The sequence below is a fragment of the Panicum virgatum genome, chromosome 9K, assembly GCF_016808335.1.
Source record: "Panicum virgatum strain AP13 chromosome 9K, P.virgatum_v5, whole genome shotgun sequence".
Taxonomy (NCBI): domain Eukaryota; kingdom Viridiplantae; phylum Streptophyta; class Magnoliopsida; order Poales; family Poaceae; genus Panicum; species Panicum virgatum.
In genome coordinates, this window is record NC_053144.1 from 46600015 (window position 1) to 46743857 (window position 143843).

Below are 143843 nucleotides of genomic sequence, written 5' to 3' on the forward strand. Positions count from 1 at the left end.
GGGTTAGGCAGGGAAAAAACTCTGGTTTGGCTCTTTTGAGTTGTTTTGTGGCTCACAATTGTTTGTCTAGGTTCTCTTGAGCACTAGTTTCAAATCAAAATCCTTGAACCAAGTCCCTCTTGATAGTACGGCTTTCCTATACTCAAATTTCAAAATTAAAAACTAGTTTCTTGAGTACGCTTGAACTCCGCTTTTTCATTTCCCTTTTTGAGGGGTCATACGTTGTCACTTGATTCACCTGTACAAACTCATCAACTGCACACATGCTCAATTATACGATTAAATATACATGTGTTTTGTCATTATTCACCAAAACCCACTTAGAGGCCTAGATCACTTTCATGAATAAAGCGGTAAGTATTTTAATTAACAGTTGAATATTAAAGCCTATTTACTAAATCATGTATGAACCATCCCACATTTATGAAAAAGAAGTATATGTCTGAAAGACAAATAACTTGGAACAATAAAATAACTGAATTAATCAATGATTTTCATTAAGTAGACATATGAGGGTCTGAGCCGCTCTTGACCGTGAGCACGGCTGATATATCAGTTTTCACTCTGCAGAGGTTGCACACTTTCACCACAAGTCGCGTAAAAGTTCCAAAGAACTTTAAACCCAACCACGCATGTGCTGATCAGGCATAATACCACACTTCCGAGGTGTGATTGCATAGGGACGCTACGAGGCCTTTACAAAGACTCCCTAACCAGTAGAGCCCGCTAAGATTTCAGCAGCTAGGTGAGTGCACCCTCCCCCAAAGCGAGTGTAACCCGTAGGCATACCAAACTCCTTTGGCAGGCCGAGTACCCCTCTTGAACCTAGGCACCCCTCATGCGCCTTTTGGTAAGCTACTAACAAGTTAGAGACATCTAATTCATAGTCACAAAGTTCCTGGGTCGACCGGGTCGAGGAACAAGGTCGAGGGTCGAGGGACGTCACTTTATAAAATTGTGGTACGAATGGGGTATACCTCTATGGAACGATAAATTATTATGTGGAACGTGACTCTGATTCATCCGGGTCGATATCTTCGGGTCGATGCATATTTAAAAAGACAAAAACTATATATATATGTGCCACTAATGAAGAAATTAATCTGCACAAGCATATAAGAAACATACAAAATAGTACATTTAGATCATACTACACGTACTCAGCTTATTATCTAATAAAAACCACCTCAATCCGCTATCAATAACCTTCTTATCTCAATTAAATCTGCTAGCAATGGGGCTGCGACCCCTCTCAAACCGGGACGCGATCCAACCTTGAATGAGACACTGACCCTCTTCGACCCCGACCCTCGAATCGGAACGGCATTCCCGGGTCGTGGGACGAGGCATCGACCCTGAATTCTATGACTATGATCTAATTAATCAGCCACGATTAGAGCCATATAGTCCTTGTGGTTGCGCTGTTTTTCCGGGTGGTTCTCCATGATTGATTTTAATCATGTTCACAAGTTCATCATATCGTTCCAAAAATTTGTCAAGTATAGTATCATGTCTCAAGAATTATTGTTGTAAACCATCCATAACCATTATTCAGCAGCTAAGCAAACTATCCAAAAAATTTTATAAAAGAAACCCGGCTATTCAAGGACATGGATAATCAATAAGGATAATAGGTACCCATTAAAATTAATGCATGCAAGCTTAAAATAAATATTCTTAGGACAAAGCATGATCAAAGAATATACTTGCCTTTAATCCAGATAATAATTGCTCAGAATCTTCAACTCAACTCATGTTCTTGCAACTCTTCATCTTCACAGCTCTCGAACTACATTCCTTTCTACTCGGGACAAGCATCGGGCACACATACAAGAAACAAGCCAAACAAGCACAACTAAGAACACAACACTAAACAAAAGGAAAGCATTAAAAGAGCACACTGAAGGGTAGGTCTTGAAGCTACGATAACGAGAACGCAAGAAACACTTAAAACGGAGCTACTGTTAAAAAGATACAACTATCAAAAGATTTATATGTTGGAAAACAAACGAAAACTATAAGCTGGATTTATTTCAATTAATAAAACACATGTAAAGGATATTTGAAAGAAATATCCAGATTAACTAAATCATATTGAATTATATTTGTAAAGACAAGATAAACTTAGTTATATTTTATTTATCAAGTTTCAATATAAATTAAACCAAATAACTATTTAACTAGCAAATAAAAGACATGTGAGACATTCTAAATGTAGAACTTTATGATCCATGTTTGAACTAAGCAAATTATTTAAAATGCACATTTATGTTGGTAGTTAATCATATTAAGATTAGTTATGAAAATCGACATACAACTCTAATTGCTTTTAATTAGAAAAGTTAGTTTCAATGGCCATTAGGTAAATTAATTCTAAATATTAATTATGAAACACAAACTATGGTACAACAACGCTACTAAACTATTGCTCATGCTAAAACAAAGCCAACGCAACAAGAACAGATTAAAACGGAGCTAAAACGTAGAAACTATAGGAAAAATAAGGCTATAGGGATCTACTTGCAATCAGCTGCAGATATCAAGGACCGGATTGCAAAAGCTCGGGATCCTCCGTTGATGGGGACAGAAATCACTACGGATCAAATTGCCGGTGATTTAGGACACAAAAGAATGCGATTAGCGGGACAATAGAAAGGGGACGATGAGGGAAATCCGTTTTACCACTTACCCTTGGCGGAGATGGAATGTGGCGACGGGAATCGAAGCCGGAAGATGTAGGCTGTGGTCTGGTCGGTGACGGAGTTCCTGGCGACGACGCGCAGGGCTGGCTGCAGGGAGAGGCGCGGTAGCAGCAGCAGCAGGGCCAGCGTGTTGCCCTTTTCCCGTGCTCACCAGGGAAGATGATGCTCCACTCGTCCCTTGCTCGCGTGCAGGGGAGGCGCCGTGGAGCAGGGTAGGGGCGCAGGAGTGGTGCGCCGTGCAAACGGAGCCGCGGCAGCAGGCACACTGGCCGGGTCTTCATGCTGGAGTAAAACGCACGCAGGAAGGTCGACGGCGGGGGCTGCTCCTGGCTAACGGTGCTGCACTGAAACGGAGGGCGGCGGCAGAAACGGAGGTGCTGCTGCAGGGAGGCGATGGGAAGCGGATGGGTGCGTGGAGGCCTAGGGCCGGCGGTGCAGGAGGAGATCGCAGGGGCAGCTCGGCCTTTTTTTTCCCTATATGGCCAAGTGAAAGAGGCCGCACGTGATGTGTCAACCAGACTTGGACTCGGTTTGAATTTAAGTTAATCACGAGAGAAACCAACGAGATGGTCTGGCTAGCTAGTTTCACGATTTAGCAAGAGAAAGAGAGTAAGGGAAAAAAATACGTGAAGGTGTTCTTCCATGTTGCAACAAAGCGGCCATGGTTCAGGTCTGTGATGGCGGAGCTTCTCAGCGACGAATCGAGGGCGGCGACCAGTGGCGAGGCTGCGGCACGTCACGATGATACTCTGGGAAGTCTTGAATTCGGTAGGCGGGTGGAGGAGTCAGCAATCGGACCGCTACCAGACGGTGGTGCTCGGCCTCAGACTATGGTGACTGAGAGGGATCGAGATGGAACTAATATTTCAGAGCAACAATACTGATCGTCGGAACTGACGGTGATGACGGCGAAATATCGCCGAAAAATGCCGAAAATGAGATAAAACTCGGTTTGTCGTGATTTGATCGAGGTGAAAGACTAGAGAACAGAAAACTCGATTGGCAAAACAAGTTGAATCCAGACCGGGAAGAAAAGACAAAGGATTTCAGTCGCTCAGAATATATTCTCAGGCTTAAAATAAATCTAGAAGAGTCTAGATAAATATTTAAATCAACGAAAAATATATCCTAAAAATTCCAAAAAAAATCCTGGAGATAGTTTGCGACGGGAGAGGTCCAAATAAAATACTTGAATCTCGTGAAAGATTCTAGAACTTTCCATCAAAAGAATTTAGCTCTATGGAAAAATGAGAATAATTTTCAGAAAAGTCTGGAAAATTCTTGAGATATTTAGAAAAAGGATAATTTTATTTGAAAAGATATTCACAACCCAAAATTGAAATTTTGGGGTGTGACACACAAGTACTCGGCATAAAGAAAAAAAATATGATAGTCCATGGCCCCTCTAATAAGCAATATGCCAATAAGAGATGAGAAGTTTTCAATAAAATTAATTGTCTTGATCTAAGAGTATGACATTCTTCTCCCTAGCTTCAGGTTTTGACTTGGCGATATACGCAAGGTGAGTATGCTACAAACTTCTTAAAACTCCAGATATATGCTTAATAATATGAAAAGAAGGCAAGTGCCTCGGTGAGGAATTATGAAAAATACTGAGAGACTTAAGAGATGTCAGACACAGGAATCTCTCAGTTTTGTTTTAAAATTTGCAAAACTCCAGAATAAAGGGGAGATGGAAGATCTTGAGATATAGTGCTTGATCTGATCATTCTGTTTTTCAATTACTTGAGACTCAGGTATAAGCAATTGAAGCTCCATGGTTCCAAGGTAAGATAAGTAATATTTGAAATAGTTGATCTTCTGTTCTAGTCCAAAGGAGGGGAAAGTTTTCTATAGTATAAATTTAAATGTTTTAAAAAAGATGTTCATCTGTTTCTAAGTTTGACTTTGTTGACGGTCCTTATTAGCACCCTAGAGCAAGTGCATAAGCGGTGGTCTAACTAGCCTAAGCACTTCGCAAAGCACCTACACTAATCATCAAGTGAATCACTAAACACTAAGCATGTGGAGAGCACTAAAGTGGTGTAGCAGCACCTTTGAACCTTTCCTTAGCTCCCTCTCATCTCATTTGGCCGATTGGGGGTGGTATTTATAAGCCCCATCAAGAAACTAGCCATTGGAGGCCAAATCCTGCTGATTTCGGGGCAACCGGACGCTCCTGTGGTATAGCACCGGATGCTCTGGTCAATACACAAGAGTTCCATAAAAAACTAGACATTGGAGGCCATTTTCAGGGTCACCGGACGCTACCAGCATCCTATGCAAAGTCACCGGACGCATCCTGTGCTCATAACCCCTCTCTGGAACCTCTCTGGAATGCACCGGATGCTACAGTTGTTCGCACCGGATGCTCCTGTGCTTTCATGTGTTTCAGGCCTGTTTTCTAGTGAGCACCGGACGCTGCACCGGGCGCTCCGATCACATAGCACCGGACCGTCCGTTGCTGTCTTTTTCAGCACGCCAAGCTTTCGTATTTCGGGCATAATTTTTAGCTCCGAACTCCGATTTTGATGATCTTGGATATTTTGGATAGCTTATGAAAAGCTCTACAGCTTTGAGCTTGTGCCATATCCATTTGAGCAGTTCCAAAATCATGAGACAACTCCAATTCATCCATCTCTTTGTCTCGGCTTTAGTGGCTTCAACATTGTTGTATATTTGTGTCCGGGCTGCAACTTCTTTGCATCTTGGACTTGTATCTTCACTCCTATGTTGCCAATACATCCTCTAGTATCTTGTCTTGAGTGTTTACCATGCATCCTATTGAACTACAACAAAACACACTTGCAAACTTGTTAGTCCAACTTGGTCATGTTGATCATTAAACACCAAAATCCAAACTAAATGGGCCAAGGGTCCATTTTCCTTACAATAACAAATATGGTTTTGTAATTGTTGATGATTATTCTTGCTTCACTTGGGTATTCTTTTTGAGAGATAAAGGTGAGACCCAAGGGATCTTCAAGAGATTTACAAGAAGAGCTCAAAATGAGTTTGATGTGAAGATCAAGAGAGCTAGAAGCGACAATGGGACGGAGTTCAAGAACAGCAACATTGCAGAATTCCTTGATGAAGAAGGCATCAAGCATGAGTTCTCGGTTCCATACAGTCCTCAACAAAATGGTGTTGTGGAAAGGAAAAATCGGACACTCATTGAAGCCGCAAGAGCAATGTTGGATGAGTACAAGACTCCGGAGAAAGAGTTTTGGGCGGAAGGGGTCAACACAGCATGTCATGCAATCAACCGGCTATATCTTCACAAGATTATGAACAAGACCGCCTACGAACTCCTCACTGGTAAAAAGCCTAAGGTGGATTACTTTAGAGTTTTTGGATGCAAGTGTTTCATACTCAACAAGAAATCCAAAAGCTCAAAGTTTGCACCAAAGGTTGATGAAGGTTTCTTACTTGGTTATGCAACCAACGAACATGGCTACCATGTTTTCAACAAGACCACCGGTCTAGTTGAGATAGCGGTAGACGTGACTTTTGATGAAAGCGACGGCTCTCAAAAGGAGCAAGTCAATGCTGAAATTTTAGGCCAAGAAGAACCATATCATCAAGTGATGAAGAAGCTTGCAACCGGTGAAGTCAACCCCGTTGAAGATGATGATGAAGCACAAGTGCAAATCAATCAAGGCCCACATATGCATCATGGTGATACTTCAATGTCAACCAACTCCCATGGTGATGCATCAACGTCAAGGGGCCATAACACAAGAGAACAAGAAGTCCAAGATCCACCACAAGTAGAAGAGAATAATCAAGATGATCATCAAGACAAGAAAAGTGAAGATGATCCTCAAGTCAATCAAGATGAAGAAAGCAATGATGAAAGCCCAATTCAAAGAAGATCCAAAGTGCCTCATCCAAGGGTGCATCAATCCATTCAACGGGACCATCCTGTTGATAGCATATTGGGGAGCATACGGCGAGGGGTAACTACACATTCCCATTTAGCAAATTTTTGTGAACATTACTCGTTTGTCTCTCCTTTGTTACCACTTAGGGTGGAGGATGCACTTGGTGACCCGGATTGGGTGATGGCCATGCAAGAAGAGTTGAACAACTTCACACGGAATGAAATCTGGTTCCACTAGTAGAGATTTTGGCTACTATGACGGCTCACTTTTGTCATAGGAAAGCTGATTTCCATCACAGCAAAGCTTCAGTGATGAATTTATGACGAAAAATGACTCATCATAGAACGCTATTGACATCTCTTAGCATCACATGAATTGCTAGGCTGATACCACTAGCAGCAACACCAGAGCTGCCGGTATTATCACTATGCTAAACAAGAATAAGGTCTTATTCGCAAGCGCACAGATAAACACCACAGTGAGCATTTCACCCAGGATCTAACTCAGGCTGTCATTTATATTTTACCATAAACATTCATCCCATGAAACTAAAACTAAACAACAGGATAAAATTATAACGATTAAACACTGATGATCATGATAGAGCTAAGTATGATGAGAGTGAAACTAACACTAATGCTAATGCTAATGGAGTATAGTGGAGAGTAGAGCAGAGTGTAAAGTAAAATAATCATGCATAGAGAGAATAGAGTAGAGTAGAGTAGATTAGAGTAGAGTAGAGTAGAGTGGAGTGAAGTGATTATGACAGTGCACTCCTTACTCAACATGGGTAACTCATAAAGATAAAGATAATAATAGTAACAATGATAACTTAACCAATCATAAGAATTCACTCAGAGCATTCCTATTTATTTCTACTAGGCAGATATAGATAAAAGTTAGAATGAATAACTCCTAAATAACCCAAGCATTAGTCTAAACATACTAGATTAGTGCAGTCAAAGCTAAACAATCATTGAGAGAGTGAACTACTTAATAACAAAACAAAAGGGACACTCTAGGGAAAGCTTGCAAACAGAGTACTCGCTAACTGAAGAGCCAGGTCCTGCTAGGCCTAAAGACTGGAGATGGACTAAAAGGATTCAACTGATCTATATAAGTCACACTCGCGAGCTACCACGCGTTCCGGCCAATAGGATGTATCCACAGATAGATAGCATCTAGGCACCACGCCTACAATTTGACTATCACTCACCCTAGCCAGCTTAGGATGAGCGCTATACGATCTTGAGATAAAGTACGAAGTAGATCTCTCTATGTCTAGTATGAAATCTAAGTATTGCATAAACATGATGAATATAATAATTAAGAACAATGTCAGATCGATTGTAGCAATCATAGCTAATATGAGAGATACAAGAACAAGAACAAGATCTAGATCAAGAACTAGATCAAGAACTAGAACTAGATGAAGAACTAGAACAAGAACTAGAACTAGAACTATTACCAGTTGTCTTCTCCTGACGATCCGGAGCTCCAAGCTAGGCTTGATCTCCTTGTACTTCTAATCTATTCTATCCCTAGATGATGGAGCCCTTGAGGAGTTCTTCTGATGGCCTTCTTCTTCTCTTGAATGAGTTGAGATGGGATTGTAGGGTTGTGGGGTGCTTCTCCAGGGGTCCTCCTGCTGGGCATTTATAGTCCGGTGGGGCGCACCCCTTGGATCGTAACAACCTCATCAATGGTGGAGATGGAAACCCTAATTGATCATCTTGGCGGCCACAGAAATGAGGGAGCAAATGGGGCAGCTGACAGGCCAGCCGGCCCCTCCTGGCGACTTCTCCGCCTCTCTTTTGGCTCGGTGATTTCCTGCATCTTCTGGAGTCTTCTAGGGTGTACCATCGCCCGAATATCTGAATTATGCTCTGCGGTTCATATCCCTTTTGCAGGTTTTTCTGTTGAGTCCCTGGAAAATCAGTAATTCACCAAAATTGTGGAATTCTGTCAGTTTAACCCTTATATTTTCTATTGGTGACATTATTTGACCATTTCTCATTTTAAATTGATGGCTCTTTTTGTGCTTTAATAGCCGTCAACAAGATCCCCCAAGCTTACCTTTTGCTAGTCCCTAGCAAAACATCTAGGTAAAGGATCAGGAGTTGCTGCAATATTGTTACTTCCAACAAGTACTCTTGCCTTTGAAAAATTTAGAGTGAATATATAATCATGGGGCTTCTTACCTTTCTTCGGATCTTCAGCAACTGAAAAACAGGATGATAAATTAAGCACTATGTGTCAAGCTCTTTTATTTCACTTTTATCCTGGAGTTTTGCAAGTTTTCAAAATAAAACTCAGAGACTCCTGTGTATGACATCTCTCAGGTCTCTCATTATCTTTTCATTATTCCTCACCCGAGGCTTTTGCCTTATTTTCAAAATTATTAAATATATCTGGAGCTTTAGAAGGTTAATAGCACACTTACTATGCATATATTGCCAAGTCAAAGCCTGGAGCTTAGGGAGAAAAATGTCATACTCATAGATCAAGACATTAACCTTTAAAAATGGTGTTATCTCTTACTGGCATATTGCTTATTAGAGGCACCATGGGCTATCATTTTTTCTTTATGCCGGGTACTTGTGCACCCATTTTTTTTCACTCAGGCGGGTGTCTTTGCACCCCTTGTTACCTCTCGGGCTGGTGTCGGAGCACCCCTTGTTTTAAGCTCACTTTATTTTCATATATGTCGGACTTTTGTCCATTTTTGCATAGCCCCATGCCTCTAACGCAATAATACTTCGGAAGAGTGAATCTTTTATTTTCGAAACAAAACCTTGATCTTTAGAGCATGACAAAACTCTCAACCAGAGCCACAAGAATTAACAAAGCTCAACACAAAGTAAATAGCTAGAGTATAATATCATTATTAGGCTCCGGGTAGGAAGTTAAGCTATGTCATACAGGAACTCATCATGTGACTTTTATGATTTTCAAAATAAAATCTCCAGAACTCTAGTGAAACTTGGAACGAGATAAATAGCAGCTCAGATTATCATGTATTTATCAATTACTTAGATCTTTGATCAGGCATTTTGCAACCCACGAATTTAAACTTTAAAGCATAAGTGATGATTTCAGGCAAGGTATTTGAAAGAAACTTCAACAGAGCAACTATTCATCATATCCATACATATTTAAGGTAGATCAAAATGTTTATTCTTGTTCTCTCTTTTTGTTGACTCTAAACTCTAAGACTCTTTAAAATTCTAAGACTCATTAAGACTCTTTATTTTGTTTTACACTTTTTATAAATGTCTAGATAAATAAATAATATAGATGGTAGTAGATGATGATGGTGATAGGGGGATTGCTCCTCCCCCAAGCTGGATGTTGACGTAGTCTTTAAATCTTGATCCCTTTAGGAAGGACAAACTATTGGCCTGTCTCACCCTCAAATCCTGCAAAGCTCACTAGACAACAACAAAGCTTGTGGAACTGATTAAGCATTAGGGATACTACTTTGTGTGTCTATTTCCTTAAAAGATATCTATCGGTAAACAGGATTTGTTTTTTTTTTCATAATATATTTTTGGATTTTTCAATTTTATATGTAAGACTGATAAAGTAACTTTGCTAAAGAAATATTTTTGTGCCACCATAGTGGGTAGATCAGCTGGTGGCGCCTTCTACCTAGCCACATGGGAGTTTTTGGGTTTTTCTATTCTAATGCAGATGAATATTTTTATTTCTTTTCCTATGCAGTGCAGAAAATAAATATGCTAAAGGAAAATAAGAGATGCATTGCTTAGAAGTAAATATGAGGATAAATACCGATTTTACCTCCCAGCGAGGGTTCGGTGATTAAAGTCCGCCGAACCGGACTTCTTGTCTGGTTCATCCTTCGAATGCATTGATGGAGTCAGATGGTGACTCCCTTGTTGGTGCGTCTTGCTCAATTATTGCTTCTTCTTGAGGTGTAAGTCTAGGTGCTTCTCCTTCTTTGTCTTCGTGCAGTGCAGTGGCTTCACTCTTCTTAGTCCCCTCCTCCACTCTTGGTAGTTGGTTCTTTCTTTGTCGGTTAGATTTGCATCTTCTTGTGATCCTCTTTGGCTCTTCATGTGTAGCTGTTGAAGTAGCAGCGGATCTTTTGTCCAGAGATCCAGAAATGAACCTCCCCATTTCTGACATGGATAACGGCGTTGGTAGTGTTTAAGAATGGTCTTCCAAGAATGAGTGGTGGATCATAATCTTCTGCTCCCATATCCAGCACTAGAAAGTCAGTAGGAACATAGTGACCTCTAATTTCAACCATAACGTACTTTGCTATTCCCTCTGGAATTCTGTATGTCTGGTCAGCCATCTGCATGTGTACATAGGTAGGATGCATCGGTCTATTGCCAAATAGGAACTCATATGTTGTCTTGGCCATGACATTGACGTCTGATCCTGTATCACAATAAGTCTTGTAGAAGATGCACTTGTTGATGTTGCAATCAATGGTTGGAACTCCTGGGTCTTCTTTCTTCTGAATGAATGGTGATGATAAAATTCCTTCCCAAGTTGATTTGACTGCGTTGACAAGGTTGGCAGATTCTTCTTCTTATGGTTGCTTTCCTCTGTTCTCTCTTGGTCTTGAGTTCGTCTTCTCAGCTAGTGTAGTAGTGTCAGGATGGTGGAGTTTCTTGCCCTTGAATTTGAATTTCTCTATTCTCCCCTTAATGTTGAAAATGATCTTGGCGCCTTCCACATACATGATGGCTTCAGCAGTGCATAGGAAAGGTCTTCCCAAGATGATTGGTGTCGTCTCCTCTAGTCCTGCATCGATCACTACAAAGTCTGCTGGTACAAAAGAACTTCCCACATGTACAGGGACATCATGTATTACTCTTTTGGGGTAGCACAACGTCTGATCTGCAAGCTGCAAACACATACTTGTATGGACCATAGGGCCTTCATGTAGTGAATCATAAATTACCCTGGGCATGATGTTGACACTAGCTCCAAAGTCACAAATGGCCTGGAAGACTCGGCTGTCTCCAATACTGATAGGGATGATAGGTCTCCCTGGATCACCCTTCTTCTCTGGTAGAACTTCATCTAGCCATCTGCTATGACGTGGTGGTGCTGGAGCTGTTTATCCTGCATCATAAAGGTCTGCAAGGTGCGCAGTTTCTAGATCTTCCGGCTGTCCCGGAATTTTATTTTTATCCACAGGTGGAACAGAAGCAGCAAGTTGTGAAATTTGAGATTCAATCATGTTTTAAAGCTAATCTGGTTGTTAATTGCAGAAGAGAAACCTTCAAATCTAGTGTTGATTCCTTCAAGAATTTTATCATTAGCGGCTAATCTTTTTGCTAAACCATCAATAACTCTAGTTTGGCCAGAAATTAACTCCCTCAAGGGTGGTTGGAAAGAATTATTGTAAGCATTACCTTGATAGTTACCTGAGTAATTACCTTGGTAGCCTTGCCTTGGTTGCTGGTTCCATCCTTGATTCTGTTGAGGACGATAATTTTTGTTGATGTACTTCAGATCCTCTTGAATTTCAGGGCAGTTACTTCCTGAGTGGCCCGTGTTACCACACTCTTCACATGTCATGTGAGAATCGTAAATGTGCATGACTTCCTTCTTGGGAGTGATGGTTGCATCGAATCTCTTAATGAGCAGATCCATCTTGGTGTTCAGCATATCCACATCTTCAAGTTGGTGGACTCCTCCTCTCTTCTTAGGTGGTTGAGTGCGTTGTTCATTCCAGCCTTGGTTGGACGCCATCTTTTCAATGAGTGCAGTTGCATCAGCGATAGTGAGTGACAAGAACAATCCTCCAGCAGCAGCATCCACATTAGCATGGGTGCTACTTGTAAGTCCATGGTAGAAAGTTTGCATGAGTAGCCAATTCTCCATTCCATGATGAGGACACTCGGCGATGTAGTCCTGGAAACAATCCCAAGCTTCCGGGACTGACTTGTCATATTGTTGCTGGAAAGATGATATCTTCGCCCGTAGAGCATTTGTCTTGCCCACAGGAAAGAATTTAGCAAGGAAGGCAGTGGAGCAGTTCGCCCATGTAGTGTTCCCTTCTTTGTTAGCATAGAACCATTGCTTCGCCTTTCCCAGTAGTGAGAACAGAAAAATCGGAGTAATATGGCATCTCTTGATACTCCTTTGATAGTGAACGTGCTAGAAATCTCCAAAAAGTGTTTGGAGGTGAGTGCTTGCATCCTCATGTGCTTTCCCACTGAATTGATTAGCTTGAACTATGTTGATGAGTCCAGGCTTGAGCTCAAATCCATTGTCACCGATGTTGACATTAGGTTCCGTTCGAATATTAGCGGTGGTTGGAGCTGAAAACTCTCGTAGACTTCTTTCACCCATAGCTTCAAACTCAAGTGATAAGCACCTTCCTTTAATCACTTGATCCTCCGGTGTAAATGTAGAGATCCTTTTGAGCTTGGCTCTAGTCCTTCTCAAAACTAACTCTGGATTGTCAATGTAATTCTCCGGCAGATCAAAACCTCTCATACATCACCCTGCATAGACAATAGATAATTGCAGCGACAGGGTGAGCCTGTTTGAGTAAAGTGACAATAATCACACACTCTCTCTTTACTCTTCTCTATCTTCTCTTTCTCTTGCTCTTGCTCTTACTCTTACTCTTTACTCCACTTCACTTTCCCCTATCTTATCACATCTTACTTTATCCTATCCTGTTATCTTAAAAGGTGAATAACAAATCTTTGAGATAAATAACAAACTTAAAGATGAATGACAACTTAGGAATGTATAACAACTTAGGGTTAGGGATGTGCTTTTGGAATTACACATCCCCGGCAACGGCACCAGAAATGCTTGTTGACATCTCTTAGCATCACATGAATTGCTAGGCTGTCACCACTAGCAGCAATGCCAGAGATGCTGGTACTATCACTATGCTAAACAAGAATAAGGTCTTATCCGCAAGCGCACAGATAAACACCACAGTGAGCATTTCACCCAGGATCTAACCCAGGCTGTCATTTATATTTTGCCATAAACATTCATCTCATGAAACTAAAACTAAACAACAGGATAAAACTATAATGATTAAACACTGATGGTCATGATAGAGCAAAGTATGATGAGAGTGAAACTAACACTAATGCTAATGCTAATGGAGTATAGTGGAGAGTAGAGCAGAGTGTAAAGTAAAATAATCATGCATAGAGAGAATAGAGTAGAGTAGAGTAGATTAGAGTAGAGTAGAGTGGAGTGAAGTGATTATGACAGTGCACTTACTCAACAGGGGTAACTCATAAAGATAAAGATAAAGATAATAATAGTAACAATGAAAACTTATCCAATCATAAGAATTCACTCAGAGCATTTCTATTTAGTTCTACTAGGCAGATATAGATAAAAGTTAGAATGAATAACTCCTAAATAACCCAAGCATTAGTCTAAACATACTATATTAGTGCAGTCAAAGCTAAACAATCATTGAGAGAGTGAACTACTTAATAACAAAACAGAAGGGACACTCTAGAGAAAGCTTGCAAACAGAGTACTCGCTAACTGAAGAGCCAGGTCCTGCTAGGCCTAAAGACTGGAGATGGACTACAAAGGATTCAACGGGTCTATATAAGTCACACCCGCAAGCTACCACGCGTTCCGGCCAATAGGGTGCATCTGCAGATAGACAACATCTAGGCACCACGCCTACAATTTGACTATCACTCACCCTAGCCAGCTTAGGATGAGCGCTATATGATCTTGAGATAAAGTATGAAGTAGATCTCTCTCTATGTCTATTATGAAATCTAAGTATTGCATAAACATGATGAATATAATAATTAAGAACAATGTCAGATCGATTGTAGCAATCATAGCTAATATGAGAGATACAAGAACAGGAACAAGATCTAGATCAAGAACTAGAACAAGAACTAGAACTATTACCAGAACTCTTCTCCTGATGATTCGGAGCTCCAAGCTAGGCTTGATCTCCTTCTACTTATAATCTATTCTAATCCTAGATGATGGAGCTCTTGTGGAATTCTTCTGATGGCCTTCTTCTCTCGAATGAGTTGAGATGGGATTGTAGGGTTGTGGGGTGCCTCTCTAGGGGTCCTCCTGCTGGGTATTTGTAGTTCGGTGGGGCGCACGCGAGCCCTTGGATCGTAACAACCTCATCAACGGTGGAGATGGAAACCCTAATTGATCATCTTGGCGACCACGGAAACAAGGGAGCAAATGGGGCAGCTGACAGGCCGGCCGGCCCCACCTGGCGGCCTCTCCAGCTCTCTTTTGGCTCGGCGATTTCCTGCATCTTCTAGAGTCTTCTAGGGTGTACCATCGCCCAAATATCCTAATTATGCTCTGCAGTTCTTATCGCTTTTGTCAGTTTTTCTGTTGAGTCCCTGGAAAATCAGTAATTCACCAAAACTATGGAATTCTATCAGTTTAACCCTTATATTTTCTATTGGTGACATTATTTGACAATTTCTCATTTTAAATTGACGGCTCTTTTTGTGCTCTAACAGCCGTCAACAAACACGCGTCAGATTTGATCTAGCGTGACGGAACACCTGTTCCGTCACAGAAACGTGATCTACTATGACGAACCCGATTCGTCAGGGTAACATTGTTTTCCGTCATAAATGGCTAGCCCAAACGTTCGTCCAACGTCCGTTAGCATGACGTGTCCCATTTTTATTGGGCCACGTGTCGCTTTCCCAACTGGTCTCGGGTCGCTATGCCAATGGGGCACATGCCGACTTTTCTGACGGCCATGCGATACTTTACTATATGGACACGCGGTGTTTACCTCAAGACACGTGTCCCTTTAGGAAAGCAACACGTGGAGCTTTTCAACAGTGCCACGTTTCGCTGTTTTAACTAGCCACGTGTCACATTTTCATTGGGCCACGTGGCCCATTCCCAGTCCGGCATGTGGCACTTTGGTAATGTGCCGTGTGGCATGTTTCCACTAGCCACGTGGCGCGTTTTCATCGTGCCACGGGGCACATTTGTAACGGGCCGCATGTCCCATTTTCATTAGGCCACGTTTCTCACCAAGGTTGCGACATGTGGTGCATTTTCAATGGTCCACGTGTTGTATTTTAAGCTGGCCTTGTGTCTGATTTCAGTGAAGCCGCGTGTCCCTTTTCTACTAGGCCATGTGTCGCGTTTTAATTGGCCCACGTGTCGTGTTTTCAATGGGCCTCGTGTCTTGGTTTTACTGTGCCACGCGGTGCTCTACGTATTGCCCACGTGTGCTGTCTAGTTTCGTCACAGAACATAATCGTCACATAGCACAAATAGTCACAGAACACCCAGTATAATCGCAAAAATTAGTCGCAGAATTTATACAGACATCACAAATAAGTTCAAATGTCAACAATATTCACAAATAAGTGGACTGAACCTACTCAGTCACACTTTGCAGTTCACATCCATCTCAACTCAGTCACACTAGACTGAACCAACATCAACTCAGTTCAAACCAAACAGAAGTCACGAGCGAAGACAACCAGCAGCAGCTCACAAATCTAAGGGAACCACCAGAGAGAATTGTGAATTGTTACCAGGGTTATCACTCCACACAACTAGATGCTTTAGGAGTGCACTGCTGAATTCAAGTTGCTTCATGTTTTTCTCAGTGAGCTCCTTGTACTTCTCCAGCTCCATTTAGGTCCTCGCCAGCTTGTCCTCAGCCTCATCACTTTTCTTCTTCAGCTCCTCGAGTTCTCCATGCAGAGCAGCTTGTCTTTTAGCTGCTGCTACTTCCTACATCGCGCTATGAACGGATGCTGATGACTTTGTTCTTTCATTCTAGCATTCCTCAAGAAAGTGTTGCTGCTGCTGTTCTGGGAGAGCTAATTCAGAGCAATTCAGTGCTATTTGAGACTAATTCAAACCAATTCAGAGATATTTCAGACTAATTCAGAGCAATCCAGAGCTATTTGGGACTAAATCAGAGCTATTTGAGACCAATCAGGGCTATTTGAGACTAATTCAGAGCAATCCAGAGCTATTTGAGAATACTTCAAAGCAATTCAGAGCTATTTGAGACTAATTCAGAGCAATCCAGAGCTATTTTGGACTAATTCAGAGGAATTCAGAGCTATTGAGACCAATACAGAGCTATTTCAGCAATTCAGAGCTATTTGAGACCAATTCTAAGCTATTTGAGACTAATTCGAAGCAATTCAGAGATATTTGATACTAACTTAGAGCAATCCAAAAAAATCAGAGGATTCCATAGCTATTTGAGACTGATTCAGAGCAATTCAGAGCTATTTGAGTCCAATTCAGAGCAATTCAATGCACTGGTTTACAATGAGAAGAGACTGATATCATCCCACAGCATACCATGTTCTTTCCATCAGTCCACTTATTAACAAGTTCCATCCACTGTGCATCAGACATGCTAGGAATAGGAGTAGTCCTAATCTGATCTGTAGGTACACCATTGAAGAACTTTTTTTTTCAGCCGATAACGCGTTTGACGTACCCCCGATCGCAGCACATCTGTGTCTGCTGCCATTGTTGGCGGTTGTTTATCATCAATGTCCACTTGATTCTAGATACATGAAATTTCAATATTTAATGACTCAGTTCAGATCTTGCGATATCATAGTGTACCATACAAAGAGTAATGCACTTACAGATAGCATTCCCTTAAAGCTGTCGTAGTGCGCCGTATTTTTCTTGTACTCCTTCCAATGAGTCAGGACAGGAATATTATCCCGAATGATGACACCAGCCTCTGATGCGAACTTGGCAGCTTGAACAGGATCATGTGGCCTTCTTTGGCCTTCAGCAACTGCAATGGGCATTCTCCTTCCCATAGATTTTGTCATACTTTCCAGCAGTAGTCCCTTGGTTTGTTGCCTGCTTCTCCTTGGGGCTCGTTCACCAGAAGCTACAGAAAACATTTTGCACTGAAATTGTTAACTTTAATTGAAAACAGCAAAAGCACTATCATATTTCAATGACAAAGAAACTGTAACTTGCCTTCAGTGCATTGGTTGTCAAGCCCAGTCTGGTATTTACCACCAGCTTCATTTTCTTCACCACCAACTCCAATTCCATCATCATTAGCCTCATGGTTAGACAATGCATCCCTGCAAGGGCTCCCTTGCCTTTCTTCAAAAACATCTTGAGGGGACTCTTGCCTTCCTTCAACAACATCTTGAGGGGACTCCCGCCTTCCTTCATCAACATCTTGAGGCAACTCTTCAGTTTGCACATTATTCTCTGAAATCAGTGGCCTCTTCCCTGATTTTGTTACGACACCAGGACGGATCCCCAGTCCTCCTTGATATGCCCGCACTCTCTTGGACAGCCTACCTCCTGGTGCCATGTTGGTAGCTTTCGTCTTGCTTTTTCGGTTAGTTTGTTGAACTGTGTCAAATAAAAAAGAACATGTCAGTGTGGTGCATGTATAAGCAAGAGCATATATTAAATAACAGATCATCAGAAAAAACATGAGAATGCATGTCGAAAAACATGAGAAGCACCACGATTGCAAGGGGTTGTGGCTCATCAGATTCAGTGTCATCACCATCGCTATCTCCATGGAGATACTCCGATGTTTCAGAATCTGAGTTGCTGTGTGCTGGTTTTTTCTCCTTCGGTAGTGGTGTGCACAAATTATTAAATTCAGAGGCTACAACACTGATCCCAAACTCCTGCATCTTCATTATATTCTGCTTCACTTGCCTATCCCGGCTCCTCTCATATTCGGTTTGCGCAGGTTCTTACAGGAACATCCATATTGTAACTATTAGAATAACAGAGTGAACTAACATGTTTTGCGCTTATGAACTGGTTTGAAAAGAGATACTCCCTTCGTTCCAAATTATAAGTCGCTTTAACTTTTTCGGATGCACCAAAAAAGTCAAATCGACATGGAATGGAGGAAGTAAGTTGTTTGAGATTAGAACTACTTCTGTTTTAAACTAATTCAGATTAGGACTTCTGTTGACTATTTCAAACTAAATGATTCACACTAAGTTGACTAACTAATTATTATAGAGATTGAGAGTAATTGAAGACCTTATCTGGAATTCACACCCATTTCAGATAGATTGGACACTAATTGAACTAACTATTTACTCCACAGATTCAGACATTTTGGAGAAACTAATTGTAGTGCACATCTAAAGATGCAGGAACCTTTTATTCCATATATCAATTGCTTAATTGCATAGAATAATTTAGATCAATTTGAGACTAATGCATAGCAATTCAAAGCTATTTGACACTAATTCAAATCAATTCGGAGCTAATTGAGAGCAATCTAGAGCTATTTGAGAAAATTTTAGAGCAATTCAGAGCTACTTGAGACCAATTCAGAGCAATTTGAGACTAATTCATAGCAATTCAGAGCTATTTGAGGCCAATTCAGAGCAAATCTGAGATATTTGAGACTAATTCAGAGGAATCCAGAGCTTTATCAGACTACTACGGAGCAATTCATAGCTTGTTTAGACTAATTCACATCTATTTCAGACTACTGCAGAGAAGGGGAAGCAGGCCATTTTCCTTACCTTGTGATGGAATTTCTGCACTCTTTGTCCTACCTTGCCGCCTTGTGTTCACCATCTTGCTTGCGGTACTTGTGCGGCGATGGTCAACGAAGGGGAAGCAGGGCCGTCGTCGGGGGCGAAGCAGAGTCCGATGGTTGTGACACCCAAAATTTAAATTTGGTTTGAATTCAAAATGATTTTATTCAAATGATTTGAGTTTGAGAAAAAAACAAAACACCTCACCTCTATCTTTTCTTCTCCAGCTGGCCCGGCCCAGTTCCTTCCTCCCCTCCTTTTTCTTTTCCGCGCAAGGCCCAAAACCCAGCCCAACAGCCTACCCCAGCCCAACTCCCTTAGCTCCCCCTCTCTCTCACCGACGCCGGGGGCCCACCTGTCATCCCCTACCTCCCGCCCGCCTCCCGATCCACCGTGTCGAGCCCGGCCAAGCCGCGATCGCCTGAGTTCCTGCACCCGCTCGCGTTCCTCTCCACCTCGCCTGCCTTGAACGCCGCCATCACTGCCACCGCAATCTCCTCCCCCCCTTTCCTCCCTCGGCCACTAACGGACGCCATCACCGCGGCCTTAATGGCCGGCCACCGAGCTCCGCCCCCTCCACTGCCGGCCGCTCCGCTCCCTTTTCTCGGCCTATAAAACGAGCACTCGAGCCTCTCCGCACCTCCTTTCCTCGCACTCGCTCTCCTCTGCTCCGCCCCACCTCGCACAGCAGTGTCACCGCCACCTGAGCTCGGGCTCACCGTCGATCTCCTTCGACGCTGCCTCCCCTTCGACTCCGACAGTCGCCGGAGCTCCGCGTGAAGGTTTGAAGCATCGCAGACCTTTTTCCCCTCTCGATCCCGCTCTCCCGCCCCGACAATTGCTCGCCGGAGCACGCCGTCCGCCCCTCGCCGTCGTGGAGCGCCGCCGCCGCACCAACCCGCCACCCTGAGGTCCCCACCGAGTTTGCTGACGCCTCCTCGACCTCCCTGACGCTACTCCGGTCCAAATGGTGCCCGGACGGCCATTCTTGGCCAAGTCCGCCGGCCCCGCCACCGTTCGCCGCCGCCTTGCTCGTCGTCGGCGCGCAGGCGCCGCCCGCCCATGCCGCAGAGCCGCCCCGCCCAGTGCCGAGCCAAGCCGAGCCGCCAACGCCGCCCCTGCAGCTGTTGGATCGAGATCCAATGGATCCGATCTCTGAGCTGTTGCTGCTGCTTTTGCAAAAGAGCCCCTCGGTATTATAAAAATCAACCCGCAATCCACTCTAGTTCAAAAGAAATTCCAGAAAGGTCCTTTTCTTTCTGTTTTAGCCCCTCAGCTTTTTAAAAATAGAACCCGCCATCCAGAACCTATTTTTTTGCATGCTAGCCCCTGAATCTAAGGTTTAATTATGTTTTAGACCCTAGTTTCTTTCAGTTTAACCCCTTGAAGTTCTGTTTCTTCACATAACCCCTTGAAGTTCTGTTTCTTCACATAACCCCTTGAAGTTCTGTTTCTTCACATATAAGCCCCTGAATCTTGTTTTAATCATATCTTTCACGTTTTAACTCCGTTTTCAGCGATTCTTGCGCTCACGCGATCCTTGCAACGCGTACATCTTTAGCAGCCTATCTTTATCTGTTTCTACTGTTTATTGTGTTGTTTCTTATTTGTTGCTTGTTTTGCTTGCGTGATCGTGTAGATAACGCGTTGTACGAGGGAAATCAAGAACAACTATACGAGAAAGAGAATCAAGAGTTTGGCAAGAAAGGCAAGTGGACTTCTCCCCCTGCATATTCTATTTTGTCCCAATAATAGCATGATAAATCACTTTACTTTATTGTTAAAATTGCATAAACTTGAAGAGGGGCACCTATTAAGGATTTATCTAGTCTTTTACACATGAAACCTTGAACACCGGGTTTAATAAATCTTGTTGGGTAGAAATGCTTAGTTGCTTTATCTTGGGTTGGTAATATAATAATCTTTTTTGAAATGTTAAACATGCTTTATGTTGTTGTCTTGGTTAATGTTATAAGATCACGGTGTTTAATTGGAACATGGAGAACCACCCAAGAAAGCCGTACAACCACAATGTCACATGGCTCTGACTTTAGCCGATTAATTAGGCATGTGTTTAACTGGTGTCCTTACCAAAAGGGTAAGGAGGGGGTCGGTGTAGGGGTCATAGCCCGGTCCTCTTGGGGTAGCAGCCTTTGCTAAGGTGCTGACCATTAGGGTGAAGGGAATAAGTCTTGTACTCTTGATCTTTGTGGGGCTGCAGCATCTCCTTTTTGCTGCAGCATGCAGTGGGTTTGTGCTGCCCCTAGAGGACAACATCTTGGCCTGCTTTTTAGTTTGCTAGGACAGCTGCAGTTAGTAGGACAACAGCAGTTAGCATCTACTTTTCTAGGACAGCAGGAGCATATTAGACTAGGCAGTTAGCAGCTCCTTGGCTTGCTGTATATATGTGTGGCCACCCCTCCCGTTGGAAGGCATGGCATTGTGAGTGTGAATGAAGAAAAACCCAGAAAACTTCCCCAACTTGAGTGTCATCCTCTCAGCTCAATGAGAGTGAAAATTGAGCTACTAACATCTGATATCAGAGCCGTACTTTCCTGTAGGTTAGACATTTCCTGCACTTCTCCCTCCCAAGCAGCAGCTAGCACAGCAGCAGCTAGCGCAGCAGCAGCGGCTAGCACAGCAGCACCTGCTGCACCCTCTACTCCACCTTCCTCACCCGAGCAGACGAGCGGCAGCTCGTCTGAGGCTGCGTCTTCTCCACGTAGCAGCCCCCTGGAGGCGCGCCATGTCCGACGCACCATCTCAGCGCTCGGTCGCCTCGAGCGCACGGCGTCAGCGAGATGCCGAGCTCGCCGCGACAGAGGAGCGCAGGCGAGCGACGGCACAAGCCGCTGCAGCAGCGGCGAGGGCGGCCAGGCTGGCTGCAGCGGAGCTGGCGGCGGCCAGGGCGGAGGTGGAAGCAGAGGCGGAGGTCGAGGTTGAGACCTTGCGCGGCAGCCTCAGCGGCTCCATCGCCGGCGACGCCACCGCCGACGAGGACCTTGAGGAGTTGGAGAGGGAGAGAGCGCGGGAGCGGACCGCGCGGTGGGCAGCAGTCCACCCCGGCGGCGGCGGCCTGGACGGCGGCGCGCCCGGCGGCGGTCCAGGGGCCCGTGCGCCCGGCGGCGGCCTAGATGGCGGCGCGCCCGGCGACGGCCCAGGGGGCCGCACGCCCGGCAGCGGAGGCGACGCCCCTGGCGGCGGCCGCGCCCTTGGCGGCGGCGCGCAGGGCGGTGGCGAAGCTCCTGGCTGGGGTGCGCGCGGCGGCGCCCCCGGCTACCACGGCCTCCAGGCGGTGGTCAGGGACGTCGGTCCCGGTGGTGGGTGGCCCACCCTCACCAAGACCAACTACGTCGAGTGGGCCGCAGTCATGGAGGTGAAGCTCCAGGTGCGGCATATGTGGGAGGCAGTCCGGTACGGCGACGTCGAGTACGATGAGGATCGACGGGCGCTGGATGCTCTCATCGCAGCAGCCCCGCCCGAGATGCAGTTCACACTTTCCAAGAAGCGAACTGCCAAGGAGGCCTGGGACTCCATCGCTGCGGCACGTATCGGCAGCGACCGCGCCCGCAAGACCACTCTCCAGGCACTTCGCAAGGAGTGGGAGAACCTGGCCTTCAAGCCAGGTGAGGATGTTGATGACTTCGCCCTCCGTCTCAACAGTCTACTGCAAAAGGTGGTGTAGTTCGGCGACGACACCTACGACGAGGAGAGAGCCGTCGAGAAGCTCTTCCGCTGCGTCCCCGAGAGGTACAGGCAGACCGCTCGCTCGATCGAGTCTCTGCTAGACCTCTCCACCATGACGATCGAGGAGGCGATAGGTCGCCTCAAGGTCGTCGACAGCGACGAGCCACAGCCTCCCTCGGGAGGCATCTCCATCGGTGGGAAGCTCCACCTCACTCAGGAGCAGTGGGAGGCTCAGCGCGGTGACAGGAGGAGGGGGGAGCCCTCTTCCTCGACTGGTGGCCGCAAGCGCGGCAAGCCGCAAAAGGGGCGCGGAGGTGCCCAAGCCGGGGCACGAGGGCGCGCCGAGGGTGGCGCCCGCGGAGATGCTCAGGGCGGCGCCGCTGACAGGCCCAAGGCGGCACGAGACGACGCCTGCCACAACTGTGGCAGGCCCGGCCACTGGGCCAAGGACTGCCCGCAGCGCAGGCGTGGGGGCCAAGCCCACGTCGCGGAGGCCCAGCCGGATGACGAGCCGGCTCTGTTCCTACTCCACGGGGACATGGAGCCGCAGCCGGCGGCACCGCCTGTCACCGCTCTACTCCACCTCGACAAGCCGCGTGCCCGAGTTCTCCTCGGCAACGGCTCCGACGACGACAAGGTCGATGGCTGGTACCTCGACTCCGGCGCCACGCACCACATGACCGGGCGGCGGGAGTTCTTCTCGGACCTGGACGTCGACGTAGGTGGCTCCGTCAGGTTCGGGGACTCCTCCGCCGTGGAGATCAAGGGCGTGGGCTCCGTGATCTTCACCGCCAAGTCCGGAGAGCACCGGATGCTCACCGGAGTCTACTACATCCCGGCGCTGCGGAACTCCATCATCAGCCTTGGGCAGCTCGATGAGAGCGGCTCCCGCGTGGTGATCGACAGCGGGGTCCTCCGCATCTGGGACCACCGTCGCCAGCTTCTCGCCAGGGTGGTTCGAGGGAAGAACCGCCTCTACATCCTCCATGTCGGGGTGGCCCAGCCTCTTTGTCTTGCAGCTCGCAGGGACGACGAGGCATGGCAGTGGCACGAGCGCTTTGGGCACCTCCACTTTGAGGCCCTGAAGCGGCTCGGCGCCAAGGAGATGGTGCGAGGCCTCCCGTGCCTCGACCACGTGGAGCAGCTCTGCGACGTCTGCGTGCTGACGAAGCAGAGGCGGCACTCCTTCCCCCAGCAGGCGAGCTTCCGAGCCAAGGAGCGGCTCGAGCTCGTACACGGGGACTTGTGTGGCCCGGTGACACCGGTCACACCAGGAGGACGGCGCTACTTCCTACTGCTCGTCGACGACCTCTCCCGCTTCATGTGGGTGATGATCCTCGGCAGCAAGGGAGAGGCTGCGGACGCCATCAGGCGTGCTCAGGCTGCTGCGGAGGCGGAGAGCGGCCGCAAGTTGCGCGTGCTGCGCACCGACAATGGCGGCGAGTTCACGGCGGCCGAGTTCGCGGCGTACTGCGCGGATGAGGGCATCCAGCGCCACTACTCCGCGCCGTACAGCCCGCAGCAGAACGGCGTCGTCGAGCGGCGCAACCAGACGGTTGTGGGGATGGCCCGGGCCCTCCTCAAGCAGAGGGGGATGCCGACTGTCTTCTGGGGAGAGGCGGTGGTGACGGCCGTCTACATCCTCAACCGCTCGCCCACCAAGACACTCGACGGACATAACGCCGTATGAGGCTTGGCATGGGCGCAAGCCGGCGGTCTCCCACCTGCGGGTCTTCGGCTGCCTCGCGTTCGCCAAGGAGCTTGGCCACATCGGCAAGCTCGACGACAGAAGCACTCCGGGAGTGTTCATCGGCTACGCAGCGGGTTCGAAGGCCTACCGCATTCTCGACCCGGAGACACAGCGTGTGCGCACGGCGCGCGACGTTGTGTTCGACGAAGGGCGAGGATGGGCGTGGGACAAGGCGGTGGACGACGGCTCGGCTCCGACGTACGACGACTTCACCGTCGAGTACGTCCACTTCGAGGGAGCTAGGGGAGTAGGCAGCTCTTCTTCGCCGAGCGTGCCTACCCCGGTCCCCGAGCCTCCACCGACTCCGGCGCCCGCCACACCGGCGGCACCACACCCTTCAGCTACGACTCCGGCTGCGCCGAGTTCCTCAGCTGTACCACCACAGCCGGCGACGCCGCGCACTCCAGCACCGACAGCCACTCCTCCGGGCACGCCTACTCCAGCACCTGCTCACAGCCCGGTGGAGTTCGCTACTCCGCTCTCTCACGACGAGGAGCGCATCGACGCGTACCACGACGGTGAGCCGCTGCGGTACCGTACGATGGAGGACCTTCTCGGCGATCAGCCGGTGCCGGGACTGGTGCCTCACGACCTGGAGGCGCAGTTGCACCTCGCGTGCGACGACGGCGAGCCTCGGTCTTTTGCAGAGGCCGAGGGACACGCGGCATGGCGTGCCGCGATGCAGTCGGAGATGGACGCGGTTGAGAAGAACCGCACTTGGGAGCTTGCTGATCTCCCTCGCGGTCACCGCGCGATCACCCTTAAGTGGGTGTTCAAGCTGAAGAGGGATGAGGCCGGCACCGTCGTCAAGCACAAGGCTCGCCTGGTGGCACGAGGTTTCGTGCAGCAGGAGGGAGTCGACTTCGACGATGCCTTCGCTCCCGTGGCACGGATGGAGTCCGTGCGACTCCTCCTTGCGCTAGCTGCCCAGGAGGGCTGGCGTGTCCATCACATGGACGTCAAGTCGGCGTTTCTCAACGGCGACTTGAAGGAGGAGGTCTACGTGCACCAGCCGCCGGGGTTTGCGATCCCCGGCAAGGAGGGTAAGGTGCTACGTCTGCGCAAGGCCCTCTATGGCTTGCGGCAGGCCCCGAGGGCGTGGAACGCCAAGCTGGACTCCACGCTCAAGGGGATGGGCTTCGAGCAAAGCCCGCACGAGGCGGCCATCTACCGGCGGGGCAAAGGAGGCAATGCCCTGCTGGTGGGTGTATACGTCGACGACTTGGTGATCACCGGCACCAAGGATGCGGAGGTGGCGGTGTTCAAGGAGGAGATAAAGGCCACCTTCCAGATGAGTGACTTGGGGCCTCTCTCCTTCTACCTGGGGATCGAGGTGCACCAGGACGACTCTGGGATCACACTTCGACAGACCGCCTACGCCAAGCGCGTCGTCGAGCTCGCTGGGCTCACCGACTGCAACCCAGCCCTCACTCCGATGGAGGAGAGGCTGAAGCTGAGCCGTGACAGCACGGCGGAGGAGGTGGATGCTACTCAGTACCGGCGTCTTGTGGGGAGCCTCCGCTACCTCGCCCACACACGGCCGGACTTGGCGTTCTCCATCGGCTACGTCAGTCGGTTCATGCAGCGACCGACGACGGAGCACCAGCAGGCCGTGAAGAGGATCATCCGCTATGTTGCGGGGACTCTCGACCACGGTCTCCACTACCCGAGGTGCCCTGGGGTGGCACACTTCGTCGGGTACAGCGACAGCGACCACGCCGGCGACATCGACACCAGCAAGAGTACGAGCGGGATCCACTTCTTCTCGGCGAGTGCCTCGTTAGCTGGCAGTCGGTCAAGCAACAGGTGGTGGCCTTGTCCAGCTGCAAGGCCGAGTACATAGCGGCCTCCACCGCGTCGACTCAGGCGCTCTGGCTCGCTCGACTGCTTGGTGATCTACTCGGCAGAGACACTGGAGCAGTGGAGCTCAGGGTGGACAGCAAGTCCGCTCTGGCCTTGGCGAAGAACCCCGTTTTCCACGAACGGAGCAAGCACATCCGGGTGAGGTATCACTTCATCCGAGGCTGCTTGGAGGAAGGAAGCATCAAGGCGAGCTACATCAACACCAAGGATCAGCTTGCGGATCTGCTCACCAAGCCCCTTGGGAGGATCAAGTTCCTTGAGCTTTGCTCCAGGACCGGGATGGTCCAACTTTCCCACAAGACGACGCACAAGGCTTAGGGGGAGAATGAAGGGAATAAGTCTTGTACTCTTGGTCTTTGTGGGGCTGCAGCATCTCCTTTTGGCTGCAGCATGCAGTGGGTTTGTGCTGCCCCTAGAGGACAGCATCTTGGACTGCTTTTTAGTTTGCTAGGACAGCTGCAGTTAGTAGGACAGCAGCAGTTAGCATCTACTTTTCTAGGACAGCAGGAGCATCTTAGACTAGGCAGTTAGCAGCTCCTTGGCTGGCTGTATATATGTGTGACCACCCCTCCCGTTGGAAGGCATGGCATTGTGAGTGTGAATGAAGAAAAACCCAGAAAACTTCCCCAACTTGAGTGTCATCCTCTCAGCTCAATGAGAGTGAAAATTGAGCTGCTAACATAGGGAGGGTTATGGACCACACCGCTACTGAAACTCTAGCAGGCCATTAGTTATCTGTGTGTCTTTATAAAGGCTTCGTAGTGGATCTCTTGCCACTCACCAAAGGAAGTGTTTAAGAGGCTAGCTACCTCGGGCAAATCGGGAGACACGAATTGTGGTGAAAGTGTACAACCTCTGCATAGTGTAAAACTGATATATCAGCCGTGCTCACGGTCAAGAACGGCTTGGACCCTCACATGATAATCAAACTTGAAGAATAATTTTAACTTGTGGTTTCTATGGTTTTGATATGATGATATATCCTTTATGCTTAAGTGGATGGTATAGACTTACACCTAGTTAATAGGTGCTTGCTAATAAAATATGATAAAACTTAATAAAATGCTAACCGCTATAAACCCTAGCCTCTCTTGATGGCCATGCATTCTTCCCCCACTTGCTGAATACCAACCATAAGTGTACTCACCCTTGTCTACTTGCTGCTCAGAAGAGAACACAGAAAAGGAGAACTACGACAACTTTGAGGAGTTCTAGGCGTGCGTTTACCAGTCAACTACCTGTGGAGGAAGCCACTTCTGCAGTACTCGTTTAGGATATCGGTGAATCGATTAAAGACCTTCGTGTCTATTTATCAGAGTGTAATAAAGTCATGTACTCTTTCTTGCTAATGTTTTGAACACAGTCTTTTGATATATTCACTTATGGCGTCTATCATATGTGTGTAAACTTGATTTTGGCGCACATATGAGATGCATTCGGTTTATCTTTAAAACCGGGTGTGACAGAAGTGGTATCAGAGCTGTGTTGACTGTAGGACGCTAGCCAAGATAGAAATGATCGAAATTAAAGACTCATTTTCTAGCAAGCCATGTCAGCTTCCAAAAACATCTAATTTTCTCGTAAAAATCTATTTTATTCTTCTTGTTCTTTGTCTCCTTTTGTTTTTCAACTGTTTTGAGTTTTGGGTTCTTGCTCTGGACCAAGAAGACTTCTCGCAAAAGCACCAGAGTTCCTGAGGTTCCCATCTTCCCTTCTTAGCCAGTTTCCCCAGCAGCCCGTCAAAGAACGAAGTTGAAGAAAGAGAAAACAAAGAAGTCTACCTCTACATTGAGATAGAGGATGGTCGTATCATGTAACTTAACCCAGACGGAAATCTCATGACCCCGGTCGACTAGAGTAAATCCCTCAACATATGAATTACCCACTAATTCAGACGGAACCTACCTGCCTGCCTGCGCCTGCCTGGTTTCGGCTGACAAAATCGAACGCAAAGTCATGAAACCATGGGTTAGTAGTTGTTCAGTACTAGACTATGTGTGATTCGTGGGAACTCTCAAACATAATTCAGCATGGTAGCAATTGCCAAATTAATAATATGGATTTGGGTGTATGATGGGACTGAATATTCTAGAGCTTAACTGAATAGGCACCAATTTATACATATATGATGTGCAAAATGAGCTTAACGGAAATCTCATGACCCCGGCCCGCCTGTTATGTATTTGTAGACACTGAACACCACTGAATTACCCAATCAGAGTTCTGGCATCAATGTCATGCAATTAGACTAAGGCTAAGTTAACAGCAACACATCCCTTCTGTCCTTTATTTGTACAACATAGGAACCTTCCACCACACTAACCAAGATGCTGGATAAGTGTAAGAACTACTACTGCTATGGCCTATACAAAATGAGTTTCACGAATTTCCAATACAAAGTTCATCACAAAACCAATCAGGCCTATGCTAGAGGGTATTAAGACTAAATCACTCAAAATTAGAGGTATTAAGACTAAATCAGTATAGTGTAAATTCCTGCTTACTCAAAATTGGCGTGGGGCAGGCCGGAGTCAGGTCGCGGCCAGGGCCGGCCCTGCGGGGGGGGGGGGGGGGGGGTGGCTGCCCCGGGCCCCCGATTCAAAGGGGTCCCATCCCATGTATACATACAGTACACGTATTAGGTTTAGGCGCAATCACCTTCCAGAAATCCAATCGGTGTTTCCTTTTGCCCCACGCTCACCCGCCGTCGAAGCTCAGAAACTCGCGATCGCCGTCTTTCCAGCTTCCGCAGTTCCGTGCCGGGCCGCGACTGCCGCAGTTCTGTGCCGGGCCGCGACTGCCGAGGCCGACTGTGCGCCGACGGCCGACGAGTCGACGACAAGACACATAGCTTTTCAAAAAAAGAGAGACAAGACGCAGACGCAACAGGTCAACGGCGCCCGACAGGAAGCCAAGCCAAGACCAGGGCGCTGGACGATGGACGACGCATCTGCTCATGCACGCAGCACGCAAGCGGCAAGCCGGAAAGTCATATTCATCTGACATCTAATGATCTACTCCCTCCGTCCCAGAATACTAGTCACCCTGACATTCAAATTTTGTCCCATAAAACATGTCATCCCACCTTTTGGACAATACTATGGGCCCACAATTATTAGGGAATCCATCTAATGACAATAGTGCCGGCTCTTTTTTTAATTCCGGCAATCCGGCTGCTGCATGGCGCAGTGCATGGCGCCAAAAAAAAAGTTAGTAATGGCGGCACCTGCATGCAGCCATGCAGATTTAATCGATTGATTACGGCGGGATCTCCTCCAACCAATAGGGCCTGCATGGTCATTTTACATTTTTACTCCTTCACTAATCTATTTGAAATTTTCCAGGATGACTAGTATTCTGGGACGGAGGGAGTATACAAGTTAGTTTAAATTCCATAACCGTCTCTCTCCTATGAATCAACTGATTACTTACTGTTACTGTCTTACTTATCAATCTTGTCTTGTTTTTTTTAATTTACCACATAACACTGCAATCAGCGAGTAGATAGGGACATGCATCAGCCAACAACTCAATTAATCCAAACTCTTGTGCGGAAATCCTTTGGTCTCAATGTTGATGATATCAGGGGTCAAGATTATAATAATGGCACCAACATATTAGAAGTTATTGGATGAAATCGATATTGATACCATCGACTTTGCATCTAGAAAAATTATTAGAAGAAACTTTTGAGGTAATATATAGATTTAAGTGTTTAGTGATGCTATTTGTTCGTATATTTATTATTATTATTATTATTATTATTATTATTATTTAAGGTCCCCCCGTATAAATCTCGCCCCGGGCCCCCAAAATCTCAGGGCCGGGCCTGCTCGCGGCGGCGCGACCAGGAGTGGAGGCGCCGACGGGTCGGGGGCGCGGCAGCTCCTCGCGACGTGGCGGTGCACGAGACCTCCTCGCGGGGGAGCTTGTCCGGGGCCTGGGGTGGGGGAGCTGCTTCGGGCACGGAATATGGGTGGGCGGCGTCGGGGTGGAGGGCGGAGGGCGGGCGACGTGGCGGCGCACGACGGGGGGGCGCCGGACCTCCTCGCGCGGGAGCTCGTCGGGGGCCTGGGGCGGGGGAGCTGCGTCGGGCACGGAAGTTGGGCGGCCTGCGTCGAGGTGGAGGGGGGGCGCAGGTGGTGGCGCGCAAGTGGAGCAGCGGCGGAGGGGATGGGGGGCATAGGTGCGGCACCGTCGGAGCGGATGGGGGCGCAGAGGGTTTTTTTTTTGAGTGGAGGGGGCGCAGGCCGCAGGGTCAGGTGAAGGGTGTCGGCCCAACACCACCGGGCCGTGAAGGGTGCTGGCAGTGAAACAGTTTTCACTGCCGGCGGGTTTGGGGCCGGCGGTGAAAATCATTTTCACCGCTGGTCCGTGGCTCGGGCCGGCAGTGAAAATGGTTTTCACCGCCGGCCCCAAACTCCACTGAGCCTAACGACTTTGGGGCCGGTAGTGAAGAACCGGCGGTGAAAATGGTGGTAGTAAAAATACTTTTTGTAGTAGTGATTAGTCTATATTTAGAGGACAAGTAAGTACCTCAGTTTGTAATGGCTGATTCAGCAAGTCCATGAAACTGCATGTCGTATCTGTTGATAAAAAATCTTCATAATTCTGTTGTGCATAATTTCCAACCAAGCTTCCTGTCATGAATTGCTTCGTAAGGCTTGTGTAGCTTGTTCCTCCCTGTGATAATACATAACTTGTTCCTCCCTGTGACATTACAACTTGCATCTCTTGATCCTGTCCATTGCTATTGTAGTTGACGGTTGATGAGCTGTCCTGTGTATGAGAAATAAATACATATTTGTCAATTGCAATGTGTAATTGTCTAAATTTCAATTATAGACAACTGTAACTTTAGTTATCTTGATATGCGATAAGGTGATTTTTTTTCAACCTGAAGAGTGCAATTGGAATTTGCAATTGCATGTTGTTGGAGCAGACCATTTTGAGTAGACGTATTGAATCTGTAGTAACTATCTGGATTAATTTCGAAATCTCTTATCAATGAATGCTGCAAATAAGAAAGAGTAATGGATTAGTTTAAAATCACGTTTGTGTGAAATATTTTTTCTACGTTGTCTGATTTACCTCATTTTGAATTGGTCCTTTGCCAGGTTGATCTTGTTCATCACAGTTTATGTCTACTAGTGCAGATGAATTATCCTGTTGATTACAAATACAGTAAGTAAGCTAAAATGTCAGTAGTTGCAATTATGAGTAGTTGGATCTTTATACTTACCTCATGACTATAATTGGGGTTGACAATGTTTGATTCAAAATGGTAGTAACTTAGAATACTGTCTTGTATATCTCTTATTAAAGCAGCCTGAATGTAAGTACCGAAATTTGAGTCCCCAAAAACAACTACCTAGTTTACTTGAAAATTGATTTGTACAACTTAAAATCGATCCATGTGCATACCTGTTCAGAATCCATGTGCATAGTAATCTCTGTTAATTCTGTCTGTTCAGTATTGTCATGTCCATTTCCCACATCACTTAAGAAATCTGCATCTTCCATTTGATGAAATGCTGTCTTCTGAACCTGCATAGGGAAACACACTGCATTTGCAACTCAAAAAACTCTTGAAGTAAACTGCATTTGTATCTTGTTTTCTGTTATTGTGCTCATGTAGTGATTATTTTTTGTCTCTTTTCCTTCATGTATTGCATTGTTCAACCTTTTATTCCTGAGTTTGATGAGGCTAGCAGATGAATTGGTGCCCTATCTGTACAACCAACACATCCATTTCAAAGGTTAGCCTGTACATGGATCATGGTGCCCTACTTTTTGCAAATTCTGAACTCTTGAATATTAAAAGCAGCAATGATTCCTAGTCTTGATTCAGTTTTTAACAGTTGATACTTAGGCCCTGTTTAGTTCCCAAAAAAATTTCTACAGTACCCGTCACATCGAATGTTTGGACACATGCATGGAGCATTAAATGCAGTTAAAAAAACTAACTAATTACACAGGCTAACTGATTAGCACGAGATGAATTTTTAAGCCTAATTAGTTCATAATTCGACATTATTTATCAAGTAACAACGAAATATGCTACAGTATCAAAACCAACAACTTTTCACTAACTAAACAGGACCTTATTGTGACAGATCAAGACACAGGAGGGTGAGGTGCATGTATGATCTCTGTGTCAGTGTGGTGTCCAATCGCATAGGAAGTTGGGAGATTTGGGGAGAATAGAATAGGGCAATCGAAGAGCAGATTTAGCATGCATGGTTAGTACCTTTTCTGTTGTTTGATCTTGATATGCCTTCATCATCATCTTCTTCTCCTCTTCCGTCGACTAGTTGTCGCCCTTTTTCTCCGCTCGCATGGCGTTCATCTAGATTAGATCCGGCAGGGTTTTTTTCTTTCTTGCGGTAGGGTTTAAGTGGCAGTCATGTAATTTTTGTGTTGTTTTATTGGACATATGGCTGCGCTGTGGCCCAAATGAACTCAGATTTGAGATAGCGGGTATTGGATCCTGTGCCCGTTTCGGTGCCCGTTAGCTGTGCGGACGCGGAAGCTGGCTGGGTTCGACGTGGCAACAGACAGAAACAGAGTTGGCCGTTGGATCTAGATCCAAGGGCTACCCTCGTCGACTGGGTTCCTACCTTTTTCCCAGTCGACTGGGATATAGCAAGTCCCATTTATATTATATTTAATTTTCAAATCCAAATGATAAAATACAAACAAACATACTTCAATATACAAGAATTTATTTTAAGAAACAAAAACACAATAATCATCTTGAAAGTGATACAGTCTAATAGAAGGATAATGCTATATCTACACGATGAAGAAAATATGACAAACCTTCGCTCTCTAAATTAATCTACCTAGCCAAGGATACTATCCCCCTCACAACAGAGGAAGGGGATGTCTTAATGTGAGATAATTTGATGCTATAGAGCATAGTGGTGTCAAAAGTGGTTGCAGCTGTCAGATTTGTCTATCCCACCGGTTGATTAGACAAATTCGTGCAACAAAATAAAGACATGCATGTGCGATCGATATTGACAAACCTACAATCAGAGGAAAAGGAAACATGTGTTTCCATATATACTACTCACTCCATTCAAAAAAAAATGACATTGTTGACTTTTAGTCTCCTGTTTGACTGTTCACCTTATTCAAATTTTTTGCATAAATATTATTTACTTTTAAGGAATTACTTTATCTTTAGACATATTTCAATAATAATTTATTTATTTCATTATCTATACTATAAAGATCGAAAATAATTGAAAACGTTTCTCACCTGGATTGGGTCCACCGTACCCCTCACGCTGGACCCGCTTGTTAGGGCCGAGGGAGGTGAGAGGGGTGGAAACCCATAAAAATCACATGTTCGAGAGCATTTCTGCCAAAATATTATTTCTTTTCTCACCGCGCCTCCATCTACCCACCTATAGTACCCGGCGCTCACGTGGCACGCTAAGAAACGTACGGATTAGAGGCCTATACTTACAATCGTGACCACGTCAAATGCTAATGTATCGTTATAAAAAAAAAAGATAGTGCTCACGTGAAGAATCCGGAGTCCTAGATGCACCGCCGCAGAGGTGTTTCTATTCGTAGACCTCTACAACGGCCCACGTATATCGAGAAAAGAAAAGAAAATATGATTAGTACGTGCATGCGGGGGAGCAAGTCATCTCTGTCTAGCTTGCCTATCTCGATCCGACTTTGCCGGCGAGGCCATGGACGAATGGACTCGTGCCATGCCAATTCAGCGATTCCTCGCAAGTATCTGAGGCTCTAATATTCGATCTGCGGTTCCTCGCCTTTCATTCTTCTCTTGATTTATTTGCTATTTTCCGTTTGAGAAAGTGTAAAAATTTCGTCCAATCCTGATACAGCTTAGTAACAGTGGCAGAGGACCCCATGTGGCAAGGAGTGGCAGCTGCCATACCTTGTGCAAAATAATTCAATGGATACGAATTTGTTTTCAATCTAAACAAAGTTATATTCATATCGTTTCTCTATCAATTTCTTAGCGTTTATCTATCCCGTCATACCTAATTTTTTGGCTGCCCTCCGCCACTGCTTAGTAAGTTGATACCTTTGATCATTGCTTGTGTAACCCATGTTTTTACATGGTAGGCGGTATGAGAAGCAAGGGAAGGAGATAAAGTTAGAGTTTACATTGGTTAGTGTGACACACGCCTAAGCCAGACAGCTATTGTATTATCTAGATTGATTGATTAATATTTTAACACTCGCTAACCTGTGAAAATTCTTACCTTATAAAAATCAGTTGGACAAATGAGCATTCGTAGACTGACTATTTTAAGCTTCGATCTGTATAATTGCATAGTTACTTCATCATTAAATTCATTAGAGTTTGTATTTTTAATCACCTGCGTGTCGCACGTGCGTCTATGCTAGTTTGAGTAAAAAAGTTGAATAAAACAAACGGTCAAACGAAAACACTGAAAGTAAAAAACGTCATTTTTTTGGGACCGAGAGAGTAGACTTGAGCGCATACCTCGAGGCCACAACATTATTCAGGCAAATAAAAGATCCACACAACTAACGAGCACCATAACCTCTAGCCACAACAAGAATGCAAATAAATTCAATCAAGAGCATTACATTGTAGGATGCGGCTCCATATGTAGAGTTCGAGATGTATGTCAAATTTTAGATCAATGCATGGCTTGCATATCTCCACTTCGAAAAATTAAATATAACCATAGTTTTCATGGTATGGACACTCTTGCCATGTGCCTCTACGAGGATTCCAACCATCTCTCGATCCTCGTTTGTAACTTTTTAAAAGGATGGTTGTTGATGCTTTCGTTTATCACAAATTCTACAAAATCCCGTAGTTGCACCATGGTACTAAAACCTGCAGCTTGAACGATGTTGCTAAACACTTAGTGGTGAAGCTGGGAACTACACCACCATTGATAGCTGCAAAATGAAGTTCCTAAAGGTCGAGCTTGTGACCATAAAAAAATCACTTCCGAGAAATACCCTAGAAAATATTATATATATATATATATGATATCTAATAATAATAAAACATAGACATTTTCTTGTCTATAAAAGCAAAAAAATGTTATCACGTTAGTATATACCTTCGGGTATTCTTGTCACTAAACCTTTTAGGTCAAGAACAAGAAGAACAAAGGACATACGATGCTCGAGAACATTAGAGCTGCATGAACCATCTACCATGATGTTCTTTGGTGATGGAACACACTCAAAGGAAGATCCCGACATTGCACACTTGACTTTTACACAAAAGTTCAAGTGTGGGAAGGATGGTTGAAAGCCTCACCACAAGTTCCATTAGTACCAAAGACCATAAAAATGATTTTAGCTCAAAGTTATACTATACATTGTTCAGAAATTGACATATCCCTATGCATAGTTAAGTATATGAACTATATAGAGAGATAGTTCGATTTGTGAACAATGTATACTGCGACTGTCAAATAAAGAAATGACTAAACTAAAAGTTGTAGATCTTGATGAAATCTATAACTTTTATGTTCATGACTTTTTCAAATGAAATCACTTACCTCTTCAAATTTTGGTTTGAAGTTGTCATTTCGTCATAATTTCAAATGTTAAAACAAGCACACATGAAATTTTTGCTAGAATAGTTACAACAAAAACACAATAACTTGATAGAACATGAATTTAGAATTTTTTTGGAAAAATGATCAAATTTCAAGTTAATATGAGAGAGAAAAACTAGTTACAAATTTTCGTGCACGATTAAAAAGAGAAAGCAGAATTCTTTACCAACTTTAAAATCGGTGTTTATAACTTCAAACAACAGTTTAAAATGATAAATGACTTCAAATAGAAAGTTGTCAACAACAAAGTTTCATAAATTTTCGACATCTACAACTTTTTGAGTAGGAAGTTTCTCCATCCAAGGCTTTTTGAAAAATTTGAATTTGAAATGTTCAAACTTTAGATGTAATTATCCTCAACTAGATGCTTTCAAATGAAAAAGGTGTCAAATGCAAAGTTTTATAACTTTTTGAGATCTACAACTTTCATTTAGATTGTTTCTCCATTTAAAGTCATTTGAAAAATTCAAATTTTAAAATTCTAGTGTGTTTCTAGTGGTTGTTTGTGAAGAAAACTGCAACTTATTTCTAGTGGCGGCAGCCTTAAGAAAACCGGCACCAGACTACCACAAAACCGCCACTAGAAATGGCCCATTTATAGTGACGGTTTTGTTAAGAAAAAAACCCAATTTCTAGTGGTGGTTCTTGATTTGGACCCACCATTTGACTTCTAGTGGCATCCGTTAATTAAAACCGCTTGTAAAAATGAACAGCGCCAAGAGAAATCGTTTGTGTACTAGTGTGACTTGCAGGTAGAGAACGATGCAAATGATGTTGTCGTCAAAGAGAAATAGAAGGGCATGCATCCTAGATTTCTCACCTATGATAGAAGATTGCCCGTGCTTTGCTACTGTCTTTCTTCTAAATTTTCTCTTATGCTATGTTTCTTTATTTTTATTAGAAGGGTTTTTCTAAGTTTGTTGACATTGTGTGTTTGTAGAGGATCCTTTTTTATGATGAAGAAATTAGAGTTTTGAGAAACATATCCTAACAACCAAAACAGGCTCTCTTCAATTTTGGCAACTAGACCCAAAAAATACTTCCTATTTAATCCATACCCTCCATCTTTTCTTTTCCTCTTGGATTTTTGCAACTGGATTCAAAAAACACTTTCTAATTTAGCTCGTAGCCTCCCACCACCTCCTTGTCAGATGCACGCGCTCAGAGACCGGCCTCCACCAAGGCAGGCGGAAACAGATAGGCAGAATAGGCACAAGGAAAAAACCTCTAGAAATTTTGTCTCTTTATTAAGAGGGATAGATCTCAAAATCTAAAAATTCGACCAATAATTCTGTATACATTTTAAAACACAAGGAACCCAACAATGCATTTGGAGGCCATAAAAGGGTATTTTTGGAGCATCCAAAATTTAGATTATGCTCACAGAAAAAATGGGAAGAAGTTCGAGAAAAAGCAAAAATAATTCTCAAGAGGCTTTTAGAGACAGGTCGATGAGTGGTGAGCATAAAGGAGTAATTTGGATTGCAATAGATGATTTTGGGAAAACTTCAACAAAGTTTTAAGTTAGGGCCTATTTGGCACAGCTTAGCTTCACTAGTGAAGCTGATTTTTTGAATTTTAGTTTCAAAAGCAGCTTTCTTGATGAAGCTAAAACTATTTATTTATCTTGTTTGCCAAAACAGTTCTCCAGTAAAAAGAAAAAAAATAATTACCAAAATACACCTTGTCTCCTCCCATATATAAATAAAGGTTTGGCGGAGCCACGGAGGCCGGCGTACGGGGGCGAGCGGGAGCGGCTGCCGGCGTCCGGGGCACGAGCGGGCGCGTCCGCGTCCTGCGCGCGGTTAGGACGAGCGTAGCGATACATGTTATTTTTTTATATATGGGCCCACATATTTCTTAGTCATACATGTACGGGTCTTTATTCTACGTAAAATGTTTGGTAAGCAATAAAAATAAAATAATGACCAACACAACAGGTTGTCGGCAAGCAATACGTGTTCTAATCAAACATCAGGTTCATAAAAAAATCAAACACCATTGCATACGTGTCCTAATCGAACACCCCCTCCGTCTCGGTGCTTCCTCTCGCCGCAACCACCGCCATGTCGTCCTCCTCGTGCGCACCTCACGGCGGCCGCGGGGCTCGAGAATGGAGTAACCACTGCTACAGAACAATGATATAGTAACACCATCTTGTATTATTATATATAGGTAAGAGTGTTACTAGGCCATCTTGTAACACATCTTGTTAGTGTTTCTATTTCTGATGTTACTACTGTAAGTTATATTGGAACAGATGACAAGTGTTCTATTACATCTAAAAAAGTGTTACAGTGATTTTCTTGTGTAACATATATTTTTAGCTTTAGTAACACTTTTTCATTGTGGTAGTAACACTTCTTGAGAATATTGTTTAGAATTTTAGGAACATATGAGAATATTGTTTAGAATTTTAGGAACATATGGTTTGTAAGACATGTTTTAACTATTGTAACACTTTCAAAATTTCAAAAAAAATTATTATTATATACTTGCATATGGTATACAATGTTGACCTGAATTCTTTTTAGGAAATAAGAGAACCACACAAACAACAAATTTCAATAATCATAGGAGCTGTATTGATTGTAGGAAGAAAAAAAATATATTACTCATTCACACGATGAGAGAGTATATATGCATAATGACATGATTCTAGACAGCAAAGTACATATATAGTTGTGGAGATTACAAGTCCGTGCAACTAAAAATACAATGTAAAATATATAGTAATTTTTGAAATCCATTGCTTCTTGACCCAGTGTTGTACGCATAAACAATATATGACTTCAATCACTGATCATTGATCATTTCAACCTGCATAGAGATAGCTAGGAAATACATCAACATGACTAAAATAATACTACATTTAGATCAAGAAACAAATTATCACTATATGATCACTTAATCTAGGAACAAATTTGAAGTTCCGAACAATGCAAAGTTTATCTGCTCAAGCTGAACGGAGATACTGATAGAGAATAACACAATTTCTCATTTGTAATTCACGAAATATATACTTATGTTTTGGCTATCAAACATAAGTTTTGTTACTATCATATAATCATAATAACACATGGACAGAATAATGAGACATACTCTTTGGAACTAAAGGACAAATAATTCCTCATTCTAGTTATTAAGCAACCAAACGTTTGTGCGCATCTCTCAAAATAATTTGACATTGAATACACATGATTTTAATATTCCCAATGGCAAGTCTAAAAAGACTAGATGTAAATAGCGCAGTTGTATAAGGATAGAAAACCAGATTCCTTGAACATATTTGAGGTCTGCGTAAACCTTTCAATAATTCATCCATTAGGTCAACAAGATCACTGGATTTAATGTCAAAATAACTAATAGCGGACAAATCCAAGATGGCTCAGTAGAAAAATTCATGCTCTATCGGCATCTTCAATCCATATGCCATAAAAGGATAAATAAGTGCCGTAAACACATTCCTATATAACAGTATATGTCAAATCAATGCCAGCATATTAGAGATATGTATAGCTGTAGGCATTTGCTAGTTAATACAGAAGTGGATAAAAGCTAGGTAAACATGAATAAAAAACCAAGTTCAAGAAAAGTGAGAAAAATCTATAATTAGCTGAGGGGTCGATAAAAAATTGGGAGAAGTTACCTTGATGCAAAACACATCACGTTCTTGTTTCTCCATGATTTAGGAACCCAGGCCACCATAATCAGTTTACCTTTGGTCATGAACGACATCAAATGAATAAAGATAGCAGTCTCTTTTACATTTTGTATGTAAGGATGTCTATAGGCAAAGGCCAAAGATACAATTTATTGAAAACACCTTATTGTGACAGTTGCAATATGTTAGCAACTAGAATCTGCAGAACACATGCTATAGTCCATGTCAGAGAATAATTATGAAGCAATAAGTCGTAACCATGATTTATAACTAGAAACATGCCATGGGCTATCCAAACTTTCCTTAATTTTCACCTTAGTAACACAGTTCCTTCACAAAGCAATAAGGCGTGCTGTATTCCAATAATGCAGGTAGCTAGAGAAAGAGAGAGACACTACAAGACATATCTGATTATCTGAAAGGTATCTGAATTCCAGTAATGCACGTAGCTAGAGTAGTTGCCTAAGCTCCAATTTCAGTGAACTAAAATCAACAGGATCCAGCCACGGCATCCTGCACAAATTAATTTGTCTAGATCCATATCCATACACAATGATAAGTTTTGCAAATTTTGTTACTGCAAAGGGAAATAGCAGAATAGCAAAGGAAAAGAGAAGAATTGATTTACCCCAAATCGGCGAGAAGCTCGATGGGGCAACATGTCACGAGTTAGATCGGTGATGGGCTGATGGCATGGCTTCCGGTCAACACTGTCGGAGCCTTGCGCTGGCGTCGCTGTGGAGCCCAGAGATGACGAGGTCGAGCCCGAATTCTTGTTCCTGGGTCGCGTCCTCCAGGCTCCAGCCGCGCCTCCCTCGCTGCAACGACGCGGCCCTCTTCCAGCTCTAGCATCGCCCCGATGCCGCGGCTGGGGACGCTGCTGAAGTTGCCCAAGGCCGAGCTGCCTACCGAAACCGCCATCGGCGTGGGCGCATAGCCTGCGAGGACGAGCGCCCAGATCTGACGGAGTGTGAAGGTTCGCGCCAGCCGGAGAAGAAAGATTACCGCGCGACCGTCGGAGGGAGGCGGCGGGGTGGTAGTGGGATCCGGCATGGTGCTCGGCTGCTCGCGGAGGACAGCGGCGGCGCGGGATCTGGAGCGAGGTCGGCGATACAAATGATTTGGTGGGCGTCAGGTTTTGAGGGGTTTGCTTCAGATGTCCCGTAGGAACTAGTTAGCTGACGTGGGTGCATATTTTGTATCAAAAATGCTAGTGGTATGCTGGTTATAGCTGCTTGGTCCTTGATTTCTTTAGGCGCTCTGGTTCGATCCAATTCCAACCAGTACTTTTCTCTTATATTTTTTATTTATTTTTTCCTGTCTATAGGAATACATTTATAACTTCCCAAAAAGGTATATTATTTCTTAAACAATTCATTATTTTCTTACAAAATTTGGATATTTTAAATTTTCAAAAAATGGTAAAGTCAATTTTAGTAGCGCTAAAGTATACAAATATTTGATTTTTTTCTCCAAATTTGCATGACCAAACCTCATAGGGTGCACATGATTTTGTAGTCGGTAGGGACAAGTTAGATTTTGTACTCGTTTGGGACAAATTATCTGTATTAGATTATTTAAGGAGTGTATCAGATTATTTAAGGAGTAATCGGGAGGGACAAGTTATCTGTATCAGATTATTTAAGGAGTGCCAATACAAAAGTCGCCATGGAATCGTGTGGATACCTTGGGACTATCCATGCTTACTTGTAATTTGAATGTCAGCTTGCATTAAAAAAATTGAATATCAGCTTGCATTGTCCGTCACAAAATAGTTTCCCCATCCTTACTTATAATTTTAAAAGTTTTACATGCAGACTTAGATGACAACAAAATCTATATGAAAATTGTTGGGTTTCACGAGATCTACAACTTTTCTTTTGTGATTTGCTTATTACAAGTCATTTGGATGCTCAAATAATGTGCAATGTTTTAGAGAACAAGGACCTTTATGAATGTAGCATTGATATCCATCGATAAAAACATAGATATAAGTTTCTTTGTACACTTTATTTATCTGTAACAGTATTTGGTGTTACAAATAGGATATGTATCTTTACACCTACTAAAGTGTTACAACAAAATTCCATGTTTGTAACATTTTAGTTGTAACATTAATTTTGTGTTACTATAATCGATATTTGTAACACTATTTGTAAAACTAGCGCTATGTGTTAGTCTTTATTTGTAACACATAGTTTTGTGTTCCTATGAAACATCTTTGTAACACAATGATGAATATGTTACAAGAATGTGTTACAAAAACCATGTTTTGTAGTAACAGCCATCGGTGCCAGTGCCCGTGGCGGTGAGAATGATGGACAACGCCGTGGCCGGATGCATATGGTTCTTGGAGAGCGACCAGATGGGGCTCCTGGATGGGCAGGGCAAGGCCATGCGAGGTCTAAACAACTTGCAATCCATACGGGAACTGAAGTACGCGCACTTGAGGAGGACAGGGAAACGATCCAGAAGCTCGCACAGGAGCAGCTGGAGCGATCCAGCATGCACTCGACCGTCTCAACCACAACTTCCAGTCCAATACTGGAAGCTCAGGTACCTGCAGTCCTCCCCATCTTCTTTTCTTCTTCCCGAGTCCCTCTCCTCGTGCTGTCGTGTGCAGATCGCCATGGCCAGCTCCATGCCAGTGCTGCAGTTCGGGGCCACTTCAGTCGTTGTAGCCACAGGGTTCCTCCTGAACTTCATCAGTTACTTTGTTGGCTCCCTGGAACCCTCTGGCTGCTGTGATCTGTGGGAGAAATTCATTAGTGCAGCCATGCCATGGCGCCATGCAACCATACGTGAAAATGACTTTTTGTGCTTTGACATCATACAAATTCAACTGGTTTGTGAACACCCACCTAAAGACGTGCTAGCTCCTATAATAATATGTTAGGATGACCAGCTTGTTCACTCACATGGTTTATAATTTTTTATAAATGTACAGTGCAATATACATAAAAATTGTCTTATTAACATTTGTTATTATTCATTCATTAAAAATATTTTTCTAATATACACGTGCGTGTGGCACGTGAATGGCTGCTAGTGTAAACAAGCATACGGAAGAAAAAGAGCCAAGTCGATTAGTCGAAATATATACAACATGATGAGTGCCATTTTTATCTTCGGGGTACAATAGTTTTCGTCAAACGCGGATATCTAAAAGGAAGGTAAATTTGAATCTTACTAGTTACTATTACTAATTGAAGGCTCCTTTTGAAGCCTCCAGGTGAAGCCACCTAGGATCCTAAGTGGACAGTCTAAAAAATAGAGAAATCCTACAAATTCTCACAAAAATCAGAAACATCCGGCCATCAATTCGACAACTCTAATCATAATAACCATTGGACCTATTATCTTTTTTAATAAGTTACCCACCTTTGCCATTATGAAAATAGATTAAAGTAACCCCTAAACATGTATCTAAATTATCCACCTCTGCCATTATAAAAAATAATCTAAAGTAACCCCCTAATATTCATGTAAATTACCCACTTATGCCATTATAAAATAATATCAAATAACTCCCTAAATTTTTATATATATTATCCAATGATAACACAGTAAAAATAAAAATCAACCCCAAATCTGAAACAAAATTATGTTATTATAATAAAATCTTAAAGCGTATCAATATAAAATTCTAAATTACTATTCCTATCATTATTAAAATATTATTTATGTTAGTATTTATATAAACATATATACTAACAATAAGGTGTTTGTCACCATATATTCATGTACAAGACAAGAGATAGGAATATCAATTTTCATGTTGTTTACATAGCTCAAACAAAGTGTTCAATTAAACACATATCACACATATTTGGAGGTGTGATGCAAACTGAGAAAAAATTGTTAGTAACTAAACCTATCACATTTATTACAATTATATAATAATAAATATGTATCTTTACAGTACTAAATTAGAATATTTAATTGGTTAAAGAGAGGTGAGATAGATAATTATTAGATATCTCTAACTAGCCCGTGCGGGAGCACGGGTTGATAGACTAGTTATAGGCGAACAAAAGGCCTATCTTAGACACGAGGTGGCCATGCATAGAGATGTGTTTGGTGGGAAGACGAGAAGAGTAGGCCTTACCGAGGCAATTTGTTGGGTTGGTAGCGAGCTGAGTTTGTTCTGGAGGCAGGAGAGCCGAGCCCTGCGCGGCGTGGACACGCGTTGTGTGTGGACGGGAGGTCCGCACGGTGCTGGGTACGTATTATCCGCACCCAATATATTTCCTATGAGAGATGCATTATTGAGATGTGTTGTCCCCCCACCTGCAATGCAACAACATTACAACAGTACTTGAAGACAGTGCATGCAGGATTTGCAGACAGATAAATGGCGTCAGTACTCAGTACTGTTGCGGATCTCTAAGTTCACTTGCCATTCATGAGTGGAGGATATCTCCAACCGCGTCGAGAGATCCTTTCATTGGTGATTTGAGCACGAGGATGATGCCGCCGAAATACTGTCTGAATGTCAAACATAGGACCGATAAGTGGGTTGTATCGTTGCTCGTCGGTATCCACATCCACCACCTTCAAACAGATTTGTCGGAGGGTGCATGTTGGCAAGTGCTCGATGCCACGTGGTAAGACATAACCTGTTACAATCTCGATCTTCTCTAGCCTGGGCATTGCCCCAGCTTGGAAGGTCAGCGACAGCTTCTCGCAGTTCAAATCCAAGTGCTTAAGGGCTTGGAAGCCAGAGATAACAGCCTCTTCTTCTTTTTCTCCATGACATTTCAGGTACAGGTAGGCAAGTGAACGCAGTTCTGCAACAATACTGACACCATCAGCCACCTCCTTGACCCTAATGCGTAAGCTGTAGAGGTCATGGAGCTCAGAGATCCACCCAGGGCACCTGTCAAAATCACAGCTAGTCAGGTCGAGCTTCCGAAGGTTACGTACTGGAAGGGAGCGTGCGCTGCTCCAGTCATGCACTGGTAGTTGGATGTTGCATCCAGGTCCGATAATAAGGCTCCTGAGACTCTCAGAAAGACATACAATGGAAGAGCGCAACGCCTCCATTTGCATGGCCGTATCCATTGGATCACCCTGATAACCTCGCCACCAACAAATTGTCAGATCTCTCAGGTTGGTAAGCTCGCCAAGGCACTTGATATTGTCTACCGAGGTTGCCGCCAAATTAAAGCATCCTAGGGTGCGCAGGAATTTCAACCTACTAATTCCCTCAGGCAGCCCTGAAAAATTTCCAACACTGAGATGCAATAACCTTGGTAAGCTGACAATGCCTTGTGGAACACTGCTCGCAGTCACTGACCGTACATCTATTGTCTCCAATTCTTGTAGCTCCTCAAATCGACTTGGTAGCTCCAAATCAGTTGAAAAGAAATAGCACACGATTTTTAGATACCTTAGTAGAAATAACTCAGAGATACTGCTGAGGTTTAGCTTGGAAGTTCGATCTTCAAGGTGAAGAACTCGGACATACTTCAATGCCAGAAAAGAATTTATATCATAGCGGCCTCTCGAAAATAACGTGACTGATCGAACATGCGCTAGTGACCCACTGGTTGCTGCCACTGCCAGCGTTCTACCATCCATCTCACTATGAAAGTGGACTGAGACCCGACGAACCTTTTCAGGTGTCTGTCTCACATCTTTTGAACCATCTATTACAAGACAAAAATTCTCTTGTGCGGCCTTGGATCTGATAAGATCAAGCACTATATCATGTACTCTGCAAGAGAGAACCTCATTGTTGTAGTCTATCTTCTCGGGCTGGATCATACTCATGTTGATGAGCTCTTCCAAATAATCTTCTGCAACATCCTCTGCATCCAGGCCATGGGTTGTAGTGATCACAAAACCTTCAGCTATCCATTGCCTCAGCAATTCATCCTTTTCGATCTCATGGTCCTCGCGATACTTACAAACACTAAGAAGACATGTCCTAAGATGATGAGGGAGATGTCTGTAGCTAAGATCCAATATTTGCTCCATTTCTTTAAGAGTAGGATTGTCTCCTTCAAACATAGCTACCAAAGACTTCCTTACATAATCCCATGTTGACCTTTGCCTAGGATCTTTAGCTCGAAGCAAGCTTGCTATGCTGACAATAGCAAGTGGCAAACCACCACATTTCTTTAGAATACCAGTCAAGATCTCTTCTGGTACATCATTGCAGGCTTCTTCTGTACCATATATTCTACGAACAAATAGTGCTTTTGAGTCTTGCTCATTGAGTCTTCTCATCTCATAAACATTCTCTTTATTCTTGCAACATGCAATAGCAACAGAGTAAATCCTTGTAGTTATCACCACTCTACTAGCACAATTATTGCCTAGGAAAACAGATTCAATAATGTTCGAATCCCATATATCATCAATTACTATGATGTACCTGCAAAAAAAAAAATGCATGGAGTAGTAGTTAAGTCTTAGTACAATTGGCAAATGATACTTACACTATATAGGTCTAAAAAAGCAAACCTTATAGTCAAACGTCGCAAATTTTGACAGGGATAAAACCCATCTTTTTTTAAATTTATTAGCTACCTCTGTCGTTTTTACTCTATACTGATGTGTCACCGTACCTCATTATTAAATGAGTACAAAATCACACTGAAACTGGCTTTAGCCTTAAAGGTCATTCTCACTGTTGTGATTCCGATTGTTTTCAGGAGAGGTTGATCCTATTTGTTGCTAAATATGCTAGTCTATTCATCTACTTGGTAAAGATGTTCAGCGATTTTTATTGAAACCAAAGATTAAGTTATATATCCTGTTGAAAGCCCTAAGTTTGTTTTGTAGTTGAATGACAAGTGGACTAATGTTTCCAATACATTTTGATTGAGCTAGGATCCACAAGAAGGTGCGAGCAAGGCTATGTGTTATGACTGGCATCACCTATGCTAGGCGCAGGCCCATTAGTGGCTAGGGGTGCCGGTGGCCATAGGGGCTAAAGGCCCATAGTTATTTTATTTCCATCTATTATTAGGAGTATAAATACTTGTAAACACTTTTGGATTAGGGTAAGCAGAAACATATTATTGTTTCCGGCTTCCTTAGGGAGCCGGGAGTTTCCTCAGCCGCACGCCCCCTTCTCCCTCGCGCCCCCTCGTACTCGCGATGCCTCGCCACGGCGCCCCAACGCCGGCAGCGAGGTCCCAAGTCTGCTCCTCCCCCTCACCCCTACAGCCTACGACACATCCCTGGTAGGATCCGCAATCCTATCAATTTGGTATCAGCTTCTCCAGGCACGATGTCGCTTCCCCTGCCGAGCTCTACCTCCGCCCTACCAGCTTCCTCTGCCGCCCTGCCGTTTTCCACGGCGTCGCCGCCGTCCGCCCAGTCGGCCCTGTCCGATGATCCGATCCCTCGGCGTCTTCCGGCGCACCGTTGACTCGAGTCGTTGGCTGCAGCGATCCAAGACATCAACCGCACCCAAACATCCATGCAGTCAGCATGGGCCGGGTTGATCAAGCCGCCACCTCCTCCGCACTCAGCTCCACCGACGCCACCGCCTTCGCCCTCGACCACACAGCCCCCGGGGTTTCCCTATGGCATGCCCTAGTCCAGCGCGAGCGTGCCATTGCACCACCTGCAGTGGCCCTCGTCGCCGTTGCCAATTCCCTCCTGGGCCATAGGCTCCATGCCTGCGTCGGCCTCGGTGGCTGCGCCAATCTTCACTGCAGCGACGACCACGACGACGCCATCTGCGGCCATGCCTACTGCATCAGCAGAGGCTCATCAGACCCTCCCCTCGTCGGGGGTCCTCTATGGGGGGGGGTGTGGATGGCCTCCTCATCCCTTGCGGCGATCCCTACGCAGGGGATCCCTCGGCCGTGGAGGGCGCCCTCCTCGGCGTCCAGGCGCTGCCCAAGTTCTCCAAATTGGAGTTTCCAACATATGACGGCTTGGTGGATCCTCTCAATTGGCTGAACCAATGTGAGCTGTTCTTTAAGGGACAGCAAACATTGATTTCGTGGCTCGCGTCATATCACTTGAAGGGCGCTGCACAAACATGGTACTACGCTTTGGAGCAAGATGAAGGCATGCCGCCGTGGGAGCATTTTCGGGCACTTTGCTCGCAGCGTTTTGGGCCGCCGATTCAGGGAACCTGCCTTGCTGAGCTGGTGCGTCTTCCGTTCCTCTCATGGTCCAAGACTACTCCGAGCGCTTCAACACGGCCGTGTGTCATGCCCAGAACCTTTCCCCCTGTCAAAAGGCAGAGTAATATGTGGGCGGGCTTCCGGAATAGATTCGGCTGCAGGTGGAGATGCGCGCCCCGCCAGACCTCCAGGCAGCCATGTATTTGGCCCGGGCCTTTGAGCGGTGTGTACCCGCGCCAGCGCCCGCGCCTTCTCAGAGCGCCGTACGCCCTCCTCGCCCGCTGGCCACGGTCCAGCAGCCAGGGACAGCAGCAACACCGGCGGCGCAGCCTGCGTGCCTGTTCCGCCGTCTATTACCGGCTGAACAATTGGAACGCCGTCAGAAGGGGTTGTGCTTCAACTATGACGAACCCTACGTCCGTGGGCATGTGTGCCCGCGCCTCTTCTACTTGGAGTGTGATGATTACCTCGTCGACGAACCAGCAGCTGAGTCGGCTGTTGTGGCCGACCACCCGGAGGAGCCGATTGCCCACGACCACGCCGCCGCTAACGCTTTCGTGGTCTCTCTACATGCTGTTGCAGGAATTCGGCCCGCAAACTCCATGCTGCTGCCCGTCACCATGAAGGGCGAACGTGTCCTCGCTCTCCTCGACACCGAGTCTACGCACAATTTCCTCCGGGGAACGCTCATGCGCTGCCTTGGCCTCTCTTCGACCGGTGGCGAGGCGCTCCGCGTCACAGTCGCCAATGGAGACAGCCTCGCTTGCGGGGGAATCGCCCGTGACGTCCCCATCTGCATCGGCAAAGAGCACTTCGCCGTCACATGCGTGGGCCTCAACCTTGGCGGTTTCGACTTCATCTTCGGCTTCGACTTCCTCCGCACGTTGGGGCCCATCCTTTGGGATTGTGCGGCCCTGACCATGGCGTTCTCGAGGGGTGGGCGGGCTACCTAGTCCTACCGACCAACAGCAGCTGGCCGTAGCCACTGCTGATCCGCGACTGCCCTTGCTGGACAGCCTCCTCCTGCAGCATAGCACCATCTTCGACGAGCCCACGGGGCTTCCGCCAGTGCGCCCGTACGACCATCGCATCCACCTGCTGCCGATACCGTTCCGGTTGCGGTGCGCCCGTACCGCTATCCTCAGCTGCAGAAGGACGAGCTTGAGCGCCAATGTGCTGCTATGCTTGAGCAGGGGATCATCCGCCCGAGCACCTCACCGTTCTCCGCTCCGGTGTTGTTGGTGCGTAAAACAGACAAGACTTGGCGATTCTGCATCGACTATCGTGCTCTCAACGCCAAGACGTTGAAGGACAAGTTCCCGATTCCCGTGGTGGATGAGCTGCTGGACGAGCTCCATGGGGCCCGTTTCTTCACGAAGCTCGATTTGCGCTCGGGCTACCATCAGGTGCGCATGCATCCGGACGACATCGCCAAGACGGCTTTCCGGATGCACCGGGGCCACTACGAGTTTTTGGTGATGCCGTTCGGCCTCTCCAATGCTCCAGCAACGTTCCAAGCTTTGATGAACGACGTCCTCGGCCCCTACCTCTGCAGGTTTGTGCAGTTGTTTTTCGATGATATTCTAATCTATAGCCCCACATGGGTTGAGCACCTGCAGCACCTGGGCATCGTCCTCTGCACGCTCTGGGCCAATCGCCTCCACCTCAAGCGCTCCAAGTGCTCCTTTGGGGCAACCTCGGTGGCATACCTGGGCCATGTGATCTCCACTGGTGGTGTCGCCATGGATGCCGACAAAGTGGCGGCTGTTACCGCGGGGCCAACGACGCGCTCCGCTCAGGACCTGCGTGGCTTCTTGGGCCTCGCGGGCTATTACCGGAAACTCATCCGAGATTTCGGCCTCCTCGCAGCCCCACTAACGCCTCTTGCGGCGAGTCGCGTTCACTTGGGACGATGAGGCCGCTTCGGCGTTTGCGGCTCTCAAGACCGCGCTGACAACGGGACCGGTCCTCCAAATGCCCGACTTCGACAAGGTCTTCGTGGTCGACTCTCCAAATGCCCGACTTCGACAAGGTCTTCGTGGTCGACTGCGATGCTTCAGGTGCGGGGTTTGGCGCCGTCCTCCACCAGGGCGCTGGACCCCTCGCCTACTTCAGCCGTCCATTCGCCGCTCGTCATCTGAAGCTCACTGCATATGAACGCGAGCTGATTGGGCTGATGCAAGCTGTGCGCCACTGGCGGCCGTACCTCTGGGGGCGCCATTTCCTGGTTCGTACCGATCACTACAGCCTCAACTTTTTACTTGACCAGCGCCTGTCTATAGTTCCCCAACACCAGTGGATCAGCAAGCTTTTCGGCTTCGACTTCGACGTGGAGTGCCGCCCCGGGTGTCTCAACACGGTCGCCGACGCTCTCTCGGCGTGATGGGACTGCGGGTGGCTCACCTGAGGCTGCCGCGGCTGAGGGGGCTGCTCACCCCTCTCTGGCCCTCCTTCGCCTTCCTGGATGACATCCGCCGAGCGGTCTCGGTAGCTGCAGACGCACAACAACTTGTGCACCGAATTCGGGATGGGGAGCTGGGCGCCCCGTGGCGTCTGGAGGACGGCCTGCTGCTCCATGGCTCCCGGCTGTTTATTCCAGACAACGGAGATTTGCGCCACCAAGCCCTCCTTTTGGCCCATTCAGCGGGTCAAGAGGGGGTCCAGAAGACGCTGCATTGCCTCCGTGCCGATTTCTATATTCCTGGCGATCGCGTCTTGGTCCAGGATTGGGTCTGCACGTGCATCACATGCCAGCGCAACAAGACGGAGACGCTGCAGCTTGCAGGCTTATTGCAGCCCCTCGACATGCCATCCTAGGTGTGTGCGGATATTTCGATGGACTTCATTGAAGGCTTGCCTAAGGTCAGCGGCAAGTCGGTGATTCTGACGGTGGTCGATCGTTTCTCCAAGTATGCGCACTTCATTGCGCTCGGCCACCCTTACACAGCGACATCCGTCGCTCGCGCATTCTTCGATGGCATCATCCGATTACATGGGTTTCCTTCTTCTATCATCAGCGACAGGGACCCTGTGTTTACCGGGCATGTGTGGCGCGACTTATTCAAGATGGCTGGGGTTAAGCTCCGCATGAGCACAGCATTCCACCCCCAGACCGATGGTCAGTCGGAGGTGGTTAACAAGGTGATTGCTATGTATCTTCGCTGTGTCACAGGTGATCGTCCACGGGCGTGGGTGGATTGGCTATCTTCGGCGGAGTATTGCTATAATACGTCCTACACCGCCCTTCATGCCACCCCCTTTGAGGTGGTCTACGGTCGCCCTCTGCCCCTGCTGCTGCCCTATACGCCGGCACAGCTAGGACTGAGGCAGTCGACGGCCTCCTCCGCTCACGTGACGAGGTGCTAGCCGAGGTGCGCCAACGTCTTCTTCAGGCGCAGGAGCTCTCCAAGAAGTACTACGACGCTGCACATCGCCACTTGGAGCTGCAGGTTGGGGATTGGGTGTGGCTATGCCTCCTCAACCGCACCACTCAGTCCCTAGAACCGCAGGCCAAGGGGAAGCTTGGACCATGGTATGCAGGCCCGTTCCACGTTCTGGAGCATATTGGCAAGGTTGCCTACCGCCTTCAGCTCCTAGATGGAGCCCGTATTCATGACGTGTTCCATGTCGGCCTTCTGAAGTGTCACCGGGGTGAACCGCCGGCTACTCCAGGGTCGCTGCCCCCGGTCGATGATGGTCGCCTTCTTCCAGCACCCGCTCAGGCCCTGCGTGCTCAGCAGCGCCGTGGCGCCTGGCAGGTGCTCATTCGCTGGCATGGTCTACCTGAAGATGACGCTACATGGGAGTCGCTGGATGACTTCAGAGCCTCCAACCCCGACTTCCAGCTCGAGGACGAGCTGTTTCAGCAGGCGGGGAGAGATGTTATGACTAGCATCACCTATGCTAGGCGCAGGCCCATTAGTGGCTAGGGGTGCCGGTGGCCATAGGGGCTAAAGGCCCATAGTTATTTTATTTCCATCTATTATTAGGAGTATAAATACTTGTAAACACTTTTGGATTAGGGTAAGCAGAAACATATTATTGTTTCTGGCTTCCTTAGGGAGCCGGGAGTTTCCCCAGCCGCATGCCCCGTTCTCCCTCGCGCTCCCTCGTACTCGCGATCCCTCGCCACGGCGCCCCAACGCCGGCAGCGAGGTACCAAGTCTGCTCCTCCCTCTCACCCCTACAGCCTACGACACATCCCTGGTAGGATCCGCAATCTTATCACTATGAGATGGACGAAGGTTCATCAATTCATATGGAGCAAGCTCATACTTGGAGAGAAGATGAAGACAGGCCCAAAGGCAAAGGTATATGCTAGGAGGTTTCTATTCATTGGCCAACGCATAGTAGAGGCACAGTCAGATTTAGGATAGATAGCCGTAATATTAAGAGAGGAACTCTAATGCGAAATTGTTATCTAAGTGCTACTAGATGTGAAAAACTTTGCCAATGCATTGGACCTAGTGACGTGGTCAAATGCAAAATATTTTTGAAAATCTAATCTTAATGCCTAATAGCCTAAGGTGAAGATGTTCGTTTTTAAACATATTGGAATTAGAGGATTCGAGACAGTAGTGAATACTGGCATTTAGTGCACCTTCACTGCACTTAACAAAGTCACCAGAGATGTGCCTAAGCAGGGGGGGGGGGGCAAAGTACGCTTAACAGAAGCTAGGGTATGCCACTGAATTTATCAAGTGGTTCCCCTTTGATAGCACCAGAAGAATAGATCGTACTGTTAGCTTAGGTAGTTTTTTGAACGCAACCATTGGAGTTTCAGTGCTCATCACCGGAAATCCGGTGATGCCCTGAAGCTCGCAGGTAGCTACACCGAGATATTCTAGGGTAACCATATTATTCCAGTTCCCCTCACCAAAAGGTCACTAGAGAAACATGAATAGTCGTTGGGAGTTCCACATCTAGTTTGACTTGGGCCGAGCACGCGCAGGCCTACTAGAATTATCCGGTGGTACACTTAATGTTGCATTGGACTATGTGCTAGGAGATTGAAATCCTAAATCAAATCTGAGTCATCAGAGCAGTCCCAATGCAGACTCCACTCGTATAGTCTTAAGCCTCAAAGACTCCATCATAAGAAACTATACTTTCTAATGCAAAGTGTGTAATAGTAGTTTCTACACATAAAATCATTTATTGTTTTTCTTCCATCACAAGATCTATAGACTCCACGCTCCTTCCACAACGCAAGTCTCCATGGTTTCTTAGGCATTGAAGGGCGCGTAGACTTAAGGTCTTATCTAGAAATCAAGTCTTGTTTTTTTCCTTCTATCTTCAATAATTAGGGTGCCACATCAGCAAAAAAGCTATAAATAGAGGACTATAAATATACTTAGACTCCATGGTAGAATCTGGATTTGGACTGCCCTTAGATCATGGACCACATTCTGGTTTGCGTCTTCTTATGGCCACCGGACTTTTCAGATGACCCCACAAACTCTTTCAATAGCTAGTTTTTGGGGCTTCTATAAATATGTGTTGTGTTGACCAGTCCTAGGCTCTTGTCAGAACTTAAGAACATCTCCCACTCATCTCCTTGCTAGTTGCTTGGACCAAAGTGAGATTAGGAGAGATCTAGTGCATCTAGTGGCACTAGTTCATATTTAAGCCTTAGTTCGCTTGTTACTTTTGGTGCTTGCCACCATCTAGACTGCTTGATGGATTGGATGTAACAGCCCGAAAATTCATATTAGAAAAATCACTCGAGTTCAAAAACTATTTTCAAAACTTGTTGCAAAATTAATCTCTTGAGCTCAATTCCCTTGTCCCCTAATCTCCATCATGTTCCTAATCACCTCTCTCTCTCTCTAACCTGCACAGGCACGCACACAGCAAGCCAACCAGCTAATCTGTTCTTTTACACATATACTCTCATGCACCTTGTGCACTTATAAGCACCACACGAACACCCCATGCAAGCTCGCACACCAGACCCTTGCCGTGCTCATCTCACCATGCTCGAGCAGCTCACTGCTGCGTCCACGCCCCTGCAGCTCGTCAGGCCCCCCTGCCGTCCTCGCTCGCGCTCGCAGCACGCCGCACACGCGACACGCCGGCCCCGCAACGGGACCGCACGCTGCACCCGGCACCACGCCGTGCCGCCCACCGCCGAGCCCCTACCTCGCTACAGCCTTCTCGCCGGCAAAGCTCGCCTCGTCGCACGCGCTTCAACGCCGCCGTCGCCTCAGCTACAAGCTCGCCGCTGTGCACAATGACGACGAGCTGCCGCAGCCCACGCCCGTTGTCCTTGCCGCCCGCCCTTGCGCGACGCCACTACTGTCCGCCGCGCCTATAAAAGGGCGAGGCCGCGCGGAGCTCCGCCACCAGCCCAAGCTCGCCAAGCCGCCCCGCTCCACCGCTCCTCCCTCGCTCAATCCCGCCATCCTCTGTTCTTCCCAAGAACAGACCCCTCCCGTCGATCTCCCCCACCAGGTCATCTTGGTTCAATTCCCTTCGAGGTGAGAATCCTCGTACCCTCCTCTACCTTCCCGAACCAGCGCCATCCACCCTCCCTACCCGAGCCAAGCTCCCCACGACGAGCTCCCGGAGCCATAGCCATGGCTGCCGCGGCCGCCGTGGAAGACCTCCGTTTCCCATGCTCGAAGTCCCCAAAACTGAACCCCCTCACTCTCCCCTCTTCCCATGCCCTCGGATTTGGGAACAGTGAACCGCAGCTCGATCACGACGAAGCTCCGGCGAGCAGCCACCGTAGGTGCTATGGCGCCGCCGCCTGGGACGTCGTCGCCCTCCCTGTTCCCGTTCCGTGACCCTCTCCCACCTCTGTTTTGTTGAGTCCAGCAAGCCCACTTAAATGAACTAAACACCAGCCCAAGTACTAGCCGCAAAGCCCAAACTACCCAAGAACCTCCACGCACAGCTCCTTCCATTTATATTAATCCATTTTCGGAATTAGTTAGCCACCCTATCTTACAACTACAATATCTCAGCCATCCAAGCTTTGATTCAATCAATCCTTTTTCCTCAATTTTTCTAAAATCATATCCTATCCATTCCTCCTATTTTCACCTCCTTCCGAGCTCATTTTATTTTTATGGTTGTGCTTGCTTGTGTTTGTTTCCCGGTTGTGCCGTTTCCGCCCGTAGAAGACGGAGTGATCGAGGAGGAACGCACCGAGTACGAAGGCCAGTACCGTGAGCCGGAGCCAGAAGATCCGTACCGCGAGCAGGAGCTGCCTGAAGGCTTTGAAGACTGCAAGTCCAACCCATTCCCTTTTGATCATATTTATCCCAGTTTTCAAACACAACCCGTAGAAGCCTAATATGACTTGCATCCAGTTATATAAATATATATATGCCTGAATTATTTTACTGCTTGATCTAGTTATAAACCCGGTTGGATAGCCACTCCTTGTTTGCCATTACGTCGCTGATGATATATAAAACCTAGGATTTATCGCAACACATGATACGCTCTGTTTATGCAAACTCCTTGATATTAGCTAAATGGTTAGGACCTGTTGTTCAACAACTTTACTACTCACTTTACAAATACAATTGTTTTCAACAAGAAAATGTGTGAGTGTGTGGTTGGTGTAAAAATGGGTTGGGACTTTGAGAAAGTGTTAATGAATAGCTATGTGTGGGTGATTACCCAGAGATGGGGCAGATCAGGGTTCCTTGTGTGGGACACCTGGGAGTTTCGGCTCATGCCTTTGTGGTTGAGTATAGAAGATGTCCGCCTTGTCTCGTTTAAGGACCGAGTCGATGTGTCATCTTGCCTAACCCAATTTATCATGCAACCACTTGACCCTTGTGTGTGGCAAGGGCTTAGTCTAAATCTCACTAGTTAGTCTGTTAGCCGTCTGGAGGCAGGTGTGCATCGAGAGGCTAAGGAGCAGGCATAAGCAAGTGCAGGCTTATTCGTGGCCCGGTTGGAGACCTCGTTAGAAGGTCATGAACCCCTTAGTTTGGCTCTCGTAGATGACTAGCACTAAGGTGATCATGTTGCGGTACCCTACTTGTGGGTAAAATTGTACACCTCTGCAGAGTTTAAAATCTATTCGAATAGCCATGTCCACGGTCTTGGACGAGTTATGGCTTGGTTACTTCGACTAGTTGTGGGAATTGGGAATTTGTGTGAGTAAAGCGTGAGTTGGATTTTGGAAATGCCGGCAAGTGTGTTGTTTGCTGCTGTGGACGGGGTGCCCGGTAGCAATTAAAATTTGGATCCTTTGTGTAGGATCAAACCCCACTCTTTCATGACTATTACCCTTATGGTAACAAAATGTTTTGCAAAAATAAAAGAATTACTAAACAGCCCTTGCATGTGTATAAAAATTGGCTTTATGCAAAATAAAACCTCAGCCTATTCCTTGATTTACCCTTATGCATGTATTCTTATACCCCCTCCGTAGGGCGGGGCTGGACTTGTTGAGTACTTTTGTACTCACCCCTATTTTGTTGCTTCAAAGGAAGACCCAGACTTCATTGTTGAGGACGTCGAGTAGGAGGTTGCGTCCGCACCCAACGCTGCCTGTGGTGTTGGCCCTTTGGCGTGATACTCTGAGCCCGAGCTGGACCCCGTCTGGATCGTGCTTTGGTGTATCACCGTAGCCTTTTAACTGCTTGTTATCGTTTGTATCGAGTGCCCACCTCCGCGGAGGTTGTACGGTAACTGAACTATCTATTGAATAAATGTGTATTAGCCTTCTGGGACTGATATTTGTATCACATTTAGTCTCTACTTATGTGGGGACGCTTCATTGGAGGATCGTTGAGGAGCTTGTGGTGATTGTTTGCAGCCAACGGTCAAGTCGATTGTAGCCCTTGTGCAGGTCCCTAAGGAAGATTGCAAAGAACTATAACGGAATGCTCATGGCTAGTTGGAGTGCTCATTATGATCGACTCTAGCGGCACCCAAGTTGAGGGTCTAGCTTGAGCAGCAAGTTAGCGCATGAATCAGTCCCCTAAGATATGCCACAATGAGGGCATAGGTTGTCGGCAAGTGACCAAACCTCAAGAGATAATTCTCTTTGTCTTGACTGGTTCGGTTTGCACTTCTGCTACTCTTTCATTCATATATCTTGTGTGGTGCTTGTTGCTTGTGTAGAGGAGCTCTAGTTGTTATTTGTACCAGGTAGAGTTGCCTTACCTGATTAGGACACCAGAGTGGACCTAGCCTTGGTGGCTGAGTGTTTTAGTAGTACAATCCAATTGCCACTAAAATTCTGTAGGGGCCTGCATTAGGTGTTATAGTAGTGTCTATTAGGTTTTATTGTTTTACTAACTGCTTTGCTCTAGGGTTTATGAGTTTGTAGAGAAATTTTATAGCATATTCACCTCTCCCTCCAAGCCATCTAAATCCTTTCATTTGTCTAAAAAACATTAAAAAATGCAAGTGGGTATTTTTAAAGTCATAAATACAACATTTTGTGGAGTTTGTTTTCTTTGGTACCTCTCCATATTCTTACCATGTGCTATTGCTACACTAGCATTATTGTGGTAACTAAAACATGTCAAAATGTATATGATCTATAATATTATATACATTTTACATAAATTTAACATATATCTGGGTGCAACAGAGATAATTCCCTATATAGCACTAAACAAATATGCCACTAACTCTACTATGGATAATTAAAAACATGTAAAATCGTATATGCTCTATAATACTATATATGCGATCACAAAAATTTAAAGTGTATCAGGGTATAGCAGGTATATCTTCCCTTGGTATATGACAACGACAGAATCTCCATCCCTAGTTCAGTGGATTCAGGCTTTGGTGGTACTAGACCCATATATGCCACATGTCAACAAGCGATGACAAATTTCAGCTACTTTAACTATGAGTGTTTACAAAATAATAAAAGATTGCTGGCGAGGAAGGATAGGTGGTGAGTGCATACCTCTTATTCTCAAGTAGCCGTTGGAGTTTTGCGATGAGCTGCTCTTCGTTCGAGTTTTTTGCATTGAAATTATCGCCAATAAATTCCTTGATAATATCTCCAATTAGGTCTTTTTTATCTCGACTCTGACCCACAGAAATAAAAGCTTTCAGATGGAATTGGCCTCCTTTAAGCCTGTCATACACTTCCCTCCCGAGTGTTGTCTTGCCTAGTCCGCCAGATCCATAGATGGAGAATATCTTGAGTTGCACATTCCCATCCCCATCCCCATCCCCATCCCCGTCGTCAGAAAACCTCTTGATTAGTTCATTTATTTGCTCTTCAATGCCAACAAGGTCTTTCTGATGTTTGAATGATGGAACCCACGACATGCAAGGAACAATGGTATCAGTAATTTCAGCAGGTGCATTAGCCACAACATTGTCGACATTATACTCTTGACGCTTTTGGATTTCATCCTGAACTTGTTTCTTGATATCTTTGATCTTGTCACTAATTTGAGGGTGAGCCTTGAACACCCTATGAGTGAGCACTCTAAATCCGCCCGCATCAGAGGTAGGCTCGCTGTGCACCAAAAAGCCATCAACAAAATCCTCTATGTCATATGACATCTCTCTCACATTGTTGGCCCAACGCTTGATCAGATAATAATCCTGGTCATTCAGATGCAAGTCTGGCAACTTCCTGAGGACTACCTGCATATTCGTAAGCTCCTCCGAGAAAGATTCGATGTCTTTTTTCACACTGTCCTCCAGATTGCACCCCTTGAGGAGCTCGCCAAGCTTGTGGAGCAGGCTGCCCATGGCCCCCGTTGCGAGATCCATAGCTCGGTCGCTTGGTCTACTTAGGTACCTCATGTTTGTAGGATGATAACTTGAAAAGCTCTGTGGCGGGTGGAAATTACGGTGATGATCCTAGCATGCAGAATAATGAAGTATTAGTGAGATTAAGTATATAAACTCGTTTCAGCAAATGGTGCCAGTTGTATTATTGTCTAATTAATGAAGCTCACCTTTGAAAGCGCCTCAGCTGTTTCAGGATTACATATAACAACCACCAAAGGCACCTCATCGACTTCATTTGGATCTTTCTTGGACATGTATTGAGTGATCTGTTCAGCTCTAAGATCCTTGTCCACTATTGTGCTTTTCACGACAAAATCATCATTTGTAGTACTCTGTTCTTGGATTGTTATCTGTATACTACAATTGGATTGTGGTGACACAATGCCTTGGTCTGGCCGTGCATGGTACTGCTGGCAATGTGTTTCGATGATGAAGGCATAATAATCATTTGTCTCGTTAGTTAGCTTAACTTCATATGTCTCCTTCTGAAGCTCGGATGGAAGCATCAGCGTGAGCGGCTCTATTCCAAGCATCTCGTCATTTATCTGTGCCAAAAGAGAGTACATGCGTCATCACAAAAATATATTGCACTTGTTTTATGAGAATGAGATATGGTAGTGTGTGCACGCGCACACATATTACACCAGGGTTCACAATAGCTTTATAATCCATATCTTCCAATTGTCTCAAAAATCTCAAAACATTGGTTACTAAAAAAAATTACTTATTATATAAGAAATAATAGCTAGGGACCATATATAGAAGACCGTACCTGAGCAGCGTCCACATTTGTTTCAGTTCGCATGAGCATGCTGGTTATATCCGATATGGAAGGTCTATATGTAGGTTCTTTAATCCTACAGAGTGCTGCTATTTTCATACATTGAGTTAATTGCATCAAGTATAGTATTGGCGAATGCTTTTGTGATTTTTTCCACCTGTAGCCCCACCACCGAAGCACCTGTGCAAAATTCGCAAATGTTATTTATTTATTTATGCCTCTTGACACTCAAAATTGGCTAAAGTAGGATCATGGACATGATCAATAGATTATAGGGCTGTTTGGATCATAGCCAAACCACGCCACGCCACGGGTGTGGCGAGCCACAGGCTGTGGCGGGCAATTTCAGCGCCACAGCATCTGCTCCCGCTGCTGTTGACTGTTCCGTGGCGGAACTGTAGCGTGGCGCGGGTACTGTAGCGGTGGCGATGCGTGGCTATAAACAAAACAGGCCCTATATATGCCATATATATGTTGGAGGTCAAGTGGTGCGGCCAAAACATCAATAAAACACGTGAAGAACATGGCGAGCTGCAGCGGGCCAAAGCAAGTCGTCTTAGCCCCCTGTGAGAGGCCTCCTAGGCCACGACGAAGTCGGTTTAGTCGACCCCCAGGTCAGCTAAGCCGACTTCCCCTGGATTCCGAGACCGGTTTTTTCTCAAGTTGGCTTTGAGGTATGTTTTGACGTGGGAAACTTGTGGGACGTGTTTTGGAGTTGTTTCCTACTGGTATAAGACCACCCTCTCTCTATATATGAGAGGATCATGGCTGATTACCCATCTATCAATCGTAAAAAAAAACACATCTACTATACCCCTAACCTTACTTTTCCAACCTCTCTTGCTTTTTGGCACGTCTGGCGGCGAGATTTGTCGGCATTCTAGGCGGCCTTGCTGGTCCTAGGGTACCCTCCACATGCATGCCTTAGACGGGTCATCCCGAGGGGCGTTCAGGAGTTCATCTGGCCAAGAATGGGTACTACATCGGCTAAACCAGTTTCTAGATCGGTTCTTGCCGATTACACTGTGTTTTTGCTATTTGTACGTTGATTGCAACCTCTTGGGAGTGTTAGACATTGCTTGTGTATGATCTGGACTCCCTCCGACGTCAACACACTTTTTGATGACTCTGCTGGGAAGAAGAAAAGCAAAATTTCGACCTACTAGCGACATGGGCAGCCAAGGTGGTGATGGGGACAAGAGTGAGCTCCACCAATCCAATATCAATTGTCCCAATCCATTGATGAGCTTCCGGAGGATCTTGAGAAACAAGTTGAGGCCAAGTTCAGCGTCGTTTTGAAGGCATTCTTGCAAAGTTGTACCAATATAGGATCGACGCAACAAGGTCACCCAATTCAAGCAACCAAATTTTAGGGAGTTGATCCCTCCATCATCTAAGACGCTAATGAAAAGGTATATGAAGAGGTAGGTCCTTATCCCACTGATGCTGATTATGGTAAAATGTTACTTGATACAAAATATACACTTACAAATTCTACTCAGCGTAGTCATAATATTCTTGCTAGGCGTTTGAATAAGTTAGAAAAGTTAGAAGGTAGTGCGACCAATATTGATCCGTCGGGTGTCATACAACCTCAACTTGGCATGCCTAAGGAGTTTTATGAGAACCACACTTTCCATGCACAGGCTAGTGTTATACAATCGGGCCCTTCGGCACCTGAAACCGATAGAACTGGTGGCGGTACAGCTAGTATATCTACACAAAGAGTTACTTTTCTCAAAATTCGGGTCATAACACACAAACTGATCGTGGAGCAGCAACAAATAGAGCCTCGGGGAACAGTACAGTTCTCCAAACACACCGAGGTCATGCAGTCAAGTTTTTCCTTTTAATATTGCTCCTAATGCTACAACAATCGGTTTTAATGAAGCAATGAATCAGTTTAAAAATGAATTGACTAGGTCTCTAGAGAGTAGTTTGAGTATGCAAATTAAACCAACTAGAAGCAAATATCACAAGCCATACCCTTCTAGTTTTGATGTTATGAGAGCACATGATGGTTGGCGGGTGCCTGTGTTTTATAAATATAGTGGTGATGATAGTAAGTCTACCATGGAGCACCTTACTATGATTCTTGCACAAATGGGTGAAGCTAGCACCATGGATTTCATGAATGTGCGTTTGTAACGAACATGGCCCCTTTTAGGCCATTTTGAGTGATTTTAGTGATCGAGTGACAACGCAATCAATGGGACTAACAAGTTTGTCAAGTGAATCTATCTAGATCACAGGGATGAAGTAAAAAGCCTAAGCAAAGCAAAACACGAAGAAAGAACTCAAAGAAAGGATGAATTGGATGAGTTCTGCACAAATCAGTTGCACCGGATGAACCGACTCTTAGCCGTCGGTCTAACCGATGAGCATCGGATGAACCGACGCTAAGTCTTCGGTGCAATGGGCAGCACTGGTGCTAGGACAAGTGAAGAATCCTTCAGCACCGGATGATCCGACGACCCCACCGTCGGACTAAACGGCCGTATAGGACCGGTCTAATTCTGACAGGCTCAGGTCTCAGTTGAAAAATTGCTAGTGAGACCGGATGATCCGACGCCAGCAAAAGAAGACCGTCGGACTAATCGTTGGAGTATTCTGCAGAGAGCATGTTTCTCAGGATTTGAAGAATCATTTAGGACCGGATGAACCAACGAGCCATCGGACTAAGGCGTCAGAGTAATGACGATAGCAGTTCAGGTGCAGAAGTAGAAAATCCTTCAGGACTGGATAATCCGACGCCCCGTTGGTGTAATGCGTCGGACTATGCGGTGCTTGCTACGTCAGCTGTCAGAAACCCAATGACTACAGATGGGCACAGAGTAACCGGATGAACCGACACCCTACCGTCGGATGTCCGGACGCCTACGCAGAAAAAGGGGTAACGACTCTAAACAGCTAGTTCAACTTGGAGGGCTATAAATATGGGTTCCCCTGGTCATTTGAAGTTTGCTGGAGTTCCAAGACATCACACCCACACCCAAGAACACCTCCAAGCCATCCAAGAGCTCAAGAGATCAAATCCTTAGTCCTTAGCATATAATTGAGAGAGTTAGTGCCAGGTTAGCTCTTAAGTAAGTGAAAGGCAAGGTGTAAAGCCTTGTGCTGTGGTTCTTGTGTGAACCAAAGTATATCTCGGTGCGCCGGCCATCCTTGGAGTCTTAATGGCTCGTCGTCACGTCAACGACCATCCGGCTTGGTGTGGAGCGGCGTCGACATCTTTGTGCGGAGGACGTGGAGACCCCCATCCTTTGTGGAGAAGCTCCTTAATGGAAATCGGGATCAAGGTGACCGTGGTGACTCGGTGTCCCCGAAAGAGACTTGATTGCCGAGAAGCAATACTCTTTGTGAGTGCTTCAACAACGTAGATGAAGGTGTGCCTTTGTGGCTAACCGAACCACAGGATAAATCCTCGTGTCAAAGAATTTGCTTCCTCTCATCCTTCTCTTTAAGCTTCCGCATTTACTTATTGCAACTTTTATGCCTTTACTTTTATAGAGTAGTATCTTAATAGGATTGGCTATAGATTGCATAACTCTTTTGAGATGAGAGTTTCACAATAGTTAAACCATAGTTGCACATCTAGATGTATGTTTCAGTTTAATTTATGTGCAAATTAGTTGGAGCTTTAGATTAAGATTTTAGTTTGTCTAATTCACCCCTCCCCCTCTTAGGCTACGCGCACCCGATTTCTTTCAAGTGGTATCAGAGCCGGAACTCACATCTCTCACAAAAAAAGTCAATTCTATTGGTAATTTGTGTGACCGGCTCATAGGATCGGTATTACGCTTCACCGCATAGTGAGTTAGCTTGTTCGGGAAGGGATGGATTTCTTAGGACCTCCTCCACGTTTCGATGGCACGAGCTTCCAATGATGAAAGATTTTAATGTAATCCCATCTCCAATCAAAGGGCGTAAATGTTTGGAGTGACTAGTGAGGAGCATGAAAAACAATGGTCAACAAGAGAAACAATTTGATGCTATTGCAAAATGTGTAATCTTGAGTTCTCTTGAAGATAATATATTCAATCGTGTGTTTGCTGGTGAGAATGCTAAAGAGCTATGGAAAGCTATCAATGAGAATCATGATGGCACAAAGGATGTTGCAAACGAAATATATCATGTTCTCATTGATAGATTAAATAGCTTCAAGCAATTTGATCATGAAAATGCCGAATCAATGTACTCATGATTGAATGTTCTTGTGAATGAGATCAATTCTCTAGGTGTCAAGAAAATTGAAGAAACGGAACTCATTCGCAAGATGCTCCACACTCTCCGAAGGCCGGACTATGATTTGGTGACAACCATTCTCTACGAGAAAAATCTCTCAACAATGACACTAAATCAAGTCCTCAACAAGGTGACCGGCCATGAGCTTCGCAATAACATCAAGCCAAGAGCGCCGCCTTCTTCACCAACACATAGTGCACTTGCATGCAAGCAAGCCAAAATGTTGAAGAAGATGGCAACCAAAAGAAGCTCAAGTGAAGAGAAAGAGAAAAATGAAAAACAATGCTCCTCAAGTGATGAAGGAGTCATGCTCCCCAAGCTTTACAAGCAAGCGAAAATCATGAACAAAAGCTTGAAAAAAATCAACTTGATGGATACATGGTCTTCCTCAAAGATAGCCTCACCACCAACTTATGAAGGTTGAGAGGAGATTCAAGAAGAAGATGGAGAAGAAGCCCAAGGAAGAAGCCCTCATCGTTCTTGGCGAATGGATAAGTGGTGGTGAAGAATCAAACACAAACTCAAGCGATGAGTCGACCAAGAGATTCACTACCCGCATCAACACGGGCATGGCTTCATCATCCAACATTTGCCTTATGGCCAAAGGTATGAAAAACGATGTAAGTGATGATGACTCCGACTCTCCTTCCTATGAAGAGCTTCTTGACTTGGTACATGAGCACCAAAGAGCAATTAAGAAACAATCTAAAAAATGTGATGCTCTTAATGCTACCCTTGCTACAAATTATGATAATTTGTTGTGCAAATTCCAAATGTTTAGCAAGGAGCATGAAGAGCTCAAATTAAAAATTGATAGCATCACAAAAGAAACTAATGACTCTTTGGGAATGAAGCAATCTATCCCATGTGCAGTTCCAATTTCTAAGGTAAATGCTTCAACTTCTTGCATTGATTTAATTGATGAATCTTGCTCTAACCCTTGTAATGAGAAATGTTATGAGAATGTGTAGGATCATGTAATGACCTCATTGCTAAGGAGAATGATGAGCTCAAACAAAAATTGAAAAGGCTCATGAAGGACTTGGCAAGATATAAGGGCAAGAGCATTGTCCAAACTTCTCAAGATAACCGTGAAGACATGTTGAAGAAGTTTGAGAAGGGATCCACCGTGACATGCTTCAAGTGCCATCAAGAAGGCCACAAGTCCAACAAGTGCTTTCAACTAAAGGAGAAGCTTTCGGATGAGAAGAACAAAAAGAAGATCACTATCAAGAGTTCTCTCATCTACACCAAGCTCAATCGGAAGAACAAGAGCAAAAGCACCACTTATGTAATCAAGAAGAAGAACCAAGGTGGTTGCTCACAAGGTTGGAAAGAAGGATTGGAGTTGGAACCGCTCCATTTGGGTGCATAAGGAAGTCATCACCAACATGAAGGGCCTCAAATAGTGTGGGTTCCGAAGGATACTTAAGCCCAAGGATCGGCTTCGGTGGATTTGGAGGCTTATCTTACAAGATGATGAGAAGATTCAATCCAAAGAAGCTAAGCTCACAACTTGGACATTTGGTGCCCAAGTCCCCCATAAGATAATGGTAGCTAGATTTCAATTCAAACATCATGTAGCTCAATTGCTTTTGCTAGGTTGTTTGCATACATTGCATCTCCTAGTGTTACATATGGTGGGTTGCTTGTGTCATGATCTAACCTATGAGCAACCTCCATGGTTTGATAAGTGTGTAGAAAGCTATACAAAATTACTCTTCAGGGTACATGGACTTCATGAGATATGTGTTTTATTTGTGTACCATGAACACAATCTATAGGGTAAACTTCCCGTTGTTGTCATAAATAATGTGCATATATTTGATTGATGATTCAAACACTAAATGCATACATTTAGAAGTTTATCCTATGGTTTGTGATTTTAGAAATTAACATGTTTGCAAGTTTATCCTTTGTAGTCTCTTTCCGGAGTTAACACTATAAGAGAATGTTGTTCATGCTCAATGTGAATTAACAACTCTATAAAAATGATTAGATAAATTAGTATGCTTTCATGCATATTGGGCCATGTTCTATCGAACTTAAATTTCCATATCTAAGTTCATAGGCTATGTGCTCATACATTTGCTCACATTGGTGTACCAAGTGTTCTTCATCTCAAAGACTTTCAATCGGTATCTAAATTCAATTGATATTTTTTTGGCACAAGTCACTTTCAATTGGTGCATTCAAGGCACCTAGGACCTCCGGAGGTATGCAAGGTTCTAACTCTTTCAATTGGAATCTTTGTCAATTCTTTGTTTATTTAGAGTTACCTCCGTGCATGATATGATCTAAACTTTCTTGTTCAAGTATGTAGTCGTGCACTTGATGTTCACATTATCATTTTTGTCCGCACACTTGTGGAAAGCTTAGCTCATGTTATGCAAATTTCATGATTTTGTGATCCATCTTAGTGATTTTTCAGTTGATATCTTCATTGATATCATACACATGAATCATGACTCATGAAACTAACTCCCTAGACTACTAACTTTTTCCTTTGAGCTATATTGTGTTTGAAAGGCTTTTTTAGGTGACTTGATTCCAAAGGGGGAGAAATATGGATCAAAACAAGTATCTTCCAAAAAGGGGAAGAATGTCTTCCAAAGGGGGAGAAATGCCAAGTGGAATCAACATTTGAGTGAGAAGTAGCAAATATGGGAAGAAGCAAAGGGGAAAATCATGGATTTATGGGGAGGCCAAGCCTACATTGGATGGTTGTAAGCATCCAAACAAGTGCAAATGGTTCAATTTGTCATTTTTTGCAAATTTATGCTTGCTTTGATCGTGTTGTCATCAATCACCAAAAAAAGGAGATTATAACGAACATGGCCCCATTTAGATCATTTCGAGTGATTTTGGTGATCGAGAACACAATCAATGGGACTAACAAGTTTGTCATGTGAATCTATCTAGGTCCCAGGGATGAAGTAAAAAGCCCGAGCAAAGCGAAACACGAAGAAAGAACTCAAAGAAAGGATGAATTGGATGAGTTATGCAGAAATCAGTTGCACCGGATGAACCGACGCTTAGCCGTCGGTCTAACCGATGAGCGTCGGATGAACCAACGCTAAGTCTTCGGTGCAATGAGCTGCACTGGTGCCAGGACAAGTGAAGAATCCTTCAGCACCGGATGATCCGACAACCCCACCGTCGGACTAAACGGCCGTATAGGACCGGTCTAATTCTGACAGGCTTAGGTCTCAGTTGAAAAATTGCTAGTGAGACCGGATGATCCGACGCCAGCAAAAGAAGACCGTCAGACTAATCGTCGGAGTATTCTGCGGAGAGCATGTTTCTCAGGATTTGAAGAATCCTTCAGGACCGGATGAACCAACGAGCCGTCAGACTAAGACGTCGGAGTAATGACGTCAGCAGTTCACGTGCAGAAGTAGAAAATCCTTCAGGACCGGATGATCCGACGCCCCGTCGGTGTAATGCGTCGGACTATCCGGTGCCTGCTACGTCAGCTTTCAGAAACCCAACGGCTACAGATGGGCACAGAGTGACCGGATGAACCGACGCCCTACCGTCGGATGTTCTGACGCCTACGCAGAAAAAGGGGTAACGGCTCTAAACGGCTAGTTCAACTTGGAGGGCTATAAATATGGGTTCCCCCGGTCATTTGAAGTTTGCTGGAGTTCCAAGACATCACATCCACACCCAAGAACACCTCCAAGCCATCCAAGAGCTCAAAAGATCAAATCCTTAGTCCTTAGCACATAATTGAGAGAGTTAGTGCTAGGTTAGCTCTTAAATGAGTGCGAGGCAAGGTATAGAGCCTTGTGCTGTGGTTCTTGTGTGAACCAAAGTATATCTCGGTGCGCTGGCCATCCTTGGAGTCTAGGTGGCTCGCCGGCACGTCAATGACCCTCCGGCTTGGTGTGGAGCGGCGTCGACATCTTTGTGCGGGGGGACATGGAGACCTCCATCCTTTGTGGAGAAGCTCCTTAGTGGAAATCGAAATCAAGGTGACCGTGGTGACTCGGTGTCCCCGGAAGAGACTTGATTGCCGATAAGCAATACTCTTTGTGGGTGCTTCAACAACGTGGATGTAGGTGTGCCTTTGTGGCTAACCGAACCACAGAATAAATCCTCGTGTCAAAGAGTTTGCTTCCTCTCATCCCTCTCATTAAGCTTCCGCATTTACTTATTGCAACTTGTGTGCCTTTACTTTCATAGAGTAGTATCTTGATAGGATTGACTATAGGTTGCATAACTCTTTTGGGATGAGGGTTTCACAATAGTTAAATCATAGTTGCACATCTAGATAGTATATTTTAGTTTAATTTATGTGCAAATTGGTTGGAGCTTGAGGTTAAGGTTTTAGTTTGCCTAATTCACCCCCTCCCCCTCTTAGGCTACGAGCATCCGATTCCTTTCAGCGTTGTTTTCCTTTCTCATTTACCAGTACAACTTTTGCATGGTTTACTTCATTGTCGTCTTGTTCTATTGGTTCTTGGGCTGATTTAGAAGAAAAGTTTCATGCTCACTTTTATAATGGGCCCAAGAAACCAGATTGTCACCATCTTACATCAGTTCGTGAAGGGCGTAGTCTGTTGTTGATTTCTTTAAACGCTTTAAAGATATAAATAACCAATGTTTTCATTTGAGTATCTCTGAAAAAGATTTGGGTGATTTATGTTTTTCTGGTTTGTTGCCTAGCATTAGAGAGACACTTGAGCATTATGAGTTTTAAATGTGAATCAACTGTTACAAAAGGCCGTTGTTGTAGAATCACGCTACATAGAGTCTCGTGATGCTTATAGGTCAAATCGTTCGAACAGTTATGTCATAGAGAGCTATTTCTATGGTTCAGATGATGAAAGTAGAGAATGCTATGCTACTGAATTTATTTGGCCAGCACAAAATAAATTAGTTACTTGCCCTTGTCTCAAGCCGATTCAGAAGAATTAGGGTGAGGAAATGAAATTTACTTTTGGTTTCTGTAAATGTGATAAATATTTGATGAGTTAAATTCGGTTATTTGAGAATTAATTATACATTGCCATCAGCTGAGAAGTTAAAGGGGAAAGCTTATTTCAAATGTCATTAACTCTTTTTCTCATGCCACTAATGATTACAATATTTTCTGTCGATAGGTCCAATCGGTCCTCAATGAACGATGTTTGAGTCTTACTGAGATGCAGGCTGATAAAGTTTCCTTCCTAATGCACATGATTGAAGATGGGCAGCCCACTCGTCCCCGAGCAAGCCGATAAAGCTAAAGGCAAGAACGTGATTATCAGTGAACCACGTGTTGCACCGAATGTAGAGAAAGATTCAAGACTCAAGGTGGTGCTTGAGAAGGGAGACAATGGCAAGAGTTTGATCAAGATCACCGCTGGCTCAAACAAGCATCTAAACAAGCAACGATGGTTCAAAACGGTTGCGGCACCACAGGCCAGCTAGGCCGACTCCTAGAGTCGGCCAAGCCGACTTGGCACTACCTGCAGCAGAGCAGTCAGCTGGTCAGCTTAGACGACTCCCCCTTCTGATGAGGGCAAGGTTAGCTAAGCCGACCCCCCTAGGGCAGCTTAGCCAACCCCCTACCTCCGGCAACGATGTTTCATTCGAAGTTCGCGTTCTTCGCACTTTTGTCCCGCATAGGCGGGAGATTGGCTCATGGAAGAAGAATGAAGAGAAGAAGGGCAAGATTGTGAAGAACCAATGTACTATTGACCGGCTCATGTCCAAGTATAGGCAACAAAGGACCGATTCCAAGAATCAGCCATTAAAAAAGAGAGTCTACTCCACCTAACTGTGAATATGATAAGTTGAAGCAATTGGTGGTGGCTCAGGTGTTAGCTCTAGTGCAAAGAGTTGCTCCTCGTGTGTCTCATTGGGGTCCTCCACTTCCACCTCCCGTTACATCACAATGGGGACCCTATGGAGTTTGGGTGTCGTATACTTTGGTGGCACCCGTGCAGCATCAACTGAGCTGGGGAGAGGCTGCTGGTCATGATTCATGGCCATCTGTGATTAACCGATTGGGCAATGCACAATCAAGCTCTAGCAACGCCAATCAAGGTCGGTTGATCACGTATAAGACCTTGTCTCCACAAGAGGTAGGAAAGGCAACGGTGCAGCACATAAGTGCCTAAGAAGATTAAAGAAGTCCCTGCTGATCCTACACCTAAGTCCAATCCTCCAACAATCACAATCGGCTCTATGGATGCACCTATCGTTAGTAATTCTGAGGAGATTGTCATTGGGTTCGGTTCCAGCAATAACTCATGAAGAAACTCCCAAGGTTGTTGGTGAAGAAGTCAAGGAGAAGCGCGTTGAGTCAAACTCCAAGTACAACTAGCCCAAGAAGTGTCCTCATAGGCTAAATATAACTCAACGGTGCAAATTACAGCAAGCCCAACACAATAAGCAAAATAAGGATAGGCTTGAAAAGATGAGGGAGGGCATGTTCAATGTAAGCCACCCAACTTTAACCCAGGGAAACAAAGGTAGGGCTGCTGACTGCTTCCAGTCAGCTAAGCCGACTTCCCTCGGCCTCCACCGTTCATGCTGATAATGATGCAAGCGTTGAGGAGGCCCTTGATGAAGAGATGGTGGACTATGAACCTTCTCCGGATAGGGCCAAGGTGAATGTGGCCTATTTGTCCACCGATTACTACGTCATGGGAGATAATTTGATGGGGATGAAGTTCAATTTTGCTGCTCAAAATGTTGTATTTCATAAAACTGAAGACTTCGTCAATAACCTCAAGAATCTCATTTGAAAGGCCACATAAACGGCACACCGGTCCACAACATGTTGGTGGATAGTGGGGCAATTGTGAATCTAATGTCGTATTCGTTCTACCAGACGCTTGGTTGGCTCAGATGGGAGTTGATCAAGACAAAGATGACAATTAGTGGCATTGGAGGAGGTCCTCCTATTCATGCCATGGGGAACACATCCATGGATCTCACTATTGGGAGCAAGACTTTAGCTATTGCCTTCTTCGTCGCCGATGTGCAAGGCTATAATTTGATACTTGGGCATGATTGGAGTCAAGCCAATTAGTGAATTCTGTCTAGCTTGCATCAATCTATTATCCAATGGTAGACGATGACGTTGACATTGTGCATTCAGATTCATTGGCCTATGTTGCTATGGCCGATGCTCCTCCACTCAGGGGACATGATGGTATTGCTTGCTTATCAGGTAGAGACCTTTCTAATTTTTAGTTTATTAGTGTTACTAAGGAAGTCTTTGTACCTATGTCTCTTAAGCCGATTGATAATCGACTTAACATCATTTTGTAGTGGATTTAATGGATGCAAACATTGAATGGTGTTGAGCAGTATCGGACTTTAAGACAGATGCTTGTGAGACTATTGATGATTTTGATGAGCTTGATAAGTTGGGCCAAGGTTTTACATTGGTTGACCCTTTGGAGCAAGTTGACATTGGGGATGGCTTTGTGCCTAGGCCGACGTTTGTGAATCAAAACTTGAAAGCCAATTATAAATCTGAATTAATCGCACATATCAAGGAATATATGTTTATTATTTTGCATCGAATTATACTGAGATGCCTAGATCAAGCTGAGATCTAGTTGAGCATCTGCTGCCCATTAAAGCTAGGTGCAGGGATGGAAGAACCAGCTCTGCCAACCCCCCAAGGGGCAACCCATCAATTTTGCCAAATTGGCCCAATTTGATCACCAGTGACGTTGGTGCTGATTTGACTGATTGGAGGTCCCATATTGAAGTATTCACATGATCCCAATGCAAAAGTTGATAAAGTTGCTATGCTTCATCCGATTATCAAGCCGTGGCCTTTTCGTGGTTGGGAGCTAGACTTCATTGGCCAAATTTATCCTCCATCTTCAAAGGGGAGCCATTTTTGTTTTGGTTGCTATGGTTTACTTCACTAAGTGGACCAATGTAGTTCCTTTGAAGAATATGACACATAAGGTGGTAATTGCGTTCATAGCTGACCATATTATTGATAGATTTAGCATCCCTCAAACATTAACTACAGATCAAGGGACATCCTTTGTGTCTAAGGAGGCGAGGGATTCTGCCGAATTATATAACATCAAGTTGCACAATTCATCTCCATACTATGCTCAAGCTAATGTCCAAGATGAATCTAGTAACAAGACTTTGATCAAGCTTATTAAAAAGAAAGCTGAGAATAAGCCAAGGAGATGGCATGAGGTTTTGTCTAAAGCTCTATGCGCACATCGCATATCAAAGCCTGGTGCTACAAAGGTTACTCCTTTTGAGTTGGTCTATGTTCAAGAGGTCGTGTTGCCCGTTGAGGTGAACTTGGATGCATACAAGCTTGCTAAGCAAAATGATTTATCTGTTGTTATGTATTGAAAGATAGTGAATTGGGGAAATGATGAATGATTAATGGGAGCAAAGGCTCGAGTACATATAGGCAAGGATGTTCACTAGAGTAGGAAACAATCCTATCAGGGAGAATCCTTGCCTATTATAACCAACTAACCAAACCAGGGGGAGGCGCACAAGGCAACAAGCCTATGCAGCCGCACCACCCTAAACCCAAGGATCTTGCCTAACATAGCAAGATCCCTGCCTAATATAGCTCACGCTAACACCCCCCACCAGTCGGATCGTCAGCCACTACGCACGTTCAGACTGGTCCTGAATTCAGTAAAGACTGAGGATGGGAGGCCCTTGGTGAAAATGTCTGCATACTGTGATGTCGTCGGCACATGCATGACACGAAGATCACCAATAGCAACCCGTTCTTTGATGAAGTGTAGATCAATCTCGATGTGCTTGGTGCGTTGATGCTGAACGGGGTTGGAGGTTATGTAGACAGCACTGATGTTGTCACAGTACACCAGTGTAGCGCAGCGAAGAGGGGCGTGGAGCTCCAAGAGGAGCTGGCGCAGCCATGTAGCTTCTGCAACTCCATTAGCCACAGCGCGATACTTAGCTTCAGCACTAGACCTCGAGACGGTGTTCTGACGCTTGGAGGACCAGGAGATGAGGTTATCACCGAGGAACACAGCATAGCCCGAGGTGGACTTGCGTGTATCCGCAGCGGTGGCGGCGGCGCCCTTGGGCGACGATGGCGTGGTGTCAGGCATGGCGCAGCGCGGCAGGGAGGCCGGCGCGCGGGGCGCTGGACGGCGAGGGGCCGGCGCGCTAGGTGAGCGGAAGCGAAGAAATCCGAGGTGGAACCCGGACTCTTGATACCATGAAAGACAGTGAATTGGGGAAATGGTGAATGATTAATGGGAGCAAAGGCTCGAGTACATATAGGCAAGGATGTTCCCTGGAGTAGGAAACAACCCTATCTGGGAGGATCCTTGCCTATTATAACCAACCAAACCAGGGGAGGCGCACAAGGCAACAAGCCTATGCAGCCACACCACCCTAAATCCAAGGGTCTTGCCTAACATAGCAAGATCCCTGCCTAATATAGCTCACGCTAACATGTATCATGAAGAGGAAGGTGATGAACAAGAGGAAGTGGAAGAGGAGGAAGAGGAAGCAAAAGGAGGAAGAGGAGAAGAATTCCTTTATTAGAAAAGTATTAGTAATTAAGTTATCAGATAATATGTCCTAGGAATCTTTGCCTTGTCCATGTTGTCGAGGCTCTTGATGTACTATGATAGCAACACTCAAAAGATGGCCTCCATTATGGAGCGATCTAGACTTCAACCGTGGTGCCAGTTTCCACGGAGCGTCATAGACCCCAAGCTTGAGCATCACCTTTGTGAACATCAAAAATCCTTTCATTTATCAAAAAAGTATTAGTATTTAAGTTATCAGATAATATGTCCTAGGAAGCTTTGCCTTGTCCATGTTGTCGAGGCTCTTGACATACTAGGATCGCAATACTCAGAAGATGGCTTCCATCATTGAGCGATGTTGGACTTCAACCGTGGTGCTAGTTTCTACCAAGCGTCATAGACCCCAAGTTAAGAGTGTCACCTTTGTGAACATCGCCTAGTCATCGTAGTTGGTTTAGTGAGCATGGGAGACTGGTCGCCTCCAACCGCCCTCACCATCCTATGCACCATGAGCTAGCATCAATCAGATGATATAGACGTCTAGCCTTCGCTAGTCCAGGGACAAAGAGCGCTCTCCTCCTACTCCTGGCATCGTTGATGATCGCCCATCCGCGGTTCTAGTACCACTTGTTGGCATGTTTTGTCACACAGATGTATATCACCACACCCCACTTAAACACATACCCACAGGTGTGTATCACCACACCCCCCACTTAAAAACATACTTGCACTATAAAAGATTCTGCGAGAGAGTTCTCAAGGATTAACGAAGGCGGGCACACTAGAGTACCAGCTCCGTTAATGCTTGTGAACTTACCCACCCTAGGGATAAGTGGCCACCTCCGTCAATGTTTAACGGAGGTGGATCACTTAAGCCAACAACTTTGCTAATGGGAGGTGGGCGCTCTAAGGGGACCACCTCCATTAATTGATTAACCAACACGGGCTTCATTAGACAGTTAATTGCCTTTGTTTATTGGGAATTAGTTATAGAGGTAGTGGCATTATGGTGTCCGCCTCTATAAATCAATTAACGAAGGTGGAGCGAGGTTCTATGACAATCACCTTGGTTGCTAATCCACTAATGGAGGTGGGCTGTTTAAGGCACCTGCATCCGGTAACAAAGGCAGAAAAAATTACAGAAAATAAAATAATTTGGTTATGTAAATACATTAACCAATGCAAGCGCCTTAAGCAGTGCTGCCTCTATTAATCTAACAGATTAACAGATGTGGAGCCATAGTCGTACTCCCAACTACTGCCGTCCTATTGACAAGAAAGGGAGAGGCAACAGTCACTGTAACAATGCTCGTACAACAAGCAAAGATGCAAGAGCAGCAGATTATTTGAGATTATCTGTATGTGGACTATCTTTTTTTTTTCTCGAACACGCAGGAGAACTGCGTATCATTGCATTAATAGAAGAAAAAAGGAGTCCTACATAGACTCAAACACACCCCAAAAACACGCCCACACACACACACAAGACACGCACCCCCTCACAACAAAAAACCGAATACAATCGCCTATGACTGAGAAAAGGACATGACCAGAGAAGACCAGAAACCCAATAACTAACAGCCTGGGCTGGGATCAAGAAGACAGGGCAGCAGGTAAACTTGGTGTGGCTCCATTGAAGACACAGTCATTTCGATGCTTCCAGATGGACCAGGCGCCTAGGATGATGAGAGAGTTTAAACCCTTTCGCACATCACTGCTAACTGTCATAATCACCTTGTCCCACCAGGCGTCAAAAAAGGAGTCTGTTGGCTGTGGGCCAAGCGCTGCGAGCCCAAAGCTATGAAGGATGGCAAACCAAAACTGTCTTGAAAACACACATCCTATGAGGAGGTGTTGGATATTCTCTTCCTCTTGATCGCAAAGGAAACACTTATCAGGATGAGGAAGGCCACGACGGGCCAGTCTATCCGCTGTCCAGCAACGATTGTGAGCAACCAGCCACATGAAGAAGTGACATTTAGGGGGCGCCCAAGATTTCCAGATGCGTTCATACGAAGCAAATCTGATGGCTCCCTTGAACAGAGCATCATAGGCGGATTTAGCTGTATATCTCCCTGAACCAGAAAGTCTCCAGAGATGCTTGTCGGGGATCCCCTCCTGAAGCACAATATCTTCCAAAACATTCCAAAGATCCAGATATTCCATAACAGCCTGCACAGAGATGTCACCCTGAATATCTTCCAGCCATTTGTAGTCATCAAGAGCAGATGAAACAGTGCGCCTATTAGCCCTTCTTGTTGAAACAAGCGCAAACAGGTTGGGTGCACGGTTCTGGATACTTTCACCATTCAGCCAATTATCCTTCCAAAAGAGGGTGTTAGTACCATCTCCAATTTCAGTAAAAGTGGCCAAGGACAGGAGAGATTCAACCTCCTTGCTTGCTTGAAGAGGCAAGCCGGCCCAAGGCTTATTAGGCTCGGATTTCTTCAGCCAAGACCATCTTACTCTTAAAGGCCGGCAAACTTTAGGCCAAGCAATGAGACAATGCCCACCTTTTGCATCCTTCCGTCCTCTCCAAACGAAACCTCTTCTAATTTTGTCGATGGCCTTAATTGCCCAAGGGGGTAAGTCAATAGCCATGGCTAGATAGATCAGCATGGCTGTTAGGACGTGCTGCACTTGCACTACCCTGCCAGCCCGTGCCATTAGATCAGCCTTCCATCCAGGTAATTGATCCGCAATCCTATCAATTATGGGCTGAAATTGATCCCTTGTAAGTTTCCTGGGAGATAGGGGAAGACCCAAATATTTGCAAGGGAAATTCATGATTTCACAAGGCAGTAAATTCTGAATCACAGCCAAGTCATCATCAGAGCACTGGATGGGCATCACACTACTTTTCTGATCATTAGTCCTCAGCCCCGACGCATCTCCAAACAATTGGAGTAAACTAAGAGTCAAAGAGATGTCCTCAGCAGCAGGTCTGAGAAAGAGGGCCACATCATCTGCGTATAGGGAAATCCTACGCTGAATGGGTCTTCTAGAGAGGGGTTGTAACAGCCCCTCCTCGGACGCCCTTGTAACCATCCAATTTAGGACATCAATGACAAGAATGAAGAGCATCGGGGAGAGAGGGTCCCCTTGGCGAAGGCCTCTTCTATGCTGGATGACATCTCCAGGATTACAATTAAGGAGAACCTGAGTTGACGAAGATGCCAGAAGACCACAAATAAGATCTCGCCACCTTAACCCAAAACCCAATTTTTCCAGAACCTGCAGGAGGAAAGGCCAAGAAATCGAATCGAAAGCTTTTGTAATATCTAATTTGAGCAGGATTCTGGGCTGCTTTTGGGAATGGAGGAATCTCACAGTGTGCTGAACCATCATGTAATTATCCTGTATAAACCGATGTTTGATAAAAGCACTTTGGTTGGGGGAGACCATTTCATCTAGGCGACCAGCCAATCTATTTGCAAGCAATTTAGTTACTAATTTTGCAAAGCTGTGGACTAGACTAATGGGTCTAAAATCCTTCACTTGATCCGCCTCAGCCTTCTTCGGAATTAAAGTGATATATGCTGAGTTAAGCTTCCAGAGATTTCTGAAATCCTTTCTCCAAATAGCATGCAAAGCTCCCATAATATCAACCTTGATCACTGCCCAACAAGCCTTGTAAAACTTTCCAGTGAAACCATCTGGGCCCGGAGCTTTGTCTGAGGGTAGGTTTTGTCATCTTTTAAAACTATCCAATATATTAGTATTTAAGTTATCGGGCAATATGTGAATCTATACTCCCCTGATTCAAATTCTATCCATTCTATTTTTGCTGTACAGTAAGTCAAATATTTATTTTTATCTTTTACCATTAATTATTCCCAAAAATTCATCTAGTCGAACAACATGTATATCATATACACATATGCTATCAAAGTATTTATCATGGTGAATCTAAAACATTTGATGGTCAAAGATAAAAATTTTTTGGCATGTCCACAATCTAAAACACATGAGGCTGGAAACATTCCTGTGCCTGCGTCAGTCGACTTCCTGCTTAGCTATCGTGAGAGCCTGGAGTCGTCAGGTTCTGTTCTACCACTAGACAGCAAAGGGAAACAAGAAATTCAGAGGGAAGGAAATCCAGTCGGCGTGCACTTACACCACTCCAGTCGCCCGGCACGCAGTTGGGAGCCCCCACAGGAAGGGTGGACCAAGGTAAATGTTGATGGTTCTTATTTGGAGCAGTCTGGCGAAGCCGGAGTGGGCGCTGTTGCCAGAGATGCGAATGGAAATGTGACGTTTATGGCGAGGAAGTTTTTTCAAACATGTGGCAGCGCTGTCGAGGCGGAAGCTCTTGCGTGTACTGAGGGCCTCCGTTGGGCACACCAGTGGGGGCTATCTCAGGTGATCCTGGAGTCGGACTGTGCAAGAACCATCTCTTCCCTCTGATGCCAACTACTTGACAGGTCAGAGATTGGCCAGATCATGGGTGAGGTAAGAGGCTTGACGAGGCTGTTTAAGCGAATGGAAACGTTCTCAAGTGAAGAGAGAAGGCAATCAAGTTGCAAATGCTTTAGCATTACTAACTAGCGTTCTACACACTGTGGCTTGGTCCGGACAAGCGCCTATATGAGCATGGTCCTACCTTAATGCCGATTGTATCGCGCCAATGGCTAGCTAATAAAGTTCTCTCTTTGCTCACAAAAAAAAGATAGAAAAATTTATTTAAAACAAAGATAGAATGAAAACAGTTACGAACAGGAGGACGTATATTTTAGCAACAGAAATGAAAGGCAAAATCGGAACCACATCTGTGCTGGGAGACAAACGTACTTACTTTGTTTTTATTGGGATCGACCTTACGTCCTGTTATCAGTTCAGTGATTATAACGCCCAGACTATATACGTCAGCCATCTTTGAAGGTTTACCACCATTTTCATATTCCGGAGCACAATATCCTCTGAAAAAAAATACGGCACATTTGTGTATATGTTCATTATGGCATAATCAGATTAGTGTGTACTACATGCCAGTGAAGACAACAGTTTCTCTAGAAAGCCGATGGCTTACCGCGTCAAATAACGAGGACCACTAATAGTGTGTGTGTTATTGTCGAGTCTCGATAGACCAAAATCCGTGATCTTTGGCACCATTTCATTATCTAGCATAATGTTGCCAGGAGTTAGGTCCATATGGATAATATTTTTTTCCTCATGCAGGTGGTGCAAACCATTACAAATTCCCTTGATTATTTCGTAGCGTTTACTCCATTCAAGCCCTCTTAATTCATCTGCACAAGAAATTAATTAAAAGGGGAAAAACTAAGGTATGAAGAACGCTTCAAACTAAAATGCTAAATTTCTTTGTAAGGAGTGGTATACACATTATAATGGAAGTGCTTTGTATGCTCTAATAAACTGCACACCCTGACATGAAAATTACTAGTAATAGAGAATATTGAAAGCAGAGAGTATTTGCACAGGAATCAATAGATTGATTAGAAGGCCGATAGGCAAGAGCACATACATAGGCAAAGAGTACCTCAGGTCAGTTTACTAAAGTATGACCATAGTTAGATCTCCTTGCCTATTATAATATGGGCCCATCTCCCATGTGCACATATGTGGTTGTACTACCCCCCACCGACCCTCGTAGACAGAGTGTCGGCACAGATGTTCAGACTGGACCTGAACTCCTAAGAGACTACCAAAGGCAGACCCTTAGTGAAAATGTCTGCATATTGAGATGATGTCGGCACATGTAGAATGCGAACAACACCAATGGAAACACACGCCGAACAAAGTGGACGTCGATCTCAATGTGTTTCATGCGTTGGGGATGAACCGGGTTTTGGTCAGGTAGATGGCACTGAGTTATCGCAATAGACCCAGGTAGCCTGGGGGGGAGGAGTAGAGCTCACACAGAATTTGCCAGGGCTAGGAACCCTTGGCCACGACATTAGCCACACCGTGGTACTCTGTTTCAACACTAGACCTAGAGGCAGTGTTCTGGCATTTGGAGGAGCAGGAGACGAGGCTATACTTGATGAACATGGCATAGCCCAAGGTGAACTTGTGTGTGTTACGACAATCGTCCCATTCAATGTCAGAGTAGACAACCCGATCGGACTATACTAAATGTCGGAGAAGTAGCCCAAAATGAAGAGTGCCACGAATATTCTGTAGGATGTGTTTTAGAGCTGCACGTGCATGTGGAGGCAAACCTACTGGACGATGTAGGAGATGCCTGCATGACAATGTTCAAAAAGGCGGAAGTAGGCAGGCGCCTAGGCGCGACTAGGCTCTAGGCGAGGGGTTCCCGCCTGGCCTATGGGGGTAGGCGGACCCCTAGGCGACGCCGGCGAGGGAGGAGGCAGAGCAGAGAGCGCCGCCGGCGGTGGCGGCGGAGGAGGAAGCAGGGACGAGCACCGGCGGTGGAGGAGAAAGCAGGGGACGGGCGGCGGCGGCGACGGCGGCGGCGGCGGCGGAGGCAGGGGCAGGCACGGAGGAGGAGGAGGAGGAAGGGCGGAAGCGAGGCAGGGGCGGCGGCGTCGGGAAGGAGAGGAGAGGCAGCCGGCAGGGGCGTCGGGAAGGGGAACAGAGGAGAGGAGGGAGGAGATAAGGTGGTTGTTGGGCTGTTGAGCCGCTTTGATGGGCCTATTTTTCAACTCAAGGCTTAGTGGGCCTCTATTTTTCTTTTCTTTTAGAGGTATATGATGTATATGACAAGGTATACGTGTGCATATGGCACCGCCTAGCAAATCACCTTGAAACGCCTAATCCCGCTTAGGCTCTAGGCAGTGGGTCACCGCCTAGATACCGACTAGCGCTTTTTTGAACATTGCTGCATGATGAAGGTGAAGTACTCGAAAACACCAACCAAACACTAAAATCTGCGACGTCATGATGGGAGCACCATCAAGTGTTTAAACCTTAGGACAGGAATCCATCGGAGTGGAGTCGGGCTTACACTCAGCCATGACCGCGCCAATGTTCTTATGGCGTCGCCTAGGCGTCGCCTAGGCGACAAGGCGCTCCCCTGTTTTGGCCCGCCTAGGCATCGCCTTAGCCCGCCTAGGCGCCTAGGCGGTGGTGACTCGCCACAACTCGCCTTAACGCCGTAAGAACATTGGACCGCGCAGTCAAATATCTCTTGCATGTACTGTCATTGCGAGAGGAAGAGGCCATCACTAAACCTACATCCCGAGGAAGTGATGGAGGTCACCCAAGCCCAGTCAAATATCTCTTGCATGTACTGTCATTGCAAGAGGAAGAGGCCATCACTAAACCTACATCTCGAGAAAGTGATAGAGGTCACCCAAGCCCTTCGTCAATTTTTTTGCTGCAAGGCAGTGATGGTGTGACAGAGCAACGTGGTCGATGAAGCAGTGAGGATGATATCATCCACATAGAGCAAAAGGTACATGCCGTCTGTACCATGGCGGAACATGAAGAGAGATATGTCAGACATGGCTTTCACAAACCTCAGAGAAAGGATGTTGGCTACAAATTGGTTGTACCATGCCGAGGTGCCTGCTTGAAGACCGTATTATGAGCAGTTTAGATGGCAGACGTAGTCTAGATGAGTGAGTCCTCAAACCCAGATGGCTAAACACATTAGACCATCTCATTAAGGTCGTCGTGTAGAAAGGCATTCTTTACATCGAGCTGATGAATGACCAATTGCAGGAGAGAGCCAGAGGGAGCAGTCTGCATGGTGTGGCTAGTTTGATGACAAAACTGAAAGTCTCTACAAAATCAACACCTAGGGACTGTGTCAAATTGTGGAGAACCCATCAAGCTTTGTAGCTCTTCAAGAAACCATCAACACCTAGGGACTGTGCCAAACACTACATTTGCACAGGCGGGGAACAAGGTCCCAAGCATTATTCTAGAGAAGTACAGCATGTTCATCTAGCATAGCAGCACACTAGTTTGGGTTAGCAGGAGTGGCGCGGTATGTCTTCAGATGAGACAGGCGCAGCATGGAACGCAACAAGTACTTGGAAGCCATGTTTCACACTAGTGGTCATGGAGTGTGGATTGACCACAGGGGAAATGCCAACGCCACCCTTGGGAAGGACACAGGGGGCAATGGGCGACCCCACAATCTTCAAAGACAGTGGGCAGTGTCAGGTGTAGACCTTGGTCATAGTGCGAGCCTGCAGCACGTGGTTGTGCAAAAAGCATTGGAGCAGCTGGCAGCTGCACGGGGCTGCATGGGGGACGCCGGAGAAGCAGCACTTGGTGGTGCGGACGTCATTGAAGCAGCGGGAACAGGCGGAGAGGCACCGAAGGGCACTGCTGCACATGGCAGTGCGGGCGAGGCTACGACAAGGAGCCTGTGGCCGCACATGGTAGTGCAGGCAATGGTGGCGCCATGATGTCCGCTGTAGGCAAGGGTGCCACTGATGGCGATCCAGCAGGTAATGGAGACCGAGTCATGCCTATGGGCGCCGAAGCGGGGTTAGTGAAAACGTCTAGAAACTTGAATTCCACGGCACAGGGTGTTGAGCAAAAGGAAAAGATTTTTCAACACAGGAGTTTCCCATTTCCATTCAACAAACGGAAATACATAGTTTTAGAACAAGATTTAGACAGGGACCAGCTTATAGACTGCGTTTGATCACCAACGCAAAAGGCAAGCACCACTGCCAACAACTGACACTACCAACAAGTTCATCAAATGTGGCACCAACGGCCAAACACGGCAACAACTTCAGCTAACAACTCGATCCCGGAATGCTAAGACTTACCAGACTGAGAAAAAGGAAAAGATGACTCATCAAAGATCCAATGGGTGAGATGATCTTGTTAGAGATGATATCTAGACAAGTATATGCTTTATGATGGGCAGGATAGCCAAGAAATACGAATGGAGTGGAGCAGCTGTGGCAGACAAGGGTGGCATAACATTAACAACTGAAGACGCGCAGATTCTCATACACTAGAGCGGAGAGCCAAATAAGGCTTCATGTGGACTACATGAGCATAGAGTTTTGGTTGGTAGGATGTTAACGACATGGTGGCTGTGTTTAGACTTTAGAGCCTTAACCTAGTAGGAAGGTAGAAGAAATGCTTGGAAGGCGAGGGAGAACGGTGCGTTCAGCCTTTCCATTCTGAGTAGAGGTGTCAGGACACAACATTCTAAGGTGAGTGTCCTGGGTGAGGAAGAAAGTCAAGCGCTCGAGTTGGCCCAAAGTCACATTGGATGGACTTGATGATGCGACCAATTTATATTGTGTATAAACAAGAGCAAACAAATTAGACCGAGTTGCAAAACAAACTTAAGGCTTAAAGGAAACGCCCACATGTAATACTAGCAAAATCATCAAGAATGATAAGCAACATTTGAAATGATACACTAGGAACTGGTGAGGTCCACAAATAAAAATGTATGAGTTCCTAAATATGTGAGGCTCGAGAAGCTGACGTGGGAAAAGGAAGATGAATGTGATGCCCAAGCTGATAAGCATGACAAATGGAGTTTTTAATTTGTTTGTTACAAGCTAGAAGTTTGGATAAAGTCTGGAATCTAGGATGGACAAGATGGTGGCGCCATAGGGTGGATGCAGTGGTGTTGGCAAGGAGAGCAACTGGTGGTGACGACTGGCCAAACAGGTGAACGGGGTACAACAGGCTAGAGCTATTGCACCTGATAATCGCTCTCTATGACTGTAGATCCTTCATAGTACAACTAATGAGGTAAAATTCAATGGAAAAGTAGTCGTGAGTAGTGAATCAGCGAGCAAAATTTAGGTTCTTAATAAGACCAAGGGACACAAGGATGTTATTAAGAAACAAGGAACCGGGAAGGAGAGGTGTGCCAGTAGAGGTAACAGGAAGCAAAGAATTGTTACCTTGAACAATGGAAGGTGAAATAGGATACCATGGAGAAGAAGCGTGCGAGAGAGTACTGACATTGGAAGTCATGTGCAAGGTGCCACTCGAGTCAAAGATCCAGTCACGTTGCGGAGATGGGGTCAGCGACATGGTTTTGTACAACAAAGTTGGTGCCTATGAATCCCATGATGGCATGCTGGCCATGGGGTGCTAGTAGCTTGGAGGAGGAGGAGCCCACTGTCCCTGTGCGTCGGCCACGAAGGCTTGTGGCTAGACTGGTAGTGGAGGGTGCGGAGCCGGCAGAGGGTCCAAGGCAATCAATTCCTAGGCCACATGCTCATGGAGCCGGACCGGACCCTATAGAAGTTGGGCCAAGAGTCGCCTTTGGGAGCCTACGCCTGCTGCCGAGCAAGGGTAGGGGCATTGGTTTGGTAGGGTCAGACCTAGCAGACTGGTGCTGCTTGCCTTTGCCACCGCGTGAGACATGCTTGTCGCCTTTGCCCGAATTCCTAGAGTTGATATAGTCTCTAGGAGTAGCGCCAGAGGGCTACTGCAGGGTGGACGGCCTACTTGGGGGCTAGTGTAGATGACCAGCAGTACTACTGGTGGTGATGAAGGCGGTGGGTGGTGTGATGCGCCATGTTGAACTCTTCAAGCAGAAGGTCATTGCAGGCCTCTAGGAAAGTGAGGAATATGCGTCCAGACTGGATGCATGCCGATGGAGGTGAAGCACTTGTTGAGGCCATGGATGATGTTCAGGACGATCGTGTGATCAGTGATGACCTCACCCAAGTTACCCAGAGCATCAACCATGGACTTGAACTTGTGGCAGTAGTTAGTGACGGAGAGAGATCGCCCTACACAAAGGTCTTGAAGGCGGCGTCGAGGTAGATGGCACGCTGCTCACGGTTGACAAGGAACTGGTGATCCGAAACAAGCAAGACAGGGTGGGCGGTGGCAAGATCCTCCCAAACGATCTCCTCGAGGACGTGAGAGTTGGTGACATTGTGCGACGCCATGACAACGTAGTCCGTACGCGCATATATATGTAGGACTGTAGGGCTAGCGGAGTGTCTCGTAGTTAAGGCCCTGTTTGGTTTCCAGGTACTAAAATATAGCCACCCTTGTTTGTAGTGACTAAAGTGTACTAAAGGAGGTACTTTAGTCTTCTTTTAGTCCTGTTTCCAGGTACGCGCATTAAAGGAGGTACTTCAGTCCTCTTTTAGTCAGTTTGTAGTGACTAAAGTGTACTAAAGGAGGTACTTTAGTCCCTTTTAGCACCTCTTGGGTGACTAGTTGGACTAAACCACTTTAGTCACTTTTTAGTTAGTTTGTTTGGTCTTTTAGTCACCAAAGTGACTAAATTTTAGTAGCTAAATTTTAGGACCATGGAACCAAACAGGGCCTAAATTGCTTTTTGAGGAATGGTGTATTCATTCTAATGGAAGTACTCTATGCTCTAATAGCCTGAACACCCTGACATGAAAATTACTAGTAATAGGAAAATATATATGAAGATGAAAAGGTAAATAGTGCGTGAAATGAAAGATTGTCATACCGGTGATATGTTTATCAAGGCTTCCATTGCTGATATAGTCGAAACAAAGTAATCTTTCCCTTATCTGGGCCTTAACCCATTCTCCATTATCTTTTATCATTTCGTATTCGTAATGGTTGTTAGCACAAAAGCCAAGAAAGCGGACTACATTTGGATGGCTAATAATCTCCATCATCATCAAGTTTTTAACCTCTCTATCAAATAGCTTGTCATCGATTGTGTGTTTGTTCAAAAAAATCTTCTTCACGGCAATGTTCTTGTTTTGGAGCACACCCTGTTGATATAATTTCGATGAGATCAATTCTCAGCCCTTGATCTAACACTAAAACATTATCTCAAAAGTAGGGAAAAACACCAAATCAAAATCAATGTAGTGGACTAACATTTCAAAAACTTGATGAGGTCCTTTAATTAGGTGCTGTCTAAAACACAGATCGTACCTTGTAAACCTCTGCAAATCCACCCTTACCAATTTTTCTATCATCCGAAAAATTTTCCGTGATCTCCTGTAGAAGTGCTAATGCCAAATTCGTCGGTTTCTCATGGCCGGAGAGTATGCGCTCCAGAACATTTCTATCCCCCATTTTATGAATGCACTGGTGCTTATCAAAACTGGAGCAAGCAAAAATTAGTTTTCTTGGGACATGCTTTCACTTGAAGAAATAATCCATAAAAAGGAATTTATTACTTACCTACACGAGATTTAGATGTTCTACGGCAGGATATACTTATTAGCTTTAAAATCATGCTATGTATTTGAGTATTAGAAATGTATAAAAGAATCTCAAAACAAATCTACGACACCAATATTTAATGGTTAAGATAAAATAATCAGAATCAAAATTCTTAACACGTGGTTAAAAAATGAAAAGTGAAAACAAATATTTTTACTTGTATAAGTGTTATCTCTGTTCTATTTCAGCGCAGAACAAATCAAATGAAATTTTTTGGGTGTTACCCAGCCAGAAAATACATTACATATCTACTGCATATTTATCTACTAGCACTGTGTGTAGTCAATATATGAAGCGCAAACTAACCCAACAGCTGCTCCAGTCGATGTGAGGAGATGTTTTTTTTAACACGATGTGAGGAGATGTTAGAAAACTACATATGCATTCTTGTGAACTTCGAGACTAATAGTGGAAATAACTTCAAACAGAAATCCATAGAAAGGAGGTGGGTACCTATATTATATTTAGACAGTAGTCCAGTACGTTTGTGGTCTACAAATTGAAGTACAAATCCCAACTATGAACTTGTCCAAGCGATGCAACCATCCCTTCCAATAAAGAAGATGCAAAGAGTGGTTGTTAGGATGTATGGCGATGTATATAGGAAAACGAGAAGTTACATAATAAGCATGCATAATAGTTCTCACAACATATAGATATTTTCCTACTGTCAAAAGGTTACACCCATAACCATAGATCGATCTGTATGCCTCAAACATATTCCATTCCCACTTTGTTGCGTTTCCACCAATCCATTCTCTCAAAAATCTCATTCTATAGGTAGCCCTATCTAGGCAAAAGGGAACATAGTACGTGTTACAAGACCAAGCTAAGCAAGAAAATTAGTTCGCATCAGTTTTTGAGAAACGAATACAGATGAAGGTGAGCCACAAATGTAGCAGATTCAGTTTTCCAGAAACGAAAACTATTGTAGAAATTTAACTGGAAAATGTGCCAGATTCAGTTACCTGTAGGAATGAATCCTTTGAAAACGTTAATGTAACACACAAGAACAAGGCGTAGGAATATAATTGGGAAAAGTACCGGCAAGACTCAATGGATCGATGTCCACTGAAAAAGGAACAGATTAAATCAAACCATGCTAGGAGACTGCAGACATCCAGATCTGGGACTGGGAGCTTGACTAACCTTAACGAGCGAAGCGGTCGGAGCGAGCTTGGGTTCGAAGCGCTTGTTGAGTCTTCTTGCTGGCGCCGTCCCCGTCCGCGAGGCTATCAGCGTTGTTGAGTCTTCTTGCTGGCGCCGCAGCTTCAATTGCCCGTAAGTCGTAACGTGGAGAACCCAAGAAGACACAGAGGAATGGAGTCGGGTGCTCAGCCGTATCAGGTCTGGGTCAACCCCAGCTAGCTATACTCCTTGTTGTGTGGCCGACGGCGATGGGTGAGTATATAATTAAGATTTCAGAGTAGAGATTGTTCTCAGGCCTTGTTTAGTTCGCGAAATTTTTTGAATTCTGACATTGTAGCATTTTCGTTGTTATTTGATAATTAATATCTAATTATGGACTAATTAAACTTAAAAGATTCGTCTCGTACTAATCAGTTAAACTGTATAATTAGTTATCTTTTAACTATATTTAATGCTCTATGTATATGTCCCAAAAAAATTTGTACAATACCCGTCACATCAAATATTCGGACACATGCATGGAGCATTAAATACAGTTAAAAAAACTAATTACACAGTCTAACTGATTAACACGAGATGAATCTTTTAAGCATAATTAGTCCATAATTAGACATTATTTGTCAAGTAACAACGAAATATGTGGCCCTATTTAGTTGGTGAAAAGTTGTTGGTCTTGGTACTGTAGCATGTTTCGTTGTTACTTGACAAATAATATCTAATCAGGGCGTGCGCGCGGAGCGGCCAAGGCGGGCGGGCGGAGCGCGCGAGCTATGGCGGTGGCAGCGGGCTGCCGCGTGGCGTGGTGAACTGGCGGCGGATCAGGCCGGCCGGATCCAGGCGCACAGGCGAGCTCTATAGCGGATCCAACCTCATCCTCCCTTCTCCCTCGCCGGCGCGTGGCCATGGCGGGCGGGCGGCGCAGCGGCAGCTCCGCGGCGTGGCGAACTGGCAGTGATGTGGTGCAGCAGCAGCTCCTCTGGGCGGAGGCGGGGCGGAGACGCCGCGGCGAGGCGGCCTCGGCGAGCGCCGAGTGGCGCGCGGCGGCGGCCCATCCGAGGTCGCGGCCAGCGGGGAGCCTCGCGGTGGTGTGGCACAGCAAGGAGGCGACCCCCGGTCGCGGTCTTCGCGGCGGAGCAGGGGCCCTGCCCCATGGCAAGGTGGAGGCGCCCCGGCGAGCCCTCTCCGTAGCGGGAGGGAGGCGCGGCGGGGCCGTCTCCTCAAGCACCATGGCCTCCGAAGCTGCGCCGGCTGACGCGGCGGGGGGCAGGGCGGCGGCCGCGGTGGGTGGCGCTCGGCCGCGGATCCATGGCCGGGGTGGCCGGATCTGCACCGGCGGCGGTGCACCATGGCGAGGCGGCGGACAGCCGCACGGCGGCCTCGAGCTCGGCCAGCGCGTCCTCGTCCCTTTTCCTCCCTCGTACTCCGGCTTGGTGGCGACGACGAGCTGGTGGTGGTTGGGGCTGCTCGAGTCGGGAGGCCGGACCCCGCGCCACGTCGGCGATTGCGCGCCGTCCGTACGATGTTGGAAGTCGCGGATGGGAGGAGGAGCGCTAACTTAGCGTCCGGTTTACAGACCCCGCTGTGGCTGTTTTTTGCACCGAAGTGCAGACAGGTTTAAGCTGTCCGCAGTCGTCTTACTCCAAATTCCTACTTTAAACAGAATATTCTTGTCTGGTCATCGAGATTCTCTTCTCTGTATCCAATTTCGCTGCACCCATTCATCCTCTATATCTCTACTCTATATCAACTACCAGTGCGGGACCCACTTGTCAGGATTATTTATTTTTTTCTCTTTTCCTTCTTCCTCTATCTCCCCTTCTCTCCCTCCACTCCCCGTCTCTCTCTGTCTCCCCACAATCTCCCCGCCGGCGCTCCTCCACCCCTCCATCGCAGGCGGACGAGCTGCGCGCCGCTGCGGCCCGCGGGCGGCCGCGCTTCGCGCCGGCCGTGGAGCTCCCTCCGTGCCGGGCCGGGGATTCGGCGGTGCGGAATCCCACCTCGGCCGGGTCCTCCTCGGCTCCTCCGCCGCACCTCCCTCCTCCTTCTCCGCGCCGGGTCCCCTGACCCCTGCTCGAGCGGCGGAGCCCGTGCGGCGGCCATGGGCGAGCGCTGGTGGCGGCCATGGGAAAGCGCCGCGTTCTATCGCCGTGCGCCGCGAGCTTCCCTCCTCCCGCCGGTGGCCTGCCTCCTCTTCTCTCGCTCGACTGCCGCCTCCTCTGTCCGCCCCGGCACGGATCAGCTCGGATCGGGCGCGGATGCCGTAGATCGGGCTCCCCTACTCCCTTCGCGCCCCATCCCCTGCTCCTGGGCAGCGGCAGCGTACGGCGGTCGGCAGCTGCTGCGTCGGGGCGACGCGGAGGCTGGCGCAGGGGCCCCGCCCCTCCACCCCGGCGGCTCGCCTCCCATGGCCGCGGTGGCGCCTCTCCTCTCTGCTCCTTTCTCCTGACGGCCGCGGAGGGGCAGAGGCGGCCGGCGAGCGCGTCTCCACGCCGGTGCCATCCGCTGCTCGCCTCGTGCGGTTCCCGTCCACGGCGCCGCCCTCGCCTCAGCCCCCTCCTCCCTCCCTCGCCGGCCACGACCGTGTGCAGTGCGGCGCAGCAGTGGTGTGCAGTGCGGCGCGGTGGAAACCCGCGCGTGCCGTGGTCGCCATGGGCAGTGGTCCTCCCCCGCCGTGGCCGGGTCGAACGCGCCGCCGCTCGCCCCGGCGCGCTCAAGCCCGAGCCGAGCCTCGACCGCGCGCCATGCCTGCTCGCCTGCTGCGCCGCCCGCGCCTATGTCTCGCCGCTCCGGCCGCCGCGCCACGCCTCGTCCTCCTGCCGCCCGGAGACGCGCCGCGGCCTCCGCTCCCGCGCTCGCCGCGGGCCGCCGCTCGCCGCGAGTAGATCCCCTCCTGCTCCCTCCTCCAGTGCCCTCCCATGGTGCGGCCTTCGGTGGGCGAGCGGCACGGTGCGGAGCTGGGCGGTTGGGGACAGGCGCGAAGGATGAAGGGGGCCTGCGCACAGATGGTATTGCGTTCCACCCATACCGCGTTGGGGAATCCCGTGGCTCCGCCCCATCCGCAAAGATACCGAGTCATTTGGAGTACCTGTTGCAGCAAAAAAAAAATCTATATCTATACTCTATGTTGTTTACAAATGCATTTACAGACACCGATGCGGACATCCTGAGGCTCTCCGCACTCGTCACTCTCTAAATTCACTCTCCAAAAGGAATATTTATGTCTGGTCATCAAGATTCTTCTCTCTATATTCAGTTTCTCCGCGTTCATTCACTCTCTAAATTTCTACTCTATACCAACTACCACGAGTGGGGCCCACGTGTCATAATTATTTTTTCTTTTTTTACCCCCTCCCTCCCCACTCTCTCTCTCTCACACACCACCGCTGCCCCTCTCTCTCCCTCCCTCCCTCCCTCCCTCGGCACGCCGGCCACGGTGGGGCGGAGCGGCGGGCGGCCGCGGCGGGCGACCTCATCGTGCCCCTCCTCCCTCCCATCGCCTGCTACGCCAGCGCGGGGGCGGCGGGGCGCGCGAGGCACGGCGGCGTGCCGCGGGGCGGACGCGGCGTGGCTGTGCAGCCGCGGCGGCATGACGGCATGGCGGCGGGCCGGCGAGACGGCACCGGCCTTGCTCGTCGCCGCCCATGGAGCCGAGGCCCAGAAACTGGCGGCCCCCGAGCTCGCCTCCCCGCCCCCCCGGCGCCGGCCTCGCGGCGGCGCAGATGAACGCCCGTGGCGGGGGGGGGGGCGGCGGGCGGCAGGCGAGCGAGCAGCGCCGCCGCGGCACGTAGGCGAGCGAGCCTCGCGCGGGCGGGCGCGGCGGGGCGGAGCGGCCAGGGCGGGTCGCCGCCGGACGGAGGCCGCGACGCCGTCGCCCCCACGCGCGACGGAGCAGGGGCGGAGGAGGCGAGCGGGGGCCGCGCGCCGGGCTCCCTCGCGGCGGCGGCGGGCGGGACGCGCCTCCTCCTCACGGCCGAGCTCCTCCCCTGCTCCCACCGCTCGGCCCCTCTGCTCTGGCCCTGCTCGCCGCCAGCCCCAGACCTCGGCGCGGCTCGCTGGCCCGGAGATCTGGGCTGCCCCTGCGGCGCGACCTCGCCGCGCCCCCGCGCCGGCGGCACCTTCCTCCTCCGCGTGGGGCCATGGCAGGCGGGCGGGCGAGTGCCGTCGCGGCGTTGGGCTCGAGGCCCTCCCTCCTCCCGCCCCCTCCCATGGCGTGTGGGCTCCAATCTCCGGTCGCGTGGCCATGGCACCGAGCTCGGGCGGGAGGACGGCGTGCGGTTGGGGACGACTGCGGGAAGGACGAGGGGGCCCGCGCGCGTCAGTTCCCAGAGTCGTCCGTACCGCGCCACGGATGCTGCGCGGGAGCTCGAACTCCATTTTCCAGAGCTGCTTAGCACGCCCCGCTGCAGCGAAAAAAATGCTAAAGGCGCTCTGTAAACGGGGTAGCGCGTGGCTTACAGAGCCCGCTGCGGAGAGCCTGAGGCTCTCTACACTCGTCACTCTTCAAATTCACTCTCTAAAAAGAATATTCTGTCCTAGTCATCAATATTATGTTCTCTATATTCAGTTTCTCCGCACCCATTCACTCTCTATATCACTCTCTATACCAACTACCAGTAGTAGGGCCCAGTTTTCAGATTTTTTATTCAACCCCACGCGGACACCACTCCCTCCCATTCTCTCCTCTCTCTCTCTCTTCTCTATAACTCTCTCTCTCGGTCTCTCCCGCCGACGGCGAGAGGGGTGTGCCGCGGCACGGCGGCCACGGCGGCGCGGACACCCGGCGGCAGGCCTGGCGCGCGGCACGGTGGGGCCGCCGGCTCGCTCCAACGGCAGGGGCCGGCGCATGGCACGGCCTCGCGGGCCTGCCTCTCCCCGGCGGCGCCACTTTCTCCCCGGTGGCGTGCCGGATCCCAGGGCACTGTGGCGGCGGCCTGATCCGCGCGGGCCGGCAACGATGGCGGGCGGGTGTGCGCAGGGGGAGCCTTGCCGGGGGCGGCTCGCTGGGGCGGAGCACGCGGCCGCGGCTCCCGGGACTCAACGACGCGCGCGGGGTGGCGAAGGCTGGCGCGCGGCACCCCGAGCAGGGCTACACGGAGGCGACGCAGCGGCGAGATCCGGGAGTGGAGGCCAAGGCCCGCGCGGCCGGCACCCGAGCGGCGCTCGGGACGGCGGCAGACCCACGGGACGGCGTCCCCGGGCTCGCGGAGCAGCGGCAAACCCGCAGGACGGAGGTGCCCGCGCCGTCAACCTCCTCGACGCTGGCCATGGCGGGCCTTGCGGGCGCGTAGGTGGAGCGTCGCCGGCGGCCCCTCCTCCCTCCCCTTCTATCCCCTAGATCCGGCGGCAGGGCCTCCTCTGGATCTCGGAGGTGCAGCTCCAGGCCTCCCTGCTCTTCGACCCTCCTCCGGCCATGGCGCATACCGGCGGAGGCGATGGGCAGGGGCACGCCATGGCGCCTCCCTCGAGCTCGGGACAGCTGCACGGCCCCATCCCCAGCGGCGGCCTCCTCCTCTCTGTCCATGGCCGCGGCGGGGCTCGCGGCGGGGCCGGGGATTCGGCGGCGCCACCTCCCGAGCGCCCTCCCCGACAGCGGCCCCTCCTTCCTCCCCCTTCCTGGCCCGCCTCCCCGCGCCCCTCGATCTCAACGCCATGAGCGAGCTTGACCACTGCTACCGCGGCCCTCCTCCGACGTCGTGCCCCAGCGGGGCTGCGGCTGGCCGGAGGCGCGGAGCTGCGGCAGTTGGGGACGACCGCGGGAATGACGATGGGGCCCGCGCACAGCAGTTTTGCATCTCGGTCGCACGCGCGCTAGATATCCAGTGCGGGAAGCCGTCCGCAACGATACAGAGCGGCTTGGCGTGCCTCGCTGCGGGAGTTTTCTCTGTAAACCGGCTCTGTATGTTCTTTACAGAGCCGTTTACAGACACCGCTGCGGAGAGCCTGATGCGCTGCGGCTGCATAGCCATGTTGGGACTGTTTTATCGGCCCGACTGACTACTTTACAGCTTGGTATGACTCCATGTTTTGCTTCACACGCTGTGGCAGGCGGTGCTAATTAAAGCGGTGCCAAAAAACTGGGAGCGATGAAAGTAGATGCGTCGGTGCCCAAATAATAAAAAACTAGTATTCTACTGTTGCTGTGAGACTGCAGCTAGTACTATGTCATTGATGTGAGACTGAGGCTATCCACACTCATCCTTCTCTATTTCTTTCCTCTAAAAGAATATTCTTGTTCTGATCATCGAAATTCTCTCATCTATATTCAGTTCTTCTGCATCCATGCATCCCCTATATCTCTCCTCTATACTACCTACCAGCCGCGGGTCCCACGTGTCAGAATATTTTATACCCTCACCCCCACCACCGACGCCCCCTCCTTCCCATTCTCTCTCTCCCCACACAGCTCTTCCCCGCGGCGCCCCCTTCCTCCTCCCTGCTCGCGCCGCCCGCCCACCCGCCCCATTCCTCCTCCGCCGCGCGGCGCCCCCAACCTCCTCCCTACAAGCGCCGCTGCTCGCTCACAACCCTCCTCCCTGTGCCACTCCACCGCCCCTCTCCCTCACTTCTCCTCGCACCGAGCAGCGGCGGCGAGGCAGGGATCCATGGCCCCTCACCGGATCCATGGCGGGGTGGTGGAGGCACGCCATGGCCGACGCCTTCCTCTTCGTGGAGGAGCAGGGGCCCGCCATGGCCGCGGCGCGCGGCCCTCCTCTCGAGCGGATCGTCCCCCTACCTCCCCCTCCCTCGGCGGATCCATGGCCGCGCCAGCCGGATCCGCACTGGTTGCGGCACGCCGGCCGTGGCGGAGGGCCCTGCGCGGCCATGGCCATGGCGGGGAGGCGGCCATGGAGGGCGCGGCGGAGGACACTGGCTCCGGTGGCACGCGACCCTCTTCCCTCCTCCTCGAGCTCGGCCGCGTGCCATGGCAGGCCTCCTCGAGCTCGGTCGCGCGCCATGGCGGCCCACTTCCTTCCCGGCGCACCCCCTCATCCCTCCCCCTCCTCCAGATCTCGGCGGCGGCGGCAGAGGCAGGCCATGGCGGGACGCGTCGACCTCCGCCCCGCGCGCAGTGACCTCCTCCCTCCCTCTCTTTGCTCCAGCCACCCCGAGGACATGCTGCTACGGCCGCCCGGCGCCACCGCGAGGGCCATCCGCTCTGCCCCCGCTCGCTCGCCCAGCGGCTGCGTGCCACGGGGCCACGTGACGGCGGAGGCCCCGGGCCCGACGAGCTACGACGGCGGAAGCCCCCGGGCCGACAAGCTGCGGCGGCGGCAACAAAGCCTTGGGTCCTCGGCGGGTCGCCGTCTACTCCGCTGTGGTGGGCGGAGGGGAGAGGAAGAGGGGTGGGGGCACAGAGGCCGGTGGCGCTCGTGGCCGGTGCTGCAGGGGCTCGGTGAGGCGGCGGAGTAGCAGGGGATGGCGGCGCGGCTGGCGGAGGAGAGAGAGAGGAAGAGAGGTGGGGGGTCGCCAAGTGGGGTGGGGGCCGTTGACAGAGGACCTCCTCTATTTCTCTAAGAATGGAGAAATCGATCCGGTACTAGATCATAAAGTCTCTTTTAGGGGAGACCGCTGCAGCAGATTTTTTTTTGTATTGGCGTCCTCTAGTATCCTTTACAGGACCCCAATGCAAACAGCCTGAAGACAGAAGATAAAGAACGCGCTACTTTTTCTGGCATCACTTTCACACGCTGCAACCCAAAGCTTCGATCAAGCATCACTGTGAACTTGCATGCATGAACAGTATGAGGCACTGCTCACAATGCAGAAGGCCTCATCAAAAAACAGCCAATCAGGTCTCAGCCTTAGAGCAACGCTTGTAATTTCGCCGGCAGCAAGCCGCGAGGAGTGCATGGTGGTGGCTAGGGCTAGAAAAATAACTCGAGGCTCGCGAGTTGGCTCGAGCTCGTTTCGGTTCGGCTCGGCTCGGAGCGGCTCGCGAGCCACCAACGAGCCGAGCCGAGCCGGCTCGCGAGCTCAGTCCACTGAGGCTCATAATGGTTCATAGGCTATTATGAAACACTCTAACCCTAACATGTGGTGTGACAATATCAATATTAATCTATATCTATGCTTAATATGATTATTGTTTATTGATTACTTTCATTTCAACACATGTATGCGCTTTATATATTTATATGCACTAGTCAATGTCTTATAATGTGTATACTAAATGCATAGTATATATTTTGTGCCAGGCTCGCAAGCCGGCTCGAGCCGAGCCGAGCCTCCTCAGCGAGCTCGCCAAACTACCGAGCCGAGCCAAGCTCGGCTCGCTCATGCACCGAGCCTCGCCGAGCCGAGCCTGGCTTGGCTCGGCTCGTTTCCAGCCCTAGTGGTGGCAGGTCCCGCTGGAATTTAATGCCCGACAACGATAGCTAGCGAATGGGAGCCGCGTTTTGCGTATCCGCCGATGGGGAACATGCGTTTCGCGAGCCGCGCCTGCCGCGCTCTCTCTCCTACTCTCTCTTTCTGCCACGGAGGCTCTCAGCCGGCTCAATGCCGGTCATAGTACTTGCTCTTAGAGCAAGTATTATGGTTGCCGTTTTGCCTGTCTCGTCAGTGTAGAGGCTGAGGTGGAGAAGAGAGGGAGAGAAAGATTCTGTCAGTGGGCGTCTCGCGGATAGCCGACGAAACGCGGGCGTATGCGCAGTTGCGGGACCGCCACCACCGGTTTCTTGAGTCCGATTGGCTGCTCGTTGCTGCTGAGCAGCGCGGACCATTAAATAAACGTGGGACCCACCACTTCCATCTCGTCAAGCTGGGTGAGCTGGAGCCCAAAACGCCGGCACGCGGGCGTTATTATAAGTCTTGCTCTTATGCGCCGCGGCCGCATAGCCAAGTGGGGATTGTTTATCGGCCCGACTGACTACTTTACAGCTTGGTGCCTCGAAATTCCAAATGACTCCATGTTTTGCTCAGCTGGCCCTGATGATACCCTGATCTCCATGGTTATTGGCGGCTATCATTCATTCGTCACAAGTGACTGATTTTTTGTGGCCAACGGAATTTTATACTCATAACCAGCCCGGCCAGTTGTTGGATGGAGGTGTGCTTTTTTTTTTTTGGTGGTGGTGGTGGGTAAGGCTGGATATCGAGCTGGCTCGGCTCGGCTCAGCTCGAGCTGGCTCGTTATGATAACGAGCCAGCTCGGCTTGGCTCGATAATAGAGCGAGCCAAAACCTTGGCTCGGCTCGGCTCGTTTGCCAGCTCGAGCCGGCTCGTTTAGCTCGTGAGCTAGCTCGGGGACGGGAGCGGCACGCGGGCTTGGGTGCAAGAGCGGCACGCTGGGCCGCCGGCCACGATGCGGAGCTTGGGGGCGGGGCGCGCGGTGCTCGGCCGGAGGCAGCCGCCTGCCCTCCTGGCTAGCCGGCCGGCTGGGGAGCGCTGGAGGCGAGGAAGGTCGAGGCGGGGCCGCCAGCCGTGGTGCCGAGCCTGGGGGCGCTGGCCGTGGTGCAGCGCTGGCTCGCTGGTGAGCGCCGGAGGCGACGAGGGTTGGGGCGGGGCCACTGGCCGCAGTGCCGAGCCGGGGGGCAGTGGCTGCGGTGCGGCGCTCCGTGTGCGTGGCGCTGGGCTGCCTGCCCGCCTGGCTGGCCGCCGGCCAGGGAGCGCAGGAGGCGATGAGGGTCGGAGCGGGACCACGGGCCACAGCGTCTGTGCAGAGCTAGAGGGGAGGGTGGGGACTGGGGAGGCGGGCGATGGGTGGCTGTGCAGCGGCCGAGGGCGGGGCCAGGGGCATCACGGGACGGAGACAGGGGGTTGAGAGACTGAGAGAGAGCTAGACCGAGAGAGAGCCATAGAGAGCCAGAGCTCGTTTGGGCTCGCGAGACAGCTCGAGCTGGCTCGTTAATGAGCCGAGCTAAATACTTAGCTCAGCTCGCTAATATTTTCTAACGAGTCGAGCCGAGCCACTAACGAGCCGAGTCAAGCGAGCTACCGAGCCACGAGTTTTTCGTCCAGCCTTAGTGGAGGGGGGGCCCGGCGGCGAGAGAGAAAGTCAAGTCAATGTTATTTGTCTATCAACACTTGGTTTCTCAACCATCCGTTTACACCACTCTTCTGGATTCATAAATATCTGCTGCTGGATGGTATCCTCAGATATCGTCGCAGAGGAGAGAGAATCGGCCAGATCTGATTCCTCTCCGGGACAGGTGATCCTAGCTCTTCTTCTCAGCTACTTGATCGATGTGCTAAGTAAATCACCAGTGGTCAATGGACGACTGAAAATACATCTGTGTTTTCCTTCTTTTCCTCTTGTTCTTCTTCTCCTGCTGTAGTTTCTATTTTTCTGGTCTTGTTGGTGTTTGGCTGCCCGCGAGGTTTATTGTGTTTGTGGGCAGTCATCCTATAGCATGGCAGTTAGATTATTTTCCTTTCCATGTATCTAATAAAAACCTAGCTAGTCGGCAGATCTCTTGCAGTTTTTTTTTAAGAAAAGTAGTTTAGATATGTTATTTCATTTCCCTTTGGACTAAAGATATCTATTGCTGCTGTGTGGCAAGTTCGAATTTCTGTACCGCTACAATTTTCCGATGTGTTAAATGCTATCTCTCTCTCCCTCTCAAGGAAGATCAAAACAAGCCTGTGGGATGGATTTCTCCGACGTGAGCACGGTTATCAGCCTCCCTGTGCTTGTAAAAATCACAGATAACTTTTCTGACAAGAAATCAGTTGGCAAAGGTGCGTATGGAGAAGTTTACAAGGTATACATATGCCTATCCAAACTGTTTTTTTCCTAGAAAATTAAACATACATGGCTACGGAAATTGTTAACAAATTAATGGGATGGACATTTGATTTGAACTGCAGGCTCTATACAATGGCCAAGAGATCGCAGTGAAGAAGCTTCATCCCTTGGCAGGACTTAATGATGAACCATTTGACAATGAGTTCCGTACCCTAAGCCAGATCCAGCATCAAAATGTCGTTCAACTAATTGGCTACTGCCACGAATCACGAATTAATTACGTTAAGCAGGATAAAGAAATAATTAAGGCTACTGTGAAGGAGCGGATCCTCTGCTTCGAATATATGAAGGGTGGAAGCCTTGAGAAATACATCAAAGGTTCTTTGATCATATATATAATATTATTATTAACAAGCATCGGTTTATTGTTTTCTCAACTATATTCCATTTGCAGATGATTTTTGTGACCTTGATTGGCCCATATGTTACAAAATAATTAGGGGTGCATGTGAGGGTTTAAATCACCTTCACAATGAGCTAGACGAGACTATTTACCACCTGGACTTGAAACCTGCTAACATACTACTGGACGAGGACTTGACGCCCAAACTTGCAGATCTTGGTATATCCAGAGTTGTTTACACAACGAGAACCCACCATACAGAGAGACTCACCCTCCAAGGAACACTGTAAGTTGATGAATCAAATTTGTTTTAAGCCAAATACTTCAATTTTACTGGTGTAGCCTTTGATTATACTTTAATTCACGCGGAGGGATAATGTATATGATGCAGCGGGTACATGCCACCAGAATACATAGATCATAGTGATATATCAAAGAAATTTGACGTGTACAGTTTGGGAGGTGTCATTATAAGACTAATGGATGGAAACAAGTGCAGCACCCGCTACTCTGGTATGGGTGCCCAAGAATATATTAAGCACTTAAGAACAGAACTACGTCAACAATATTCATTTTTATTCGACTACAACTCAACTACAATAACTCAACGTGGCCAATAAATAATTTTGCAGGTAATGGAAAACTGGGAGAGAAGGCTGCAGGGGACTTCGAGGTCTCAACCACACAAAATAGGCATACTACAAGCCAAGATGTGTCTTGACATAGCATTACGATGCGTGGAGAGGGACCGAAGTAAAAGACCAACTATTAAGGAAATCGTCGGTGAACTGGAAGAACTAGAAGCCAAGATTAAAAAAATGTCACTAGATCAGTCAAAAGGCACAGTTGGTCAGGTATGATTATTCTACGGCATGGATGATCTTACAATTTCAATGGTCTTAGATATAGTAGGTCCGTCGTAATTTGGGATAGATAGCCTTGGATGTCCTTGTTCTGTCGAAGGTTTTGTTTATATAGCACTAATATAGCACTAATGTTTGGATCGGTGGAACGCCCATTTGATGTTATATACATGTAAAACCAAATTAAACAAAATTCTGGGATGAGAAAATGTTGATGTGTGCCGATCGACCTACATTGATCGATCCATTGTATTGTATTGTATCTTGCAGACAAGACCTGACACTAGAGTCGTTGCTGCCGATCCGAAGGAGCTGCGCTTCCTGTTCAAGCCAAGGATGGACATATCAACCTGCCTGCAGCTTACCAACTTGACTGATGGCTTCCTTGCGTTTAAGATAAAGATCAACCAAAGTAAGTACTACACGCAGCCTAACAAAGGAATCATGGAACCGTGTTCCAGGTGCTACATCTCTGTGACGCTGAGGGCACAGGAGGCGGCACCGCCGAATATGCAATGCAACGACATGTTCATTGTGGAGAGCGCCAATGTCCACGAGGAATTCACAACTGATGAGATCACTGAAGAATGCTTCCAGGACGACCAAGTTATGGCAGGAAAAGTGGAGGAACTGCCAATTGTTTATGTCGCAACTAATTAATTTCCACGCCACTATTAATTAGTGTTGCCAACAGAGGGTTATTTGTTCACTTGTGGATTTATTATGCTTTTCGGAGTGTGGTTACCTTTGAGGGCATGTTCGTTTACCTTCAATCCAAGTGGATTGGAGGGGATCAAAGGGGATTTTCACTTGTTGGGGATCAAATCCCTCTCAATCCCCTCCAATCCATTGGGATTATATTAGTGATGAAACAAACATGCCCTGATGGTTATCGTGCATGGATTGATTTATTATCATATGGTATCATATATGAATCTACTTGCTGCGTATGGGTTTTCGAATAATGAACAAGGCTGATTCTACTGTAATTTTTGTCAAATTTTAGACTTTGTTGAATTTCAGGTTTTTATTAAAAAATGCTCCGGGCATGTGGATAGAAGTTTCTGTACGTTTGATCCATTCCTAAAGGTAATGGCAAGGGCATTGAATGGTTGAGACTTGAGTAAAAAAGAAAGGACGAAATTTGTATTCCTTAATTTGAGTTTTTATCATCACTAGCAAATGTGCTCGTGCGTTACGACGAGAGAATAAGATGTAGCATTGCATAAATATCAACATATATTTAGTATTGACTTAATTTTCTCAAAAAAAATTATGCATTAGCTCCAATTTGAGTTTTGATTATGTTGTGCCTAGGACAATATATTATACTTATACTTTATCTACCGTCAACAGTAAGCTATGTGGTGAAATTAAGAGAACGCACACTCAGTTTGAACACATCAACTTGAATTTTTCTGAGCGAAAATGCTAGTCTGATAGTGCTAATTCTAGTGCTTCGCATGCTTTTTTGTTAACCGCATGGTTTAAAAACAAAGTCTACTACAGAAGCACCCTATCAGATAAGTAGCACTTTTACTATTTGATGTGCACGTGGACCATGGACTCAATCCTCCAAACCGTAATGTACCCGGCCTATCTCAGAATATAAGGGGGGGTCACACCAAGCGGCGGGGGGACGGAAGGAAGGGAATTGATCACAATCGCCAACTTCTCAATGGAAGAGCTCAGCGCCGGAGAGCTCCTCTTCCACCTCCGATCACCTTCTTCCTCTCCGACGAGGGTGAGGCAGCTGCTCTGGTGACGAGCATAGGATTAGCACTGAGCGATGCCCTGTCAAATCTAATCCCATGATTTTGGGTGCTCTTGAGTACACTGATCACCAACAGCTGGACGAAGGGCCTTGATGACCTAAACCAGGATAAACCATTTGTGTCCTCTATGTGATTGTTGTGTTCTTGAGTCCACTCGAGCTACCGGAGAAACACACTGCTCACATCCGATGAACAACAATGTTTGCCATGGTCACTTACCTGTGACACCAGGTAGGGTAGCGCGTCAATTGTGATTCAGGCTCTACGGTGCCAAGAGCCACCCCCACGCCACCGACACGAGTGGCGCCGCCCCAAAACGGTAGTGCCCGCTTATCCGGCGAGTTCTTTGTCACAATCGAGCCTTTGCCCAAGGCTCGATCCTCAACTTTGGAATCGTAGCCTACATCGCCGACTACTATCACTACTACATAAAATCTTTTGCGTAACACTAGGAATTTATTAACCGTGGCGGGCAAGCTTGCTAACCGCCACAGTTAATCATTGCATTAACCGTGGTGGTGAAAGGTCCTAAATGGGGGGGGGGAGAGGGTGAATAGTCTATAAAAATTCCTTCAAAAAAACTAGACAAAGTTTATTAGTATAACAAACGGCAATATGCAATTTTGCTCTAGCCTACTAGGGGGTTGCAAGCCGTCCTATCCACAAGTCTAGTTAGCCTAATTCTATTCACACCAACCACGCAAAGCTACCACCAAGGCACTAAGAGAGAGCTAACAAAGACAACTAGCAAAACTAGTCTAGCTAAAACAACTTAGCTAAACTACTCAACTAAGAGCTAAGCTAGTTACACTACTTACACTAGAGAACTACAACTAGTCAAGCAACAAAAGCTACTCTAGTGAGCTACTTACAACTAACTACTACTCTAGCTAACAAAACTAAGTACAAGAGCCCTAATAGCTGAAGTGTGCCAATCAGTTATTTTGTGTTAGCATGAAAACTTGTTTTTCTGTGTTGAGAGTAAAGAAAGTAAGTGCGCGGGAGAGGGAATGAGTTGTGCAAACCGCGCCTTGTGGATTGAATCCACCGAAGCCAATACAATGCCAATCACCGGGTTGATCAATCACAATATGAATACCAATGAATACCAAGTGATCAACAATCTCAAACCAATAGGGAGATCAAATTGACACAGAATTTATCCCGAGGTTCACGGCTTGCCGGCACGCTACGTCCTCGTTGTGGAAGCACACTTGCTTGGTGATTCGCGCGCTAATTGGGATCCACGCCCAAACCCACAAAGGGTGCCGCACAATCACACAAGCCAAGGGCGTTCAAGTCCACGGCTACAATCCACTAGAGTGGTTTTTCAGCGCTCTGCTGGGGAAAACCCAATAACCCCTCACAAATCACACCGCGGGTGTGGCCGAAGACAATCACCAACTCCTCCACACCACCACAAGCTCCACAACCAACTAGGCAACGGCAATTGCCAAGAGTAATAGGATGAAGAACAACCTCTCGCCAATCAAAGTGCCTCTAGGAACTAGATGAGAATGCACTTTTGGAGCTATCTCAATCTCAATGTGTATGAGTATTATGCTTAGAGATGAGATGGAGGTGTTTTCTAGGTGTCTCTTGAATGTTTGGGAATGAAAATCACACAAGACATCGACACCAAGCCAGCCAAGCATCTATTTATAGAGGGGGATACAAAACTAGCCGTTATATGCCTGCTCAAGGGCACCGGACGAGCCTGTGCTGGGGCACCAGACGCTAGGGCAGCGTCTGCTGTAGCCACATGGCGCCCGCTCGTTCGCCCGAAGAAAAGTAGCCGTTGAGTCGTGCGAAGAGAGCCGTCGGGCGCCGGGTGATGGGTCACCAGACGCACCAGTGAGGTTCCACCGGACGCACCGATGTGATCCAGAGAGTTTTGGGAACTCTCTGGATTTCACCGGAGTCACCGGATGCTGGCCCTCAGCGTCCGCTGCGTGTCCTGCGCATGCGCGAGAGCCGGCCAGGCCACCGGACGCACCGGCGTCGGGTGCCAGGGGACATACCGGCTAGGCTTGCTGATCAGCGCACGCCAGTGCACCGGAGGCTCCGGTGCCTAGGCACCGGACGCTCCTGTAGCATCCACTGCACTCTGTGCAGCGTGTTTTCGATTCGATTTTTCGCGCCGTTTCTTCGCGTGTTTGCTAACGCCAATTTTTATAGAAAAGTTTGGCCAAATGTTAGCAACTTTTAGAGTTCATTATCAAGGACATTTTTGTTCTCTAAGTCCTTAAATGCAATGCACCTAGCCATGACCTAGAGGCACAAAATGATAACCGAGTGGATGCAATCCGTCCCCTCTTGATAGTTTGGTTATCTATCCTAAATCACCCACACTCTCTATAGTGTCTTGAGTGTGAAACAAAATGTCCCTATTGATATACCTTTTCCTTGAGCCACTTTGTTCCTTGTCATCACATGAGGAGGCTTTGAATTTTGATCAAGTGATCTCGAGGTTGGACTTACACCAAAAGGATGCCGTCTCTCCACCATGTGAGCCATGTGCTTAACCTATCTTTAATATACACTTAAATATAAGGTTAGCACTAGGTTTCATCAATTAGCCAAAACCAAACTAGGGATTTTCAATCTCCCCCTTTTTGGTAATTGATGACAACCTTTCACAAAGATATGAGTTGAGCTCAAAGATATTTAATAGCTTTAGCTCCCCCTACATATGTGCCAAGAGTTTAGATTTGAAGCTTTGCACATATGTATTAGATGCGGAATTATGGGAGAGATAAATCCATCAAATGATGCTAAGGTTTAAAGAATGTACCTTTGAAGCGTGATACCAATCGGAGTGCCAAATTTAAACCTTCCTTAGCATCGGGTTGCCTAGATACCACTTGAAAGACTACTTGAAGATTGACTTTGAAAGCTTGCTATACCACTTGGAAAGGAGAAGGTTAGCTTCCAAAGCCCTATTCATACTAGTTATTTACTTCATCATTTCAAGTGCTAGGCTAGCAACATACCACACAGGCAAATATATGAAATTAAAGTACTTGTGCAATGTGCAACAAACACATGAGCATGCTTAAAACATATGCAAAAATCAAGTTTATGAGCTTGCTCCCCCTACTTGTGTGCGCTCAAAATTTTAATTGACCCCTTTGCATTTATCATGTTTCTTTGGGTGAAACTCCCCCTTTCACCCTTAAACTTTTTCTCCCCTTAAGCACCTTTTCTCCCCTTAGTATTCTTATCTTTGTGCAACTTTTCTCCCCCTTTGTCATCAAAGACCACAAAAGGGTAGCTCAAATTTTAAGGAGGTTTAACTTGAAATCAATGGGGTGAAAAGTGTGAGTCATATTATGGTCAAATCTAGATCACTTGCCTTAGTTATTCAACTCGATTTGAACCAAAGACAAGCTTCTTCACGCCATAAATGGGGTTATCTTGTCTATGTTGAGTTAAACACTTGAAGCTCATGGTCTAGGTTTAACACTAGGTTTGCAAGACCACAAACATGCCAAATGTCACCACTAGTTTAAATCAAACATAGAAGCAATAGTGATGGCATATGTACATTAAAACATTTGATTTTCAATGAATGCTTATTCTAACCACTTAGATATGTCTAAATGCTCTAATCATGTCCTTAGCAAGGTATGATGCCATGTCAAACAACTTATACCTTTACTTTGTTGGAGGAGAGGCATGCCATATAATGAGTGATTTCTTTTCAATTCATGTTGGAGAAGTCAAGGATGTTCAATTCATTTCTCAACTTGCAAAATCTTGCTTCATCAAGTGGCTTGGTAAAGATGCCGACGAGTTGATCATTGGTGCCAACATTCTCAATTGATATGTCTCCTTTGGCTTGATGAACTCTAATGAAGTGATGCCTTATATCAATGTGCTTTGTTCTTAGTGTTGAACCAGATTGGTGGCTATTAGCGGCTCTTAAGTTGAAAATCCAACCGCCAACTTCTGCAGCATTTCATAACATTTGAGCACCAAACTTAGTTATAGGGCTTTTTGCTAATTGGTTCCACGAGTTTTGGTGAATTGTGATTTGCAGGCACCCATAGGTTAAATACAAAAGAAAACACAAGTTAACGCACAAGAAAAGCACAGAAGATCGCTACCTGCGTTTCACTTACAAAAAGGGCCCACCTGACAGACCAAACCGACCAACCAAGCCCCGGCACCGACCATCTGACATCAGGACCCACCAAGCAGTGTACCAGAGAAGGACGGTGGCCAGAGGCGGTGAAGTGGGGCCGGCCAAACCGGTGGTTCAGCTGAACCAGCTCTGCTTCCCGTCCAAATGCATTTTGGCGGGAAGATTGATCTGATCCTCTAGACGTCGGTTTGCAACATTTCCATACAAGGGGATGGTGGGAACCGACCTCTCCAAGCTATATAAGGGGCCTCCCACCACTCTCACCATACACAACACATTAGAGAGAAAGAGGAGAAGGGGAGAGTCCACCCTTAGAGTTGCTTTGTAGAGTAGGCTAGGAAGTGTGTGAGGAGAAGCTCGGAGGAGTACCGGAGTTGTCGGCTACCTTTTACTTGTACCTCGGTGGGTACGAACCTCTTTCGAGTAAGTATCCGGGTCTTCATCTACTTGTTGAGTTCTTATAAGAGTTAAGCTTTTGTTATCATTTGCTTGTGGGATCTTCGTCCGTCCTCATGATGGGTGTTGTAGTCTAAAGGCTCGAGTCGTGGACGGAGTCGGGGCTAGAGCAGTAATCGATAGCGTAGACGCGGTGTCTAGGCTAGAGGTTACTTTTGTTTGCATACCTTCTCCACGGTCTGTCGGGGTAGGCGTCAGGTGGTGACATCCCTGTCCATCCCTTGTAGTCCCCCATGTGAGGGTTGGGTGTAGAGCTAATAGCCGGATACTCTTGGCAGACTAGGAGTAAGCCGGTGCCCGAAGCAAGCGGGTGAGAGCCAAGTTTATCTCTCTTAAGCATCTCTTCTCTTAGACGACCACACTACCCAAAGGTCACCCTTCTCTCTTCCTCCGGGTAACCCAGTTAGAAGACCAGTACACCTCCGTTCTCCGTGGAAAATACGATACCCTGAATACTCTCGAGTGAAGTGCTACAATGGTATTTCTGTGCGCTTGCGGATTTCTCTATGAGAGTTAAGAAATACCAACAAGCATTTCTGGCGCCGTTGCCGGAGAACGGTTGCTGTAGTTGTCTTTGAGCCTAGTTGTCCGTGTATCCTTTCTTTTTTTATCTTTCTCTTTCTTTATTCCTTTTTCCATGGATCACCTTTCTATCCACCAATTCTCTGCTCCCAAGGGCGAGTTCTTAGAGCCACCAAAATCCTCCAAGCCAATCATAGCTTTAGGCTTTGAACTCCGCCCTGGCTTTATAGCCATGGTTCAGGAACAATCCTTCTCTGGTTACGACCATGAAAATCCCTACGACCACCTACGAGAGTTCGAGCAGCTGTGCTCATGCTTGTCAATCGTAGGCATGGCACAAGAAACACTTCGGTGGAAGTTATTTCCTTTCTCCCTTGTTGAGAGAGCGAAACAATGGTATGCCCATAACGTAGGGAAGGTAAACGGAGAGTGGGTTGAGCTAAGAGACAGATTCTGTCTTGTGTTCTTCCCTATGTCTCGCATTGCTTCCCTACGAAAAGATATCCTCGACTTTCGTCAGGATGAGGAGTCCATAGGTGCAGCCTGGGCCAGGTTTTCCAAGCTAACCCATGCTAGCCCAGACTTGTCTATCCCCAACCACGTGTTGCTTCAACACTTCTGGTTAGGGCTTAGCAAGGAGTCTGCCCTACAACTTGATGTCACAACCGGAGGGTCGTTCATGCACAAAACCACTTCCGAAGACGAGGCCCTTCTAGACCGTATTCTAGAAAACACCTCCTTCACCGAAGCCCTCCTGTTAGAAGAACCTTCAAGCCATGAGGAAGCCCCGCTGATTGAGTCAGCAACCTTAACTCTAAAACACCGGGACTCAACCACCGAGCCTTCCACCGAACCAGAAATAGTGGAGGAAGAGGAAACTCAACCTCTAGAGTTCCCTTTTGAATTCGAGGATGATTTATTCGAAGATTTTGGAAACACCTCGAATTACCTCTACCAGAAAAGACCGCCAGTTCCAATTGGTCCTACTGAACCTCTCGATAAGGCTTTCCTTAAAGAGATGGTTAGAGACCTAACCGCTGTCATGAGCAGCGAATGGGTACATGAGGGTGAGTTATCGTCTGAACCACTTCAGATTATCGCCCCCTCTTTGACCATTCACTGCTCTATACAATCCCACAGTTGGAGCAAACATCATGTCGGCCTCCTATGCGTTTATGCATTTGGAGAACTCTTTGGTTCCAACTGAGAAAACCCTCAGGAATTCATCAGGATCCGTCCTAGAGGGAGTTGGGATAGTCTATGTCATGGTGATTTTGAGGTTGCCCTTGATTTTCATATATTCGATGTCTATGACTTCGATGTTTTAATCGGGCACCTGTTGGTATTTTGTAACGTCACAAATAAAATCCGCAAGCGCACGGATACCGTTGTAGCTTTCACCCAAGTGTATTCCAGGGTATCGTATCCACTAGGGAATGTGAGTACACTACCTACGGGTTCAGGTTGTCCAAGGACACACACGTTGGTGTAGGAGGATAGGAAAGAGAGGACTTTCTAAGATCTAGAATCTATGTTTAGAAGAAGAAATCACGTCGCCGTTATACTTGGAGCTAAAGGTATCGACCGGCTTATACAAGCCGATAGTTCCAATATGATGCTCTATCCAATATCCGAACATGGAGGATTATTAAAAGGCTCGAACAGGGCTGTCACCACCTGCCGGCACCCTCTACAAACCGTGGGACTATCAGACAACTGAGTGGTATAGTCCAGCCTAGACACCACGTCTACGCCTTTCCCTACTAACTCTAGAGGCGTACAGAGTTATCCTTTTCTATCCGGAGCCCACTCTAGAGTCAAATGCTACTTGATAGCATACACATCAACTAATATAATGTAACACTCTAATTTAAATTTCAGCATTTAATAATAAATTTAATTGGCTTTATTTAATTTTCTAAGGTTTATATGCTTAGCCTTGCATTTAATTTAATTTTCTTTTCGCAAGTAATTAAAAATTTATTTAAGTTAAACTTGTTTGAGCATTCATGCTGGTGCATAAATTTTATTGGTTAGGTGGATAGGGTTGGAATTCAAAATTTAGTTTGAATTCAAATAGTCTTGGGTGTAGTTTGGAAAAGAAAAAAGAGAAAAGAAAAAGGAGAAGGAAACCCAACCCAAAACCCAGCCCAACCCGCGCTCCAGCCCAGTCGGCCCGCCTCCCTGTCTTCCCCGGCCCAACCCCGCTTCAGGCCGCTCCCTCGTCCCATGCGCGCGAGCTCTCACCGACAAGACGGGCCCACCTGTCAGCTGCTGCTGCCGCTCGCCCAGCGTCGCCATTCCCCCGCGACCCGCTCGCTCTGCCGCTGACACGCCCAACCCACACGCCAGGTCCGTCTCCCCCACGCAGCGCAACCTCTGGCCGGGAATCTCACCGTGATTCCTCGCCCGGGCGCGCACGCCTAGGATGGTCCGCCGCCCTATAAATAGGAACCACCCCGTGCCTTCCCTGCACCTCTCCATCCCGCAGCCGCCACTGCAACCCTAGCGCCGCCACCACCCCGCTCCGCCGCGTAGAGGCTCTGCGCCGTCGTGGAGTCGCCGCCTCGCCACCCCAGGCCCTGCCAAGCACCGCAGAAGCTCCGCCTCGGGCCCAGGATTGACACCGAGCCCGCCATCCCCGACCTCGGACCCTGCACGCGCCGGAATTCCACCCGGACGCCGCCGCCGGTGAGTTGCTCCGCCCGTGAATTTGCTCGCCACCGGTGCTGCTCCGGTCATCCTGACCCCCATTGCACCATCGCAGCACATCCACGAGTCGAGCCGTGAGGTCCAGAAGCCCGGAGACGCCTTCCTTCAACCCCGTCCTCGAGCTCCGCCCAGCGCCGCCGCCGGTCCTCGTCGCCGACCGCCCTGCGCTGCTACTCCGGCCACCATGAGCCCTCGGTGAGCACCAGTCTGCTTCCCTGGTCCTTTTGCACTAGAACTTGTAGGCTGTAGCCCATCCCTGCAGCCGCAACACCGTTCACCGGCGTTCCGCCGTCGCACGACACGCAGCCCGCCGTGGCGGGTTCTCTGCAGAACACCCCAGCCCCGCGTGACCCTAGTTCCGGTTCGCATTAATCCCGCACACGCACGTGCACCCCTTTGCACCACAACCCGCGCCCAGAACGGCCTACACGTCCGCACGCCGGTGAGCCTCGCCGCGCAGAGCCGCCCTCCCCGCCACGCACTCCATCCCAAGCTCCATTTGCCCAACCTGAGTGCCCAAGTGGTTTAGCTATGTCGTGCTGAGCATCCACGGCCAAACCATACCTCAAACTGAGCTCCGGAATGCCAGGAATGGCGAACGCTGGTGAGCCCCTGCGCAGCACCGCCACAGAAAATGGACGCCGGCGCTCAACGCCACCGCACCTCGCGCCCAGTGAAGCCGAGCCATTGGATCTGTAGCCAACGCCCACGATTAGATCTAAAGCCGATCAGATCTGAACCACCAGATCGATATCCAACGGCTCAGATCTAAACATACCACTTTAGCCTGTCCGTTTTGCTAAAGAGCCCCTTCGTTTTTTAGAAATGAACCCGCAGTCCATGATAGTGTAAAAGTAATTCTATCCAGGCCCTGTTTTTATCACTTAAACCCCTGAGTTTTCCTAGTTTTGAACCTGCGGTCCAAACCCAGCGCTGGCCCGGACTTTTTGCGCGTTAGCCTCTGAGTCTATGGGTTAATTATGTATAGGTCCCTGGTTTTTGCGCAGAAGCCCCTAGAACTCTGTTTTTCTTACAGTTTAGCCACTAGATCTTGTTTTAAGCCTAGATTTCGCGTTCTAGCTCTGTTTTAGGTGTTCTTTATGTCCACGCGATCATTGCAATGCGTAGAATAGTTCTAGCTCTGTTTTGTTTGCTTTTTTTATGTAATGTTGTACTGCTTCTTAGCTTTTGCCTTGTTTGCATGTATGTGTATGTGCTGGACTTTGTTTTGGGCGTTGCGATCGTGAGTAGACGTTGAGCAGTCGGAGGAGTACCAGGAGCCACCCTCCGCAGGACACTTCGAGCAGCAGGAGCAGTTTGAGGAAGGCAAGTATAAAATGAACACCACCTATCACTTTTAAATACATTTTCATACTGCATTTTAATACTGTATGCCTATAAGGATTTCCTAGCCACATTAATCCTTTATATAATTACCTTGGGTTGCATTTTGGTTAGTTGTGCTAGGTTGCTGTGCTCTCACACATAATGGTCATTTTTAATTAATTTGTTAATAATCTTATGCAACTTAATTCTGGAGCCGACCCTCTGTACTGTGTACTTGAGTGTCTTGTGCGTCCTTAAAATTATGTTTTGTTAGAAACATGGTTTAGGGGGCCAGCATGGTGCTTAGTGCTGGGTTGGCCACTCTCCATAAGGACCGGTTCATAGAGCCACAACCTGGGACAACAGCGCTACCACAAGACTGGAATGGGACGGTCTTGGCTTACTAATTAGGTCATTTTGGTTCGGGAGTAACTTACCGACGGGGCAAGAGGAAGGGTGAGCTTCAATGGTCCCTGCACTGCGAGGTTTGGTCTGTGTTATCTTGTACCCCCTCGAGGTGGGCCCCATCGTTGCGGAGCCTGAATCCTTAGCGGTTACACCTTACCAACGTGGTCCTTTGTAACGGCCTCGTAGTGAGTTTGCTAGTCATCTCACCTACGGAAGTGTGATGAACAACTAGCGTAGCTCACGACTTGTGGGTAAAGATGTGCAACCTCTGCAGAGTGTAAAACTGGTATACTAGCCATGCTCACGGTTATGAGCGGCCCAGATCCTCCTTTTGATTAGTGGGGTTATCTTCCTTTGATTAGGGGGGTTCCCCTGGTGGTTTGGTTTGGTTCTCAGTAGTTCATAATTAATTCTGATTAATTACTATGTAACTAGGGTATGGTAATTCATCAACTTGTAGTAAATAGCTTTAATAAAATTTTGCCAAGATTAAAAGCTAATGCAGTTAAGTCAGCCAACCTTAGAGCCTCATAGTTTGTGTTATACTTGTTGAGTACAAGTTGTGTACTCACTCTTGCCTACTCTACCCTTTTTCCCTTGTTCTTTTTGGGGACACTCTACTGCTGCTTAGTTCCCGGCGATGCGGAGGAGTTCACCTAGAGCTACCAGGAGTACGAGGACTTCTAGGCGGTCGTCTCCCAGTCGACGTCCCTGTGGCGCCCAGCTTCAGAGAGAGTTTCGTACTTGTTCTACGCTTCCGCATATTTGTATCAGACATTTTGTCATTAATGTAATAAATAACATTCGTACTCGCTTTATTATATCTTTTTATGTGATATGTGCTATGATATACTGTTCATTCTGTTGTATATACGTGTGACTTGATCCTGGCACGTATATGATTGCTCGGTTTATGTCCTTTTGTAAACCGGGTGTTACATATAAGACAGAGATGGTAACTTACGATCTAGACTCTAATTATAAATAAGCAAAGAAAGTCTCGAACACTTACAACCGAATAAGCATCAGTCGAGGTACAAGCGGAGAAGAGCGCTGTAACAACCCAACCCGGGGTAACGGCTAAGATCTACTCTGCACGTTGAGTAAATCACACCTGCTAAATAACTCTCTTGCGCTTTCATCCTCGCTTCGCGCAAAAGGTTGCAACCAGAGTTATTCAACTACCCTGGGCCTGGTATTTAAGCTGGCTCGTCCCTCTCTCAACTTCCAGTCTGGGACTATACTCCCGTCGCTACAGTATTTTTTCGGCACTACAGTAGCCGAGCTACAGTAACCCCCCGGGGATTCGGCCCGGCCCATCTGGCCCGTTCTGTTACAAGCGCCGACAAGCCCGGCACATCCCCCAACTATCTCCCTCACTCTCGTAGAGGTACAATTTGGAGAAGAGCGCCGTTACCGGCGCCCCTCCTGAGTACCTCTACTCCTAAACTCCTACTAAACACAAGCTAGATAGGCTCTACACTTGGAGGTGAGTGATGTCTTCATTTGGACCCCCCTCCCCTTTTATTTATAGGAGGGAACCACCAGCCATTCGCCCGAGAACCGACCCAAACTGCCATGGAGGACCAATAGCACCTCGCCATTTGTCATCCGAGAGGCGGTGGCGCCCGTGGGCCGCCACCACTGGGTCGGGCGACCTGGAGGTCGGCCGACCGTGGGCTGGGTTCGTGAAAGTGATCTAGGCCCCTAAGTGGGTTTTGGTGAATAATGACAAAACACATGTATATTTAATTGTGTAATTGAGCATGTGTGCAGGTGATGAATATGTATAGATGAATCAAATGATGACGTATGGTCCCCAAAAAGGAAATGAAAAGGCGGTGTTTAAGTGTACTCATGATATTAGATTTTATATTTGAATTTTGAGTATAGGGACGCCGTACTATCAAGAGGGACTTGATTCAAGGGTTTCGATTTAAATCTTGTGCTCAAGAGAACCTAGACAAACACCTGTGAGCCACAAAATACACTCAAAAGAGCAAAACATGAGCTTTCATCCTGCCTAACCCGGATACTCCGGGTATAGGGCCGGATACTCTGGACCCCGTTGCCCGGAGTGTCCGGGTGCTGTTCTCGGGCTGAAAAATTAGGGTTGCCCGGAGTCTCCGGGCATATACCCGGAGTCCCCGGGTAACTGTTCGCCCAACAGCTATTTTTGGGTCAAGGGGTATAAATACTCCCTCCCCTCCTTCAGTTCACCCTCTCTTGCCATTCCTTCGAGCTGAATTCCTCCTAAAGCCAAAAGAGAGCTCTCTCACTCCCCTCTCTTCATTCTTGAGTGATTCCTTTGAAGGATTTGAGTGAGAAGCAAGCAAGAGCAAGGATTCGTGCTAGTGAGCCTCATTCCCACCTCTTGAGCACTTGGTTTTGGTCAAGCCCGCAGATTCAAGTTTGTTACTCTTGGAGCCTTGTGCTCCTAGACGGCTAGGCGTGCTTGTGACTACTCAATCAAGGTTGTGAGCTGCACAAGAAGTTTGTAAGCTCCATTCCTCGCCGAGGAATCCATAGTAAGTGACCTTGGGCTTGAGAGGTGATCTCGCCCTTGGGAGAGGAGCATAGGGGTTCTTGAGCACCGTCTCTCAAATCCTTCCTCGACGGAGACGTAGCACCTTCGGGTGTGAACTTCGGGAAACAAATCCTTGTCTCTTTCGTGTTAATTTACTTGATTTTATTGCTATTTGCTTGTGAGACTTCTTTTCTAGGGTTTGAGCTCGATCTACTCACTCACGAGTTTCTAGTGAGTTTTGTTTGTTGGATATCAACCTTAAGGAACCACTGGTACTCGTACTTTAGGTTGATCTACTTTTCATACATAGATTCATGCAGTTTCTTTTCAGTTTGTTCATACCCAGAGACTCTGGTTATAGCTCCGGATACTCCGGACCACGAAACCCGGAGTATCCGGGCTTATACTCGGAGTATCTGGGCAGAGTCTGCGTCTGACAGTTTTTAAGTGTCTTTGAGTTGCAGATTGCCTATTCACCCCCCTCTAGGCATCTTAAGGTCCTTTCAATTGGTATCAGAGCTTGGCTCTCCATTCAAAGGGCTTAACCGTCCGGAGAGGTCAAGATGTCGGATGATGAAAAGAATCCAGAGAATCTGGTTGATGAAGGTTAAAAAGACGATTGTAGTGATAAAAGAAACAAGGACAAGAATGCAGAGCCATCCAACAACAACAAGAAAAGAATAAGAATGGTGGAGAAGAAAGTGAAGAAGAGACATCCGATGATGAGATGTCTTATGAGAAGTAGAAGGCATGGAGGAAAAAGAAGAAGGAGCAAAGGAAGAAAAAGTCTAGCTCCCGAGTTATTATTGATTCTAGTGATGACTCCGACACCGATTCCAAGAGAAGAGCCTCACACTCTTCAAACAAGGGCAGCTCATCAAGGTCAAAAGGCAAAGGTGATTATCGAAGAGTTGCTCATGACTACACTTTTTCACTACCTAGTGAGCACAATGCATCAATCCACATGGGCAAGCCACCTTTCTTTGATGGGACCGGATACAATCAATGAAAGACAAAGATATACGGCTACATGAATGCAATCCACAAGGATGTGTGGAAGGTTGTAGAGGTTGGGTGTGAACTACAGGAAGAAGATGAAACTCCAACACCCATTCAATCATATGTGCTTCAACGAAATTTTCAAGCATTGAACATGCTTCACACATCCATGAGCCCCGAAGAATTTAATAAGATAGAAGATGCACAAACCGCCAAGGAGGCTTGGGACACTCTCCTAGTGAACCATCAAGGGTCAAGAAAAGTACATGAATCAAGAATCAAAACTTTGGAAAATAAATTGAGCTTATTCTCTATGAAGAAGGATGAAGGTGTGAAAGAGATGTATAACCGCATGAAGAAGATCACAAATCAAATCAAATATCTTGGTGGTGACAAGTGGGGTGACCGTGAGATCGTGGACAAGCTCTTGACCATGTATATGGCTAGGGATGTTACTCTACCTAGCTTGATTAGAGCCGAAAGAGGATTCAAGCACTTCACCGCCTAGAATGTCCTTGGAAGAATTGAGGCTCACCATGATCAATTGAAGAGATTCAAGATTAACCAAGATCTAGCCGAGCTTCAAGAACAAGCAGCCAAGAATAGTGGGTTGGCACTTCAAGCTAAGTCAAAAGGCAAAGAAAAGGCAAACCAATCCTCAAAAAATGAAGGCACTAGTAGTGATGATGATAACGAGCTTGATGATGAGCAAATGGCCTTCTTTATCAAGAACTTCACAAGAGTATTGAAGAAAAGCAACTTTAGAAACTTTGGGAAGAACAGGAAGTATGAGCCAAGAAGAAGATCTAATAGGCTGTGCTTTGGGTGTAACAAAGTTGGGCATTTCATTGCTGATTGCCCGGAAGAGAAGAAGAAGAATAAAGACACCAAAGAAAGAACATCCAAAAGAGATAGATCAAGATTCAAGAAGCAAGCCGGAGAAGCTCGTCTTGGTCAAGAATGGGATTAACAATAAGAAAGTGAGTCTGAGAAAGAAGATGTTGCAACCATGGCTTTTAAGGCATCATCTCAACATCCTACAAGCTTGTTTGAAGATCTCTCCGACGATGAGGATGAAGATCCTATCATGTGCTTCATGGCTAAAAACTCCAAGGTAACATCTCCAAACTCATCGGACGATGAAATGGATAATGAAGTAGAAGTTGTTAAACTAGTTAAGAAATATGGTAAAGGGGCCGCAACTAAAATGATGAAATTAGTTATGAAACTAGATGAAGCGGATGAGACTCTTGAAACACAAGAAAAATTGCTTAGACTTGAGAGAGAAAAATTCAAGGTTCTTGAAAAGGACCTCGCCAATGAAAGGGAGGAAAACAAGATGCTTGTGAACTCAATCAAAGTCAAGGATGGCACTCTTCTTGAGTTGAAAGAGTCACTCTCTAGTGAAAAAGAAAAAAGTGGATGATTTGACTAGAAAATTTTCCTTTGTCAATGACACTAACACTTTCCTAAGGAAGGATAATGAGAAACTTCAAGAGAGCATGACAAGCTTACAAGCTAATCACACGGCACTTGAAGTTCAATTTAATACTCTTTGGGAAAGTACTTCTAAGACTAGAGAGACATCTAATTCATCTAGTCCTTCGACAAGTAATGATTGTGCACGGTGCTATAACATCGATATTCAAACTTGTGCTACTAACCATGTTGAGATGAATGCAATGAAGAAAGAAATCTCTAGACTCACTCATTTGTTGCAAGAAGAGGCTCCATCACATACTCAAGTTCCAAAGAAAAATCCCTCAACAAGGGTAGGTGAGTTTGAGAAACACACCAAGGGATTTGGGTCAAGATACATGAGCAAGTTTGGGTTTAAAAAAGGTAAGGGACTTGGTAGTAATGGGCAAGGTACTCCACATGCCATTCCATTTATCAAGAACAAGAACAAGACCGCCTTGGGTGCTCAAGGAGGTCTAGTGAACATGACCACTCTCATTCACAAGACAAATGATGTGGTTCAAGAAAGTGGTCATGTCAAATTCATCAAGAGAGGCACAACATATGATGAGGGTGCTAAGATTGTTACATCCTCTTTCAAAGAAGATAAGTTCAAGGCCTCTAACTGTGGCAGCCCCGCCTAAATTAATCCAGCTTAAGTGCGCTAACCATCATCAACACGACAATCAGGGTTAACACGCACTTAAAACGGAGTAATCCGGCAGTGCTGTCGGGTAAAATCCCGATTAAACCACTTGAAACAGGATCGACAAAGCAATTCAGAGCGTGCAACATTCCACAAATTTTATAGCACAGAGTATGAAATTGAATTATCATTACAAACCAAGTTTGAATTTATAAAAAGACAACAGAGTTCAAGTTTGACGGAAAACGAACGATAGTCTAGCGACGAAACAAGACGTCATGATGAAGCTCGTACATGACGTCAGCCACATCCTCAAAGGTACCACCTGAAAAACAAAGCCACAAGCAAGGCTGAGTATACTAATACTCAGCAAGGCTTACCCGACTAAGGGTATACTTAGCCCTTTATCTAGACATGCAAGGCTTTTGGCTTGAGGGGTTTGTTTTGGCGAAAAACAGTAAAGAGTAGATCCTTAATTTCAGGTTTTAGCTTCCAAATTCTAGTTCAATTAACCATTCTAGGTGAGCATCTATCCAATAGCATACATGGTGGGAAACAATTATCTTTCATCATCCAACCAACCATATTCATCATCATCATCATCATCTTTCACTTCTTACTCTATGTGGCAAAAGGGTTAAGCAGTCCCAAACCGTGAGAAGCGGACGATTCGAATCGAATTTGTTAACCTGGCCAGGCAGACCTAACACACACGCATGGGGATCGACATCTCGCTTCGCCCACATGACTTTTCCCATCAATTCCCGCTGCACGGAACAGGCCCACCGCCCTCGACTACAAGAATCCACGCCACGGTACGGCACCGGGTCGTGAGCCTTCTTGCACCCGCATGTGGCCGCATGAGAACAATGTTCAAAGACGGTGGGAAGGTATGTTCTGGCCTCGGTGCAATCCATTACTTAAGCTTACCGATTACCATATTTCTCGGCATGTGGTTAGTACGTTCAAAAGCTTAACCACCACTACCACACACTGTGGCCTTATCCATTTTCACTAAACAGACGGGGCATCACATATACCACAACCCCGCCCGTGAGCCTTATAGTTGCAGTATGTAATAGACATTCAACTCCTATAATTCTCGCGAGTGACAGGAAATCACTCGACTTCTACCGAACCATTAGCCTAGCCAACTAGCGACCTACACATACTAGTGTTCAAGCATAGGTACTTAAGATCATGGAACTAATGTTCCAAGCAACTCCTATAAACTTAAATACGCAAGTAGATAGGAATAACAATAAGTTGCATAAATTTAAAATAGATAGGGTATGCTCCGGGGCTTGCCTGGGAATAACACTAGGTCAGTGTTAGTTAGAGAATAACTGCTCAGCGAGCAACTTCCTTCGGTCGTGCACATCGGGATCCATCCGTCCATCTTCCAGACGTGTCCACCATTCACCGTCTTCTGGCTCGGTTCCAACATCACATCCTTCACGTGGTACATCTATCGTACCTAAATGAAATGCAACAATGTATATATATGAATGCAAAGTTTTGAGTTGCTCAACAATGTAGATGTTATTATTTTTCCTTCACTATAAAGTTGTAGTCCAATAAAACTCAAGTTGAGAAAATAACTATTTTTATTTTCTACTTATTGGGCAGTCATTTATAGAGTAGTAATTTTATCTATACTAGCTCATAAAAGAGCTTGGAGTGCTGTTCTTCTTTTATGGAGGTGCAGAGAAACATTTCTCCCCACAAATAATTCCCCGGGCTAGGGAATGTAAGTGCTGGTAATGATATTTTAACTAAAGATTGGATTCCTTAAGATGAGCTTGTGGTAAAATTTTCAGGATTAAAAGAGCTACACCGTAAGCATGAAAATAAGATTCTTTTCTAAAGCATGAATAAAGATAAATTTATATAGAGTAAACTACTAAGTTTCAGAAGCTCAAAGTTTGCAGGCATGCTTAGATATTCAATTAAGGGCTACAGTAAAAAATATCTATTTTTACCTGCATAAAAACTATTTTTCCTTAATTAATGTAGTTCTCCTTAACAAAAATCATTTGGTCTAGTTAGGCATAATTAAAGATTATCAAACTTTTTATGCAGCAACTAGGAAGCAAAGTAAAGGTACTGTAATAGTTTCAACTCATGAAACACAGTAGAACAACTTGAAAAATAAAACCATTTAACCTAGGCATAAATAAAGATTTAATTAAAACTATAACTAAACATGAGAAATTACCATGAACTTTTTATAGTAACACTAGAATGACAGGTATATTCTACCATAAAAATTTCATAGCGTGACTTGGCTTCAAACATCAGTTATTAAAAAGGTAAGTCTTTTATGCACTATTAAACATAAATTTATTTTTGTAGCAAAAATTTCTAACTAAAACATGTCATATTATGGTTCCGGATTGTAGAGATTTTGATAAGGATTCCAAAAAGTATTTATTTGCTATTTTAGGATTTTTCTACGAATTTCTATTGATTTTACCAATTCACTGCAAAAATTTAAAAACAAATATAATATTATGTTTAGGCCCCTGGATTTGCAGAAAACACCCTAGGAAGAATTGGGACCTCACAAATAGGCCCTTGGCTGGATTTGAAAGCAGGGGAGGGGACAGGGAGGGCGACGCCGCCATTTCCCCGGCGAGGGAGCTCGCCGGAGGCGTGGAAAAAGAGGGGAAGGGCATGAGGGCTCCACGGGCTACCTCGTGGGGGTCTTGGCGTGGAGGGATGTGGCCGGAGGCGGCACGCCGGTGTGAAGCAGGGCCGGCGGCCGGTGGCGGACGGCGGCGGTGCCGCTCCGGTGGCCCTGGGCGGAGGCAAGCGGGCCGGGGAGCTTCGGGGCGGCGAGAGGGATCTTGCTGCGGGGAGGATTGGGGCTGGGGGAGAGGCAGAGGCGCGGGGCGCCGTGGAGGCAGGGGGCGGCGGCGGGGCGACTTGCTCCGGTGGGCTCCGGTAGCCGGAGTGGACAGAGGAGGGGCCGGTGAGCATCTCTGCGGTGAGGGAAAAGTGGCTCTGTGGTTGGTTTGGGAGGAAGGGGGCCGGGATGGGGTGCTCTGCGGCGAGCTGCTCGCGGTGGCACTAATGGCCGGCGACGGGGGCTCTCGGCGTGAGGGGAGCAGGGGTTTCGAGCAGCTGAGGAGTGAGGGAGTGAGGGGAGGAGAAATCGAAATCGACTTCGTAGACGACTTGAGCGGCGGAGACGATGACTGAGTTTAACGGCGCGGCGCGACGGCCTCGACGTCGAGGCGGCGACGGCGTCCGCAGCGTGTCGAGCATAGCAGCGGCGGGGTGCGTGGCAACTGCGAGAGACACCAGGAGGGAACGGTTTCTAGCGAAATCGGGGGCGCGCGATTTGGAGTTGGCCGGGGCGCGGCGCGTGGCCGACGGCGCCGGCGTGCTGCGACGAACGGCGTGAGGGGGAAGAAAACAGAGGAAGGAGAGAGATGAAGTGAGGGCAGTCTTGTAAATAACTCGAAGTTCAAAATTTCATTTTGTAAACTTAATTATTCTCCTTCTTCTTGGCCTCAAATGAAAAACTCTTGAATACCAAAGTTGTTCAAAATTTCGAGATCTACAACTTTTGTTTTAGGCAAAAGTTCATTTGACGCTTCGGTTGGAAGATAAAATTTGAAACTTGAGTACATTTGAAAAGGTCCTATACGCTTCGAAATTCAAATTTTTCTCCCATTTTTGTGTGGTAAAACGAAAAACTTTGAACACAAAAATTGTTCGTCATTTGAAAACCTATAAAATTGTTTTTGGGTAAAAGTTCGTTTGAGCTATACTTTAGAAATTATTTTTAAAGCATATTTGTTTAAAATTTAAAAAAAATGTTTAAAACCTCGAATTCTATGATTCATTTGACCTTTCATTTTATGTGCAAAAATTCATATACACATAAATACACTTACATACACATGCATATTCATACCTACACATATATTATTTTCCAAAAAGAAATGCACAATTTGAATTTTTCTTGTTTATTAAGCATGAAATCATATTTAATGTTTCTTGCTAAGCATTTTAAAACTCTGGGATGTCACACTAACCCAACCAAGATCAAGGCGCAAGAATCATCTCATGTATCATTTTATGACGATTATGTATTGACAAGGAACCACCGTGGTAAAGTGGTTGCCAAGTTTGTAGGACACCGTACATGGAACACAAAAGTGAAAAGCTATGTATGGGTGCCCAAAGTTCTTGTGACTAAGATTAAAGGGCCCAAGTATTGTTGGGTACCTAAAAGAAAAGAGTAACTTTGTTTTGTAGGGATACTCCTCCGGTGGATCAACTTGGGTGATTGATAGTGGATGCACAAATCATATGACCGGAGAAAGGAGTATGTTAGAAACAATAACCGCATCAAGTGGAGATCATTTCATTACCTTTGCGGGAAATCAAAAGGGAAGAATGCTTGGTACCGGTAACATTAATCTAAACTCAAAGTTCACTCTCTCAAAAGTTCTTTTAGTTGAGTCAGTTGGTTACAATTTATTGTCCATCTCACAACTTTGTGATTCGGGCTTCAATTGTTTGTTCACTAACGAGGGTGTGACCGTACATTACCGCTCACTATAGAAGCGGCAGCCATACAATTTCCGCCGTATGGCCAACGTTAACATGCGCCACTGAGATAGCGTATTCACGAGTTCCTTTACTCCCAATATCATCGACCAATGGTCAATATATTGGCAGTAGCTCAAGTAGGTCACTGCTTGAGCGCATCGTTCGCTTCGCATCGCCGACGGGAAGGTCAGACTCCCTCAGCTGACTGAGTACACTTTACTTCCAATATAGTCAACTAATAGTTGGTATATTGGGAGTACCTCAAGTAAGCCACTGCTTGAGGGCAGCATTCGGCTCGCATCACCGACGGGAAGGTCAGACTCCCTCAGCTGACTGAGGATCCTTACCTTCTTACCTTAACGTAGATGCGTCGTTACAAAAATCAAGGGTTGCTTGTGAGTATGGTTTGACAAAAATGTAAAGTGCTGGAAGTCAGATAAAATAAACCATACATAGATAGCCATCTTGTAACTCCCGTAAATTCCCTAGGACTTTATGTTCTATGCATAACTCTTAACGAAACCAACATAGTTTTTAGAAATACCTTGTTGGTCAAATTTTATACGGAAATCGATTTTTAAGGTTCCAACACCTCTGGTGTACGCTTGCAGCTCTGATACCAGCTGTGGCAGAACCACCTGAATTATCCCGGCTCAAGTGCGTTGGCCATCACCATAAAGGCAACACCGACACAAACACACTTCAAACGGAACAATTATTGGTCTGTCGGGTAACGTCCCGATACAACCACCGGTTCTCGGATTGAACAAGCATACCCCGCACGAAGGCGAGTCCAGAGATATTACAACCACATTTTTTTACAACACAAGCACAGTAGTTATTACAAACCAGTTCAAAGCATTATTACAGAACTAAACTTAGTAAAACAGTTATACAAGCCATAAATTTAAGTTCAGAGTTTGAAAAGCAGCGGAAAGAGAACACGACGGCTACAACACGTCGCAAAAGTATACCAAGCTAGCCCAAGCAAGGTATCACTCCTCGGGGTCATTGCCGGCCGAAGATGGATCCCATTCTACGAACCAGCCAGAAGGCAAAGAGTAGGGCCAAGACAGACTAGCGATCTGTTCCTCAAAACTCATACCTGAAAAAGGTTTCAACAGCAAGGCTGAATATTCTAATACTCAGCAAGACTTAACCGTCAACGGGTATACATAGCCCACCTAACTAGACTATGCAGGGTTCTGTGAGGCTCTGGTTTTCCTTTTGCTGAAAAACAATAAAGAGTAGGTCCTTACTTTCAAATTTTAGCTTCCAAGATTCTAGTTGATTAACCATTCTATGTAAGCAACTACTATTCAACCATGGTAGAACTTTAAGCAAACATCAAGATTGATCATAATAATGTTGCTCTTATTACTCTGTGTGGCAAAGAGATCAAGCAGTTCCAAACCATGAGAAGCGGATGATTCGAATCGAATTTGTTAACCTGGCCAGGCAGACCTAACACACACGTTTGGAACACCGTCGGGTCATTCCCAAACAACCGTTTGCCTTTCTTTCCGGCTTGTGGATAGGAACACTCTCCCCGACTACAGGGCACCAACTTCCTCCCTGCACCTGTGGTGTTGATCAACATAAACATAATTAAAAACCTATCTCTAAGAGAGAGTGTCAGTATATCCACTCCCTGGTCCAATCGGCTACTAGGCTTACCACGTACCATATTTACGGCATGTGGCTAGTACGTTCAAAAACTTAACCAGCACTACCATACACCACGACCTTAGCAAGTTCATCAACACAGACGGGGTCTCACAAAAGGTCATGATATAGAACACGACCATGTCCGTCGTCCTTATATTGATAGCAGAAAGTAAACAAACAATTCCTATAGAGCTCGCGAGTGACAGGCAATCACTCGACTTTTACCGGTCCTATAAGCTTAGCAATTGTTCGAACTCAGGTCTAGTGTTCAGTACATAGGTTCCTAGGATCATGCAACTAGGGTTTCAATTCAAATCCTAAGAACTGTAAATGCACAAGTAAGTAATAACGATAAATTGTAATAATTTAAAATATGGGTTATGTCCGGGGCTTGCCTTCTCGGTAGTCGCTAGCTAGGTTAGCCTTGGGCTCTTCCGAACTTTGGTCCGGGTCTTCAGTCAGTACGGCGGCGTGCACTTGGGCTTCGTGATCACCTCCTTCGGACTCCGGGATCATCTCATACGTCACGTCAGCTAACACCGTAGTATCTATATGTGATGCAAGAACAGTATTACAAACATACACACGATGTGGTGAAGCTGTAGTTAACACTAAGCAAACAAAATTAACACACACATGGGCAGTCATTTATGGAGTAAATAACTAACATTTCTAACTACACAAGGCATCATGATCAACAGCACAAAAGAAGCTCACTAACTTCATAAACAACTTGTAGTTGATTCCTATAGCTTGCAAGTCATGGTTTGCTAATAATTAAACAACTCAACACACATTCAGTAGTAAAATTAGAAAAAATTTACATCAAACAGAAGGTAAACATAGTAATCTATCTTGCAAATTTCGTACCAAATCATGCAGCCATTTATTCAGAACAATTCATTTATTCGGACAACACCTAGAACAAGATTGAATTCTTTAGAACAAACTCCACTACTTATGAAGCTCAAAATTTTTCATAACAGACTTCATATGCTTATGAACACCTCATAAATTTTTCAGAATTTATCTAGGCATAAAACTGAAGTAATAAATTAGACAAAATTAACCATATAGGGTAAAACTAATTAATACAGAAAGTTATATAAAGATTCTGGATCCTAAATTTTAAAGACATAAACACACGACTAATAGAGTGTTCTACAGAAATTATCAGAATTTTCTAAGTAGCATAACTATTTATCACAATTAAAGTTCACTTACTAAGCATTAAATCATAGCTATAGATACACATGAGAACTGACCACGAAATTTTTATAGTAACCCTAGCACCACATGATTACTCTACCATAAAAATTTCACAGCATAAAATTGCATCAAACATCAGTTATGGAAAAGATAAAAACAACTAGCATTTAAGCACTAGTAACACAAATCTATTTTTACATAAAAAAAATCTCAGCTAACACCCAACATATTATGATTCTAATGCATAGAGGTACTCTCAAGGTTTCCAAAACATCTAGGTTTGCATTTTTCTGATTTTTCTACGAATTTCTATGGAATTTCAAAGTTTGCAACTAAAACAACAAAAAGGTCCCTAGTGTCACTATTCACTTGAGTCACGGGCTATGCAGATAACCCCCTAGGGTTCTTTGAATTCTAGCCGAGAGGTCCCTGGTCAGGGTCAGAGAAGGGGCGCGGGGTTGACCGGCCAAATCCGGCGACGGCGATCGCCAGCGGCGAGGGATAGATAGGGGAAATGCTAAAGGACGTCTATGCGCACCTTCTGGTGCTCGGAATCGAAGCCGGGGTGGTCGAGAAAGTGGGTGTCGACGTGAAGGGCGGCGGTTCGGTGTAGGTCATCGGCGGCGAGTTTGCTCCGACGGGTTCTGGCGAGGAGGAGGGGTGGGTGAGTTGCGCGAGGTCGAGGTGGAGCTGATGGAGGGGTCAGCGCGGGCGGAGGGGCTGCGGAGGGGCGGGTCGACGGTGAGCTTATGCTCGCAGGCGTGCGGTGGACGGCGGCGGTGTTCTGGGGTCTGCGGTTGAGGAAGTGGCGAAAGAGCGAGGAGAACGGGTTGCGGGGCTTCTTGTAGTGCTGGTGCGCGCGAGAGATAGGAGAGCCGGGCTCTAGCTTGACTGTCCATGGTGACAAGGATGTGGCGGGCGGCGGTGGTCTTCTAGGAGCGTGGCGGAGCGAGGAGGCTCTAGCGCAAAGGTAGAGGGCGGTGGAGAGGTCAAGCGCGACGCGTGGAGAAGCTCAGCAAGCAGGAGGTGGCTTCCTGGCCGTTCCACAGCGGCGGGCGGCGCATAACAGCGGCGGCTTGAAGCAGAGGAGCAGGCAGGAGGAAGGAGAAGGTGGACTGCTTTGTGATTTCAGAAAATTTCAGGGATCAGTCTGTAAAACAAAGATAACTTTTGATCTAGGGCTCAAATGAAAAAGTGCCCAACATGAAAGTTGTTCAATTTTTTAAGATCTACAACTTTGATGTTGTGCAAAAATTGATTTGACAAAATATTGAAGAGTTATTTTGAAAATACAAGAAGGATTTTGAATTCAAAGGACTTTTGTCTTTTCCAAGGCAATTTCACAACAAATCTAGGCTGAAATGTAAATTTTGCTGCCAAGTAATGATTACACTATATTTTTCAAATAAACCCTCCACAAAAGCTATAATCACACATCTTATTCAAATAAAACTATAAAGTTGACCTTGGAATAATTCATAATTACACAAAGGTCCTTAAAATTTTCAAATAGGCCCTTGCTCGAACAATTTCACACATGAAGCACATGAAATAAATGTAGTTTTATTGTGCAGACACCTAGGGTGTCACAGATATGAAGGATCCATTCTTTAATGAGGCTATGGATAAGTGCAAGGAGATGGGTCTTTATGACATCATGGGCTTTCACTATGATTGGAATGAGGAGATCCTAGGTCAATTTCACTCTTCCTTGTACTATGATGAAAAGGAGATTGCTTTCTATTGGACCACCGAGGGAGTCAAATATGGAGTAGATTACATGACCTTCTCTAGGATACTTGGACTTGGCACTAAGGATGAGAAAAGAGATCCTATTCATGTTGAGGAACAACTCAAGCCATATCAAGTACCTACCTTGTTCTTCAATCCTATTTGCACTCAGGAAGGAAAGGCAAACTATTTCCTACCGGTATACTATGCAATGAATCAATTCTTTAGAGCCACCATTAATGCAAAGGATGGTGATTCCGTGGCACTTAGATACTATGCAGTAAACCTTCTAGCCCGTGCTTTGCCTAGTGGAAAACCTTTTTGCATCATGGATTTGGAATGAGCTAAGAAGGACTATGATTGAGGCCAAGAAGTCACTTCCTGCTGCACCGTATATCATGTACATGATTGAGAGGGTGACAAAGGTCACATTTCCAAAGATGATCAAGCATGAACCTCTTCACCTCCGTGCCTGCTATGGTGATGCACCACCTCTTCCTCCATCTCATGCCGGTGCAACAAGAAACCCAAGATATGATCCTGCTCCATCTTCTTTGGGTGCCTCTTCATCGTCTCGTCACCGTCACCATGACTCTTTTGTGAAGAGGGCCCTCCGCAGCTTGTTCGGAATGTGCAGGAACATTGCACAAGATGTTCATGAGAACGCAAGGTCGATCAATGAGATTCGGGGTCACATGGGGCTTCCTTTGGATACGCACCGCGAGCTCCCGGCCTTCGATGATCCATTTGCTGAGTGGGATGCCGCCGATGAGGCTGCTGTTGCTGCGGCTCATGCTCCACTTCCTCGTGCTCATCGCCAAGCCCGTTCTCCTCATCGCCGTGCTTCTACTTCCTCTCGCCGTGCTCCTCCAAGTGGCCAAGAGATCTTTGATGAGGAAGAGGAGACCGAGGAAGATGCGCACCTCGACTACCGCGAGCACCCCGATTCAGCTGAAGATGAGGACAGCTCCGAGGACATCGCCCAAGATGAAGATGCCGAGGAGATGGACTTCATGCTTCTTTTCATTCCCTTTTTGGCACTTGATGATAAAGGGGGAGTGAAGGTGTCATTTATGTACTCATTTGGGCTTGTATCGACTTGTATTGAACTTGTTTCCATTTCGTTTCGAACTCCTTTAATCTTTGTAAGGACTATGTGGTGTGAGAACATTTGTAATGTGTGCTACTTGCTTAGCTGTCATATTTGTCTCTGTTCTAAGGAATTTGTGCTAGTGTGAGAATTCTTTCTCTGACTTGGTGACTGTTTTTCTGTGTTCTGGTTCAGAAGGGCCGGATACTCCGGGCTACAGGCCGGATTCTCCGGATTACCTGACTGGAGTCTCCGGGCTCCTACCCGGAGTCTCCGGGTCTCGCTGGCAAACACACTTTTTATTGAGTGGATAACATGTCATATGCATCACTCATGTTTTTGCACGCACCTGTTCACCCCACTGTTAAACATAAAAGAGTTTTTGTGGTTCTCTTGATATATGCCAATTGTTGACATGTTAAGTCAAAATTGAAATTCAAAGTTCATGGCATACATTAAGGGGGAGCTCTTATATGCTAGATGTTTATTATTTTATGTTAATCAAATGAGCTACATGTGGGTTGTCATCAATCACCAAAAAGGGGGAGATTGAAAGTGATCTAGGCCTCTAAGTGGGTTTTGGTGAATAATGACAAAAGACAAGTATATTTAATTGTGTAATTGAGCATGTGTGCAGGTGATGAATATGTATAGGTGAATCAAATGATGACATATGGCCCCCAAAAAGGAAATGAAAAGGCGGCGTTTAAGTGTACTCATGATATTAGATTTTATATTTGAATTTTGAGTATAGGGACGCCTTACTATCAAGAGGGACTTGATTCAAGGGTTTCGATTTAAATCTTGTGCTCAAGAGAACCTAGACAAACACCTGTGAGCCACAAAATACACTCAAAAGAGTAAAACATGAGCTTTCATCCTGCCTAACCCGGATACTCCGGGTTTAGGGCCAAATACTCCGGACCCCGTTGCTCGGAGTGTCCGGGTGCTGTTCTCGGGCTGAAAAATTAGGGTTGCCCAGAGTCTCCGGGCATATACCCGGAGTCTCCGGGTAACTGTTCGCCCAACGGCTATTTTTGGGTCAAGGGGTATAAATACTCCCTCCCCTCCTTCAGTTCACCCTCTCTTGCCATTCCTTCGAGCTGAACTCCTCCTAAAGCCAAAAGAGAGCTCTCTCACTCCCCTTTTTTCATTCTTGAGTGATTCCTTTGAGGGATTTGAGTGAGAAGCAAGCAAGAGCAAGGATTCGTGCTAGTCAGCCTCATTCCCACCTCTTGAGCACTTGGTTTTGGTCAAGCCCGCGGATTCAAGTTTGTTACTCTTGGAGCCTTGTGCTCCTAGACGGCTAGGCATGCTTGTGACTGCTCAATCAAGGTTGTGAGCTGCACAAGAAGTTTTAAGCTCAATTCCTCGCCGAGGAATCCATAGTAAGTGACCTTGGGCTTGAGAGGTGATCTCACCCTTGGGAGAGGAGCATAGGGGTTCTTGAGCACCGTCTCTCGAATGCTTCCTCAACGGAGACGTAGCACCTTCGGGTGTGAACTTCAGGAAACAAATCCTTGTCTCTTTCGTGTTAATTTACTAGATTTCATTGCTATTTGCTTGTGAGACTTCTTTTCTAGGGTTTGGGATCGATCTACTCACTCACGAGTTTCTAGTGAATTTTGTTTGTTGGATATCAACCTTAAGGAACCCCTGGTACTCGTACTTTAGCTCGATCTACTTTTCATACATAGATTCCTGCAGTTTCTTTTCAGTTTGTTCATACCCGGAGACTCTGGTTATAGCTTCGGATACTCCGGACCACGAAACCCAGAGTATCCGGGCTTATACCCGGAGTATCTGGGCTGAGTCTGCGTCTGACAGTTTTTAAGTGTCTTTGAGTTGCAGATTGCCTATTCACCCCCGCTCTAGGCATCTTAAGGTCCTTTCAGTTCGTTTGGCCCGATCTTCGGTCAGGTGGCTGCTAGGTGGGCCCCCATGTCATGTATATGGGTAAGGGCCTATCTTAAGTCGGTTTGGTAGCTCTGGTGGGCCCTTGGATCCTCGTGAACGCGTCTGATTCGTCGAGAAGGTGTTGCTTCAGATCGATGACGTGTTACCTTGCTTATGGGCTGCGTTTCTCTCATGTGCAGCTGCCAAGTGGGCCCTTTTGGCCTTTGGGCTTGCTTGTGCTTGGCCCAGAAATTTATGCCTTGGATAATATGCTTGTTTCATGCAGTTTTGGCCCAAATTCACCTGCACACATTCTCAGACCAGTATCTGTGGAATTCGTCAAATAATCATCCTATGCTAATATTTATTCCTTCTGATGCTCAACTTTTGCACGATAGTTGACGGTCAAAATGGGTCATTAGTGACCATCAACAAGATCCCCCACACTTAATTCTTTGCTCGTCCTCGAGTAAAGGCAAGAACTAAGGCGGACCCTGACTTCATATGATATGACACATGCATACAATTTATTCTAAGCCTTAACTTTGCCTGTGAATTTTGATGTGTCTACCATAAATGTTTGGGAAGTTGAGGAGCGGAACGGTGTTGACTTCAGTCTCCTCCACTTTTCTGCTATATGACTGGGGTTTTGGAAATATTTTTGCAAAGACCAACCATAGCTTTACTTCTCCATTGGATCTCTCATGTCGCTCATTGTGTATGTATCCTCACCAAAGCATTGCTTGTTTTCATCCTACTTCTAAAGATGGCTTATGTGGAGCTTATGGTAGGTGAAATGGAAGCATACACTTGTGTCATATATATTGCAAAATCAAATAAAGAATCCATGGAGATGACAAATCAAACAAGCTGATCAAGATCATGCACATATGTGGAAGGTGGATGGTAAAAATGGAATACTCCTTTTATGAATCTCTCTCTCCTTTATTTGGATATCATGAGGACATGGCTATATATATCTTTTTCTTCTTTTTTTTCTTGGACCTTGATGTGTCCAAAAAAAAATTTTCTTCTTCTTTTTTTTGGGTCATGCTTCTTGGGCATGCCATCTTTCTTTTTCTCTCTTTTTTTTGGATAGCTCATGCCTCATTTGAAGGATACTAGAGAGAGAGATCATTAAACATGGAGTTTTATTTTGTGGATGGATGGAATGGCATAGCTGACTTCTAGTGCAGAAGTTCAGCTGGTGGAGTGCACGTGATCTTGATCAAATAAGTATGAAAGGCATCTCACTAGGGTCACAAAGTTTGAAAAAGCTCAAAGTAACAACAAGGCACATATGTGTAAAGATTTGTATCATGAAGATCAACATATGGCTTTGGTAGGACAGACATGTGGAGTTGTAAAGCTATGGAAGTTTTCCTTTTGATAAAAATTTCCCAGACACATAAGCAGATAAAGCAAGGATTCTTTCATCAAACCATATCTCACTAGTCAACAACTTAACAATTACGGGTTCTCTAAGATATGATGCACAAGCTCAGGTTCAGCAAAGAATAAAAGGTATGCAAGCCAATCATAGAGAAGCACAGAACCAGAGGATACTCCTTGAGTTTAATTTTAATGACTAAGCAATGGCTTCCATTTAAACTCATAGGTTAGGGAGAGTGAGGGTTAGAGTGCACAAACCATCGTGATGAAGATGATCGGAGCTAGTGCTAGTCAGCCAAACCTGAGATTCCATTGCCCAAATATTAGCTCTGATTCGTCTTGGCTTTTTGCTTTCTAGTTCGTTCGGTGTTGTGCGTGTGTTGTGGGAGATCTCGAGTGTATATGCATGAGAGTTCCGAGAGATCTCCCCCACACTTGTTCTTGTACCTGGTGCTTATTCAAAAACAAAAATGTGGAAACAATCTAATAGCTCTACCGGTTTTAAGAACCAGGGAGCTCCTAAAATTTATTGAAAATAAAATTTAATCTCACCATGATACTTACTCAAGCAAGGCTGAATCAAGATTGCATCAGCATGAGTATGCTGTACAATATTAATCCAAAACCTTGGCTTACCTTTCTGCTTGAATTCAGCTCAGTGACTCGCCAATTGGATTTGGAGATTTCTGCAGGGGTTAGTCCATATATGCAACCAATATCTACACAAGTATTAACTCTGAGGTTCATCAATCAAACTTGACACCATGTCAGTTTGACTGAAGAAGACATTTTAACCTAAGCACCATGCTCCATTTAAAATGCCTATGAATGTAATCGCTGCGTCATACATTCAAACCAGAGCATACAAGAATGGATAAAGGAAGCATGGAAGCATGATTGAGATTTATTCAAACAGAGATAAGCATGAGCACGAACCTGGTGATCCTCAGGCGACCTCCTGGTAGGGCTTTGTTTAATGTCAAAAGCAAGATATTGAGAGTACTTACCATGATGGTTTGTTGATGAAGACTCAATGTTGTCAACATGGCAACTCCTCCCATTTTTTCATTTCATTTTTTTATGGATCAAGAAGCGAGGACGTACACCAATTCCAAGACAAGATATGAATTGAGAAAAGAACTGACTTCGGGGCACTCACATACCTCCCCCACACTTGGAGTTTGTAAAACTTCAAGTGTATAGAGTTCAAGTCTCCTTCAGCAATTGTTCCTTCATCAAGGCATATCGAGATGTTGTAGTCAGTGTAGCTCACATGTTCGTAGGTGTTGCTTGTCTGCCGTTCTCTTTGATCTTCCCCTAGAAAGGTTAGCGACCAAAAATACCCGAAGGAAAACTATATCCTAGAACATGCTCTTTCTTTTTATTGAAAGGGAAATAAATGAGTAAATAAATAAATAATAGTCCGGGCTATCTCCCGGTAGTGCTTTTATTTCTGGTCATAAGCTCAACCATGTGTAGCGAAAATGGCCTCTCATGCCATATTTCAATATAATATTTTGGTGATTGATATAGACAACACAACACTTGGACTAATATAATTGTTAAGATGACCATTCTCAGGCTTTTAGGTTCAAGTGATGACAAAGAGAAGATAGGCGTAGCTAGGCATAGCGGACGGGGGTCGAGGGGGAGCCGCCCCTCGTGGGTCTCAGGGCAGCGCCCTGAAACCTCTTCGGTCCAAGGGACAAAGAATTGAAGAGACCGTGAAGAAATCAAGTCAAAACGAACAAGACAAAGACAATTTGCTATCACCGGTTAAACCGACGTTAGGCAAATTGTACTCATCGGTGCAATGGAACCAGAAATCCGAGACTAGGGTTTTGCGCCGGATGAACCGACGATGCCTGAAGACAACTTGTCGGTGCAATGACTTGAAGTGAAGACTGACCCAGAGGCACCGGTTAAACCAACGATAAAGAAAAAGTGAGCATCGGTGCAGTTGTCCAGAGACTCCATTTTTTTGGGGGTTTCTGAGCATGCACTCACCAGTTAAACCGACGTTAGTTTTGAGAGCGTCGGTCGATTGATCAATTAGCCGTTGGAGCAGTAACGGCTAAGTTGCTGGAAAAATACACTCATCGGTTAAACCGGTGATCACAAGAACTGAGCGTCGGTTTAACCGGCATTAAGGGATTTCGTCAGCCTTTTCCCAACGGCTAGTTTTGGATGTGTGGCTATATATACCCCCAAGGCCGGGTCATTTGAGGTTGCTGGAGACCAAGGAAGGATACAAGAGCCAAAGATCATCTCCAACCACCATAGTGCTTCATTGTACATCATATAGGATTAAACACACTTGTGAGAGTGCTTAGTGCTTGTAATAGGGATTAGTTCTTGCGAGAGCTCCCTTGAGAGAAGTCTTGCTGCGGCAAGCAATCCTTGTGATCCGTCGTGTGACCCTCCGACTCGGTGTGGAGTGGCAACGACACTTTGTGCAGGGGAAGAGGAGACCCCCTCCTTGGTGGAGAAGCTCCGTAGTGGATTTCGGCCGGGTGACCGAGAGAGACGGTGGCGGTGCACTAGACTCGGTGTCTTGGGCGCACTTGCCTTTGCTTGCCGGCATCGCCTTGGTGGCGTAGTGCAAGACGGTGATCGGAAGAGCCTCGGTGACCCGTGGACGTAGGCGTTTGTGCCGAACCACGTTACATGATCATGTCTACTCGGGAGTTTGCATCCCTCTTGCACTTATCTCTTTACTTACCTTATTAAATTTCCGCATTTACTTTATCTTGTATGCCTTTACTTTCCTAGTTAGTTTGTTTAGGATTGGCTATAGGTTGCAAGTATTTTGGGGTAAGTAGAGAGTAGCATAGATAAACCTTAGTCATAACTAGCATGTGTAGGACGTGTTAGGTTTATCTTATGCAAGTAGTTTGAGCCCTAGGTTAAAAAGCGATTAGCGACCCTATTCACCCCCTCCCCCTCTAGGGTCGAACACCCTGGTGATCCTTACACCATGATAACTCTTGCAGCCATCATTGGTGATGGGTCATTGTTCACCACCAATTGTTGAAGCTAGCTACAAGGTTAGTGCCGCGGTGCACGCACAAAATCTGTAATGTTTACGATATACATATACATCTACAACCAACCTTTTGAGGATTTTGCAAAAGAGGACTTTGAGTTGGTTGTAGTCCTCGTGTGTGCATGGTGCACTAAGCATACCTGACTCTGGAGTTGCATTGAATGAGCATGGTTTACGTGGTATGTCAAAAGTAAAACTCCCATGCTCATTTGTGGAATCCTTTTCTTCGGAATCCAGAGTCGGCGCCTCACAAAATTCCAAGGCCCATTGATTCTCCATCTCAAGAGATTCATCGTGAAAGCTTGATGTTGATTCTCGATTAAGGTCGAGAACAACATATTCTAGGCCAGCGGGAAGAGGCTCAAACTCGATCAAGGGTGATGATGAACGTTCATCTCCACAAAAGTGAAGGCTATCTTCCGAGTCGAATTCTTCAGAGGATTCTAGAACTCCCAAGAGAACAGGCTCGGATGATATGAACGGAGATGTATGCATCGTCTCCTTGAGCGGGTTTTGCTTGGGAAGAGGCTTTGCCAGAAAATTTTCTAGATGATGAGTATCAGTGGCCGAGCCGGTTTCCCTAAGCTTTTCATCTAGGCTCCTATGAGATGTTAAAAGTTTTTCTAGCGGGAGGCCTAGGAGAAGATAAAAATCGAGGATATCGTAGATATAAAAATCTAAATGCATCTCGATTTTGTCTATGATGATAGGCACGTCCCTTGCAATCCCTCGACATTCAAAGTACAGTCCGGATGGACTTTTAAAGTACTTGTCGGTTGGGGTTAAAGGCCTGTTACCCACAAGAGTATCCAAAAGGCACTCGGGTAAGATGCAAACCTCAGCAGCCGGGTCATGAAGAGCTTCTATGATTTTTCCCTTCATAGAACAAGTGATGGTTGCAGAGGTTGGGCTAATCCGAATCGCTTAGGAAGCACGCTTTGCCACCTTTGACCAATCAATTGCGGGTGTATGGCGGGAAATTATATCGAGGGTCTCATAAAGACACATCGATTTCATAGGCTCCTTGTGCCTAAAATGATTCGAGGTATTTTTGATGTTCCTTGAAGGGTCATCCTCGAATTGGGAAGAGAACTCCGAAGGTTGAATTTCTTCATCCTTCGGTGTTCGTGGTTCGGGAGAGGGCTCAACAAATGAATATTGGGATGTGCAAGATGAAGGCTCAGATTCGGGTATTGAGAGACTCTCATGGCTCGACGCGGATTCCTCCCGGCGGGGTTCACAATGGTCGGTAGAGAAGAAAGAGTCTTCTAAGAAACTATCTAGGATATCTCTTCCTTCTTCCGGAGTTGTGTGCATGAACCATCCTCCGCTGGCGTCGTCAAGCTCTAGGGCAGTTTCCATGTCTAAACCCGAGTAGAAAACTTCTAATGATACTTCATCGGGTATAGACATGTCTGGGATAGATGCCAAAAGGCGCGAGAATCTAGCCCATGCTGCACCTATGGACTCCTCTAATTGCTCAAAATCGAGGATGTCGATCGGTAGGGAGTCTATGCATTCGGTGAGGGAGAACGAGTAAAAAAAGTCATCTCGAAGCTCCTCCCAATCACCGCTCATATTTCCTATCGTGCGGGTGTACCATTACTCCACCCTCTCTATAAGAGAGAAGGGGAAAATTTCCACTGCAAGGCTTCTTGTGTCATGCCTAGGATTTCTAGACCCGAACACAGTTCCTAGAATTCTAGCAAATGCTCATAGGGATCTTCATGAATTTCTCTAGAGAAGGGTCGCTTCCGAACCATGGCTATAAAGCTAGGGCCGAGTTCATGGTTAGATGAGGAAGATGGTGATGGCTCAAAGAACTCGCCCATTGGGGTAGAGAGCTAGGGAAAGGATAGCTGCTCCAAGGGTAGCGGGGTAAAGGTAGAAGGAAAGAAAAGGAAAAAGATACGAGGAAGACTGAGTCCGATGATAATGTAGCTGCCGTTCCTCGGCAACGGCGCCAAAAAGCTTGTTGGTATTTTGTAACGTCACGAATAAAACCCGCAAGCGCACGGATACCGCTGTAGCTTTCACCCAAGAGTATTCCAGGGTATCATATCCACTAGGGAATGTGAGTACACTACCTACGGGTTCAGGCTGTCCAAGGACACACACGCTGGTGTAGGAGGATAGGAAAGAGATGACTTTCTAAGATTTAGAATCTATATCCTAGAGCTTGTTTCATGCAGTTTTGGCCCAAATTCACCTGCACACATTCTCAGACCAGCATATGTGGAATTCGTCAAATAATCATCCGATGCTAACATTTATTCCTTCTGATGCTTGACTTTTGCACGATAGTTGACGGTCAAAATGGGTCGTCAGTGACCGTCAACAGCACCCCGTTGAGAAGTTGTTCCTAGAAGCTCCTCTTCTAGGAACCCTTGATGTTAAGCTAGGGAGAGAAACATTCTCAATCCCGATTTCTCGGATGAAGAATTCCCCCGCTGAACTTCTCCCCGAACTAGAGCCGGTTGAAGAAGTGATGGCCATTTCTCCCTTTGAGCCTTCTGAGTCGTCTTTAGAAAAAGATGCTGAACTCTTCATTATAGAAGAATATGACTTAGGAGAGACTCTTGACCTTACCACTAATGAACGTCCATCACGACCACCAATCGAGCTAAAACCACTTCCTTCTGGCCTTCGCTATGCTTTCTTAAACGGCGACACCGAGTCTCCTGTCGTCATTAGCAGTAAGCATTCTTACGTGGAGACAGCCAAACTCCTAGCCATACTAGAAAAGCATAGGCCTATTTTCGGTTACTCACTCCAGGACCTTAAGGGAATCAGCCCTATGCTCTGCACTCATTGCATCCCTGTAGACCCATCCTGCACACCTTCTAGGGAGCCTCAGTGTAGACTAAATAATGCGATGAGAGAGGTTGTCAAGACAGAGGTCCTGAAGCATCTGCACGCCGGGATAATTTATCCCGTGCCTCACAGCGAGTGGGTGAGTCCCGTCTAGTTTGTGCCAAAGAAAGGAGGAATGATAGTCGTTTAGAACAGCAAGAATGAGTTAATCCCACAACGACCCGTCATGGGGTGGAGGATGTGCATTGACTACCGAAAACTCAACTCGTAAACAAAGAAAGACCACTTCCCACTGCCTTTCATTGATGAAATGTTAGAGCGGCTAGCGAACCATTCTTTCTTCTGTTTCCTTGATGGGTACTCGGGTTATAACCAAATCCCCATCCACCCCGACGATCAGAGCAAGACCACATTCACATGTCCTTATGGAACGTATGCATACCGAAGGATGTCATTCAGGCTTTGCAATGCCCCTATTTCATGGACGACTTTTCCGTCTATGGAAAAACTTTTGATCATTGTCTTGAGAATTTAGATAGGGTCTTGCGGCGGTGCCAAGAGAAGGACCTGGTGCTAAACTGGGAAAAGTGCCATTTCATGGTCCATGAAGGCATCGTGCTCGGACATCTTGTGTTCGAGAGGGGGATCGAGGTGGACAAAGCTAAAATTGAGGTCATAGAAAAGCTCCCACCTCCGGTGAACGTAAAAGGGATCCGTAGCTTCCTAGGTCACGTGGGGTTCTATAGGCGGTTCATTAAGGACTTTTCTCAAATCGCTAGGCCCCTCACAAACCTTCTTGCTAAGGATGCGCCTTTTGAGTTCACTGACGAGTGCCTAAGAGCTTTCAAAATCCTTAAGAAAGCACTCGTATCGGCCCCAATCATTCAATCCCCAGATTGGAGCCTTCCGTTTGAAATAATGTGTGATGCTAGTGACTATGCTGTTGGAGCGGTCCTTGGCCAAACCAAAGATAAAAAGCAACATGCAATAACCTATGCAAGCAAAACCCTGTCAGGTGCTCAATTAAATTATGCCACAACTGAAAAAGAGCTCCTGGCTGTTGTCTTTGCAATTGACAAATTTAGATCTTACTTGGTTGGAGCAAAAGTAATCATTTTCACTGATCATGCTGCTTTGAAATACCTGTTCACCAAGAAAGATGCTAAACCACGCTTGCTAAGATGGATCTCGCTACTCCAAGAATTTGATCTGGAAATAAAAGATAAAAAGGGAGTAGAAAATACTGTTGCCAATCACTTGTCACGTATGCCTCTTACTAACATGCAGGATCTTCCCATCAACGATTTTCTACGCAACGACATGCTGCTAAAGGTGACATATTCCTACCCGTGGTACGCAAACATTGTGAACTTCATGGTTTCAGGAAACGTGCCACCGGGGGTGTTGGCGCTCCTTAAGTACCCATTTTGTTATACAATTAGGAGAGGTTTTGGTAAATTCTTCGGGATGATTCATGTACTAACCCGCCACTTGGCACCCGAACTTGACCGTTTTCGATTTTGTCCTGGATTTTGGAGCATGTTGTATTTTGGCAGGAAATTGGACATTTTCGGAGATGTTTTGACGAGACCCATGATCACGCAATAACACGAAGAAAGACGAAGGCCAAAGCCCAAGCAAAGGACCAAAGGCCATGACGACTAGAAGCCCGTTCATGCACATCCACCCTCCAATGAAGCCCAAAGGACAAAGCCCACAAGATGAGATCGAGATACTTCGGGGCTAAGCAAAGCAAATAGAGATTTAAGGAAGGATTCTCCGTCCTATCCTTTCCCTCGAAGAAATCTCGAAGATAACGACGCCCAACGGGGTGCAATCGTGAAAGGTATAAACTCCAGAAGACTCCAAAAGACTTGGGGAGAAAGGAGGACGTGAGGCGGCGATAAAATGGGCCAGGCCGGCCGGCTTGGGCCCATTGAGCCGGCCGGCCCAGGCCCTTTTCAGGGAGTCTCGGCCTCCCCTTCGACCTAGGGTTTCCTGCGGCTATTTAAAGACCCTTCCCCCAGGCTCACGGAGAAGATCATTGGGGAGACGACGCCAAGGAGCAAAGATGATTTCCCGAGATCCATTCGAGCTAGACACAAGAGAAAGGCGACATCGGAGGCCTCATCGTCCCTCGGCGCCGATGCAAGTTGGAGGACAGCAAGGGATCCATCCCTTGCCGGAGATTTCGTCACCATGATCGACTACGCTTCGCCTAGCTTCATGGGGTAAAGTCCTCGTTTGTTCATGGGGTTGTAAGGAGATCTTGAGTTGTAATTGCCGAATCCTTTATGAGATTGATCTATCACGATTCTCATTGATGACGCTTTGATGCTTAATAGTTCGTGACTTGGCTTTGGGTTTGCTTTGCTCTTGCATGGTTTACTTAGATTACATCAACTATCGTGTTCTTGTTGATTCGTTACCGATTATCCTCATGTAGTGACAGTATGCGGGCGGGAAAGGTTTTGATCTTTGAACACACCTTTGGTAGATTAGATCCGTTCTTCGTTGCTTGGCGATTACATCTCTAGTGATCCTAGACCCTATGGACATATGCTCTTCATATCTTGTGCACACACCTATCATTGCTCACTAGCCTAGATTAGATTAGATTGGTTAGATTAGATCTATTTCACACTCAATCACTCAATATAGATCTTTTACCAACATCATTAGTGCTTAGTTAAGCATAGTAATACACTTGTTCCGTGGATTGATAAACCTTGGGGGAATACTCTAAGGGAAAAGCTACACGATCCGTGCGCTTGCGGTACGTAAATTGGCGCTCTAAGGAGCGTCAACAGGGGGAAAATAAGAAGAAACTGTTGTACTAGAGTAGACGCCACCTATGGGATGATCCATACCTGTATAGGGTATGCTCAGATGGCCTGCTCAAAAGATGTGTACCAACAGCTGAAGGGATCCAAATTATTGATAAGTCCCACTCTGCACCCTATGGAGGCCACTATGGCATATGTCGCACCCAGGCGAAAATATGACAAAGTGGTTTCTATTGGCCATCAATGTATGAGGATACTCGATACTTCATCAAGAGATTCAGAAAGTACCAGATGTAAGGTGGCATCACTTCTCGTGATGCGATGCCCCTCAACTTCGATCTTCAAGTCGAACTGTTTGATGTTTGGGGCATTGACTTCATGGGACCATCTCCAAAGTCAAAGGATTGTGAGTACATCTTGGTCGCCGTCGACTACGTGTCCAAGTGGGTTGAAGCATTACCATGCAGAGCTGAGATGATGCATACATCTCCGTTCATATCATCCGAGCCCGTTCTCTTAGGAGTTCTAGAATCCTCTGAAGAATACGACTCGGAAGATAGCCTTCAGTCTCATGAAGATGAACGATCATCATCACCCTTGACCGAGTTTGAGCCTCTTCCCGATGGCCTAGAATTTGTTGTTCTCGACCTCGATCGAGATACAACTATGATCTTTCACGATGAACCTCTTGAGATGGAGAATCAATGGGCCAAGGAATCTTGTGAGGCGCCGACTCTGGAGACCAAAGAAAAGGATTCCACAAATGAGCATGGGAGTTTTACTTTTGACATACCACGTAAACCATGCTCATGCAATGCAACTCCAGAGTCAGGCATGCTTAGTGCACCTTGCACACACGAGGACTACTGTTGGTATTTCTTAACGTTTACAAAATAATCCGCAAGCGTACGGAGATACCGTTGTAGCACTTCACCCATGAGTATTCAAGGGTATCGTATTTCCACGGGGAACGGAGGTACTAGCCTTCTAACTGGTTCATCCAAGGATAAACAAGAGGTAGGTAGGTGAGGATAGAGAGGATTCCTATGACTTAGAGTTCTAGTAAAGATAGGTTCTACCTCTACTTGCTTACTTCGGGCACCGGCTTACTCCTGGTCTGCAAAGAGTATCCGGCTATTAGCTCTACACCCAACCCTCATGTGAGGGACTACAAGGGACGGATAGGGCTGTCATCACCTGCCGCCTACCCCGACAGACCGTGGAGAAGGTATGCAAACAAAGGTAACCTCTAGTTTAGACACCACGTCTACACTATCGATTACTACTCTAGCCCCGACTCCATCCACGACTCGAGCCATCAGACTAGAGCACCCGTCTCGAGGACGGATGATGATCCCGTAAGCAAATAAAGAATAAAACTAACTTTACTAAAAGACTAACTACCATAGAAGATCACGAATACTTACTTAAGAAAGGAAGCATCCGTCGAGGTACAAGGCCGGAGAAGAGCGCCGATAGGTCGGCGCCCCTCCGAACTACCCCTCACTCTCTCCCTATTTTCTAAGTACTAGGCTTAAGCCTTAGAGTGGAGCTCATCCTCCTCTCTTGTTGTGTGACTTGAATTGGGGGCTCTCCTCCTCCTTATATAGCCCTCCAAGGGTGGAACATTGGGTGATCTTTCGAGGTGGTACCACTCGGAGCCGGCATAGGAGACACGGTGGGAATTTGCAGGAGAAAGATGGGCCTCATTGGGCCCAATAGGGGGTCGGGCGACCACAAATGGGGCCCTCTCGGGCCCTCCTTCCTCTGGACAACTGATAGGTGGGCCCTGGTGTTGCTCCTTTGTGTTCCCCTGAAGTTTTGTTGGTTTGGTATGTCATTTGGCCCTTGGATCCTTGTATCTGCCTTTGATTTGTCAGAAGTGTCTTTTCTCATGGTCTTGGGCTGATTTGCTTCTGGATGTGGGCCCTCTAATTCTCATTCTCGTCTAACATGCTCTGAAATGTACTTTTGGCTTCATTTGAGCATGGTTTCCCTCCGTATGCAGACACGGTCTCCTGAAAATGGTCATTCACCAAAACTTGTGGAAATGATTAGTATTAAACTCCTATCTCTAGTTTGGTGTTTGTTTTGGTATTGTTCTTTGCCTGAGTTGACAGTCAGATATGACACTTAAGGACCGTCAACAACACCCCCAGACTTAGTCCTTTGCTCGTCCTCGAGTAAAGGTTGAAGGACTAATGTGGATGCAACTCCATTTTATGAAACCTGCATACAAGTTATTCCGAGCTTCTTCCAAATTTTGTGAACTTTTGAGTGGCTACCATGCTTTCTTGGGTAATTGAAGAATGGAACAATACAGAATTCAGGTTCCTATCTCTTCAGTCTTGGAAACTTGGGTTTTTATTTTTTTTGAAAAGAAAAAGTAGTCTTGCTCCTCAAATTATTCTCTTGAATCACTCTTTTTGTTCTAGATCCTCACCAAGGCAAAGTTGTTGCCTTCTTTTCTCCTATCATCTAATCAGGCTTATGTGGAGCTCAGGGTAGGAGTCAAGAGGCATGTTTGCTTTGCTTATATTGTTAAGTCAAAAACAAGATCCAAGCAGAAACGAGTCATACAATCTGATCAAGATGTGCAAGTGTGTGGGAATTTTTGGTGGATGGTGGATGAACTCCTTTGCATGACCCCTCACTCTTCTTTATTTTCCATGGATGTGGACTATCTTTCTCTTTTCTTTTCTTTTCTTTTTTTGACATGCCTTGCGGGCATGTGGCATACCTTCTTTGGGTATGCATCTTTTTTTTTCTTCTTTTTTTGACATGCTTTTCGAGCATGTGGCATACCTTCTTTGGGTATGCATCTTTTATTTCTTTTTGCATAGCCAACATCCTTGATGGTCACTTTAGAGAGAAAGAGTCATGGTATGATATGGAGTTTTATTATGTAGGTGGATGATAATGTTTGCTATCTTCTAGTGTAGAAGTATAGCACGTGAGTGGATGTGTACGTGATCTTGATCAAGAGAGTATGACAAGTCTCTAAGAAGGGTCATAGAATTTGACAAAACTCAAAGCAAAGTCAAACTACATATGAAGGTTTGAGCAGGAAAATCTAACTTTGGCTTTGGTAGGAATTTTCATAATTTTGAGGAGACAAGCTATTGCTGACTTTTTTTTTTACGAAAAGAAATCCCAAGTACTTTGCAAGGAAGAGCATGGTTTCATTCATCCAATCATATCACATTAGTCAATTACTTAGATAGCATGGGTTCCCTATGAAGATATTTGTTCACAAGAACTAGAAAGAAAGCAAGGAATAAAGAGTATGCAAGTTTATTCATGGAAGCGCATGGAGTGCACAAGTGGATTGGCAAGATTCATTGAGTTTAATTTTAGTGATCAGCATGCAATTTGTTTAAACTCAAGAAAGAGGGAGTTTGAGGGTAGTGTTGCACAAACCTTCGTTTGTAGAGGAAGAAGAGGAGAAAGGTGATTCGGATGTGGTTTGGCTGAACTAGAGGTTCAATCATCCCTCCCTGAATCTCATCCATCCTGTTCTTCAGTGCGTTGTGCCATCTGAATTTTTGCAACATGTTGGGGGAGATCTTGAACGAGTGGTTGTTGAGCTTGATAGTTCTCCCCCACACTTATTCTTGTACCTGTTTTATTCATCAAAACAAAATGGAAACAAACAAGGACTCTACCGGTTTCGAACACTGGGGAGTCTACACTTTATTTAATGAAAAAAAAGAAGTGCTTGAAGCACCAAATTTTATTTTTATTTTTTTATTTTTTTCTATTTATATATTTTTTGTATTCTTGGGATCACTACAAGAAATCATTTAATCTATGACGAAACAAATTCGTCACAGATTGCTGAAAAAATGTCATAAAACACCATCTATGACGATTTCAGATAACGTCATGTATTGAGCGTCACAGATTAAATCGAGTAACATTTTTTCCGTAATCGTCACAGATTGGCACGATCTATGATGTTTCTAAACCATCACAAAATGGCCCAAAGTCCACTTAGCCCAGCCCAAGCCCAATATCTATGACAAAAATAAATGTCACAAATATTGTCATAGATAATTCCACGTGTTCAACTATCAATGACATGGATGTTTACATGGCACCTGACGTGGCGGCCAATGTGGCAGCTGACATGGCATCCGACATGGCGGCCCACGTGGCGGCCAATGTGGCAGCTGACATGGCATCCGACATGGCGGCCCACGTGGCTACCACATGGATGCTGACGTGGACAATGATGTGGCAGCGAGTCAATTTGGGCCCATTTACATATGGCCCAATTGAGTTTCTGCTCATAAAAAAGGCAGAGCCCATTTTACATCTGGGCCATTAAAATACAACATGTTTTTCTAATCAATGCATTATCATTTCAACTCAAATCAAGATATAAACTAGCATACAATCTAAACCAACAACTCATACATGATACAACATCAAAGTTTTTCAATTCTGCATGAAATTAGTGTAACTCTAGTTAATATAGCAAAACCTCTCACAATTCTGACAACAACAACAACATAGCCTTTTTTTCCCAAGCAAGTTGGGGTAGGCTAGAGATGAAACCCGAAAGAAATAAGTTCAAGGTTCAGGCACATTGATAGCTAGTCTCCAAGCGCTCCTATTCAAAGCTATCTCTTTAGAGATATTCCAATCCTTAAGGTCTCTTTTAACCAACTCATCCCACGTCAGTTTAGGTCTACCTCTACCCCTCCTTACATTATCGACCCGCTCAAGAACCCCATTACGCACCGGCGCCTCAGGAGGCCTTCGTTGGACATGTCCAAACCATCTCAGCCGATGCTGAGTAAGTTTCTCCTCAATTGGTGCCACCCCGACCCTATCCCGAATAACTTCGTTCCGGACTCTATCTCTCCTTGTGTGCCCGCAAAACCACCGCAACATCCGCATCTCTGCTACACTCAGTTGCTGCACATGTCGCCTTTTTGTAGGCCAACATTCAGCACCGTATAACATCGCCGGACGAATTGCTGTCCTATAGAATTTGCCTTTTAGCTTTTGTGGCACCCTCTTGTCACAAAGGATGCCAGAAGCTTGCCGCCATTTCAACCAACCAGCTGAAATTCTATGCCTAACATCTTCATCAATGTCGCCATCCTTTTGTAGCACCGATCCTAAATACCGAAAAGTATCCTTCTGGACCACCACTTGCCCATCTAGACTAACATCTCCCCCCTCATGCCTAGTCGCGCTGAAATCGCACATCATGTACTCGGTCTTGGTCCTACTAAGTCTGAATCCTTTCGACTCTAACGTACGTCTCCACAGCTCTAACTTCCTATTAACCCCTGCCCTACTCTCGTCAACTAGCACCACATCATCAGCAAAGAGCATACACCAAGGGATCTCACCTTGTATATCCCTTGTGACCTCATCCATCACTAAAGCAAATAAATAAGGGCTCAATGCTGACCCCTGGTGTAGGCCTATGTTAATAGGAAAGTCAGTGGTGTTGCCATCACATGTTCGGACAAACGTCGTCGCATCCTTGTACATATCCTTAATGAGGGTAATGTACTTAGTTGGGACTTTGTGCTTCTCCAAAGCCCACCACATGACATTTCTCGGTACCTTGTCATATGCCTTCTCAAGGTCAATGAAGACCATGTGCAAGTCCTTCTTCTGCTCCCTATATCTCTCCATCAATTGTCGTATTAAGAAAATCGCCTCCATGGTTGACCTTCCAGGCATGAACCCAAATTGATTTTGGGTCACACTTGTCACTCTTCTTAGGCGATGCTCGATAACCCTCTCCCAAAGCTTCATCGTATGGCTCATCAGCTTAATTCCACGGTAGTTAGTACAACTTTGAACATCGCCCTTGTTTTTGAAGATAGGTACTAATATACTTCTCCTCCATTCTTCAGGCATCTTGTTTGACCGAAAAATGAGATTAAAAAGCTTAGTTAACCATACTATTGCTCTATCTCCTAGGCATCTCCACACCTCAATGGGAATACCATCAGGGCCCATCGCTTTACCTCTCTTCATCCTCTTCAAAGCCTCCCCGATCTCTGCCTCCTGAATTCTTCTCACAAAACGTCTGTTGGTATCGTCAAAAGAGTCATCTAACTCAAGGGTAGGGCTCTCACTCTCTCCATTAAACAACTTGTCGAAGTACTCTCTCCATCTATCCATGATCTCCTCATCCTTCACTAGCAGTCGATCTGTCCCATCCTTAATACATTTGATTTGGTTGATGTCCCTTGTCTTTCGCTCGCGGATCCTAGCCATCCTATAAATGTCCTTCTCCCCTTCTTTCGTGCCTAGCCGCTGATACAGGTCATCATACGCCTTACCCTTTGCTACACTCACAGCTCGCTTTGCAACCCTCTTCGCTAATTTATAGCCCTCGATGTTGGCTGCACTCTTGTCAAGATGGAGGCGCTTGAAACACTCCTTCTTCTCCTTAATAGCCCTTTGCACCTCGTCGTTCCACCACCAG

The 143843-nt window shown here is 46.5% G+C and overlaps 3 protein-coding genes, 1 long non-coding RNA gene and 1 other non-coding gene across 19 annotated transcripts; 2 read left to right on the top strand and 3 right to left on the bottom strand.

Annotated features, from left to right (window-relative positions):
* Positions 1-12449: 12449 nt before the first annotated feature.
* LOC120653143 lies at positions 12450-12556 on the top strand. The gene has a single exon (XR_005666823.1). It is a non-coding gene; the product is annotated as a small nucleolar RNA R71 (small nucleolar RNA).
* A 4216-nt stretch (positions 12557-16772) lies between these two features.
* Positions 16773-32780, bottom strand: LOC120651728. Of its 2 annotated transcripts, XM_039929328.1 has the most exons (9): positions 32646-32779; positions 31820-31942; positions 31638-31724; positions 31487-31561; positions 31293-31409; positions 30928-31174; positions 17543-17932; positions 17194-17450; positions 16773-17108 (listed from the first exon to the last, which is right to left on the bottom strand). In XM_039929328.1, the coding sequence occupies exons 1-9, from the start codon at positions 32682-32684 to the stop codon at positions 16974-16976; spliced, it is 1470 nt and encodes a 489-aa protein (XP_039785262.1). In that variant the 5' UTR covers positions 32685-32779; the 3' UTR covers positions 16773-16973. The 2 variants fall into 2 exon arrangements, with proteins under 2 accessions (XP_039785262.1, XP_039785263.1); XM_039929329.1 differs by lacking the exon at positions 31638-31724 and having other exon boundaries at positions 32646-32780.
* A 5776-nt stretch (positions 32781-38556) lies between these two features.
* LOC120651731 lies at positions 38557-40855 on the bottom strand. Of its 3 annotated transcripts, none has more exons than XR_005666295.1 (3): positions 40664-40855; positions 39644-40618; positions 38557-38814 (listed from the first exon to the last, which is right to left on the bottom strand). It is a non-coding gene; the product is annotated as an uncharacterized LOC120651731 (long non-coding RNA). The 3 variants fall into 3 exon arrangements; XR_005666294.1 differs by having other exon boundaries at positions 39644-40596; positions 40664-40850; XR_005666293.1 differs by having other exon boundaries at positions 39644-40850.
* A 782-nt stretch (positions 40856-41637) lies between these two features.
* On the bottom strand, positions 41638-86491 carry LOC120651729 (disease resistance protein RGA5-like). Of its 10 annotated transcripts, XM_039929333.1 has the most exons (13): positions 86260-86489; positions 86079-86181; positions 85564-85658; positions 84817-84988; positions 84377-84650; positions 78047-78266; positions 77813-77936; positions 59261-59449; positions 58656-59033; positions 57644-58557; positions 44059-46040; positions 43767-43948; positions 41638-42407 (listed from the first exon to the last, which is right to left on the bottom strand). In XM_039929333.1, the coding sequence occupies exons 4-13, from the start codon at positions 84958-84960 to the stop codon at positions 42327-42329; spliced, it is 4488 nt and encodes a 1495-aa protein (XP_039785267.1). In that variant the 5' UTR covers positions 84961-84988; positions 85564-85658; positions 86079-86181; positions 86260-86489; the 3' UTR covers positions 41638-42326. The 10 variants fall into 10 exon arrangements, 8 of the variants coding, with proteins under 8 accessions (XP_039785267.1, XP_039785265.1, XP_039785266.1 ...); XR_005666291.1 differs by lacking the exon at positions 86079-86181 and having other exon boundaries at positions 44059-56969; positions 86260-86491; XR_005666292.1 differs by lacking the exon at positions 86079-86181 and having other exon boundaries at positions 44059-57525; positions 86260-86491.
* A 9723-nt stretch (positions 86492-96214) lies between these two features.
* On the top strand, positions 96215-99174 carry LOC120651732 (putative receptor-like protein kinase At4g00960). Of its 3 annotated transcripts, none has more exons than XM_039929341.1 (7): positions 96215-96407; positions 96823-96959; positions 97066-97321; positions 97398-97632; positions 97801-97888; positions 97979-98200; positions 98480-99174. In XM_039929341.1, the coding sequence occupies exons 2-7, from the start codon at positions 96846-96848 to the stop codon at positions 98867-98869; spliced, it is 1305 nt and encodes a 434-aa protein (XP_039785275.1). In that variant the 5' UTR covers positions 96215-96407; positions 96823-96845; the 3' UTR covers positions 98870-99174. The 3 variants fall into 3 exon arrangements, with proteins under 3 accessions (XP_039785275.1, XP_039785274.1, XP_039785273.1); XM_039929340.1 differs by having other exon boundaries at positions 96218-96407; positions 96827-96959; positions 97738-97888; XM_039929339.1 differs by having other exon boundaries at positions 96219-96407; positions 97738-97888.
* Positions 99175-143843: the final 44669 nt, after the last annotated feature.

Excerpts from the sequence above, each read along its gene's own strand:
- LOC120651732 (XM_039929340.1), top strand. The coding sequence starts at position 96,846 with ATGGATTTCTCCGACGTGAGCACGGTTATCAGCCTCCCTGTGCTTGTA. Across the intron at positions 96,960-97,065 it reads CGTATGGAGAAGTTTACAAG|GCTCTATACAATGGCCAAGA; the intron begins GTATACATATGC and ends TTTGAACTGCAG. Across the intron at positions 97,889-97,978 it reads CCCAAGAATATATTAAGCAC|GTAATGGAAAACTGGGAGAG; the intron begins TTAAGAACAGAA and ends ATAATTTTGCAG.
- LOC120651729 (XM_039929334.1), bottom strand. The coding sequence starts at position 84,960 with ATGGGGGATAGAAATGTTCTGGAGCGCATACTCTCCGGCCATGAGAAA. Across the intron at positions 77,937-78,046 it reads GGTCCTCGTTATTTGACGCG|AGGATATTGTGCTCCGGAAT; the intron begins GTAAGCCATCGG and ends ATTTTTTTTCAG. Across the intron at positions 58,558-58,655 it reads CAGCTGAGGCGCTTTCAAAG|GATCATCACCGTAATTTCCA; the intron begins GTGAGCTTCATT and ends TCTGCATGCTAG.
- LOC120651728 (XM_039929328.1), bottom strand. The coding sequence starts at position 32,684 with ATGATGATGAAGGCATATCAAGATCAAACAACAGAAAAG. Across the intron at positions 31,943-32,645 it reads AAGATCAAACAACAGAAAAG|GTTCAGAAGACAGCATTTCA; the intron begins GTACTAACCATG and ends TTCCCTATGCAG. Across the intron at positions 31,410-31,486 it reads AAGGACCAATTCAAAATGAG|CATTCATTGATAAGAGATTT; the intron begins GTAAATCAGACA and ends TCTTATTTGCAG.